This window comes from Excalfactoria chinensis, chromosome 4 (genome assembly GCF_039878825.1).
Source record: "Excalfactoria chinensis isolate bCotChi1 chromosome 4, bCotChi1.hap2, whole genome shotgun sequence".
Taxonomy (NCBI): domain Eukaryota; kingdom Metazoa; phylum Chordata; class Aves; order Galliformes; family Phasianidae; genus Excalfactoria; species Excalfactoria chinensis.
This window is the reverse complement of record NC_092828.1, coordinates 35865894-36010072: the sequence shown is the minus strand read 5'-3', so window position 1 is coordinate 36010072 and position 144179 is coordinate 35865894. Positions and strand designations below refer to the sequence as shown.

Here is a 144179-nt window from a genome sequence, read left to right as displayed (position 1 = left end):
AGGATATAATTACTTCTTTGGATGTAAATCCAACATTTACCTGCAATGGCCTTAACTCAGTGAAACAGATCTAATCAGTCCTGAAGTTAATTTTCTTAGATTAAGAGGATAATGTCTGCACTGACAGCATTAACTACAATAGGTTAAAACTAAGGATAAGGAAGATTATTTGAATAAATTAGTAAGTCTTAGTTTATGCATCGGGCATTTCTAAAGCGTACCACCATTTTGCTTGAGGACTTCATAAATACTTTACCTAATCATTACTGTTATTATTCCTTTCTTTACAAACAGTAAGTATGTCAGGCACAAAGTCATCAGACAGTTTTACCGACACTACATATAAGCTTTATCAGAGGCATACAATAAGGTAGAATGAATCTAACGGATTCAATCTAGTCACCTTTGTCAGACGGGTACAAGCATGACACACGGTATCTACATTCTTCCTAACGATTCACATAGTATTTCTGAATGCTTTTCCCAAAAGGGTGAGACATCAGTCAGACAAGGCTCACTTGCTAATACCAAGGCCATTTCAGGTGGAAAACACAGTATTTGCAAGAAAGTAAGCAGAAATTTTCTACAAAGTGTTGCTCCCTACCATACTCGCTATTTCTCTTTCCAGCACTGCTTAGTAAGTGGAGTATATAAGATCACAAGTAAATCAAGTCAACTCAGCAAGAAACATCTGGCTTACCTGCTAATACCACAGTGAGATTTTAAGACAGTCTGCTGCCGTTTCCCTGTTATGTTCTCTTTTCCAGAGACAGTTTCTCAGTTCAAATATGATTTAGTATTCAAATATTACTTTGTTTCCTCTTTCTACATTAATCTCTTTCCCAATCCTAATTTGCCCTCCTCCCCTTAACACTTTTGGCCTCTCTTTCATCTGTTGTCCTTCTCTCCTTTAGATAAAGCCAGTTAAGTGGTGCATGACATCTACAACTACGTTGGATTAACACAAGGAAAGACAAAGTATTGGTAAATCTTGCCCAACCATATAGCAGGTCATTTATTTCCAGTCCCCACTGCACTTCGCTCAAGTGAGAATATTACATTACCAGTACATCGAACCTTTGCTGTTGAGGTATGGAACAGCTAGAAAGAGTCCATATCACTGCTAGCTTCTCAGCTAAATACAGCCTCTTAACTGATAATAAAAGGACAAAAGCCATTCATGTTTTTGAATCTACTTATGAAAGCTCAGAAACATCACAACCAAACTGTATGATCAGGAGAAGTGGAACTTGAAAAATATCCATACAAATCACAGAATAACAAGCAGAAAAATGTACAACTTCCTTGCTACTCCTGGAAGAACTGCACTTTCTTTCTAACAGCTTTTAATACAATTGCTTGCCAGCAGCAATCATAAAAGCCTGCACAAACAAAGTGCCAATTTTGTCAAGGAAGCACAGCCAGTCCAGTCAGCACATAGTGAGGATGACAAAAGGAGCAATAGGGCAGGAAGTAGTGGAGAGCTCAATGCTCAACATAGCACCACGGAGGCACCAAACCAATTCCGGGTGTCCCTTTCCATGGCACAGCATGGCTGCCCTCCAGAAGCAGAGCAAGCGGCCCTTCCTTATCATTCCCTATGGATTTGCTGCCTCCCTTCTTGATGGATATCATATTTTCCCTTGAATTCTCGTTTCTTCTCACATCCCATGTTCTGTTAGACAGCTGCCATGTTCTACCCTCCGCCCCCCCGCCCCACTCCGCACAAATGCACCTTATACAAAGTTCATGTTTGGTGAAATTAGCATCAGAAATTCTTGTTTCTTTCCCTACCACCACCCACTCTTTTGATTCACTCAGTCCCAACCCTTCACCGCTGTCTTAGCTGGGAAGTGGATCTGCACATCTGCTCTTCAAACCTGAAATGAGTCAGGTTAAAAACATCACTGGCCCCTCTGGTGAAACAACAGAGTATTTTGGGGGATGTTATTATCATTGATCCTTTCCGAGATCAGATTTATACCATGGTACTATCAACAGCTGAATAAGTACCAAGCACCAATGTAATTTGGTAGGAACAAGTTTTTATGGCACTAAAACTACTGGGTGCTTAGGCTCCTTTTCCACCTGTGTTTCACTGGAACAGGGTTGGCTTGATCCAATCCCAGTTCTGCTCCCATTAGCAATCCTCAAACAGTTGCATGTTTGAGGGGAAGCTTGGGTGAAGAGGCAAGTTATATGTGATCTGCATCAATCCTCTGACCCAGACAGGTGCACTGCACAACCTCATGAAGCAATATGACAGTACAAGCAACCAGAGGATGTGAACAAGAATCAAGCATCAAGATGAGGATAAGCCCGCTTAGCTCAAGGGGCACAATCTTTTTCTTTAAGAATGAATGTTCTGCATCACAGTAAGACTTTCCTTAAAAACATTTTTACAGGGCAAACTCAGAAGCTGGCTGGGAATTTCTTAGTGAAATGTTTTTCCAAATCTGTTGAAACCGAAACACTGCAACTTTCACTGAAACGATCTGACAAATCTTTCAACCGTAACCATTTCCCAGGTCCAGAATTGAACTCCTGTAAAAAACAAGACAATGCGCACCAGAGCAGAACAGAGCAGACTACTGGTTTTTGGTGCGGGCATTTGACAGAAAAGTGAATGCAGGAGCTGGGTCCCACCCCTGCTCTGCCTTATTTGAATTCTGCATTTGGACATGCTCCACCAACATCCCAGAGGAGGCACTTATTTAAAAGGCTACTGACAGATGAGGATCATTCTCTTCTTTTTCCCCTTCAAATTAAAATAGTTGAAGTTTGCAACTTCATTTCAGTGTGACACAGGGAGGGAAGAAAAAAAAAAAAAAAAAAAAAAAAAAAAGATCAAAACTGAAAAAAATGACATTTCTGTGAGATGGGAAAATATTTTTCAGCTTGTTCTACCTGATTCTCATAGGCTTTCTCTCAGGGTTGAGACAATGCTCTGGCAAATTTCCCAGTCTGATGCATGCACCTTATTTACCCTTTAAGCAAAATCCAGTGGGCGGCATAATGACGAATGTCAGATGAAGAACAGCAGAGGTATACTGCCCAAACAGTAAATCCCATTGTGGAATAAAGGAAGCTGTAGGCTGAAAAGTCAATAGGAGAACCAAAATGGATAATAATCTCATTAAAACTTCTCCCTCTACAAAAGTTTCCATATGAATATCAATCAATCAATAACCCATTTCACAATCAAAAGCACCTAAGGTGTTTTCCCAGCCTGCACATATGTCCTTATTTTCCACCAAGATGAAGCACCAACACAACTAATTCACTTCAGTGAAACTGCTCAGCATCAAGTCAGGTATCAGCAGCCACATGACGTTGGATAGTTCATGCCCAGATTTTGAGTTATAGATGATGATTTATGTTTTGAAATATATCTTAAACTACTTTGAACTTTGGACAAGTAAGCAGCTCCAAAAATATGTATTTTGTAATTTTAATTGTAATCTATGATTAAAATTGTGGTTCCTTCTGTTGTTCTGTATCAATATTGCTGATGTATAAAAATTGATTCAGACATATGACCTACATAACACCACATAGCTCACATATGTGCAACATAGATGTGCTTCAACCATACTAGCCCCAGAGATGTATGATTAAACAGCATATGTTAATGTGCCATATTTCATTTGTCATAGACATGCTCTTTTACTGCCTATTCAACAGGCAATACTGAATAATTAGAGAGTATCTAATTAGAAAGCATAGGTGTTGGAATCAATGATTTTTGAAGGTCTCTCCCAACCCTTTCAATCCTGTGATCCTGTGATCTCAAAGAGCTAGAACAATAACATTAAATAAACAGGAAAAATAACATCATATACTGAGAAAAAAAAACCTTCATGAAGTTGGCAATATTTTACTCATTACTTAGTGCCGTTCCCTAAACAGCATGTTTCTTATGAGCACTGTCACCAGTGGAAAAGGATTATAAAAGATCAGGAGCATGGTAAGCTTCTGTCACTGAAAACACAAGGAACCGAGCCGAATGAGAACTGCAGGTGCTCCATGCCACAAAGGGATCACAGAGATTAAACTGCGCATAACACATACCCATATTCAGCAGACAGACGAGGACGCACCAGCAGGTGGTGCCCCAGAACAGATACCATACGAAACCCCTTCAGGTTTGCTAAGCTCCACGCAAGGACTCAACCTCAGCAGAAATGGCTTCCTCTGCAGAAGCTTCTGCAAGGTGCTCTTAGCAGCTGTTGTCCCTGAAAATCAGGAGGCGATCATTTCAGTTTCCATAATTATCACTTTCCAAAATACCCATTCCCTTAATGAAAAAAAAAAACAACCCAAACTTTTATTTAAAAAATTAATCACAGGAAAAACTTACAAAGAGCAAAAACCCTTTACAAGAAATCCTTCAGAGAATATGACTAATGTACCTGTACTTATAAAATATTATAAAACATTGAGTCAAAGCCTACTCATTTTCTGATTATTTCATTTGTTGTTTTCTCTTTACAAACTTTCAATCATTTTCTGGATGGAAAAAAAATATAAGAGTAGTTTCTGCATACAAGTGAAAGTCCTTTCACTTCTACTTAGAATTCAGGATTCTCAAAAGCGCTGTGGTATGAGAGGCCCCACACATCCCTTTTGCCTACAGCAGCAAAAGAAATGCTTTTCAGCACACTGTGTGCTACAACTGTTGCACTCCCAAATCCAGTGAGCTTGATCTTGTTCTCAATGAACTTGAGCTTCTCTTTCTGCTTCTACCCATGTGCAGAGGATGTCCAGATGCATATAGATTTAAAATGAATGTTGGGGCTTTTGCATGTATATATTGTGCCAAGAGGCACAAACTGTTTTTAGTGTCAGCCACTGCTTGTGTGTATGCAAAAGAATTGGTTTTAAATACTACAAACTTAAATACATAGCATTCAAAAAACATCTTTTTTAGTGTATTGCTAAAAATCTCAGGGTTTCTTCCTAAAGGTTTTTCTGATGATTCACTCAAACAGTTACAAGGAAAAATGAATCTATTAACACAACGTTGAAATAATACAATATTTTGCACTGTCTTTATATTTGGAAGTGGCAGATCCACTCCTGCTTGCCCTATCAAGTGTAGGTCAGCACAAATAAACCAAACAGCTGCCCAGCGGGACCAAGAAATCACAGACACACTTCATACAGCAACAAAGATCTTAGAACAGATGAACTTCAGCCTTTCAAGCCAAACAGTGTACAAGCAGCAAAGCTCTAGGCAGCCAAAATCAGTGCCATATAACAGAAACACTGGGTAAATTCAGCTACTGTAAGTAAAAGTACTGTCCACTGAAACACATTTAGGTTTTCCTCATAGCACTGACTTATTGAAAAGAATCACCATCACTGTTTCATGTGTAATTAAAGACACACGCTGTTTAGGTTAGCTGCATTAGGTTAAACAGTATCTAAACAGCAAAACAGGCAACAAAATCCAAATGTTGCAGTATAACTGCATTACCAAATCTCCCCATTCCAAATTCCCACGTCTGCTGCTATGCTGTTCCAATTTTGTTCATTTAATATTAATTGGTCTTTTCCTCTAGTTTAAAACTTAGTATGTAAGAATTTCCCTGTGTATCAGGGAATTCAAACAGCTTCCTGTTTGTAGAAACATGTTTGCTTCCATACAAATGGCAAAACAGGATGACCAATATGGCAGCACGCTTGAGCTCAGAGACTACTGGCATATGACTGATTTTGCTGTTAGCATTTCAGAAGCTCTTTTTGCCTGACTTTCAAATTCCAGAGGAGAAAAAGAAACACATACCACTTAATCTTGTTTGTAAAATGCATTATGATTCACAATGAACACTGCTGTCCAAATGTTAGTTATTATTACAGAACATCAAGAATAAGAAGCAATAAGAATCTACCCTCTTAACATAAACATTATATAATGTTAATGTTTAAGTACAGGACAATAAATACACTTCCTTTAAAAAAGAATGTATTTTTGGGGGGCATAATGTTACAGCATTAGTGAGCCAGCTGATTTTTCCCCCCACCATCATCCATTTGGTTGCCTCACAGAAAAGCTGCCTCTTTTCAGTTCTGTACTTCCCAGCTTTAATATTAAACTAGGCAGTCTGTGTTATTTGAAGTTCCATAAGTGAAAGAATAATCTCTGGATAGAGGTGGGTGCAAATTTTAACACGTCTACACCTTTAATAATATTAATGATGCTTTTGCTAACATTTGCGTTGAGTATTTACACTTCCTGTTTAACACCGGAAATTTGTCTCCCCCAGAATTTGGTTTCACTCTTTTTTTTTTTCCCTTAGGCATTTAAATGGAATCTTCTGACATTTTTGTTCAGCCACATGCTAAGGTATTTGGAGGCACAGTAATAAAAATCATAGAACATACTATAGCTCATAAAACATTCCTCCAGGTTCTCTGAACGTGGAATCTGAACATTCAGACTTTCACAGACTTCAGCCTTCATTATAATTCTTCAGTTACTGCTCGAACTAAGTCTCAAAGACAAACTCAACAAAGGGATTTTCCCGTTCTTTCCCTAGGCAGTAACCACATGTACAATAGAGGCTAGCAATCAATTACACAATCCCTGTGTTCTACAGTTCCAGTTCTCAGTAAATCACCGGATTTGAAGAAAAGAAACAAAACCAAAGACAACCCAGCCACCTACCTTGCAAGGAAGATTCATAGGTTTCCTTGCTAGGACTAGGATCTGACTTGCAGATTGTTGGGTTTTTTCCTCCCCTCTTCCTAATCTACAACTAAACAGAATCTCCCACATAACAAATCAAGAAAAACAGAGTAAATTCAATAGCTATTAGCGAGCTAGTGAACTATTTATTACCACACAAGCAACAAAGAAACCGCCAGTAAGAATTTACATGGGAAAAAAGACAGTGTTAAGAAAAATCACAATAATAGAAAGCACATCAGAAGTAATGTAATTAACAGAAGACCTAGGCTGGGAAGGTAGCTGTAATGCCTTTCTGGATATTCTGGATTTGCAGCATATCTGGATGAGCTCCTGCTATGCCAGTCTGAAAAAGCCTGCCAAGGAACTGAAGATACATACATACGTCTGGATGAAAAGGCACAGTTACAAGCAACAACAGCATGAGAGAAACTTACAGCACTCCCAGCACAGTGTTATTCTCCATACATGTAAAATCATGCAAGTATTCCCAGTAGACAAACAATAGTCTCACACTCCAGACAGTGGCTGCTCTGGAAGAGGTTTGGTAGCCAGGCTAGAAAGCCCACCTTCTTCTACCTTCAGTGTAAGCTGTAAGATGCAAACAGGATAATCAACCACATTCTAGACACGGTTTGCAACCCAGGGGGTAAAGGTAATGAAGTCATAAAATCATAGAATCACCCAGGTTGGAAAAGGCCTCAAAGATCATCAAGTCCAACCACAGCCTAACCATAGTACCCTAACTCTAACAACACTCTGCTAAATCATATCTCTGAGCACCACATCCAAACAGCTCTTAAACACATCCAGGGACAGTGACTCAACCACCTCCCTGGGGAGCCTATTCCAGTACCTAACTACCCTTTCTGTATAGATGTATTTCCTAACATCCAACCTAAACTTGCCTTGGCACAACTTGAGGCCATTTCCCCTCGTCCTGTCACTTGTCACCAGTGAGAAGAGACTTGACCCACTCTCACTGTAAGCACCTTTCAGATATTGGAAGAGGGCAATAATGTCTCCCCTCAGTCTCCTTTTCCCCAGACTAAACAGCTTCAGATCCCCCAGCCTCTCCTCATAGGGCTGATTCTCCAAGCCCTACACGAGCCTCGCTGCCCTTCTCTGGACCTGCTCCAGCACCTCCATGTCTTTCCTGTGCTGAGGTGCCCAAAACTGGACACAGTACTCAAGGTGAGGCCTCACCAGTGCCAAATACAGGGGCAGGATGACTTCCTTAGTCCTGCTCACCACACCATTCTTGATACAAGCCAGGATGCCGTTGGCCTTCTTGGCCACCTGGGCACACTGCTGGCTCATATTCAGTTGCCTGTCCATCAGCACACCAAGGTCCAAAGTACTAAGATTTCCTTGGGAACAAAGACAGACTTCATCTGTAGCAGTAGATTTTTTTCATGATTGTTTAATACTATTGTTAAATCCACAGTGCGTTATTTTATCACCAATTGGGGGGGGGGGGAGGGGGGAGGAAATAGAGTCAAAATTAAGATATATTTATAAGGTAATTATAAGGTTATACATCAGAGTGAAGCAAAACACCAATGCAAAGTACTTATTTGTTCCTATGAGATCAGGATTAGGACTGGATTATTCAGAAGGAGACATAAAGTTCCCACAAAACGTCTTGGTGAAATTTCATTTTCATTTACTCATGAGGAAGATTAAAGAAGGGCTCAGCAACTTCCCCAGGTAACAGGGAAGGCAATGTCATTGCGAGAATGACAACACGGGAGTTTCTAAACCACATCCCCACTTAAAGTCACAGGTCACCTTATCAGGCAATCCTACAAAAACCTGTCAGGAATGGACAGAAAGGAAGAAATTACTATACAGACATGCAGGAGAAGAAGTGTTATACTGCATGCCTAAGTGAACAGGCATGAGAGGAAAAAGCCCTGAATTACCACAAGCAGGGATATACTATACACTGCAGGGGGAAACCCCTGTGTTCTATATATGAATTGCATTTGTTAACAATGCAAATATGACCTAAACCACAAAGGGTATTCTGCATTCATTCTGACGAAGTTTTTAATTAAAAAGGTAAAAAACAAGGGGTCACGCTGGTTATTTGTCTTGCACTGTATCTCAGTTTCAGACTTGGTACATTAGATTTGTGAGGTACTTGCAGGTCCATTTTTAGCATGGAAAGACAATACAGTATTTGAAATAAGCACTCTAAACAATACTTTAGACAGTTTTCTTAGTGCTTAACTCAAGCAAGAAAGAAAAGCAACAAACCGAACAATAAAACAAACCACAACATCCTTCAGTGTACCAGAGCTACCTTCATTACTTGAATCAGAAGCCCCTGATCCTTCCCTCATTCACTTTTTTCTCATCTCACATTTGGTTGTGAAGCCACAAGAACCACCTTACCTCATAAAAGTCCTTGAATGCAGGGTCCTCACTGTGGTCCCTACATGCCACCATAATTTAAGTTGTAAAGTATAAGCAAGACAAAGGAGAGTATCTTAACAATTATTACTATTGTTATTTTAAGTAGTGCTCAGGAATGTAGCTGCAGGAAAAGCCTATTCTCTACATGTTACGGTGCTTACTATGAATCAAGGGTTGATTATATCTTAGGAAAATGTAGCCTCTGAGATGAAACAAACCTGAGTTCACTGTCGTCTTCAAATATCTCACTTGCGTACTGCACACCATCTAAATCTACCCATTACAAGCCTGAAGCCATTTCCCCTTGTTCTATCATCACAGCCCCTGCTGAAGAGTCTGCTCCCTTCTTTCCATTAATTTCCACTTTAGATATTAAAAGGCCACTATGAGGTCACTTCAGAGGCTGAACAGCTCCACCTCTTTCAGCCTGACAAGACAGATGGAGATAGGCAACAGTGTTTCATTCCACAAGAAAATGCATGAAAGTACTGAAAGGTTCAAGGAATCTCTTCCTGAAATTTGATCCAAATTTTCTTTTAGATGCTACTTCTATATTACTATTATCTCATATGGCATCAGCTTCAATTTACCAAAATAATAGGTTTTCTCCATGAATCTTAGCAGCACAGTAGAAATTTCAGGTTAAGAAGTGGAAAGACAGCAGACTTGTGATAAATTTTGAAATGTTGAAGCCTCAACTGATATTTACAAAGAAATGCTATTTTTTGATTGGGAAAAAACTGCAAAACAAACCAACCAACTACCATGATCTATGATTCTACTGAGTCCCTTCCAACCGAGAATAGTCTACAATTCTATCTGGGCACTTCCAATTCAGGACCTTCTATGATTCTATGATCTTTTGCATACACGTTACAGCATTTCAAAAATCACACAGTGAGATCAGACAGCTCTCTACTACACAGTACTTTCTACAGAGGTTGAGTTGCATTTGATAAGTGATCTATCTTCCATAGGAAGCAGAATCTCAATTGCTCTAACATGACGGTCACTTCTAATGTATTAGCAGCTACTGAAGTAAGAAATTTGGTGTAAGATTTACAAAAATAGAAGAAAAGAGGTGCAGTATTAGGACAACTCATAGAAGTCAACAGCTCTTTCTCATATCTCCACAGAGATAACATTAAAAAGATTGAAAATAACCTTTTGAAGAACTACATACAACAAAAAATACCATTTTCTACAGGTGAAAGGTATATTTATTTACACAATCAGATCACTTTTTTCCCCCCTCTCTACCCTCCCACCCCAGGTTCACATCTGCTGCAATGCCACCTTTCAGGAAGCATCGTCCTAACATCTGGATGTAAATGTCAGGTCTTCGCCATCAGGATGTCAGCTCATCCCATTGGGAAAACCATGATAAGTTGATTACAGTTTAGCGAGCTCTAATCATCTTCACACTTGTTGCAGTGACAGGTAATCTTTGTGGTTAAAAACAGAACTTAACTGATCAAACATTCACTGTTCCTCACTTTATTTCATGGATGCCAGGCTATAATGGGTGTTGTACACAACTAACACTTTTACAGCAAATCTAAAAGCCATTTTTCTTACAAGTCTTAAAACTCAACAGGTACAAAATGACAGGTTCAAGGATCTCTCTTCTCCTACTCACTTATGTGAAAGCCTGCTTATTAACAGAACGCTTACTTGTGTCTGAATGGGGTGAGAGAGCACAATGCTTACTCTCTCAAGTATTTGGTTGCGGAATATATGACTGAAGTTGCTATGATGCATTTGACACCAACAAATCACTGTCAATCTTTCCCTCGGCGAGATATGGAAAGTAAAAAGTACAGTAATTTGAATAATGTGGGAAGACCAATACCCAACCAAATTTCTCCGTCTCTTTCGATTCCATTGCCAAATTTGTCAATAAGAAATTCCAGAAAGCAAGTGAGAACTCCGCACTAAAATTTTACCGTTGCTTTCTGCAATACAGTCTATTGACTTTTGTATTTAGTTATTGAAGAGAGGAATCATTCAGAGTAAGTCAAGATTGTTGCAAAACCTGTGTGCAATTTCAACTCTTTGTGGTTAATACGTTTCTCATATTCTATCAAGATTACAAAAATAAAGTGAGACTAGAATAAAGCCTAATCAGATCACTGTGGTCCTTTCAGAAACCTCTAATGACACGTTCAAAGTTTCAGTTTCCTGAAATTTTTATTACTGATCTGCAAACATAAATGTTCATATACGGATGTCCTGAACTTATGGAGAAAGTGATTTTACAGTATTTGGATATCCTAGCCTGCTTTGATCAGATTCCTTCTGTTGCTTCCAAGGATGTGGCTTTTCCTGTGGAAGTCACAGTCCTGCTGCTACTATGCTGTTCAGTCTCGTCTCTCCAAAAACTGCTTCCAGAGCCACAGAAACGTAAAGATTTCCTTCTCAAAGTCCAGTAGACTTAGAGGTGACACACTTACCATCCAAACCCTACCAAACACAGATTTTCTACGGATTACTTAAGAGTACTTCCTACGTAATAAAAGAGCACAGTCTCTCCTTTGGGGTTTATAAGGTTAATAAAATGGATCTGGATTTCACTTGTCATGCCTGAATATTATTTTAACATAAAAAAAAGCAAAGTGATAGTGCATGCATTTAAACAGTAAGCGTGTTTTGGGTCTGAATGTTTCTTGTCCCTCATGCCATTTTGTCAAGCAAGTACTCTCTACTGGTTTCAAATTTCGTATTCCCAGTCTCCCAAATGGCTTAGTTTGCCAGAGAATTACTCTTCCCATCCCAACACAAGTCCTGGAAAAAAAAACTTGCTTTTACCAAGATCCACTCAGGGCATCTCATGATGTTCTTTAGGTATTAAAGAATTAGAGTATAGCTTCTGACTTTGGCATTCAGACCAAGCGATAGCTGGGAGCTGATATGGTAGCTATACTAATCATCCAGATCACAACCTAGCTAGAATGCGCAGCATCTCCTTTCCAGCCCACGCAACTGCATTTCCTTTCTGAGAAAACCAAGGTACAGGAGGAAAAGTGACGCACATAAAGGTCTTGCACGGTATGAGGTCATGATGTGGCTAGGGCACACATGCACATCTAGAGGCATGCATTCTTTCAGAGTTACCACAGGGCTTAATACGTGATGTGTAATCTCTGTATAACTTTTTACTGAGATAGTTGATGGACATTTTTTTTTATTTTTTTTTACATAATTTCTACTTTCCCCAGAAGTAGCTGCAAAACATGTCCTAGATAGTGCTGTCCTGCATTGGTGAATCACTTGGTAGTAGTGAAGTACACTTTAAGCCTTGTGTAGCTATGAGGACACATCCTAGCCTTCTGCTCCAGCTCAGCGCCAAAGCTCTCCCTTTGTTTATGCAAAGGTTGCAAAAAAATACTACACAAAGCTAACTAACCCAACTACTTCACATCGGTCTCTGCTCTAGATTTTAGACATGAAAATCTTGTCACTTGTCTGTTCCTGTTCCTTTGCTTTGCTGCACTTTATTAGTACTCAGGTAAGAGTGACACAGATCCCTTTTACTATCCCTGCTCTTAGCAAAAGGCTTCCTTAGCCCAGGAAACAAGGGAAGTTGGGTCACAGAGAAGCTGCAAAAGAACTAAACTGTGAACAAAGGAAGAAAAAAATTACAATTACTCCTAACCTCAGAGCGCAGTGGAAATCATATTTAAAAAGTTAAAGTACCAGTAACGGTAAATAACTTTGTCAGACCTTTTATAAGTCTTAAGATAAGACTTTTAACCTACACCAAAAATGCATCCAAGGAAGAAGAATCAAAAGAACTGATCATAAGTGCATAAGCACCTCTACAGCCAGAAATTACCACAGTGACATGAAACTGCTGAAATAAGGTTACAAACAGAAATTAGGATGGTTGGTAAAATCCCATGCCTACAACATACTTGTCCCTTTGGATTGCTAATTACGGAGTAAAGTTCTGTAAAGTGGGGCTGCACAGGAGGAACTAACAGAAGTGACACCTCAAATTCAGCCTTCTCTTTCTCATGCCTATGTTGTCATGACTGCCCCCTCATTACAAAAAATGAAGAGATCAGTTCCAAAGCTGCAGTATTTATTCTTCAATACTATATATATATAATAGTGTTTTTTTTGTTTTTTTGTTTTGTTTTGTTTTGTTTTTTCTTTTTTGAGGCTACATTATTTAGAAGTATCTGATTTTAAAATGACACCAACACACAAAGGCAAGGTAAGATAAAGTGAATTGAGAAGAGCAGACATTCCCTGCTTCAGTATGCTTATAAAACAACAAAACAAACATTAACCATTATGGCACAAGTAGAATGTCTCAGAAATAACTCCTGAGTATAAACTGCTTCATATTGCAATTATAAGTGTCAAGTGTTAATAGTGTTACCTGAGAAAGGCTCAGCACTAACACTTTTACTCATTATTGAGACCTTGAGTTTTTTGCTCTGATCATTGTCCTGATGGCTTTATAGCAAATCAACTGATTTGGTGATTTTTCTATGAAGAAACAAAACTCCTGTGACACCACTGATTTTAAAGAAATCATTTACTGAATAACTGTGCCTCAACAGGATCATGTGTGGGGAAAAAAAATCGCATAAAAACAGTGGTCCAGATAGAGGAAAAAAGTAATAGTAACAAACCATTGCAGATGCATGACATCCTGCAAACGACAGCATTTGTTTTAGGACAAAAGCTAGCTTTGCTGCATCTATTAGTAATGAATGAATTTTCAACATGAGTGGAAGGGAAAGAACCAGGAATATTCCTTAGCTCTGAATCAGCCACTGAAACTCACTGTTGATTTTCCTAATAACATTTTTTTCCTCTTGTTTTTACATTCAAATTCAAGTCATGTAGGTCAGGTAGTATGGAAATTTGCCTTAAATATTCCTTAAAACTTCTCCTCTGAAGACTGAAACAAGTTGCAAATTTCATTTATTTTTCGAGGTTGCTAAGTGGATTTATCAATGAGATTAAAGAACTACCACATATACTCACATGCTGTGTTTGGGACAAAATGGACATATGAGCAAGGCAGAATTTTAAACACCATCAATGCTAAATAACACTGGATCCACAGCCTCCTCATTTGATCAGCCTCCTTGTTTCCCTGACCTGTGCATCATTAACAGCAGGGAAAACTGAAGAACAGCTTAGGTTGGAAGGGACCTTAAAGCCCACCCAGTTCCACCCACACGCCATAGGCAGGGTTGCCGCCCACCAGATCTGGGCAGGCAGGGCCCCTTCAACCTGGTCTTGAATGCCTCCAGGGATGGGATGTGTGAATTTTTCTTAGAAAGCCTTGAACTCTGTTAGGGGCTTAAGACACATTTGATATTGATTACTGTTTCTTCAGTTTGTTCCTCTGATTAATTAATTTCTAATCCACTGGCAGAAGAAGACAACACCGGCCAGTATTTCTTTGAGATGCTGGATAGAAAAAGCCTAAAGAGATGAATCCCTTCCTCAGCAAATACCATACTTCAGCTACTACTGCACAGCATTCAAAAAAACCTCACCAAAAAAAGAACACAAAAAAAGGAAGAAGAAACATGGCATGTACAGAGCACACTGGGCTCACACATCTTACAGTTCAGAAGTAAAGCAGAACCAAGTAACCATGTAGTTCCAAACTTCTGAACGTTCTCTTGCACTCAGGTGTACCTGCCCAGTTCTTAGAACTTCAGAAGGCACTCATACATCAATTGCTTCTCACTACATAAGAGGATAGAGCCATGCTATTTTCAGTGGTGCTCAGTGACAGAACAGGAAGCAAAAGACATGAACTGGAACACCACCTAAATATCAGGCAGTATTTCTTGTACTGTGTTGGTGAAGGTGCACTGGCACAGGCTGCCCAGACAAGAACTGACCTTCCCCAATCCACTCAGAAAACAAGCATTGTAGCAATGAGCTACCTGCTGTGTTTGCCAAATCCCAGTTTCTTTGCAGCCACAATAAATAATCTCCTTGTCTCAAGTCCACCAAGGCTATTTCATTGGTTGCCAAACAGCTTATGTTACCACTGTTTACTCCTAAAGGTACATAGTACATACAACATCACCTTGGAATTTAAGAGTTGGTTTACATCACAAGTAGCTTTATAATAACTTTAGAAAAGAATCTCCGCAAAGAGACAGTTTGTGATGCTCTCAATCCGTAGCTCCTTCCTATCACGCTGCACCAGTAATAGTTAACACACAGTGACACCATTCAACAACAGTGCTCCGATCTGATTTCCTTTCCTCGTAACACCTCACATTTGGCTTTCCTTCGTCTCAAATAAAGAACTACTGTGCGTCCAGAACACACAATCCAGCTGGAAATTGCAAAGAACAAGAACCTGAAGGACCTATTCAGTTTTTCATCCATCTGGCCAAAAAAAATAAGCGAGCCAAATCAACAGAACTGTCTGACCAGCAGTGCATTCGTATCAGTCTCTGTAGATTTTCAGTTAAAAAGAAGTGTGAAACAAAACTAGTAGAGGTTAACACTTGTATTGTTTTGTGGGTGTACTGGGAACACTTTCAGAAGGTTTGGGGTACATTCGGCTAAAAGGAAATTGGTGACTTAAGTTTTTTTTGTGGCAGTGTTGACTGTGAAGACTGTTCTTACAGAAATCCATGTGGCTCCAAGAGGAAAAGACAAACAGGACTGATTTTATTTTGATGATAGTTTTGATTTTATTTTTCCTGTCACTCTTCTTATTGCAGTGCCCTAACTGCATTATATTTACCGTGGCCAACAATTAAATGAGAAAAGTCAAGAATGGGCAATATTTACCCTTTTCTGTTGCCTGGCTTCTTAGACATTTTGCATTCTTGTTCTAAGAAAAGTTCTGTAGCAAATCCAACACCTACAAGTACCCCCGCCATATGCATATTTTTGCACGCTGACAAGAAGATCTGCTGACATAAAGATCTACTGGACATTCTGCATACACGGAAAACACACCAGTGGGATCATTAGTAAGAAGCATCAACTGTTAATGTATAAAGGCCAAAAGAAGAGCCTACATGCTTCCCCAGTAACCACATGAGAAGAGATCGCTACAACAGAGACCAAGACTTCTAGAGGCTTGATAAATGGTACTGTGTGTCAGGGTACCTGCCAAAAGGTTAGGAAAATGTGGCACAGTAAAGTCTTCTCTTGAAGTTGTGTAAGACAACGCTTTGTAAAGGCCTGAAGTTTTACGTGGATCAAATGAATGAAAAGCTCTCTACAACTGTCTGAAAGGAGGCTGTGTCAAGAAGGGGGCTGGCCTCTTCTCCTGCGTAACCAGTGATAAGACTAGAGGGAAGGGCCTCATGTTGAACCATAGGAGGTTTGGGTTGGGTGTCAGAAAAAATTTCTCTGAAAGAGTGGTCAGGCACTGGAGCAGGCTGCCCAGGGAGGTAGTTGAGCCACCATCCCTGGAGGCATTCAATAAACATTTAGATATGTCAGTAAGAGACATGGTTTAGCGGGGCAATATTGGTGATAGATAGATGGTTGGACTGGATGATCTTGGAGGTCTTTTCCAACCTTGGTGATTCTATGATTCTATCCCTCTTACAAGGACAGGCTGAGAGAGCTGGGGCTATTCAGCCTAGTGAAGAAAAGTCCTCAGGGAGATATGATAGTGGCCTTTCAGTATCTAAAGGGAGGCTATAATAACGAAAGGGACAGACCATTCAGCAGGGGCTGCTGTGGCACAGAACAGCATGAAATGGTTTCCAACTAAAAGAGGAGAGATTTAAATTGAACAAAGGAAGATTTTTACGGTAAGGGTGGTGAGGCACTGGCACAGGGTGCCCAGGTATGTGGTGGATGACCCATTCCCTGGAAACACTGAAGGTCAGGCTGGATGGGGCTCTGAGCAACCTCATCTAGCCAAAGGTGCCCTGCTTATTGCAGGAAAGTTGGATTGGATAGCTTTTAATAGCTCTTTCCAGTTCAAACAATTATATGATTCTATGATGATTCCATAATCTCACAACCCCTACAGATAACCATCTAAATTATCACCTTAGATAACCACATAATTCCTGTGCAAACACAATCCTTTTGAGTATTTTTTCCACTGAGTCCAGAATTCCCCTGCCTGCAACCCTTGATTGTTCCTCCTGTCTTTTTGTTGCATGTCCCCAAGAAGAGCCCTAATCCATTCTCCCTTTAATCTCCTTTTAGAGACTGAGAGGATGACTTCTGTTCAGTCTCAGAAACTTCAATTCCCTCAATCACTCCCTTTATATCATGGGTTCTTAACCATCATTGTAGTATCTCTGAGCCACTAAACTCTGTTCAGAATATGAGTATCTCCTCTGTTCTGGAAGCACAGAACATATGTCTTGAGATGCCGCCACAGGAGAACAGCGTGGAGCATGGGACAGCCACTTACCTTCCCTCTTCATTACAGTCCAGTATGCTGTTAATCTTCATCACAGAATGGCTGAGGTTGGAAGTGATTTCTGGAGGCCATCTGGTTCAACTGTACTGCTCAAGCAGTGCCACCCACAGCCAGCCACCTGATGGCTTTCAAGCATCTCTGAGAAGGAAAACCCTACACAGCAACTCTAGATACAATACAAACACAGTGCTGACTTGTTCAGCTTGTCTACAAGAACTTCTGGCTTGCTTATGGCAAAGCAGCTCCCCAACAAGCCAGTCCCAAGCCAGTGTTGTTGCATGACATTATCCTATTCCAGGTGCAAGACTCCACTTCTATTCAGTTTCACGTATTTCCTATCAGCCCAGGGACTTGAATAGTGAAAAAGGACTCCATAGTAGCTGAAAGGGGAACATTTTGCTACAGAAAGGGAAAAGGGGCCTCGTTAAGGCAAAGGGTAGTTACAGATAGATAGTTTATGTTAAGGGAGGACAGAGAAATGGGGAATTACAGACACTTAGTCAAAAGACAACCAGAGAAGAGGGCAATAAAGATAAGAAGGAATTGTCTGGAGACCTCAGACAAGAAGAAGGATTAGATACCCCCGGGCAAGACGACGCTGACATGGGAGAACTATAACAGCAGATAACACCAAGAAGAAAACAGAAGAAGAATGTCACCCCAAAACAACAAGGGTCGTGGGGAATGGGGTCAGAGGGAATGGGGGAATGGGGTTGCGGGGAATGGGGCCATAGTGAATGTAATGAATATGTAATCAAACTGGGGAGGAGACTATTGATTATGTATTAGCTTGACCTATATGTGTAACACACTTTTCTCCTTACAGTGTGCAAGTTTGGAGGAGCTATCCCCCTTGCATCCGGCGCTGCGCAATGCTGGAATAAACATACCTGCTTTATAACCAGTCTCTGGATTATAGAGTTTGATTCCACAAGTCAGACTGTGGTGACTCTAGCTCTTCATCTTTTGTTTCGGTTGTTGCTCTTGTTTTTTCCTAGTCATCGGAGGTCCTCAATCACCATCATCTTTGTCTGCATTTCATATGCCAATAGAAATGGATGATCAGAACATACTGCTACCAACAATAAATCTGGTAATTTACTTCTCCTAAGGAAAGGCTGGTTCATAACTACTAGAACTGTTCCTGGTCTATCCTGATGTTGAACCTTCTAACGAAAAATGATTTCAAAACAGGTTTTGAAGAAACATTCCCGCTAGCCAATTATTTTTAGATCTGTTAAATTTGTAAAGCCAAAAGCTTTTTTGTTGTTGTCACAACTGACACTTCTTGCAGGAAACATTATTTTGCTTTTTTCTTGAAGTATTATTCTGCTTGGGTGTTTTCCTTTGCACCTGATACAGTGGGTACTTGCCCTAATCAGGAATAATATTAATCCAGCTAAAACCACTGTTCTAATCCAATATGGCAACTTCTGACTTCCTATTTCACTCTTTGCTTCATTTGTCCCTTTTCTACAGGCCATCCAGAGGATCCTTTCCTTCATCCTCTATGTCCCAGTGAAGATGTTATCACATGCACTAGTCAATCAAAACCTGTAATCCCACTAGAAACAAGAAATACAAGAAAATCATGTCATGGTTTCTACTGTCTTTCCTTTCCTTATAAACACAGCCAGCAACTCTCTCCTGTATTTAAGTATTAACGTATTCTGGAATCCCTTGTATTCATCTGAAAATTGTTTTGCTCCTAGTACCTACTAAAACTATGCTGCAACAAGGACAGATTATAGGTTGTGAAGCTCTACCTTGGCTTGACGGAGGAGAAAAACTGACAAAAGGCTGTAGAAGGACCCTTTTTGAGGGTTTAAGATCAAACCACCAATCAATTCTTTATTCAGACCTTTACTTCAACATGTTCACGAGTTTCCCTAACAAACGGAATAATAAGGGCATCCTTCTAGTGATTATTGCTTAGAACTACGAGATCGCTAAACATGAATTGAATCTCAACTATTCAAAATTATTTTAAAAGGGCCAGGAAAACATTTAAAGAGTTAAGTCAACAACAGCCTGTGATCACAAGCTGACAGCTAACACCTCTGCAAGAGATACAAACTTCACTGTGGTTCCTATGACTCTCATTGATACTAATCTTGTGAAAGCATGCTACTGAAGTAGGAGTTTGAAAAACTCCTGCACTTGAACTAAAATCTACCAAACATGTTGTACACGATGACTCCAGCTGAATGCCACTTTGTTCTGGTGATGGAGAAAGGAGGCAAGCACCTTGATGAACAAAACGTCTAATACCTCAATGAAACCAAAACTTCACTCCAAAATTCACCTGTCATCAAGTTTGTAAGGAAAAAAGAAAAAAAAGCAAAAGCAAAAGAAGGCAAGCTTTCAGAAAAGAATAAGAGCCAAAAGTGAGAAGTATCAGATCCTATGTTAAAACTTTTCCAGACTTTGAAGGCATGCATAATGCATACCAGAGGTTTAGTCAGTGAGATCTTTATTTCACTTACTTGAATTCCCAGAAGAGAAAACAAACCCTTCTTCTTTATATTAGGCACAAGTACTACAAAAGTATAAAAAAAATCCACTACAAGAAAGATGAAAACATTCTTCTCTCTAGATGCACAAATATTGTGGAGCAACTTCTAATCAATGCTAAAAACTACTTCAGAGAGGCTGAAGGGAGACCTTATCGCCCTCTTCCAGTATCTGAAAGGTTCTTACAGTGAGAGTGGGGCAGGTCTCTTCTCACTAGTGACATGTGACAGGACAAGGGGAAATGGCCTCAAGTTGCACCAGGGCAAGTTTAGGTTGGATATTAGGAAGAACTTCTTTACAGAAAGGGTAGTTAGGTACTGGAATAGGCTCCCCAGGGAGGTGGTTGAATTGCCATCCCTGGATGTGTTCAAGAGTCATTTGGATGTGGTGCTCAGAGATTAGACTTAGCAGAGGGTTGTTAGAGTCAGGGTACTGGTTAGGCTGTGGTTGGACTTGATGATCTTTGAGGTCTTTTCCAACCTGGGTAATTCTATGATTCAGATTCAGAATTCCAAATTCACTGCTTCCAAGTGAATTTCCAGGGACTATTTTACAAACAGGTGAGAAGTCTCCACAATATTACAGGACAGCAGCACTGAAAATAGTGAGCAGGAATTCCCATTTCATTATCAATAAAAAGGTCTTCCTTGTGCTCAGCATTGAAGTATTTCTTAACGCTTTGTACAAAGTAAGTTAAACCAAAAACTTAAAATCCTTGAATAAAATGACCGAACTGTACAAGCACTTTTAGAGAGAAAAAACTCACAACCTGCTGCTCAGCAGCTCGCCTCTGCAGCCATAGCTGCTGCCTGAAATTAACTACTATCAGGAATACATAGGCAAGATAAAAGATACAGTGCCAGGAAAGGTTGCAGGCTGCACCTCTAGTACGCACCGCGAGCTACAATAGCTACTAAGACACGTTAAATGTTTGCACTTATTTCAAAACCAGGAAATGAAAACTCAGTTATCCAGGTACTGGGATCACACTGTTGATCCCAGTTTTATGGTTTTCAGACAGTTACACAGGCACTAAGAAAATCAGTTACAGTAATGGACTAATCCTAACCCAAGCAAAAGCATATTCCACGGTTGGACAGAACTGTTCTCCCAGTCCCCACCCCCATATATTATATGGTCAGAACCTACAAAATAGATTTCCACATCTAGTTTCCACATACAGCAATGGATGAAGAAGCAGTCACCCGCCCAGACTTCCTCATTCTGAATGCTACAACATGTAGACCCACAGCAGTGTACAGAACCTGAATGTATTCCACGTGGCTTAAGCAGATAAACGCAATGAGCCTAAAAAACGTTTTTGATATGGAGATTTCTGGGCAGCAGGGGGAGTATGTGGCTCAGAACTACGCTCAAAGTGAAGAAAACTGTGATTTTTAAACACTGCTCACAGCATTCCCAAGGTACCAATGAACAGAAGTTTGAACCAGGAAAGACGAACAAGCAATTTTATTAAACAACTGTCCAAGGTCAAACGACTGCTGATTCTCAACTTCAATACTGCAGTGCACACCACAAAATGCAAGTGGTTTGGCTATCAGTATGAAAATCTGTAAACATTTTTAAGCTGGAGAAAAGACAGAGGTACGCACAAGGAAAAATGAATGGCATTGTGACATACAGTAACAGAAAATTTGGTTAAACATCCCAAAACAAAGAATCCTGACGGATTTCTTTTTCATAGACACTTTAAAGTTCATCATAGAAATGACTGACCTATGTGCCTAAGCTGCTTGCAACTTGTCTTTGCAAACGATGACAGGTAAAACCACCTTCAGACAGGAAGCCAACTTTCTTCCTGTTGTTTAAACAACAATTAGTAAAGTGAGAGTATGTCTGTCTTCTGTGCTTAGATGATGCCACAGGACTTGTAGAAGGACAAACACATTCCAGTAGACACAGTGGTTAACTTACACATCTTTAGAACATTTTGTATGTCAGTAGTACACTGTACGGCACATTCTATGGGGGAGTGGGACGGCCCAAGAGGGAAAAAGTGTTTCATGCAAAAAGCACACAGAGACGGTGAGTGCCAAAAGTGAGTGTGGGCTTCTCTTACAGCAGTGAATGTAGGTAAAATCCCTCTCGCAGTAAAAAAAATTCCAAAGTGTCATCGGGGAGGAAAAACAAAAGTAATGATTCTTGCCATACAGGTAAAGCATATGAAAAAATGTGTAATAAAACCCTTCTTTACATGACGCCCCCATCTTTTTCCCCCCAGAAAGAAGAGTATAAATACTAAGCAGTATATTGACAACTTACCACCTCACACTGTACACCACAATTTGAATACTAGCATACAGATAAACAGGACACTGACATGATGTGCAAAGTACTGATCTTCGCCTGCATTTCAGTAGCAATGCTTATGACTACAGCTTATGGAGCAACTCTACCACCAAAGAAACTGGATATTATTCAAACATTAATAAAGGATTTAAATATATTGAAAGAGAGCAAGAATGTAAGTGGACGGTTTTCTCATATTAGTCCTTTTCTGCTAATGTTTTCTACTTACTTTTTCTATGCATTTTGTCCTCAAAAATTAACTTTTTCTCCCTCTTCTCTACAGAAGATTCATCTCGAACTCTACACACCAAGTGAGACTCAGGTGAGCTTTAGCTTTCTGTTTTCAGAAGGACTTCTAAGTTATGGCTACTTTTAAATGATGCATTATTGATTTAGATCAAAATAATTCACTTATCAGAAGGGACAATATAGAAAGCAAATTTGAGATGTCTGAATTCAGTGTGAGGGAATGGTTTCCTAAACTACACTTCTGCCTTTGATTCATATTCTTAAACATTCACAAGATAATGAATGATATTACTTTTTTGGTCTGTGCAATACAAAGTATGAAACCAATCCTCCGTATTCATTTTGCTTATTACACAATTCAATTCATAAAAAAAAAAAAAATGTTCTGTGAATCAATTATATGCTGTATGATATTTGCAGGAGGCAATTCTGTTGTATCAACACTCACATAAGAACGATTCTGAGAATGAAGCAAGAGTTAGAAACTTTTGAAATACAGCAATATCCATGGGAAAATGCCCATATTCTATCAAAACCAGATGCAGAGACACTAATTGGTTCTGTTTAACAAGCTACAAATCTCCCATATCCCATCAGTAATGAAAATTATGCTGTAACTAGCTCTTTCCAGAAGTAAAACTTAACCAACTCATCCTAGATGCATTTAGCTATACATTCATGTTTTATGGTGTTCAGTAAATATGTAAGACTTAGTTCCGTGCCAACATCATCACTGTGGTTCCTTTTTCTTCTTCTAAAATACTGCATATCTGAGTCCATGCGCATTCTAAGTACAGCCTTATCACAGTCTGTTTACCACTGACCAGTTGCTAACCTGTATAAATTTTCTTGTTTAGTGCGCAAGCAGCTAACAAGAGTACCAATTAGTTTGTTACTGGGAAGTTAAGATTCTTATACAAGTTAATTACTTTGAGCCTCCAATTAAGATTTTAATCCAGCAGAATTCTCACTTAACAGAAATTTTGTTTGAGTAAAGATTTAAAACCAGATTCTGCAACCACTTCCTTATCTGAGTCATTTTTCTTCCTTGCTGGCAAGATCAAGATATAACTACCTCAGAGCTCCAGTGCTCAAATATAGATGTGTAAGGCTCATTTAATAGCATGTTATCACCAACTGCCTGAAAGAGCTTGTAAGAGTGATGAGTAAAGTGATGTGCCCATACTCAAGGTCAGGTAGGATGCGGCCCTGGGCAGCATGATCTAGAGAATGGCAGCCCTGCCAAGGGCAAAGAGTTGGAATGAGATAGTCTATAAGGACTCTTCCAACCCAATTCTATGATTCCATGACATTCAACTGCAAGACCAGATATAGGTAGTACATAAAGGAATCACAGTGCATTAATTGAAGACCGACACTGTAAAATAGAGGCTTTACTAGTAAACTTTTTCTTAAGACAGGATTTGCACAAAACTGGAAATAAGGCTCTGTTTAAGAGCTAATACAGCAGCTTCATGTTCCCAAGAGATATTCTATCATTTAAAATGTCCTGTAAAGATCGCCTACATTTCAAAAGCTACAAGAAACTAACATGGAACTAAGGCCATGAGTACAATGTTATAATGTACCTTGGAGGGAAAAAATGAACCATACATTGTAAAGGGAAACCTAATTTCTTCCTCATACAAGGAAAAAAAAAAAAAAAAAAAAAAAAAAAGCACAATTAAGAAAAAAATATTCAATTTTTTTCAAAAAACATTTTATATAAATACCATATATATCTGTGTATTGACTTTGACTGCTGTATTAGGAGTGCATCCATCAAACTCTGCAGTGTTACCAGAAAGAAATCATTACTCTGAGAAAAGAAATTGAAGATGAGCCTGAAATTGAAAACAAAGATCGAAATGCTCTTCAAAATATCGAAAAGAATCTCAATGCTCTTATGGTAGGTAATCTTTATGGTCAATTAGTTAAAAACAAATCTGCTTCTACAGTAATGAAATAGAACATCAGAACACGTCCTCTTGTTTGTTTGTTTTGCCTTAAGGCCTTTGTGTTATGGCTGCTCAAAAATATAGAGTTTTGTACCAAAATATTGTAATGCCAAACTACTTGGCAACTACTTGCATGAAAACCCAAAACTTTACAACAGTTTTGAGCCAAACTAATTATACGAGTCAACGTTTTAAGAAGTATGAGATTTGTTTTCTTTGCTATATGACGTAAGTCACCTTAAACTGTTTTTAGAAGGGTAACAATTATTTGTGTAAGCAGTAGTTCAGAAAACTGTGCCATAAATTCGTGACTATAAAACTATCTGGCAAGAGAGCTATCGCTGATTAACAAAATTTACTGTACTGCAGGATCAGACTCCCACTGGAGGTGAATGCAAGATCTGTGAAGCTAACGACAAGAAAAATTTTCCTGATTTTCACGAAAAATTCACCAACTTCCTGAGATCTATACATAAATAAGCAACTAATAACTTTTATTTTTTTACTGCTATGTTATTTATTTAATTATTTAATTACAAATAATTTATATATTTTATCCTGTGGCTAACTAATCTGCTGTCCATTCTGGGACCACCGTATGCTCTTAGTCTGGGTGATAAGACGTCTGTTCTAAGATCATATTTGATCCTTTCTGTAAGCCCTACGGGCTCAAAATGTATGTTGGAAAGCTGATTGATCCTCACTTTGTCAGTAAAGTGACAAGTATTTACTGAAAGAATTCTGAAAAGTCACTTCTAGATGACATTTAATAAATTTCAGTAACATACGAAAATCATGTTTAGAGTCTTCTTTTTTAAAATGATACCGTCTTTCACTGGTGACTCATTAACCTGCTTTAAAAATATATATAATTAAAAAGCCAACAACATTTACCAGGATACAAGTGCTCAGGTACCATACTCAAAACGAGACACTTGCAGCTAATCTAGGGCTTCCCATTTATTGAATATTGATATAAAATACCAGATTGTGCTGGCACACAGCAGAAGGTATATCATGGAAAAACAAACACAAGAGTACCAAACTACTTGCCCCTCCAAAAAAATACCCAAAAGAATTCCAAACCACCAGACTTTCTTATGACCTGTTCCACTTAGCTACACAGCCTCACATACTTTGTGCAGGACTATTTTTCTCCATGCTGCAAGCAAAATATGTGGTTCTCAAAATTCTCCAGACACGACTAAAACTATTAAGCACTTGCAATAATAGATATACAAGTAACTTAGGTATCAACATAAAAAAAACACTTACATAGCCAATTCTTTCCAGCAATGACTGACATAAAATTGCTAATTAATGTTTAAATCCCAGCAAACACATACTGCAGTTAGTATTCACAAAAATCTCTCTGTGGAACCTCGGAAATGTGCTTCAAATGAAGATGGAGTCAGTCATGTGACACTCTAAGATTTATGCAGAAGGAAACAACTAAGAAGAGCATCTTTTACAACCCCAAAACCACCACTAAATGCTAGCAATGCAAATCGCAATTGATGAAAGTACGCCGTACTACAACAGTTATCATCTTATCATTTACTCTTTGATGTGTTTTGCTGGTGGGTGTGGTATGGAGTATTTCAAGTCATACTTAAAAACAGATTAACAATGGAAAACACGGCAGTTTTCTTGAATGCTGCAAAGAGAAAATAAGCAGTAATGATAGCTTTCTGCCAAAACTGAGACAATACTTACAGCGTTGGTCTCTGTGTTGCTCTACTTCTCTTCCCACAGTGAAGTGCTTTGCCCCCACCCACGATGACTCTGGAAAGTAAAATGCTGTCAATCACCTCAGCCACAAAGAGATCAGCCCCACCCTCTTCTCAATCAGTTGCTTTCCAAGCGACAGCCTGTAGCAACAGTAAGACCTAAATACAGGGAGATTAGAAAGCAGAAAATAACTGTTATAAATTGTTCTCCCTTGTCAGTATTTACAGAATGCTACATTTCTTACACACCTTCCTTTTCATGGGATCATTTCTTAAAAGCAGCAAGCAAAAAATAAAAAAATCCCAGTCCAGTACTTCAGAAATTAAAAAAGACCATAAAGAGATTCTGAGCCCACAGTCACAACGAAGGTGGAATCACCAACGACTTTAGGAATGAAAGATATGCAATATGAAACTATAATCAAGCTTTTGTCATTGTTTTCTTTGTCTGCACAAACTGCTTTGGAGTCAGGTTGTAGTTGAGAGAGATGCAGGTCGCTTACAGTCAGTCCCGGAAAATGGTGGCTTTGGTAATTCTGGAGGACTGTAGTTCTGTAGAGGTAGTTCTGGGGACTGTAACATCACTTTAGCACAGTAACCATGCTCTGCTATAGATTTCCAAAACTACATTTTCTGACTGGCCCAAACCCTATCTAGCATTTCCAAGTTCAAGTTACCTTTTCAGAGAAGTATCTGCTTCACTACAAAGACTGCTGAAACACACAGCTGGTTAAAGTAGCCATAGGAGAAAAGCTGCCTTTGTTGTTGATGCTTGTACTCATGGGGCCTTCCAGATTCTTACTTCTATTTTGATATTTCATGACTGCACATTTCCTAGAATGTATATATTAATATCAAATAGATCACTGAGCCTCATATATAGAATACTTAATAAAGTTCATGTACATAACTCATTTTACTTTGTAGTTTTTTATTAAAACAAAACCAAGAAACTAGTGGGATATTTGTCCTTGTTTTTGTGAAAGTGCTTCATAAATGCCTGATTCAATAGAAGCGGGTGCAATTCTTACTGTTCATTAGATTTTTAAATGAAATTTCTCTCTTGAAAACACTTGTTCACAAACGTATGTATTGCTAAAAAACAATGACATGAGTAAGGTGTGATGATGAAGCATGGGATATTTTTCCTCTGCTAAGACAGATTTCATTAAAATCTGGTCAAGATAAATGGTCTTTGAGTTGAATACTCAACTGCAACTCTATATATTCCATTTGAATATTTTTTAGGTAATGCATTTACACTGTTTGAAAATGGGTTGCAAACATATGGGGAAAAAAAAAATAGCTACTTTTTTTTTTCAGCCATCTTGAAACCTATTCTGAAATTCCTTCACCAAAAATGGAAAGCATGGCTCCATATTCTTGTCTGTTCACAGGACTGTGTTTAGCCAGCATATCAAAACAAATTATTTGTAACTTGAGTTAGCAGCATGATGTGACCCCCACCCTTGTGCTAGTTTCAGACAAAACAGTGTTATTAACACACCTGAGTTTGGTTATGGCTATGTGAGGTAAGCATGACCAGGGCCAGACCAGGCCTCAATGGGAAGAGCCACTGCCATAATGGCACAGGGCAGACAGGCTGTGGTTTGGACATGCTTTATCTAGGGGGTGAGACCCATTACTGGGATGAACAGCATAAGCATTTGAGGGTTGCACAGGACTTAATAACAGGATGTTTAGGAGGTAGAAGCAGAAGTATTTAGCTGACTTGGGGAAGATGAATGCGCAAAACTGAGAGATAAGGAGATGCCAAGGGCCAGCACACCTGTCTGGATTGGTCTTGACCTATCCCATAAAATTCCTCACTAACACATTCCTTTCCATTCTGTCTGTATGTATGTGTACAGGGCTCTGAGTGCCAATGTAGTCAGAGTGCCACTGTGTACACAGAGCAACTAGCCCAGCAATAAACAATCAAGATGAGCTGGTGAGTAGGTGTAGAGGCTTGGGAGCAAGAGGGTACTGAGTAGGGCTCTAAGGGCAATTCTGGATATAAGAACAGCACCGTAGCTCCAGGGTCAGGTCAGCTATATAATTGTGCATCTCCACAGGTGAAAACACAGAGAGGCTAAGAAGTAGAGGCCTGGCCTTTGACTGCATTGCATAAGCCTGTACCAGCAACCAACCCAAGGCTCTAACCTCAGTGACTTTTACACTCAGGTCCAGAAACCACAGCTACCAGGCAAACATGGTCTCAGCCAAGTTACTGGAAGAACCCACCTTGCACGCAGACCCATTTTAATCAGAAAATCTCCATTCTGCTCAGCCAGAGAAAACAGCAGATGAGCTCTTAACCACAGGACAGTGGTGCTTCCTTCATAAGAGTGCCCTCACATGCTGACCTTTGAGCTCAGAGGCTGGCTATAGGGGATCTATACACACACTCTGCATGCATGTATGTGCCTGATAGGAACACCCCTTCAGCCTCATGCCAGGAGGGGCAACAGCAATCATGCCTCTCAGGAGTTGGGATATATGCTTGGACCTGTTTTCCTTTACCAGAAATAGTTTCAAAAGCACTTAGAGAAGTGTAGTGTTTTTTGGAACTATGTAAGTAGGTGATACAGCATACACATATACACACACATGAATTGAATACCTGAATGCGTTATTCATTTGCTCCCAATTCATTAACAGACTAGATATAAAAACTGAGTCCATTTGTTGTAATCAAACGATGCCTCAAGTATACAGCTCGAAGACACAGCTTACCAGATCTCATTCACAGAAGAACTTCTCTCCTTGAAAAAGCACTGTAAGTTTCAAAGAAGTCTTAGTTTGCCTCAATTAATAAAATGCCTCACGTACACAAAGAAAACAGTTATTTGTACATATTAAAGGCTTCTAGCTTAATAACATAAAACACCTTGGTCGTGTCCCAAGGAAGGTCTAAATCCATATACAGAAACTACCCAGAAGTACAAAAACACAACCAGACTGTAAAGAATATGTAAAAAACAACAACAACAACAACAACAAAAAAGTCTTAATATCATGAAAAAAGAAAACAACTTTGCTGCAAGGTTGTCTTCAATAGAGATTCAACTCGCTGGTTAAAAAAGCCATTCAAGGACAAAAAAAATGCTGTTGTCATGTTTTATAATCATTTTACAATAAGAAGCCAAAATTCAACTATGAATGATACATAAAAGCTTGACGTAACAGCCTACCAAACTTGCATGAAATGCATTAAAAATAATAATAGAATCAAGAAACACAGCACAGAATCCAGCATCGGTACGTGAATGTTTCACAACACAAAAGCCCAATGATGGTTAATATCCAAACATTACCAAATCGTCACTGTAATTTTATGGTAATGACAAGGAAGCGATTTCCCATTCAATAAGCAACACTCTTCCACACAGTCAATTCTGCAAGGACAAACAAGCACACCAAATAAGCAGTCTGAAGGAGGAGTCCAACTAGTCTACAACTGCATCTGACAGCTGTTAAGGAAGCCCTAAAAACCGACAGAATCCCATTACTGATGACTTCTACATCACACTATCTTTATTTTCAGCTCTGAAATCCTTATAATGATTTAAACTCACTAGCGAAGGGTGAGTGCTTGTCACAAAACAGCTGAGTAACAGCTTGATAACTCAGCTTCACTTTTTGAAGTACAAAGAGCACTTTTTAACCATTCAGTCACAAACAGTACGTTGTGAATTACAAACCATGTGATAAATCCATTCGGAACAAAAATCATTTCCAACAGACACCTACAGGTAAAGTAGAGATGGTCAATATTGCTTTCTGAAAGTAACACACGGGTATATCTATTTATTAAAGAAATCCTACTTTTACTGATCTTCCCCCCAAAAAAGATAATTATGAAAAAGGCATAAGAAAAGACTGAGGCACAACCAACTAACAGGAAAAGCACGTAAGTAACTCCCATAGCGTCGGGAAGGAACGAGGTGATGCTGGGAGGAAAACCAGACGTGCAGTTACACGCTCCTACCTGTGAAAATACTTCTGTGTTACAGTAAGTTTTATAACTAAATTGACAGTAGGAAGCTCTACAACATGTAGTGGGTGTCCAACCTTTTATCTCACCTAGGCCACAGAATGGAAATCAACTTCCTTGTGTTGCATGCAAGGCAGATAATATAGTAAACATAAGTAACAAAACTTCATTTTTTTTATTAAACAAGAACAAAAAGAAAAAGAGGGCAACATTACATATAAAACTAAAACTGGCAGGTTGGACACACATGCTCAATGATTTCTGCACTGCGAACATGAACCCAACAGTTAAACATTTTACTAACAGCTAAACTTTCTATTAATTAGTATCACATTTTACCAAAAGAAAATGGACTCCACATACAATCCATCTTGCAATCATTCAGTGAACTGTTCAATAAGTGGAGACTTCACAATCCAGGATCCATAGCCATGTTGCTCTAAGTAGCTGTGCAGCAACTTTTTAGCTTCCTGATAGAAATGAGACTTGACCTGAATGAGAAAAAAGTAGGATCTTGAAAGATCTCAAGTATAATGGTTACAGTGATCTGCATTCTTTAACACTATCATATAATAAGAACAAGCCTTGCTGAAAGCAAAGCCTACAACAGTTCCATTTATTGCTGACAGGATAGAAAATGTTTAAGAATCTAAAACTACACTAATGCTGTACATTCAATTATTTACCGGAATGGGACAACTCCTCTGTTAAATACAACATGTATGTTCTGCAACATCTCTTCAGATCCACTATCTGAAAACAATGAACAGTCAACGCTGTTCAAAGCAAATCTAAGTATATGGTGAACATGCAGTCACTTAATGAGCCATTCTGCTTTAAAGCAGTTTAAAAAAAAAAAAACTTTACTAGAAATAAAACAGCACACGTGCAAAAAACCCACCTGCAGAATGTTCTGAAAAGAAAAAAATAAATGCTTTCAACAAGCTTAATATGAAATTCATAATTATCTCACAAAAACACTTCCTGGTAGAAAAGTTATCTACCAATGTATGATTTGAGTATAAAACTCTGTTTTAAAAACATCAAACCAAGAATTTTCCAGCATGGAACTAACCTTACTGTGAGAAAAAACGTGTAGTCTATCCTGAGCCAGAGTATGGAAGATGGAAGACAACTGGATGTTGTGTTGAGGGACATGCTTTAGTGGGAGCTACTGGTAATAGGTGAACGGTTGGACTGGATGATCTTTTAGGTCTTTTCCAACCTTGGTGATTCTATGATTTCATGATTTTAATAGGAAGCATGCCAAGAGTGATACAGTGGACTGATTTCACTTGAAAACAGCAATTTCAGAGGTTCCCATGTAAAAATTACAGGCAAGAAAGGAATCCACCTGCTCGTGCAAATCTAGAAAGCAATACAGAGTCACCCCTGCCAATTTTTGAGAGCAGCCATCAAGAAACCTCCCTTATTTCCCCCCCCTTTCCATCCTACCTTAGCTTCACGGTACGTAGTGATTTGAAGCAGATCAGTTCTTTTTGCTCGCACAGCAAGGCATTTGAAACGACTCAGCATTGCTGCCTTACAAAGGCGGCTTGCCATAGAAGAGCCACTTTTGAACGGCGAACTATAGATAGAACAACAACAAGCACAGTAAAACTCAGAAAGAAATAGGTATATTGCTTTGATCGTTACATGGTGGGGCTTTTTTTGCCCCAGTGCTCTGAGAATTCAATCACATGATGCTGCTTCTCTGAATGTGCAAAGCTGATACAAGTCAGCAGCTATGAGAACTATAACATAAGAGGACCAAGAACAGTTTTCAAACTGGAATTCATCTGAGCTACTTCGTGGCATCTATTTAGAAAAGTAAAGCATTCACTAGAAGACATGATGTATATGATGTATCATATTTTGGTATGTCACTGATAGATCTCTAAAACTGCATCTAAATACAGGATGCATACATGTAACACAAGAAAGAATCCCCCTCATCTGAATTATACTGTAGCCTTTACACGTAGCTTAAAAGCTAAATATTCAAGTGCACAGAACAACAAAGCTAAGCAATTCCAATGAATAAAGAAAAAATCTGACCTTTCGGTGACTTTCCCATTTAGCCCATCCACAACCTCCAGCTGCACATCTGACAACATCCAATTCAAACTAAGAGACCTCTGTTTCACATTCACTTGAGTTGGCTGTACAGTGTTCACCAAGTAAGTAAACGATCTGTTGACCACGTAAAGCACCGGAAGCTTCGATGTGAGCGCATCGTCGATACGTTGTCTTATAGCTATTTCTAACCCTTTCAAACACTTGCAATTTCCATTTCCTAATAAAAACAAAGCCAGTCACATGCAATTAGATCAACAAACAAAAAATAAATCAACAAACCATCTGTTTCCATTGGATATCTCCATTCCAAAGTAATTACCACTGTGTAACTTTTCACTGGGACACCATTAAAACAGAACTTCGATGTTCTGGATTAGGATACACCCTAGTGAATTCCCTCAACATCGTCCATACTGAAACTATCTCACTCAAGAAAAGTTCTCAGGCTTTCACACCGGAAACCACCGAACTGCAGATTTCCATTACACACTTTCACTGACTGCTTAAATAAACTTAATTTGCTCCACTGCTTCTCAAGAAATAGTCAAAATATCTACCGAATAAACACACTTTGGTCCTTAGCATCTTAGAAGAATATTCATATCATACATTACTCTTCTATTTAGCATTATACATTTACTATTATTTACCTCAAACAACTCTAAAGCGAACTTGAGAAGCTTCTGTATCACTTCTTTTAAGAGTGCCCAAACTTCCTTACACCCATCAGGCAGCTGTTCTGTGCTACAGCTTCAGTGTCTGGGGAGCTCAGAGAGTTGTGTACTAAGCCTCATGATACAAGCACTCACAGATAATACTCATTAATTCCATCACACAAAGAAATGCACAAAAAAGTTCTTCCACCACTGCTCATTTCTACCTGACTACACCGTCACCTTGAAGTCACTGTATCTGAGCAAACACTTAACACAGCATCCATCACAGGTACTTGGTACTTTGTCAGCATTTAACATTTTATTTGTTATAAAACAACAGCTAAGTTAAAACACAAACACAAAAGAATGAGACTGAGTTTTACATTAGGGTAATTCCAAAGTAAGGGAAAACAAAACATTCCACAAACAACTGCAGTTCTTTAAAGAAACAACTTCATTCACTTCGTTGATTATATTTTACAATAAAATTAAAGCAAACTTGAAGATGAAAACATGGAAAAAAGACTGAAGTTTATTAAGCTTACCTACAAGAATGGTGTTGATATAAACTGGTTCAATGAAGTAACTCAGCAGCGCTCCCTGAACTCCAACCACTTCCCATTTTGTTAACTTGTCACTAGCTGACATACTGATTACTCTCACAGTTTTAGAAGGACAAGAAAGAGAAAGATAAATCTTGCCTTCTATAGCAACATGGAGACACAGCTCCTCAGCAGCCTGGCAAGCAGTTAGAGAATGTGGATTGAGACATCTAAAGTAAGGCAAGAAAAGAAATCCCTGTGAGGAAGTATTCAAAGAGATTATTATGAAGTGCTGTTTCTCCACCAACACCCAACCAGTTCCACATAAGTAATTTCCTTCTAAAAACCCATCCTTAAATTAACTCACTTGATATATAAGTCAACCTGCTGCATTAGGAGGAAGCATTTCCCAGAGTTTGTCTCTGTAGGTCATTGAAACAAACTAGCTTTCCATTACAATACCTCCGAGAATACCTGAGTACTTACAGCTGTGTTTTTATCTGAGCAGATCCTTTTGGCAGCTGACTTATATAGAGATAAATTCTTATATTCCGCTTTAGGGTAAGCAGCTTCGAGTCAGGCGCTGTGCAAAACAGGGATTGCTCTCTGTGTGCTGGATTTTCATTATAGAACAGCAAAAGATGTCGATAAAAATATCTAAAACAGGTGACAACAGGCATAAGAGATACTACTTTGTTTAGAGATCAATGAACATTCACATTTCATTTACACTGATTGAAAAATAAACTCAAAGGAACACACTAAAGAAATGCAAATGTATTTATTCTCAGAAAAGTGAAGCTAAGAACTGGCAGCCAAAGTAGTGGTAACAACTGCTACACACAGTCTCACCGGAGAAGAGAACGTCGTGCAGTAACGATGGCATGGCTGTCATGTACCACTCTTCCCTCAGGTGAATAATCACTGCTGTAATTACAGTCTCCTGTTCCTAGAGCTACGACTTGATGCTCTCCACCTAAAAAGAAAACACACTTGCAATAAAACACAATGGTCAGTCAGTCAAAGCACAAAGTTAAATTAAAAAAATAAGTTCCAAAACAAAGATCAAACAAGTGAGACAGAGTAGGGATTACTGGTCTAGACAGCTTTACTAACGCAATCACAAGAACTCTGGCTTTCTTTGACCATGGGGCAATTTACTCAGCACCTGGCCTAATGTCTACAGATGGATCTCACCTGTCTCAAAGGGGAAAACAGATCCTGGCCCAGGAGCTGGCAGGACTCTTTGAGAAGGCTTTCAATGAGACAGGAAGGGGAAAGAGGATAAAACCAGATTTGCTACAGATGAGCCTAAGGGAATGATGATGGTAATGGGGGGGGGGATATCAAGAGGCTCAGCTGAAGAGCATCTACACCAATGCACCAATCCAGCTGGTGACCAGTCACAAGTGGTGCTCCCCAGGGGTCAGAACTGGGGCCTGTCCTGTTCAATATCTTTATCAATGATCTGGACAAGGATATTGGGTACACCCTTGGTAAGTTTGCAGATGACACCAAGCTGGCACAAACTGTCAATCTGCCTGGGGATAGAAAGGCCCTGCAGAATGACCTGGACAGGCTGGATAGCTGTGCTGACGCAAATGGGATGAAGATCAACAAGACCAAGTGCCGGGTCCTGCACTTTGGCCACAACAACCCCAGGCAGCAGGGCAGGGCAGTAGGAAGACTGTGTAGAGGAAATGGACCTGGGGGTGTTGGTCAATGCTCTGCTGGACATGAGCCAGTGGTGTGCCCAGGTGGCCAATGGCATCCTGGTTTGTATTAGTGTGCTGCCAGCAGGAGCAGGGAAGTGATCATTCCTCTGTACTCAGCACTGGTGAAGCCACACCTCGAGTACTGCATTGTTTTGGGACCCTTACTGCAAGAAAGACAATGAGGCCCTCAAGCATGTCCAGAGAAGGGCAACAAAGACAGTGAGAGGTCTAGAGCACAACTCCTACAAGGAGCCACTGAAGGTGCTGGGATTATTTAGTCTGGAGGAGGCTCAGGGGTGACTTTATCACTCCCTACAACTGCTTGAAAGGAGGTTTTGCCAAGGTAGGGGTTGGCCTCTTCTCCAATGTAACAGACATCAGGACTAGAGGGAATGGCCTCAAGTTGTGCCAGGAGAGACTGAGGTTGGATGTTAGGAAATATTTCTTCCCTGAGAGAGCGGTCAGGCTCTGGCACAGTCTGCCCAGGGAGGTGGTGGAATCACCATCCCTGGAGGTTTCAAGGAACACCAAGATGTTGTACTGAGGGACATTGTTTAGTGGGAAATATTAGTGCTGATGGATGGCCAGATTGGATGATCTTAGATGCCTTTTCCAACTTTGAGACTCTAGTCCGATTCCTCTTTAAGTCAGCACACTGAAACACACTGAATACTTATGATGAAGCCATCAGTAATGAGTATGTCAAAGAAGAACAGCTACTGTTGTTGAGCAAGGTCAAAAACACAATGAATGAAGGCCCCTGGGAAACACAGGCTAGATTGCTGAAGCCCCAGTATTCTGTATCAAAACATACTTGCCTTTCTCAATGATGAAGGCAGCCAGTGAACTGCCACAGCTTTGGTAATCAGGATTCTCAGCAGTCAGGCTGTTAAATACTCCTTCAACTGTCTGCAAAAATTTCTGATATATATGGTGTCGTCCTTCTAAACAGAACAATAAAAGCCAGCAAGACACAAACAGGCAGGGGGAAAATCAGGCAGCATCAAGCACTGAGCAGAGTGTAAATTTACAGACACGTAAAAGCACTAGCACCAGCATATACTTGTGCCTCTGACAATTACAAAGAAAGACTCAAATAAATGAAAGGATGCAGTCAACACTTTGTGGTTTTACTATACAAGAGAAACCAGGAGCATGGATAAAGTTTGATCATCTACAAGACATTGTACTTCAAAGAAGGACAGCAATGTCTTATTTATTCCTACCCCTGCCTCAAGATTTTAGTTCAAGCAATTTACTTGGGCTGTGCCTGTAAGCATTTGTCCAAGTGCTACTTAGGTGACCAGCCCTTCCAGTACTCTTTGAAAACAACACGTGTAAAGTAACAGAACCTTCATACAGATCACAAAAAGCCTTTTAAAAGAAACATTAAACAAAAACAGATTATTTCCTTTATAGATTCAGATCACACAGCTAAGCAAGGCTATTCCTTACCAAAACTGATCCTTGAAACATCAACAGAGCTTGCTGGAGTTTCAGGCTCAACCAGACTACAGAGAGGACCTGAAGATTTAAGACAGCTTCAAATAGGCGTCAACAATACAAACTTCAAAACATGGATCAAACACAATTTCCAGTATGTTTAACCTTCTAATTCCTTAAGAAGTAGAAATTTTTTGGTGGGGTCCATTTAAGCACAGAACTATTTAGGCAGCAATCCTTAAATGATGGTAAAGATTACTGTAGCTTCATTCTTTTGCAAGTAGTAACACAAAGCTGAGGACATAACTCTAAAAATTCAAACATACTCAGGAACAACTCAATACTGCTGTAATCCAGCAATTAGCAGATCAAGTGCAACAGCAACAGATTAATTAATTCTCTTCTGCAATTCTCCCTTCTGTGCCAACAACTCTGGTGCAACTTGCAGTACGGAGGAGACAAAGAGTTTCAAAACTAAACAGCGAATAACTGCTAAAAGGACTCAAAATTGACAGCTGTTGTGACACCAAAGCACTTCACAAAGCTACACAGGGATCTTGGGTAGAAAACCTCTAAGCAAGTCTTTTCAAGTTCTCTTCAGGTACTGACTGAATACTTACCTGACTTCCCAGACACCGGTGCCACCACATACTCCAACTTCAGTAGCTCATCAAGTGCCAATTTAGCTGCACTCTGCTTAGACTCCTTCTTGTTTCTTCCCAATCCAGTCTTGTAGTAAACACCATCCAGCACAGCACTAATGCCAAAATAAGGACTTATGCCATGTCCTTTTCAGGAGAAAAAAAGAATCATGACTAAACAGCATATTCTTTTCCATAGCTTCAGGCACTTTGATTGACTTCAAGCATCATTACAAGAGAAAAAAAGATGATAATAACAAAAATACCTTTCACCTCCACAACAATTCTGACAGTATTCCTTCACTGCACTTCTCACAAAGCTCTCCTTCAGCTCTAACAATTATTAACAGTACATCACGTTTTCCAAACTGCCTGGCAAAACCACCATGTCAGTTCCATGTGTCAGCAGGCAGGGCAGGCAACCCACCATCGCCAGTTCGTCATACAAACAGTGACTGACAGGGGCACCAAAAGGGCCCTCTTAAATTAAAACAGGGCAACCTGTGACAGAACTAGGCCCAGCAAGGGAAGAAACTTGGAACTGTGAGAAGCCACCATAACAGAAGACTGGGGGAAAAGAGCTTACCCCTCCTGATCTCTCCTGTCATCTTTCTGAAGGTGTGACAACAAGAGAAGCAAAAAGAGTCGAGACAAAGACCCCAGAAATAGGTGCGTGTTAAGCTGCACCTTAAGCAATATTAAAATAACAAGGAAAAAGCCTCACGGTATGCAAAGAAGAGGCATAGCTACCACATGGCATGGGAGAAATAAAGATTAAAAGGAGAAGAGATTGAGGGAAAAGCAACAGAAAAATAACATTTCAGCTCAGGAAAGCTATCAGAGAACTTCTAAATATGGAACACCTAAAACAAGGGAAATAGGAGCACCTTAAGTAAGGAAAAAGACTGCTATTTAACCACAGCACACAATTACTGGTAGTAAATTTTGAAGGAACAGACTTCTTAGACTCACAGACAGACAGAAACTGGAATACAATGGCATGCTGCATCTGATTCAACTTATAGCTCTGCAGCAGAATAATGGAATTCCTCATGAAAAACAGGGCTGGACTCCTCCAGATCATCAGCTGATGAATTCTAGGATGAAGCAAAAGCTTTGCTTACATCATTCAAGACCATCGAGGTGAGCAGGCATTCAGGCTACTGCACAGAAACCTTACTTAGAATGTTATATGCAGCCCTGCTCAGAATGCAGCCCAAGCTGGAATGAATGTAATGAAGAGCAAAGAAGACCAGGGAAAAGGATAACTTCTCTTACAGAAGAACTGCAGGACTGCTCAGCTTTGCTGACTCTGCCTCCTTAAACAAAATAATGTAAGTTCCAGGGCAGCACACAATTGCTGCACCCCGAATGAGGAGCACAGCTGCTTCTGCAAGAAGAAAACAACGTGCAGAACTGGGAACACGGCAGTCATGGGGAAGCTCAGTCAGGAAGCACAACAAAAACTTGTTAGTGGTATCAGCGTTAACCCAAGAAATCGAAACCATCTCCAACACAACTGTACGTAAAGAAAGAAGCATTTACCTGCCACGCCAGTCTCTTTAAAATCGAGCTGCATGCCGTACCTTTGCGCAAACTGGTGCAGGGCCGACACGGGGTTCATTGTGCCCTTCTTGTACCCCACAATGAGGTCTGCCAGCCACACGTCCTGAACTACTGCCGGCCCTGGGGACGGGTGGGCTGGGCGAGCTGAAAACACTGCTGCAAGGAGAGCAAGGACTAAACGTAAAAACACTGAGCGCTCTCTTCCAACGGTTTGTGTTTGGTTAAAAGAAACACTCTGTAGACGGTTCTCGGTGCTAGAGAAAATGCACTGACAAGGAAACCCAAGCAGAGTTCCAAAGCCATTCGAGTTCCGCTCAGTATCACTAACAGCTCATTTACACAGCCAGCCCCAATGAACGAACTGAAAGCTATACCTGGGTTTTCTCCCGTCTCCAGGGAGCTCGGTCCGTGCTGGCCATGAGAAAGCGGGAGCCTGGGCTTCACAGCCGCGGGGCTCAGCAGCTGGGCGGGAGTCTGCACCAGCACAGCCTTCTCCGCTGCGGGCTTACAGCTGGCCGTCCCAGCCCGCTGCATGCTGTCACTGCTGGCGGCCATGCCCGGTCAGCCTGACGGAGCTCAACAGGAACGGCGCCAGACGCCGAAGCCCGGCAGCGAGCTCCTCTCCTTCCTCGGCTGAGCCGCTCCACGGGAACGGCTGACACCGAAGCCTGGGGAAGCACCGGCACGCGGCCCTCACCACCACCACGCCGCCTCCAGAGCCAGCACGGGAACTCCCACGGCCGGCGCTAAAGGAGCCCGAGCGGCAAACAACCACCTCACAGAGCCTCACCACGCGCGGCTCCGAAGACTGCGGATCCCTCCGCGGGCCGCAGCTCCGACCGCCACGTGCCGAGGCTCGAGGAAGAAGGGCCGGGCCTCCTTTTGGCGCTCGACGCCCGCAGACGCTCCGCGTCCCGACGGGGGAGGGCGGCACCAACACCGCGCAGCCGCGGCCCGAGAGCGGGAGGGCGGCGAGCTGAGGGGCTGCTCTTCACAGCGTCTTAAATGAGACTGGATGCAACGTTACACTTAAAGCACTTTTTTAATCAAAGAAGTTGAACAAAAAACAAAACCAAAAAACCAACGACCCTGTACAATAGTTAAATTTTATTACAAGTGTAATAAACTTAAAGATTTTTTTAGCACTAAGGCGATCACAGTTTCATAAGTTATATATATATATAAATTTACACAAGTCTACATTGACAACTCAATTACCAGTCACATCAACAAAGGGGCTGTGTTATGGCAAATGAAGTTTAATAAAATTCACAGTAAATCTGCAGTATTTAAAAGATGCAGGAATCATATTGCACAGAATAAACCAGTGGGTGCCGAGAAGCGACTGCCAGTGTTCCTTCACAGAATATACATTGGTCGTAACCATGCAATACTTCCAATACAGAATGGTATCAAGTACCACAGTAAACAGTTACTCACAATGTAAGTTCTAAGTAGAGTAGCAAAATGCTGTTAGGTTTTTCTTTTAAACCATATATAAACCTCGTAGTAAAACACTTTGATAAAAATCAAATGGAATGGTGGTTGTCACGTTATCGCTTCAGTACTCCTCTTTGTCTTTGCCTTTCTTTTCCTTCTCATCCTGTAGTGCAGTACCAAGTTTCTTTATCAGAACGGACAGAACCTTGTCCAAAGGATCCATCACCCCACGCTGCAGCCACTTGGGGATGGTAGTCCTGGCATGATGGAAGCCCAGCTTTTGGAGGATGTAGTCAACACCAACAGGGTCGATTTTCCTCCCAGTCCAGGATATTAATCTTAAAAATAAAATCCAACAGAAACAATAGTAGGCAGACTCAGTCTCAGGTACAGATAGCAACTATCTGGAACTACCCATCTTTGTCATTATTAACGTGCATCTCACCTTCCAGACCAGCACTAATAGCCAAAGATAAAGCCATTGCAGCATCTGTACAGCAGCTGAACAGCACCAGCTTGGAAACATTTGTGGTGTGAAGGACAGTACCCATAAACAAAACGTATAGACAGGCAGATTACAGGTAAGCCTGCTTGTTACCTGAGCGTGGGCTCCAAATGCCAAGTATTGCAGATAAATTCTCTCCAGTCAACTGTAGTGTAAGTAATGCTTTCCTCTGCTTCTCTCTCTGTGGAGCTGTCCTCAAGTACACCAGCAGAGTTCTTCTGCCCTGGACGAGAAGCCAAAATGCGAGGAGGAAAAATAGCTACAAAATGGAGAGGGGCAGGGAAAAAAAAGCAACCAGTCAGTTTGAGCATCTCATATGAATCTTCATACATCTTAAAGGAAACTCCAGACCGCATTTCAAACAAGAGAAAACCAGCTTGTGTTTCACCTTGTTTTGTAAGATCTTCTGAATTGCCAGCAATGGTTCTGGTTTCAATAAAACATACGATAAGAAAAACATCAGTGGATGGTACAGGAATGGGGAATTGTTTCCTCTGCCAGCCAACCCACACATATGCAGGGTATTTCTTTCAAACTCATCGTGGCACACAACAAAGCATATTGCATTCCATAAGCTACATGCAAATGCATGCTTAGTTTTTAATTTTTATTTTGATTGACAGCACATTCTGAGCAGGAGGACGGTGGGGGAGTAATTAAATTTGCCCAAAGGCACGAGGGGAACCTGAATCCAGCTTCTCCTTGAGTTTAAATCCTAGAATGCAGAGAAGGAGCAGCAGCCCTTTCCCCTCCAAACAGCACAACGAATAAAACGTAAACAAATATCTGAACTGGGATTGAATTTAGAGATACTTTGGGTAACAGGAGTGCCCTGAACAGCAGAGACATGACAGTGTGCTATTTGTACTATCTGTATGCAACTTCTCTGCTTCCAGTCCTCCAGGGCCTAACTTAAAGTCAGCTGAAATGATTCCCATTCAACAATATTTACTGTCAGTCAGTGTGTAACTGTCTGACTGGTGTTACTTCAGATACTAACAGCTTACCTTTTTCTTTTTCTTTTAGATAAGCCGACACCAAGTCGTGCAGAAACATGATCAATTCAGCATCCATAGTTACACAGATGTGGTCTGTAAATTCAGTTACCACACTGCATTCCACCTTTGGTTTAATGCTTGTATCTACAATCAGATGGAAATAGCATTAATACACTTTAAGTACATATTGCATCAAAGTATACTGAATTTTTGCTACAAATCATCTGTAAATCACACTGCTGTTCCTGAGCAGGCATTTCCCTCTATTCCATTTGTAGTCTGCAGACAATATTTTGAACATAGGAGCATGACGTTTAGGTTCCTCTCTCCTATTTCCTTTTTCAGAACAGGCCTTTTCTAACTTATAAACCAACTCCCTCAGAACAGCCGGCCAAGCTGTAACATTCATATTCATTTCTTAGCAAATGGATTTTTTTGCCTGTTTTGTTTTAAAGCAACCAGTCTCTGGACTAGGTCTTCACTTCCTCATCAGAATTCCCTCTGCATTTCATTACATGTCCTTCATTGCATATGTCTGCTGTAATTTCTAGAAAAAAATCCTCTTATCAGCACAGCATCTTTGTTTTTAACCCCTCATTTATGAGAAACAGCTTTAGACCAAGGAAAGCAAATGGTTTTTACTGTACCTTGTAATGAAGGCTCTTGGGGCTCTTGGACGTGAATAGATTTAAAATCCAGCTGCATCCTTGGCAGCGCGAAGATGGTTTCAGTTTCATGATTGTAACTAGAACCACCTCTGAAACCGCTTAGCAAGCTTGAGCTTTTCACAGTTGTGCTGCTCTCTGGGTTATTAGCATCAACATTTCGCAGCAGGTTTAACTCTACAAGGACAATGGGAAGTGCCTTAAGTCAGTGATCTTGATTTAAAAAAACAGTTCTGTCAGCACAAAGAATGACAAAATTTCATGAAATTTAATACTGGCAATTTCATATAGTGAAAAAAAAAACAACACCACCTTGTAATAAAGAAGAGAGGAGGAAACAGATGTCAGTACTGTAACATATAAGCATTTGTGAGAATGTTCGTTAATGTTTTTGGGAAGGTGAAAGTCCAGGTTTTATTCATCTGACACCCCATCACAACTTTGTTCTAACTACGAAATTCCAGTTAAGCAAAATACAGACAGTGGGCTCAAAGCATGCCATCTGTGCTAGAAAATAAGACGGGACTTACACTGAAAATAAACGTGGCCAATGAATGCAAGTGACACCTAAATTCACTGAGGCAGCATTGATATAAAAACCACCGTCAACTAGGTATCCAACTTTGCCATGATACTTTCACTGAAGCATACATGCAACATTAGCTATATTGGCTATCTTTTCAATTAGTAAAATTTGTCACAAGACAAAAAGTTAAGAAAGGTTACTACTTCACTGTTCATATTCTTCAGCCAGCCCCTCCAGACAAATCAAACAATCAAAAGTCACTGTTGATATACTTAAAAACTCTGGATGTATCAAAACAGGGCTATGTAAAAACAATTAACAGATTGTATCTCTACATGTGAACCTCAACCATTACTTTCTTGTGTCTTGTGTCTTTCAAGAAGCACAAATAGTACAGCATATCAATGACTTTAAAGTATGACTTAAGAAACCATAAACGGCTCATTTCTGACTACACAGCATAATCTGTTATTCCACACTTTGCTTTAACATGCTGTAGAAGAAACAGCTTCCATTTGAGCTCTCTTCTTAGCTCATTTGAAGTTTAGCACAATGTTCATTGACTGACAACCCCAAAATGTAATGGACATGAATCTTACCTTCATTCCTGGTGGCTGTAACATAATTGAACCACTCTTTCACACTGGCAACTCCATGTGGGGGATTTTCATGGCGGCGCCTTGTTATCTTAGTGATTGTTGCCATGGGGCTTTCGAGCGCTCCACATGGTTTGGTGACCATAGTGTTATGGCCTAAGTGAAAGTCTAGGGTTTGCACAATGTATGTAGAATGTTCACTAGTACCTGCATCGAAGGTGTGATGCATACAGAGCGGGAGAGAAAAGAGAAATGGAAAAAAAACACACCAACTTAGAAAGGGTAGCGGGATTTCTCCTCTCCCTTGCACAGGTATCTACCAGGAATAATTACTAAGCCAGTAGCATCAAAAATCTATGCTATGCTTACAAAAAACCAGAAAGATTTAAATCCTCAGTATCTACAGATAGTGAAAGTTTCCCAATATTTAGACATTCAAAATTTGTTACGTAGAAATGAATGACTGCATCAATGCAATCATGCAATTAACAAGACAAACAGTCCCCTTCCTAGACACACGATCAGGAACAAATCTAATACACTTCAATCATATCATAGTATACTTGGCTTTTTTTTTTTTTTTTAATACGCTTTTTTATTCTGATATATCAATATATTCTTCAAAAGTTCATTAAAATGATTTTAAGAGATGATGAAATTATTTAAATTACCATCTTCCCAAACTTTCTGTGCTTCTGTCCAAAATGCTATATTGGGTTCTTCAAGGTGAAATAAGGCCCAAGATTTTGAACGGAAATTAGGCCCATGGAAACAAGCCAGCGTCATATGGTTCCCATGCAAGCTCATGGATCCTCCAAATTGCATTCCATCTTCTGGCAGTGGCATCTGAAATAAGGATATATGGCATCCAGACACCACCTTCAGAACTCCTGGCCAATGACGATGATGGGCTGCATCCAATACTAGAAATGAAAAAGGCAATTACAGAACCAAACTTCAATAAAGAAACAGGAAAGCTTGCTGCCACGGTTACATATTTTGTTAAAAACAGAGACATCATGCGTAATTTCACTGACATTGACTCATCTTTGCCATCTAAGATGGTTTTAGCTTATGAATACCAGAACAAGAGTACTTGTTTCTCAGATTGATTTTCAAAATAAAAACATCCAAATTAGAAAGCATACTTCTTTTTGGGACTACTTACATTGTTCATGTGAACTTCTCTCCAAGTTGTTGGCCATTGTCTTGGGAGGCAGATAAGGAACTGGTCCCCACGTAGACAAAGCTCGTTTGCTTGTGTCAAACTGCTGAGTAAAGAACTCCTGGAGTTTCATTCCTATTTTTATTAGATCTGGTGTAGTCGATCTCGAAATCATCACTTGGAAGATATCCCATTTCAAGTCCCCATGGACAAATATTTCACTAGGTATTAAAAACAGCAAGAACATGTTCAATTAACCAATTTCTTACTGACAAAAAAAAGTGGATGCTTTGATTTCTGTAAAACTTATGATTTTAGTTATCAATACTGGACAAAATCCATAATGGACAGAATTTGACATTGTCAAGTATTATAAAAGTGAAAATCAGCAAGCAGCGTTACCTTTTATCAGAGATGCTTGAGTCCAAAGTGTTATACAGGTTAATTTTCCATTCATCCTGTAGTTTAAGATCTGCATTACTGAAGATTCCCATTAGGATACTGGACCCCATATAGTCAACACGTGCTTCAGTAGAACCCATGGTAATCTGAATTTTATGACTGGGCTGTTGGTTTGGGTGCTCAGAAATGTGAGCTACAATAGAATGAAAGCAGCACAGAAACACAGAATTAAAGGTAATAAGATTTGTTTTTCTAGAAATACACCCTTATGCAATCCTCATGACATATATGAGGGACTGAGAAAGCACTGGTTTCTTCCCGATGCACTGGGAGACCCAGAACATCTGGAGTCTTTCCTAACCCACTGTTCCATTTCCTAGATTGTAAGTGCTTGGGAAACTCTAGGAAGAGCTTAAATGCTGTCAAATCTTATTGGTTGCCATCTGTCCAGAGAGCTGAAGGAGGCTAAAGGGTTGCACACCTCATCAGCATAATTTTAGGGCAACACTAACACTAATTCCACCCCTAATCAGGAAGCTACTCCTTGAATTCAAAGTGTTTTTCATAGTGAGTAGACACAAACAAGAATGCAAAGTTGGAATATGCCAAGTTTACAAAGTTTACAAAACAGAAGAACCATTTTAGCTGTTGTTCTGAGCATATACCAGTACCAGGCAGCTTCCCAACTTACCCACCATCTCCAGGGTATTAACATCTATGGTACCGCCAACAACTCCACCTCTGGAGTCCAGCTGTGATCTTCCCAAACCAACAGACATGCTAATTTCCCGATCTCTGCTACTGCCCACAGACAGACGACCTTGGCTTTTCAAACCGCTGGTGGTCCACCTTCAACAGAAGTAAAAATAGTCAACAGTTTTTCAGAAATCAGACAATTGTCTATGTCAAAAGAAAAATGGAGAATGATTTACTGCAAAGAAGTAAATAATGTGGATTAAGCACGCGGCGCCTTTATGATTAAGCATCTACCAGCATTCACAAGGGGTTACATTTGTGGTTTTTTGTGTCCCTAAAACAACACTGTCTGCTAAACCACACTTTATCCTGTTTTATACTCACGTGGTATTGCCCATTACATTGCTCATATTCATTTGGACATTTAATTGCTTCAGGTTCATAGCAAATACAACCAGTGTTTCCCATGGTGTTCCTTGGGGGCTTCCAGCTTTATTTGATTTATTAAATGGAGTTGATGTTTTTGAGAGTGCATCTAAATAAAAAAGTAGGCAAAACTTAAGTCACAAAAACTGGCAGAATATAAACATTGAAAAATATGAAAGACAGACAAACACCACACTTAATGGGCACCACAAAACTACAGGTGAGGATAAGTGAGAGCTTGAGGATCTACATTACATATTGCTTTAGCTGTCAGAGAAATGAAAGTATTTTACACATTTAGTTTTACTAATATCCTTAAGAGAAAAGATTTTAAATTTGCCACCAGGCATGCAAGAGTGTGTTTTTAACTCTTCGCTTGTTTCTTTTAGAAGTTTAAATCAGAAAATAAATTATTAGTATTAGAATATTCATGTAGTGCTTATTGGCACAGAGTCAACTTAGGATTTCAAGAATTAGAGCTCTCACTCTTCTCATAAAAATCTAAAAATACTCTTAAAAAGACTGTGCAAAATTTCCTTTGAGCAAGCCATTCTATCAGCCTTATATTGTTTTTCAGCTGTTCTACCTTGAAAGCTAGTATCTTTCCTTCTAAATAGAAAATAAAATAAAATAAAATAAAATAAAATAAAATAAAATAAAATAAAATAAAATCTGTCCTCTCTCCTCACAGACATTTTTCCTAGAACACAATAACCACTGTACGTTTAAATCTCCTGTCTCTAATTCCATACATATTCCCAGCAGCCAGTGGTACACTGCAGTAAGACACAACAACACGTAGTAAAAGAAATTAAAAGTTACTTTATTTCTTATATATAAGCTATTCTTATTTAGACCTTTGTGGTTATTACTTGGAGGAGAAGGGAGGGCAAAGATGACGGTGCAATCAAATTAAGCTGGAAAGCTCATCTAACTTCTGCCCTAGTAAAAGAAACAGCAATTGTATCAAATAACGCAGTTTCTTGGAGTACGGTTACCTGTTTCAGACATTCTCCTTACTATAAGCCATGGGCTTTTCACTCCCAGGCACAGTGGAAAAGAATATCACTATTTTGTATGCTGTAGTAACAATATCTTTTTAATTCAACTGATGAAAATACTTGAAAAACAAAACAAAAAACAGTGAAAAAAAAACATAGCCTACTAACCTCTCTGAGGCACTGAAGAATCAGACACACTCCTGGATCTTGTAACAGCTGGAGACTTTAAGTTATGAGCTGCTGTCCCTGGTGACATGCTGCTGTTTGCATTATGTTCATTAAAAACACTCGGTGACTGTGCCATGTGTGTAAATGAAGCAGACTGGCAGGGTTGCTCCCACGTCCTACAGTACGCTTTCCGTGATGATTCAGGAGAAAGATGTTGGCTGACTCCTTCGATTGAATCTGGTGTTCCAGGGCCTGATGCTACTGGAAAGAAAAAGAAAAAGAAGTATGTGAATAACAACAAAATTATTTTGTTTTTGTTGACCAATATTCTCCCACATACCAAGTACTGTTTGCAGAGTTTTAAATAAAGCTTCATTTATTGTAACTACGGCTTAATTAATGTTTTAACTATTATTAGCTTGAAATTCAATTGCTACTTCACAAACTCTTGATTTGTTTTTATTCCTGGAATCTTTTATTTCAATTTACTGGAGCATCCAGAGCAACTTACAATACATTTCTACTTCTGTATTTGTATCTTGTCACATATGTAAAAGCAAACAGGTAATATATGCTTATATAACTCCTACTGTAACCTCTTGCACAAGAAGGCTTTCTGTGATAAGGAGCAGAATCCTACCTGGCAGATTTATGGTTTGATCACCCAGGAAAAGCCGTCTAGCAATGCTTCTCCTGTACCATGCTCTTGGGAAGGCTAGAATCTCACTAAGTCGACGCATATCGTATTTAAAAGATGCAGATCCTATATCACAGACAGCTGAAAAATAAGGTGTGCATACAACACCGTAAAATGTCATTAGTAACAGGTTTTGGTAACTGCATCTAATAACAGCTCTGCAAAATCATCAAATACTTCTCTACCCCATTGGTACAGCCCGTGCTGTAATGAAAAACAGTAAAACCTGCAGTTTTCTTGAGGCATTGTGATATATCCAAGTACAACATCAGATACACACAGATTTCTTAAAGAGAAGATGAAGCCTACGTATATAAATGTTGTTAAGTCCTACTTGTGTTATATCTGCCTCTGAGACTCCACATCTGAGGGCTTTAATAGCAGATTAATCACAACCATAATGCTGTGTCTGACCACTAAGGATCCTGTGTGCAGTGGGGAAAAATAAAATCATGAAAACATAATGTTATTTCAAGGTTTTTTTGAATATTTAGGCATTCAGGTCTCACTGCAGCTTTGTAGGCACTAGGGGGCAAGGTGGTGATATTTCACTGCCAGCAAATGAACAGAGACTGCAGAACTACATCACCACATCAGACGTGTAGCACTGCAGCCAGAATTAAGATAACCACACACAACAAAATCATGAAGAAGGCAGCTTTGTGAAACAGGAGATTGACTGAGCTGTCATATTTAATGCACACGGTGTATCACCTCTGTAATGCTACATTTAATTGCACTACATAGTTCACTTTGATTTTTTTCAATGGGAAAGCAGTTTGAATATTTCTAATTCTCATAAAGGAAAAAAAAAATGATGAGTATCTGTAACAGATTTTTACTTATTCAGGTAACAAAGCAGTGCTCTGAAATACTTGTTTCTAAAGAGGGGATTATGAAAGCAGGAGGTTAGTGGTTAGCAGATGAGGATCAACTGAAAACCACCTCTAGGAATCAATTTATCATTAAGCTCTGTTACAGTATAGAATGTATAAGGAGATGAATCAGCTAGAAATCTAAAGCTCCTGTGACAAAAGTTAACTCCATCCTAACCAGAGACAATACAATCTCAAAATTTTCAAGGGTCATTTTATAGTCACTTGGGCAGCTTTCAGAGATATTTTTGCAAGCCCATCTGTTTACATTTGATGAATCAGGGAGACACAAAGGTGCATCTGCAACCAGGTATTCTAAGTATGCAGTTTAAATAGAGCATCAATCCCTTCTTCATTCAAAACTAACAACTTCCTTAACATCTACAAAAGCTGCTGAGCTTTGAGTACATAATTGGAACAGCAGTTCTCTAAGTAGCTAGAGACAGGGATTAGAATGAAAAAAAGACTCACCAGAGATGTTTATCAAAGTCGTATCTATCTTGCTTGTAGCTTTGCTTGAAGACTGACTCTCAAAAAATGAGGAGCCTCCTGAACGCCTTATTCGTGACAAGCTGACTTTCACAAACTCAAGGTTAATGCTCAAGGAATCCTTCCGACCAGTGACCGAAGTTGGTTCCTCATCCACATTCCCTAGAAAAACAGAGAGTTTAATCTTTCGAACACCTCCACACCTTTGTTTGGCTTGACTTTCCCCACTTGTTCTATGTTCACAAAGCAGAACTTCGTTCTGTACCTAAAGCTCCAGACCCAGGAGTGAGAACAGTAACGGCAGTCTTTTGTTTTCCAGCTCCATACGGATGGAACACATAAAGGGAGAAATCAGACATGCAGGCAGTAAAGCTCAGGCCTGATGAGCTGCTGCTAGAAGTGGTCAAGTCTGACTGGCTGCTGCTGTGGCGTGTTCTGCCAAGAGGACTGCCGAGTCCAGGTGATGAACCTGAAGGCAAAATGTTTTCAGAAGTCAGTTTAAATACGAAACCATTTTCAAACATGAAATAATACTAATAATAAGAATACATACAAAACAGACCAAATGCACATCAAATTACTCCCTTGTAGCAGCAATGTAGCTTAAGTATTCTGTGTAGGGCTTTTTATAACAGATAACCAAACTTGTTCAACCAGGGGAAGAAAAATTCCAATATACAGAATATGTGCAATCTTCTACAAAAGATAAAAAACTAACATAATAAAAAGCAATCTTACTGAAGTCAGTGCATAAGATAAACGTAGTAAGAATAAACAGTAAAAATAAATGTAGTCCGTAAGAATAATCATAAGCTCTATAAAAGCACATACTTTGTTCTAATTTTACACAACACACTACATATTTATACTACAAGCTGTATGTAGGATAGTCATTCAGGTAGATTTTACCTGGTGCTCCAGATTTACTAACTGAATTCTTTGAGCTGCTTTGTGGAGTACTGCCACCAACGGACACATTTTCTGATGGGTACATTGTACCTAAAGTTTCCAGTTCTCCTCGGTTTGAAGAGAAAACAAGATCCAGGGAAGGCAACTTCAGCATACATTCAACTCTTGATACTGGCAAACAACTGAACTTGATTTGAGAGGGCTAAAACACAGAAAGATAATAAAGCATTCAGCATATACAATACACTAAAACTATCCCAACTTTCGCTTTTAAATGCACAAAATCTAATAAAATTACAACCTTTTCAGAGTGGTTCTATAATTAGTAAGGTAACTCCATACCAGTTCGTAAAGATACATTAACTTAGGGAATCTCTCCAATGCCAGAAGGATTATTTGGAGAAAGTTTTAAGAAAAGAAGTACAAAAATCTTGCATGCAGATGATGTGAATACAACCCTCTCTTCCTCCTCCCCAAGTCAATTCACGGTTTCGTGCACCTTATGCAAGAACTACAGAGAATAAATTGACTCTTTAGCTTTGCCAGTTGAGATTGCAAAAAAAGGTTGAGAGGAGCTACAGACTTTTGTGCTTAATTTTCACAGCCATAAAAAAAAACAAGCATTTTTTTAGAGTATGTTGTTCAATTTGGGAACATAATCAAATCTGTACCATGAAAAAATGTCTGAGCAAATCTGCAGGAGCACCTTTCTCTCTGACACATAAAGGCCGGACACATCCAATATGAAGCAGTCTGAATATGCATGCAGATGAGAATTGTGCCTTCCTGTATTTCAACACTACCCCACAGACTGAGAATATCTCTAATTATTATTTTTGTTTTGTAATGGTACCCCGTAAATAATGAATGCAAATAGTCATTATGAATAGTATTTTCAAAGATGCATTTTCATAACAGATGAGGCAGAAGTAGCAACGTATAGAACTTTTATCATTTCTCAGAATGACTGATTTCTTTTGGTCTCCATGGGACTGAATGATGTCAGAACTTCTGCTGGAAGAATTCTTTATTCATTATCATACTAGACATCAATATCTCAAAATGGGCACTTGAAAATATCTTTTTATTTTTAAAAACCATACTCAGAAGCATAGACTGTTTCAAAGATAGAGATTAAAATCACTTATACTGAAAGTTATAACCTCACCTGAACCCGTACATAAACCACCACGTCTACGGGAAAGGATGAATATGCTGATGTCGACGATGATACTAATGATGTTGTGGACTCTTCTAACTGGTCTTGTATATCAAATTGTCCCATGTCTTCATCTTGCGAGCTAACAGCTTTTAACAAGCATAAGAACTCATTAGAAAGTGGAATTTAAAGTAGGTACAACTCAATGCCACCGGAAGACAAAAAAAGAAAAGCATACTAGAAGACAGAGATGCAACTTACCTGTGTAATTCCTTTCAATTGGTGTAATTGGAATGGTTTCAAGAGCTTTCTCTAGGAAATCCAGTAAGCACGGACTAATCACCATCTCCTCTGGCAGCGACTGAAGTGCAACCCATGCGTACAGCTTAGCAGTTTTCACTCCACCGCTTCCTTTTCCTTTGGCTGCAACATTTGAAAGATAAATATGTCTAATAATCATGCCGCAATGATATCGCTGAATACCATTCAACTGTAGTTGGTAAGTATAAGAAGATAATTCATAACTAATAGCCGCATTCCCTAATTTTCTCTAACGTTATCTGAAAAAGCATATATCTGATCATTTAGAAAAGTATAAACCATAACATTGTGCTAAGAAAAGGATGTTAAAAAGACTGTTAGTTTAGCATGCTTGATTGTAGTTGCACCGTGCTTGCTTCTCACAAAACACTCTTATGTTTTCATTACTTTGCCTTTTTTATTATTATTATTTTAAATAGAACTTATGTTAGCCACACAACATTTTTCTCCTAACGGGAAATGATGAGGAATTAGAAAAGTGAAAGAGCTTGGGAAGAATATCAGCTTAGACAAAGGAAACAAACAAACACAAAAACAAGCAAGGAGAAAAACCCAACAAAGATTAAAATTGTAAATGGCACGTCCTGTTCTGTTAATGCAAAGAATAACTAAAGATTTGAAATGGCATTTTTAAAAGCCTGGAGATACAAAAAGTATAAATGAAAACCTGTTGTCTTCTAATTATTGGAAAAGAGTAGTGCTTGGATCCATGCTCATCAAAATATTAAACTATTTTTGGTAAATCATGCACAGCAGATAGTAGAACCAGCTGGATTACTATCTGTACGACATACCACAATTAAAATGAATAAATGGTATCATTTATATTTGAGTAAGAGATACTCCTGTGAAACTCTCCAGAGAAAATACATAAGCTGAATGATAAAACAGAGCTTAACAGTCCTTTCATTCACTAAAATAAGCAGCACTGTATTTTCATTCTACATAAGCTATTCTGTCCAGTCCCTCTAACTGTTTAGATTGTTCTTTTTTGCTCTTACTGCAGACCACAGACAGTAAGAGAAGGTGGTTTCCATTCAACGTGAAAATTAATATAAATAATAATAAACAATAATCTTGGGAACCTCCTTTAGTAGGGGGTTGGACTAGATGATCTCCAGAGCTCCCTTCCCAACCTCTATGATTCTGTGATATTAAAACAAATCAAAACTAATATATATTTATAAAAATACAATATAGAGAGAAGCAAACTAATTGCAACCCCTACTGGGCCCTACTGGATGACATTCATACATCTTCCTACTAGCGTGATGTCCAGAAGTCCTCCCAGGTGTAGTGGGTGCAGATATAAAAACAACATGATTCAGTAACTGGACACGACATGGTAGAAATTAAAATGCAAAGACTGAAAAGAGAACCAAAATTGAAGAAAAGCAATATAAAGCAAGGCTATACAAAATACAGTAATCATAAAGAAAATGCACATTTTCAGGAGTTAAGAGCTAAAGGCTGAGTAGCACGGGTAATTGAAAAGGTGGTACATTTTCCTGTTCTCTCTCAGCATCTCATCTGCTCTTATGTAAAGCAAACAAATAACATCCTTCAGCTATTAGTTTTTCCTACTCAACAGATTTTGACAAAGTCTTTGTTTCCTTTTTAAACTGATGTTCAAATGCTGAAGGAGAGAAGAGTAAATGTCTCAAAAGTTGGAGGTGCCATCTACATACCTCTAGATCTGACATGATTTTGCAATGGGCTCCTGCTTGAAAACATAAATTGTTTGAGATAAGACGATCTAAGTTTTAGAACTTAGGTTCTTCCAAATCATGGTTATTTAAGGGACTGCAATAGCTGAGAACACTAGTCTGGTATTTTCATTAATACAAATACTACTTTCTGGAACTGGGTATTCCATGTAGTACTGACAACACTCGACATTCCAGAAAGCAGCATTTACACATCACTTGCTTGGCAAAAAACACTGGAGAGTTTCAAGAATTCTTCAAGTGATGTAACGTGTGGAAGCAAGGATTCATCTGATATTTATTTGTTTATTTATTTATTATGAAGAACAAAGTAATCAGCACTCACTTTTTATGCAGATATGTAAATTTTGCTTTCCAGTATTAAGCTTCAGTTTGCTAAATGAAAAGTCACGGCCTATCACAGTGATACGGTGTCTATGGCAAATATTCCTGAGACTGGTTTGCCAACAGACTTCTAAAAATTCAGTTTCATGAACTGCATTCAGGTATTTGCAGATAAAATTAAGATTTGATGAATATAATTTTTGAACTAATAAGCAGGCAGATCTAAAGCTGGTAGATTAAATGAAGGAAAAAATATATCCATGATAGTTTTAGAAGGTTATTGTCTTTAAGTACCTGATGGGATGGGTGGGGGTTGGGGAGGAAGTAAGGTGTTAGTCTTGCTGTGGATAGTGCTAGATAAAAGAGGAGATGTGGCAGTATCTTTCATACCATACAGTTTGGACTCTTTGGAAAGGGTTCTTGGCAAAGATGATCCTCGAGAAGTATTTGGCGATTCAGTCTTTAAAGTCTTAGAGTTGTAGTGTAACTGAAAGAAAAAAAGATTAATTTGCTTCATAAAATTGACTCAATTTCTGTACAGAAGTTTTGTGTCATTCTAATTTTTTTTTGTGCACTATTTACAAAAATATCCTTGTAAGAAATGTTACATTCCAATTAATGTTCTACGGATACAGCATATGCACAGAAAGATCTGAAATCTTTGTCCAAACAAACAGATAAACCTACACACGCACATTATAATACAGAACAGAGAAGATTAACTATTGAAAAATAATTAACTAGTGAAAAATAATATCTAATGCTTGCTCATCTTCTCTATAACAACTTATAATTCTTGTGCCAGCAGCTATTTCTTCCCATCCACACACCTTTTTTTCTGTATTATTGCATGAAAATATTTCACTATTAGATGTCAGTATTTATAAAAGTGCATTAAAAAAAATTCAGAGCATTCTGACTGAATATATGTGAATAATACACTACCAATGAAAATACGAAGTATAATAAAAGCTGTAGATAATATATATTAATTCCTAACTCGAAGCTAAAAGCCACAGGCTGGACCTGAAGTGTAACTTACCTCTGAAGACAGCCTGGAATACAAAGCACTGGATGAACATACAAAGCATTTCCACACTGAAGACTAGAAAAAACAGGCTAGTTCAACTGAATAGCATTTGATTTATACATCTAAAAGGGCATACAGTATAAATTCCCTGTCAGAGAAAAAAATATCAAGATAAATGTCTGATGTCAGTTTTCAGTATAGTATTACAGGAATCGTTATTCCTACATTAGCAACACTTTCAGAACTGAAAAGATTTCCATGAGTTGCTATGTATATATAAACTCGCTTATACCACAAAAACAGATGTGCTTTGAAATCATATTTGTGCAGATTAAATAGTGTTTCTATGTTCTGTTATACATTGCCTTTACCTTCACATCCACCCCAGGAATATAAAAAACTGTTGTTTCCACTTCACTGGATTTTGTTTGCAGAGATGATGGCACTTTCTTGCCAGCAAGTAAGTGACTGGTAGACGCATAATTTGTCTGGAATTTCTTCTTTTTTGAAGGAGACTCTCGATCCAAGCTTCTGGAACTCCGATCGTAACTCCTAAAATAAACATACCGCATGCTATTATACACACTTAGTACTTTTATTAAACAGAGGGTATTTTCTGATATATTGATATGACGTATCAAAAGCAAATGTGTAGCATCAATTATGTAAAGAAACCTATCAACATAAATTCATATGAGATTCTTTTTCTTTGTGTACTGTAGGAAAAAAAATGTTATGGGAGGAGAAAAACCAACTTGCTTTCTAATTGCAAATCTCCAATGCATACCTCTCAGAAAGAAAAATCATTTCTCAGTTGTCTCTATTCGTCTTATACCATGTTATTACAAGTTAATTATGCTGACAAGTAACAAATCTCATGATGCTGTTAATATCCCACCAAAGTTAACATCCTACCAAAGAAATGTAATGCTGCCACTCGATACTTAGCCATATCCAAATGAAAAGGAACAGGAAAATTTAAAACCTGAAGATGAGATCAAAATTCATGAAGATCAGAAGCAAAGCACCCAAGTCACCTTAGGTGGTAAAACAAAAAATCTATTTAACTAAGCAAAGCAACATGAGAATGTTGGCATCCTTTTACACTCAGGAAATAATGGCAGTCTGCAGAATAATAAGGAAATAATACAGTAGTTCACTATTAGTTGAGTAATTGCGTTGATTTATTACGTTGTAAAGGTACTTCTTTGGAGGTTGAAATAAAAAAAAGTATTCAAGCACTTTGAAATCTTTATATTATGTTTATGGAAGATAAAATATGATTTAAAAAGAAACAAAATAATAAAACAGAAGAGATGCATATGCTGATTCTGTTCTTCATAAAGCAAGTGTGTAACACATCTCTCACCTTCTTAAGCTAATGTCATCATGTTCTTGCTGAAGCGTTGTGGGGTGCAGCACACATTTTCCACAATCGATTTCAACCCTGATATCAAGTTCAAAGTCAATATTTCTCTCAGTGGTTGTACCAGTCATACTTCTGTTTGTAGGTGTTGTTGGCCAGCGCTCAGTGAAGAGTTGGTGGACAGCAGCAAAGCCTGTTGCTTTCTTGCGAGATGTACTCCTGCACCAGCACAATAACAGATTAGATAATTGCACAGCATTTACTTGAACAGATACTAGGAGACATTCCTAGATATTAATAAATCCACTTTGTGGAGGTATAATCCTGGAAAAGACAGATGTTAAAATTCAGCACACCTGTGTCATCTGTTCCCACTAAAACCTATGCTGTGCCTCAAAACTCTCACTTTAAGTTTTATTCTGTTCCCAGCCCTGACATTTCTAACAGCTACATCTTTATAAAAAGTAGCCAGCTTTTCTGTTCGGAATTCCTCCTTCCCTCACAATGACCTTTCATGAACACAATTCCTGACTCTTCCACATAAACACTTGAAGAGAAATTCAGTCTTCCATCAGTAACAGATTTTCACAGAATCACCAAGTTGGAAAGGACCCGCAAGGATCATCAACTCCAACTCCAGACTCCATTCAGGACCACCCAAATTCAAAACCACTGTTCAAATTCTACTTGAACTCTGGCAGGGTTGGGGCCATGCCCACTGCCCTGCAGAGCCCGTTCTGTGCCCACCACCCTCTTGAGAAGAATCTTTCCCTTGGGCCTTGTTGCTGTCACAAGAGAGCAGAGTTCAGTGCTGCTCCTCCGCTCCCTGTGAGGCTGCCATGAGGCCTCCCCTCAGCCACTCCTCATACGTCATGTCCTTCCCCATCTTCACAGCCCTTCTTTGGATGCTCTCTAATAGTTTTCTATCCTCCTCACATTGTATTTTTCCGAAAGACTTTTTGTAGACTTTAAAATCAATATTTCAAATGCATTTTCTCTATTTCTGTGTTCTTCCTTGGGACTACTACTTACTGTGGTTTCCTATAAAAATAGGTTCTCTCTCGTTCGTGATCATCTTCCTTCTCAGAATCTTCACTGCTTGACGATAAGCTGTCGTCCCGACGTCCTTCTTCAGGCTGGAAGGGAATGCCAGGTGAGAAGACTGCTGGAGTTTTAGGTGAACCAAATACTGAGCATGAGCCTTCACTAGGAGATGAGTAATGGGAGGGACCATCAATAATTACAGACAAAAGGTCCATTTCTGTCTCCTCTGGAAACTGATTGTAAAAAGAAGAAAATACGTATTAAATTGATAGAGATATTTCAATCAAGAATGCATAAGATAGCTCTGGAAAAAAAAAGACCAAGAGTGTTATGAGAAACTTGCAATCCCAAGCTCTTCATAATACAGCCATATGAGGTACAGAAATCACAAGGTGAATTATGAAAAAGAAAGAAATGAAAGCTTGGTATGGAGACACTTGCCATTACCTATTGATTGAGCTCAATCTGTTAGCTAAAGATTTATCATGCTCTGATCAGTTCATTCAATCAGAGGGAATGGAAATATCTCATACAGATTTTAAAATATTTTGAGAGAAAAGAGAAAAAGCAAAAATCGCCATGAACCTTGTAAAGGGGTGGAGCAGTCAGAAGCATTAGTGAGGTGTGCATGCAGAATGCTAACACAGAATGTACAGTCTTGTTTTGCAATCCTAGGCTGTGATCCTGGACAACATGTTGGACAAGTGATTAAACATAAAATAAACTCCAGGCCACACTGCTGAAAAGGGCCACTGATTTCTCCCATACAGCACACTACAAGCAATTTTCAAACACTATCTTCTTCACTATGCATGCAAAAAATATCTAGAAATTTAACGGTAGCAGTAGCTACACAGAGTTACTATAGAGCTACAAAGTTGTCTGCAAATTAAAATGAGATCTGTGCTTGAAATTAAGAGCTGGCATTGAAAGAATGTGGGGGGTGGACTGGGAGGAACGTTCCAAATTTGACAGTTCAAAGTATTTGATGAAATTTTGCTCCACCAACAAAACTTAACCTAACTGGGCTTTTGTATATATATACACATGTATACATACACACATGAACGTACACATTTTTATTTTATATAGCCTACTGCTTTTATGAAACAGTAAAAAAAAAAAAACAACAAAACACAAAGGGCAAGATAGTGAAGATATTTAAATGTATAAAGCACATTTTTGTTTCAGCTCCCCTTTGTCCTCAGAAATAAGAATTTATTCCCAGAAGGGTGAGGTGACTTGGAAAGTACAGAGGGTATGTTACTATGACTAGAGTTGTTTGGGTGTTTTGGGTTTTGTGTGCGTGTGTTTATTTAAAATAAATAATACATAAATAAAAACTAACAAAACCTATGCTGTTATCCTTAGACACTTTTTTTTTTGGAACACAACCTAACAGATGAGGACAACTGCACAAACTAAAGCACATCCATAAGTCGAAAGTTAGGTCGCTTCACACCAGCTTTGATCAGTCTTCACTAACATATGAACAAAATTCCAGTAAATCATTTTTAAAAGGCCACTAAGTTTTGTGGCTATAGAAGGATATATCTGGGAGTTCATCAACAGCCTATCGTATTCTTCTGTTTACTTTACATATACCAATTTAAATAGTTTTAGATTATATATACATTCTGTTTAGCTGCATGCTAAAGAGATGGAATAGTGAAAAGCAGCTCCCTGCGAGAAAAATTAGTTCTCCAGCAAAGACTGTTTCTTCTTAGAAATACCTGAAAATACCCTTCCCCTGGACAGCTGGATTGTTGTGCAATCCCCAAAACCGTTTTATTCAACTTAATTAGAAATGAAAAAGAAAAATAAAAATTAAACAATTACGGTAATCTCAGCCATGACAAAAACAGAACAGGAACATTTTTAAAATGAGAAATCATAGCGACTAAAAGAAAAACAACCAGTTTCAAACACACAAAATGACAGATCCATAGGGCTGCAGCGAACTTACTAATGTCTATTTCTAAAAGCCTAAGGGTGTTTATTACTGACAAGATGATTTTTGTTATTTTTGCACACATTAAGAGAACGACATTATTATTATGTCAGCCTAAAAGATCCCCAAAAACAAGCAAACAAAAAAAACAAAAACAAAAAACCACCAAAATAAAATATTATGCTCAATTAATTGCTATGCTAGGAACTCAAAACACATCTATCTAATGTCAGAACAAACCTGTGTTCCAAGCATCAATAATGTGAGGCACACAAATGAAACATATCAGCAGCTCAGGTCTGCCTAGGCATGCCCATCTTGTGAACTTATGACCAAATGTTACAGGAATATAAAGTATATAAATATAAAGAATATAAAGTAATTCTTACAGAATCCTGTATGTTGAAAGTTACTCTTGGTCCAGGAGATGCAGCATCTACCCGGATATCTGGGAGATCTTCACTGTCTCCTAGCCGAGAACTATAAACAAAAACACAACACAACAATACAGTCAGTACTTAAGATTTTGATACAGATGCAAGCATTGCATCATAAATGATATACTTAGGGTACATGGAAAGGAAAATCAAGGGGAGAAGAGAAGGAAGTTGCACATTACTTGTCCAGTAATCTATCACTAAACAATCTTTGCTTTATTTATTTAAATTCTTCAATCTTAGGCCAACATGCAGCCCTTTTAAGAAGCAGATGACTGAGAGACAAGTAGAAATCAAAACAATTTACACTATGCCTAGCATCCTTTTATGCAAGTCTCCTGCATGTTTAAAAGCAGGATTCTATGAAAACCCTGGAGTTTTTGTGCCTGTGTAAGATAATATTTTCTCACTTGATATGCCACTAGGTCTGCCAAAAACACAAGTTTGATCAAAGACAAAAAATTACTTTTTGGAATAGATATGTCCATCTTTCAAAACAATCACAAAAGCATGTGTGAAGCAAGTGTGTCAATGAATTCGTACCCCACCGACATTCACTGATGCTTGCTATATATAAATTTGTCAGGGCCTACTGAACCAATACAAGCCTGAAGGTGACAGTTTCCTTGATCACATCTTTACAGATGATGTCTTACATGGTGTCAGCACTATGAGTCAGAGTCAAAACAGCAGTCCGTTGAGTGGCAACGTGTGATTTCCTAACTGAAGAAAACGTTCAGATGCATCCCTCAATGGGTAAAGTGGTGTGCACTGACTTTTGGAATAGAAAAGAGGTGATCCTTCTGGATTTCCTGGAATCCAAACAAACCATCAACTCCACCTGCTACACTGAAACATTAATTAAACTTAAGGTTCAAACTCCCAGAGTCAGGGCAGAGAAGAAGACAACCTTTCTCTCGAAATGCATGAATGCCAAGTCCCATACAATTTTGAAGACGGTGGAGCACTCTGTCAGTCTTGGCTGGACTGTCCTACCACATCCACTGTACAGTCTGGATTCGTACTTTCTGACTTCCATCTGTTTGGGCCAATGAAAGATGGACTGCATGAGCAACATCTGATGCCATCACAGCATAGAGTGGGTCACCTCCACTGGCACTTTTTTTTTTTAAAGAGTGGAGCAAGCAGGCTCTAATGCTTGGTTAATGGTAGTGACTGTGTTGAAAAGTAATGCTTTGAAGCTGATTATTTGTTCTATTAAACAGTGTTATTGTGCTTTTTGTAGCTGTTTCCATGGAAATAAATAGGAGGCATTACTTAGATGTCTAAGAAGCAGCAGCCTAACAGCCCAAGTCCAATGTTTCCTTCTTTACATATGCTGTTGTTACCATCACCATTTACCTTGTTCTGTCCATTCTCTTCAGAGGTGGTCTTCCTGATGCTGAAATACTCTTTGATCGGCTGTAGCTAGGTTTGTAGCTGAGACCCCATTTGTCTTTCAAGGAAGCAGCCTAAAGCAAAAAGAATATTTAAATACAGCACTGAGGCTAGAGAGAAAGAAACTCAGGAAAGCAAAAGTCTTTCTTCACACAGGTATGGCAGTAAAACGAAATATATTTACATACAACAGGAATGAAAATGCATCTCTTTATCAGCATTTGCCATCACCTTCATCTTTACTCCCGGATAAACATTCACACTTGCTGGAATTTGTAGTGCCCTTTTGCCAAAAGCTAATAATCCAATCACTCTGACACGCATCCTTCCTACACTCCACTATCACTACAGAGGAAAATGAGCTAGAAGACAGAGCTGCAAGCAAATTACTCTCATGAATGAAGCATCACACTTTGAAGCTCATGCACTAGTGCACACTGAAAATAATGTTTTGCCAGTTTTATTACCAGGTTCTGGGATAACAGCCATATATTTATGGATTAGCTGCAAGACTTGGGTTTTTTTTTTCCTGTGTGTGTGCGTCTATGTCCAGTTTTTTCTGTTCTCTCTCCTTAGTAGCTTGTTTTCATTTTTACTTTTTACTTCAGTTAATTTCGGAAACACACCATTTATTTATACAGAGAACAAACTTATAGAAAATACACATGCCAAATGGAATACAACAGGTATCTATTGCTTGCCCTGGCAGTTAACATGCTGGCACCTTCATCCATCAGTCCAGTTAAGAATCATTTTAAACCCTCCATAAAGAGCAAACCACATCTTCATACACACGTTTTCGGACATGTATTTCTGATCTTGTGAATGTGCAAATACATACATCTACATAATAGTATCTATGAAATTTCAGTTTTTCTATCACTGTTATTATAACTAAAAGGGTACCTAAGCAACTTGATATTCTTAATCTTTCTTATTCTGCACCTTCCTTTTCTTAAAAAAATAAAGTGTTGTTTTTTTAACTAACAACCAGAAAAGAGATACCCCATGCAAGTGCAACCATGTTTTAAAGTAACTTCATACTGCTCACCCTCATACTGGACCGACGCAGCTTTTTTCGAACGTCTCGGCGTATGTCATTCACAGCCACTGACTCCAGCTGCTGATAGCGCTGAATTTCTTGATTTATTGTTCCTTCACTTGCACCCAGTTTTCTGGAGATAAATTACAGTTGAGTTATCTTAGAAACAGGCAGCACTGTTCTCACTGTCTCAGAATCAGTGTTGCAGTGATGTTCTGCTTTTAATGATATTCCCCAGGAGTTTTATCAGCACCAAATATTGCTTCAGAAGATATATCCTTATTTCATATTAAAACTTCCATTTGGGCGCTTTTTCCTTGAAGATAACTCTTTGATTTTAAGGTTATAGTGTCCAAATCAATTAGCAAAGCAGATAGAGAATGCAGAACAAACTAGTATGCAAGAATACACCAAACAGCAGTACTAACACAGGGCTAACTAATATGGAGAACAAGCGCAGCTATGCAAATCTTCTTTCAAAGTAGTAACACTACGTTTAAGAACTTCCTATACACTTTCAATCACATGACAGTTGTTTATTCAAGAACAAACATAACGGGAAAATCTGAGAATCCTCCACGTAATGAAGAAAAATCCTTCTGTTTTAATAGTCCAAAGTTCGGCCAAAATCAATGACAGTCTTCCACAGAAGATTATCTTCTGCCGAAAATCAGATCACTAAATAACTTAAGACAGCTCCATAAAGTACCTGCTATTTTGAAAGACTCACAGTTTGCTCTTCATACTGTGAGAATAGACCCAAAGCATTTTTTGATTCTGAAACCCATATTAAATAAATATTTAACCTAAAATCCAAAGTTCAGATTCAGTTGGCTTGTTAACGTTGACAGTAATATTATTCCAAGTGTCTCCACTCTGCTATTTAACACGTAATTACCAAGCTCTATATTCCTCTCCATGACTGATCTATAAATAAGTCTTAGTCTGCCTTAAGTGAAAAAACAAACACAAAAGTCCAACAAAATCCAACTTACTTTAAGTCATCAATAACTTTAGCTTGTTCATTGAGTTCTCTGATATCAACTAAACGCTTCACAAATTTTCTTCCTCTCTGTTCTCCAGTTTGAATACTAGAAGCTCCCTGCCGCCGGTGATCAACAATTTCCTATTTAAAATAAAGATATATCAATGCCCTCATCAAAAACTAGACAAGAGTATGATTTAACAAAAAAGTGAATTTCACACCTCAGAATTTGGACTAGAGCATGCAAAGGAATCACTTTCAACTCAAAAGGCAGCCGATTGGAATTCTTCCAATGATCCAAACCCCATCATTCAGTTAGACACAATTCAGCTACTACATACATGTCCCCATGAGCAGGATCTGCCTGCTTTCATATGTGATCTGCTAGACTGAAGATAATCACACTTCGCTGACCCCAACAGATATTCTACAGGAACAGAGTATCGTTGGTTTGTGGGACTCAAACCCAGCAGGTGATTTACAATCCGCTGCCCAAATGTTAGCTTGCGTGCATCTCCACAAAATGAACCTCCACCTGATTTCTAAACAACAAACAGGAACATTAGTGTTCTGAGATGAAATCTTCACCAGTGGCAGGCAAGAGACATCCAAGGTAGCCATTAAAGTGCACCTATTAAAATAGTTTTACATGAAACTGACAAACAAGTTAGTAGCATATTAGGTAGGTGTACCAAAAAAAGTTTCTTTCATTTGTTTATGTTAGTAATATACACATTTATAAGAAAATCTAAGAAAACATAAATATTGCTACAGCTTTTCCAGTTCAGGCATCTGAAGTTAGTTACTGTATTTCCATGTTTCCAAATTCAAATTCCAGATAACACCAGTGGAAATAAGATCTGTGACTTCTTGTGTTTGAAATACGGCATTAGAAAACTATCAGTTCTTTGTTTCCTTGAAACACAAATCATACAAGCTATGAAAGTAGCAATTTGAACTAAAAAACCTCAAGACAAAGACCTTTCCTTTTGACTGAATACTTTGTCAAGCTCGTTGCAATCAATACTGTGCATTTTGGTTGATTCACTTACTGCATGTATAGTAGGAGACATAGTGTCAACTTCATCCTCATCTGACAAGTCTGCTATGTTTACAGAGTTGAGGTCAGCGATATCATCAATATCTTCTTCTCCTGTCAGTGTAGTGAGGGTGTTGCCTAGAGCATTCAGTCTTTTCCCAATGTTTGGATCCATATGAACATCAATTCCACACATCTTCCATAATACATTCAGTGTCCAGGTTCCAGCACTGCTACTTTCTGAATTTATTAAAAGAAAAAAAAGTATGTTTAACTAGTTAGATAAGACAGCATGGATTAGTTATGAAGAAATGTCTTTACTGCCCCCCTTGGGGACAACTCTGAGGAAAACATATCCCACAGCTTGTTGCTACAACTTCGTAGCCACTAAGTTAATATTTCTTCAAAAAAAAAACAAAAAAACATACACAGACAAATCTAATAAAGATTAATACCCTTCAGCAAAGAGGATGATGAAAACAGGGTTTCTAATAGCAGGAAGTCTAAAGGATGTTCATCTGCATGAAAAGAACGCTGATTTTTTTTAATCTACTCCCCTTCTTTTTTTTTTTTCTTTTAAAAGTGTCAAGTTCTTGAACAGTGAGGCTGGAGGATGATATAGGTATAGCATGTAGAGGAAATGGACCTAGGGGTATTGATTGATGCTCGGCTGAACGTGAGCCGACAGTGTGCCCAGGTGGCCAAGAAGGCCAATGGCATCCTGGCTTGCATCAGAAACAGCGTTGCCAGCAGGAGCAGAGAGGTGATTGTCCCCCTGTACTCAGCTTTGGTGAAGCCTAACCTCAAGTACTGTGTCCAGTTTTGGGCCCCTCACTGCAAGAAAGACATCGAGGCCCTGGAACATGTTCAAAGAAAGGCAACAAAGCTGGTGAGGGGTCTGGAGCACAGGCTGTGTGATTCTATGATTCTGAATACTATACTAATACTCTATGTCAGCTGAATACCATGCCTTCCCAGGATTTTTCTTATGAGTGCCACCTTGTACCACCAAAATCTAGAACCTGTTAAAAGCATAACTACAAAACGTATTTTTTCCTTCTAGATGAATGCACCCTATTTCTCTCCACTCAGAATTCCACCCAAGATAAATCTGCAGGTATATTAACTAGGACAGGCAATGTCATTTATTTTCGTAGCACATCAGAACTCAGCAGGTGTGGCTGCGAGTAGAAAGCATGGGAATAACAAGAGCTGTCTCAGAAAGCACTAAGACAACACTGCTGTTACAATGACCTGTTCTCCAATCAAGGAACAAACTTATACGCAGAAAAAAAAAAAACAACCCACACCAATTAAATTAGAACATAGTTATCAAAGGATTTAATTTTCCCATTTTATCAATCCCTTATTCATACCTGAATCTAATTATTAAAATAGTATATTACCTGCTGCAGCTTGTCCTGTTGTCCTAGAACATACTTCATATGTACCATCTGGCACAACACCTACATATTAAGCACAGACATAGGTTAGGCAAACAGTTTGAAAGTTGCTTTAGACGAGCCCTTCCAAATTCCCCCTCAAGTCTCCTCCATAATCCAAGTTTAAGCATAGTGGACAGGATTTTTAGTTTTAATTCCCATTGAATTACTTTATTCATATTTGGTAAAGTGATTTTACACAGTAACATCCAAGTTCATATCAACTTGAAATTTCATATGAATTCCAGAACCTTCAATCTGATATAAGTAAAAGTCATCTGTATTAAAACACTAAAAACTTACTGGGACATCATACAAAAGCAATACAACTAATTCTTCCAACATTTATCAGACAAAACTTAATATTAATGCTTATATTAAGACAGAGTTCCTTAATAAAGGAAAGCAACGTGCCTTAACAGTAATACAACCTTTTAGATTCACATTATTTTGCTTTCAAAAAGTCAAAGGTTTTTCTTTTTCTTTGTGGGGAAAGCTCAGCAGTTCAAAAAGAAGCAATGAAGGGTAAAAGGAGATTTATAGCTGCAATTCTACTGTGCAGTATGAAATCTTACTTACATGCATTCATGACTAGATCTCCTCTTATTTCTGGTTTCCAGTCATCCCAACTTGTCTCAAAGCCATCAGCAAAGCGGATACAGAAGTTTTTAAAGTGACCTTTGCTAACTAAAGACTCTGAGGAGCAGGCAGTGATTAATGTACTCTCAATGGTCAGGACTAAAGCAGAGCCAGTGTCAAGATCAGCAGTATGGTTAGACTGGAAAATAACATCAGAGAGAATTTACTCAAAATTGCAAAGTTGAATATTGGCTACACACTTAATGTTTATCTTCCCCTATCAGAAAACAGATTTCCCTTTCTCATAGCTTTTTGCATTTCCCCTTCTCTGCACATTTCAAAAGTATCACATCTGTCCATATAATGTCTGGAATTGCTGTTTTCTAGCAAACATGTTGTAATGGTATTAGGGCAATGGAAATTGAGTTCATCTGGAAAAGGAAAGAAAATCCACATTTGATCATGGACTAGATAGTCAAGTGCTATGAACCATTTGACCTCCTAAGCACAAAGCAGAAATTCAGGGCTTTAGTTTGTAAAAAAGAAAAGGTTGTAAGATGATTAACTAATGATAAGAAGCAGCTTTAAGACTTGCAGGATTTTTTGGTGCTTATTTTGTTATCTACAATGATGCAAAGCACTGAATACACAGATTGTCTGATTACTGTTCAGCTCTCTGTATATGATAGTCTAGCATTTCGTTCACTGGACAAAAAAAATATAAAAAAAGCCCACGCACTCCCTTTTCTAAAGCTATACATCTTTTTATACACCGTATTTATTGCAAACATACTGTTTTATATACAGCTTCGTTAACCAGATTTTTTTAAAAACAATTTACTATCATTTTTTTGAACAGAAAAGCATAAAATTCCATCTGCTTTGTCTGGAGCTGCCAGATACAAGATTAAGTATCATAATATTATGCTATTATAAGTTCTTGCTTATTGCCTCATTACTCCTGTATATTTCAGTGTATTATGACTATTCCTTTCTACGTCATTAAAATGATTCATTTCTGTTCTGGAATTATTTCTCTGTAAGAACATTCCCCATTCAGCACTGGAACAGTCTCTGAACTCAAGGTTTTCTGTGGAAGCTATATTGCACTATCTATCCTTACAGTGTCCCGCTGTTATGTGTATTTTATTTTTTTAAACTTCTGTCAATTGGCAATGTCATGTTTTCCATTTTGTAGTTACAAGGTGCTTGATCATACTTTTACATATGAAGGGACAGACACAACTGCAGTTATTTCTAAGGCAGGAGGAACAAAAGGAATATAGATTACAAAGAATTGTTCCTTAACTGAGAATAAAGCTTCACACTTCCAAGAAAGCGAGGACCACTAATTTAGCTACCTTCCTATTTATCTGAAGAAAGAATTAGTATTCAAATTTGTGTGTCAGAACTGAGGAAATGTCTACAGTGACTACATCTCTTTCTAGAATCTAGTCTGAATTCTTAAATGAAAGTAACTGCTTGAAAAACACGTACCAAGTAGTAATTCATACCGACATTCCTTGTTTTGATTAAACAACAAAGAGTTCATCTGAGGATTTTAAAAAGTTTTCTATTTTCAATTATTTGTAAAAGATTAGTTGAAATTTCTGATGCAGCTTTCAGGGAAATAGGAGCCAAGTGAACATTTCCATGGACTTTTCAAAGTGCTGTGGAGGCATATGGCATAGACAAGAATCCAGTACACTTCCCCTAAACAGAGGCACCAACTGGAGCATGCATAACTTTGTCTTGTTGTAAGTGAGAACGCCATTTCCATCATGAATGCTATCACTACTGCAATTATCAGCATCCTACAGCTTTTTTGTTGGTGTAACAAAAAAGTACATTTATGTATATAAAAGACATATACCACATAAAAGTGGGTATTTCAACAGACTCAACAGCCACATTGTTTCATATTCGTTGATTACCTGAGGTGTGTTTGTGATGGGCAGGCAAATTCCTAGGTCATTTACAGTCAGCTGAAGAAACAGAGTCCCAAAAGCCTGCGCAGAGGTTTGCTGGATTCCAGGCAGCATGTCTACTACTTCTTTTGTGGCCATATGAATATCTTTATGCAAAGCCATTCTCTGCTCATTCCAGTTGTCATACGCAGCCTTGTAATTCAGCCAAAATAGCACAGCTTTAGGAAGAAACCAGAATGCTTGGTTGAAACGAACTCATACCGAAAAAAAAACCAAACAACACACTCACTAAAAAAATGCTGGGTCATTTTTTGGTTTTTGGTTTTCATTTGTACTCCATTATTTTTATGCTCTGAATGCTTAACAATGGACATGAGTGCATATACACAAATATGCATACTCAGGATGTACTTAAGAGGCTCATGCTGCAAAGGACAAGACCAGCAAAGTTGGTTCACGCACTAACATACAGAAAACAATGCTGTTCTCAAATTCAGAAAGACTTACAAAGGCATATTCCTCCAAACCAGGCATGAAGAATTTTTTATCTGTTGGCAAGCAGCAGATCTCCTATAAATATCTCAGACAGTATATTTCATTAAGCATTTTGGTTTGGCATGAAATAAACTGAATCTCAAACAAGCGAACCTGTTTGCAACATAACCCACCAAATGAAAAATAAAATAGCTTGCTTTGTATGAAAAGAAATTTGACAGCAATTGACTCTTCCATACCTCTATCAAAGGCCACAGGCTGAGCAAAAACAATTGGTCTGTTCAAAGTAATAAGGACAGCCTCTCTATCTGATGAACCACTGATTTCTTCGCGGAGAGCATTTCTTAATCCAATTCTTGTCTTAAAATAGGCGACTTGATGAAAGTCTGAGCCAGCTTCTTCATAAACCTTAGAATGTTCAGAAATGGAGAGGAGGAAAAGTTCATAGCAGGGAGGAGGAAAAATAAGTTAGTCTATTTGACAAAACGTAGAATTGCAACAAGAAGTAAAAATCTCTTCTTTACCCTTTTCTTCTTTGATCCAAATCTCCTTTGAGGATAATCAATTTCCTCCCGTTAGTTCCTAATCACAAGTGTTATTTTTCTTATTTATCATAAAATACTATCATTAAATGTTAACTAAAATAACTATTCAGATTATTTATTGTGATACCCATCTTGATTCTAAAACTTATATTTGTTTCTAGGCATCACAAAATATTTCTGTATCATAAAATTGATGATTCCATCATTGATCAATTTTACTCCATTGTTGATCAGAACAAAGAAAATGAAACCATCAGTTGGCTCAGTTCTGTGTTTCTAAGTCGTGCTCAACTAAGTCTGAACAGCACATGGAAAGATGGTGAGCACCAACCTGATGTTTAACAATCTGTCCTAGTGCCAGATTTAAATCCACCTGGCATTTCCCAAACAGTTTGAGGTAGCTGCTACTTCCAGGCATTGCTTTGGTTTGAAGTCTGTTTGAGAGTTCAAGTTCTATCAATCCAGTTTCAAATCTCACAGCTCGCATCGAGGGTGTTGTAGCCGTCACCTGAATTCCCTAATGAATAAGGAAATACAGGAGGAAATTAAAGTGTGGCTCCAAGGAAGAGAAGTGGGGGCAATAAAACAAAAATTCCTTTACACAATAAGCTACAAGATTACTGGAACCAAACTCGAGATTCTATCTTCATGCAGAGTATTCTTGACTCGGTTAGATTTCAGGGATAAACAAAACGATTCCACCATTAATAGCATCTCAAACCATTGTTTTATCATTATAAGATTACCTTAAACTGTAGGCTTAATGAGTAAAGAAGAATTTTTGGTTTTTCTCCATCACTTGTGCCATCATGTTCATTCCAAAGAGGTATTGGCTGCTCACCTCCTATGCAAAATAAATATACACAGAGTTTTAGCACAGAAAACACTGTAAAACAAACAAGTATTAAGAAAGTAACACTGAATTAAGCCTCATTTCAATCAGTCACTTGCTAAAGTTTTATAAAAACAGATATAGGCTGAAGACATGACATACACAGGTGCAGGTTCAGCTTGTTAAATGTAGCTAATAGTCCCCTGCTAGAAATGGAGACAAGGAGGCATGATCCTCCCTCATCAGACTTTCTGCAGGAGGACCCGAAGCCTGTTAGGCAACTTGAAAATCTCATTTTCAAAATATATAAGTGCAGGAAAAAAATACATATTTTCTAATTATTTGATAGTACAAAGTAAATGACAACCAAATACCATGCATGGAAAGAGGCACTTAAATTGTATCAATATCCTTCAATAATGGAGAAGAAGGTACCTTGTAGCAATTTAATTTAGCACTTAATTCCTCATCCTGGCACATTTCATGCCAAGTTAAACATCCCTAAGTTTAAGCAGCAATCCTGTCTTAGCTACCCCTTGAGATCTGATCTGTATTCCGTCCTAGTTTACAGGAACAGGTTGTTACTGGGAAAGGCTAAAGTCATTAATCCTCACGAAAAACACCAACTCTTCTAATTAGTTATTTGGTGGTAAAAACTGGTAGTTACATTGTGGACTTATAAAATGTTATATACAGTAAGTTTTCATCATCCTATATTTATCTGATTGCATTTCCTCTCTGCAGTGAAGTTGTGAATGCTTCCTCCCTGGAAGCATTCATGGCCAGGCTGGATGGGGCTTTGAGTGACTGGTCCAGGGGGAGATGTCCCTGCCTATAGCAGGGGGGCTGGAACTAGATGATCTTAAAGGTCCTTTCCAACCCAAACCATTCTATGATTCTGCTTTTTTATCACCCTTAGATATTCTTAACTATGACCATGCAAAGCTACAATAGGAACCTGAGGGCTCTAAGAAATGAGGAATTATTATTTTGCCTTATATTATCCACATAGATACTAGAAGCTGTTTATACAGTGCTCTGTTCATTAATTAGATTGTGATCTGTGAAAATCCACCTTACATTGTTTGTACTTTGCATATTTTCCCTGCATGAAAAACTAGCTATTGGTATTTTAGTGAAACAGAAACCACATTTAGGAAATCCACTACTGTCCATTAGGCTAATTGGGAAGCTCAAGCTATGCCAATTACTTTGTTGTAATTGACAAAAAGACAAAGTTGTCTTTTTCCCCATGGCTCCACATTCAGCACCCAGGTCTGGATTGCTGGCACCTGACCACACTCCTGTTGAATTAGCACAGTACAGAAGGCAGCAGTCACACCCAAAAGAACATCAGGCTACTACTCCCAGTACTAATTTAGGGTCTGAAAAAGCAAAGAACTAGCAAATGGTAATACATCTCTCACATAAAAACAGAGAAGAGACTGAATATATCAAACTATGAAATGCTTTAAAAGATATAATATATATAAAATACATCTTTGTTATTTTGCTGCTTTATGCTCTTTCAAAAGAAAAGAAAAAAGAATAATGATAGCTGTTAAAGTTTTGTTCTTTCCCATGTGTCCTCTTACTACTCTATGCTGATGTACTTTGCCTGGAACAAACAGAAGGTGGTATAAAACTTGTTTCTTCCTACCACTCAGCAATTCTGACATGTTCGGTTTCCTTCAGTTCATTTTTTGAGTGTATCTGGACCTGCTGTATTATGAGAGCTGTATTATGTACGTTTATGTGTGTGTGTTTGACTGTGTAAAGACAAACACTCCTTTCACTTACACACCACTTGCTAAATTACCTTTCCAGTGTTTCCAAATATTAATGAATTCTCCCACCAAGTAGTCACTTTATCTCTATAATAGCCTTTTAAGATAATCAGAAATGTATTAAAATCCAACTACTTGAAATGTATTCATGTTTGTTATTCAGTAACATCCTTTCTCCTTCATCCTTCTGCCTTTAAAACCTCAACTAAAAAATATCATATTTTCTTTATTTCTCAGTTATTTTGTGCATTTTTCTTTATTATGGATTAATGAACAGTCTATATATTTTACATATTAGTTATTGCTTTTCTTTCTTAATACTCATTTGTTTATCCCATCTACCAACTCTTATTTTAACCTAAAGAACACCAAAACATTTCTACAGTTTTTTACATCTTTTCTTTTCTGTTAACCTCCTCATTATAAAATACTGTGTATTTTTTTAACTACCAAAGGAAAACTAATCTGTAAAACAAAACTTCCAGTCCATTCTTTTCCCTCCAGAGTAGTCCCATGTAAGTAAAAAGTAGTTTCTAACAGGAAGAGCAAGAAGCGATTGGAATTATTATTGAATGCTATGCAAATTCTGATTCAGCCAACAAATTAAAAAACCTTTTGTCCATTAGGTTATGTTAGAAAATAAGGCTTTGTAACTCTGACTGTGCCTAAACAGATAAACACAAACATTTCCATTGCACACTGAAATAAGAGAGCACCAAATGAGTTTTCAGCTTTGAATTAATGTGTCAAAACTATCATGCTTTCCTGTAAAACGTCCTGTCTGGAACAGCTACAAGAATTTCCAGAGTCTCAGTTCTTACCTGAAACTCAAACTGTGTTGCTTCCTTCTATGCAGTGTTAGACACAAAATGATGGTGTTTGAATTAAATTCAGAGAACTACATAATGCTGCCATCAAACAAAGGTGAATAAATGTTAATTTTAAGTGCTTCTGCTTACCTGAAACTTTCTGTATGACTTCATTTACTTCTTTCATGAACACTTTTTGCACAAACACTAAATGATTCAAGAGATCAGTTGTGAGATTATGTTCAAAGGAACCAACCTACAGAAATAAAAAAAAACCCACAACTTTAGAACAGTTGTCATACCCATGCTTTTAAAACAATACATTTTTAACCCTAAGGCATATATATTTTCAAGACCAATCATATCATTCTTGACATAAAAAACAACAACAGTGTGGAAACTGCTATGCAAATAGAACCTGTGAGTAGAACACTGCACAAATAAAACTTTAAATGATTTGCTGAAGTTGCATTTAGCTGCTCCTTACAGCTGTGCAGTTACCTGATCATTCAAATATGTATTTTTAGATTTAAAAAATATGCATAAAAAGTATGATACAGAAGGATAAGCTATCGGTTTAAAATGACACTTGAATAATCAGCGTAATATGCTTTTACTTAACTTGACTGATGAGAAATATTCATTCCAAAAAAGAAAAACAAAAGGAAAGTTTCTGAGTACATCTTCCTTATTTGTTTACACAAAATAACATATTCAAAATATTCCAAAACTAAGTGTCTTTGACTGCTTAATATGTTGGCTGCTCATCAAACCAAACACTGAGAACGTTCAGTTTCTATTTCATGCAATTACAGATGTTACATTTGGATCAACTCATAAATTTGAGAGTTCCGGAGGAAGCAGATATTTAAGCTAAGATGAAGATTCACAAACATATACAAAAGAACAGTTATCAAAGGTGTCTATTGTTTTCAGCACCTACTTCAGCCACGCAACGTAAGTAGTTCCCCTGTAGGTAATAGCCTTGTTTAGCAGGCAGTTCATCTATGCTCCATATTTGGTCTGAGTAAGTATCATGTTCTTCCATGATATATTTGCCTGACATAGTGACAGGAGGAAGGTTGAGACTTGCAGAAGGAGGAATGGTTGACATATCAGTGGCAGAGACTTTTGAAGTGAAGCGCAATCTATGACTTGGAAGCTCAAAGTTAAATCTTGTCTGGGCACCTGTTGAAGGAAAATGGAAAAAGAACCACGCTTATGCTTCAATTCAAGAACACTTTTAGAATTTAAAAAAATCTTAAAATGTTGTTGAAAGGTGTATGTCCATAGAGCTATATGTACCCACCCACGTGAACTGGAATTATTTTTTACACAAAATGAAGATGCCTTTATTATTTGATGAAGCAGAGGGTCAAACTAGCTCATCGGCACTGAGGTCTTAAAAGAGTATTCCTGAGTAGCCTTAGCAATCAAAATTTAATAAATCAAGAATAAACTGATTTTAATAGTGGGAGAAAGCTGTACCTATCAATGTATATATTTCTTAGTCTATTTTTGTATTCTGTATTTGACAATCATCTATTAAAAGCATAAATCCTCTCTATGGCCCTATCTGATTGAAGTTCAGATTAAAAAAAAATGCAAGAGCAACAGTCAAACCTCTCACCGTGACTCTACAGAAATACCCCATCCTCTTGGTTTCTTCTGTCAAAACCAAACTAAAAGCCGTAATGTTTAAAGTTTCAGAGAATTCTTACCTGTCATTCCATGACTCCGCATTCTTCCCATCTTATATTCTGCCTTTAGAGAGGGCAAGAGTGCTGCTCCAATAGCTATACCATCTATCATGGCACTGAATTTAAGAACTATAGGCTTCTTTTCTAAGCCTTCTGGCAGCTGTGGAAATTCATTTGTTTCAACAGGTGTTTGATTAATACTTGTTGGAGTCTTCTCAGAAGGCAAAGGAGTCGCAACATCCTCTTTTGTGGGCTGAGAGCTATATACACAACGAAGATCAGAAAATACCTCTTGTCATTCTAACACAATACACTCTCATATGCTTAAAGTAGCACCATGCCATAAACGGACGGCACTCAGTCAGTGGCATGCTGATGTGCCAGACAAACACTTACGCAGTAGATGGCTGCCTGATGAGATCTGAAATCTGCTTGGAGAGCTGGTGAGAACTGCGCACCATCATGCTGTGCAGTGTGGCAGGGTGCTGTGGAATGTTGATGCTGATGGCTCCAACTTTGACCACGGCAGCATTGTTTGTTTTCAGCCCTCTCTGGGCACTATACAAGGCCTGGGATTTGGCAATACTGCATTTCACTACAGTTCTAACAGAAAGGGAAACAGGATTTATTTGCAAGTCTTTCAAAATAGTTAAAGCTTTATGTTAAAATGGAATTTAAGGGTTAATTTCCTAGTATTCAGATAAGTGTTTGTTTATAAACTACATATACATTAATTTTTCGCTCGTTTACACACAAAGATGCACTACATGCCACAGACAACTATGGTACATTTAAGAAATCCACAAGGCATGCACTGCAAAAATACCAATACCTGTTAAACTGTTATTCTTGCACAATCTAAGATCTTCTGAATTTACACACACCAGGCTGCACATCCAGAGACAAATTTTCACACACATAAACAAGAGCCTTCCATTTCAATTCCTTCTCAGGAATGTACTTGAATCATCCTTTTCATAAGATGACTTAGTGAAAACTGATTTCAGCATCCAAAAAGGTCCATGGAAGGAATAGTCAGTAAGCAATGAATACACAGAAAGCAATAATTGGGGTAATCAATTAATACAGTCTTCAATAGGCTTAGTAATTTGGATTAGTATGAGCCAAAACTTTAATATTAAAGTTAATGAGGATATCGTTCACAATGGTTATATAAGATAAAAATAGAAATGCACAAAGATGACAGTTGTAGACTGTAGAATGAAATTTTGGCATATCAGAAATCACTAAGCTCCTATTAAAAGGGATGCAAGGGATAACACATTTATGTTCCTAATTTCAGGTTAATTACTGGTGGGTTACCCAGGGAGAATTTATTATGTAGCCAGCAAAGAATATTACAGCCTCAAAATTAAAGACAAAGAGTTTGGAAATCACAGTACATCAGCTAAAACGTGCAAAAACTAATTACTCCCTCAGTAACATTTATTCTGTGAGGTTCTAACACATTATGCTGAACACTGGTAGGCCTAAAGCATCCCAGGTGTGGAAACAAAAAAAACCCATCATCCCTCTTCCTATAACAAAGAAGTCCAGAGCACAATTACACAATCATGGGTCTATCTACAGTGGATTCCAGAAAAAGTTTCAGATTTTCACAGTTACAGAAGAGCTATAAGAGACCTAAATCACTTACAGACCAAAGTTTTATAGAGTGGGAGCTCAGTATGAAGAAGGAAACCAATCTGAATTTGCAAGTATGTTCAGGAAAAAAACATTTATACAAACACACACTACATAAGAAAAGGGCAGATTTTCCACATGGCACAGAGAACAGAGCTAAATGGTCTTTAAGATCCTTTCCAACCTAAGCCATTCTATGATTCTCCAATGATGTTTCCATGTTTTCTGCTCAGCTCCACCTGCTAAGCTTTCTGATTGAACTACCGTGAGGCCAAATCAAGAATATATTTTTCTTCCTTCAATAATGCTAAAATACTGCTATATTAACTGCTCAGGGAGTCAGGGCTTGATGTACAAGGACTCAAGGGGAACTGCAAGATCTCTTCCTGGTGCGTACCATATAGACATTATAATCTCAATCTAGACTTGCTTAAAAAAAGCAAAACCAGTTGGAGCCAAAGTCTGTTTTGAGTTTATTATGAAATCTGAGCACACGCTAATTCATACGACTTGAAGCAATACACAAATAGAGCTCTCATGGAAGAACCAGACTGGAAATAAAACCCTCAGTGCAGACCTCCCAGGTACCGAGCAAGATTAACAACGAATCTCTGCTTAGGTATTTGCATACTTCATGTAGCTGATGAATTTCACTGTCACTTGTCTGTCTACTTACAGTCTACTTCTATGGCAAAGTGGAATTCAGAACAACTGGGTGGCTATACACTTATTCTGAACGATCACTGCACACTACACATCTGTATTTTTACACTATGTTAGCAAACATCTATAACAGGTCTGGTTGAATGCTGTTAAAACAATTAATAACATTTAAGTTACATCCAAGTAACTCATTCAGAAGCAACTCTATGTTCTTATGTCAGTTCCAAAAATAACAGTTCTCCCAAATGAGACTTGAACGAATGCTTTGTCCCACTACTGGCTATAAGGCCACCAAATGAGAAGCTACTTTCAGACACAAGGAACTAAGAGACCTGGAAGGGTTCACCTTCATTTGTAGCAGATGCACAAGCAGAGTTTTAATGCAAACACTCTGTTAGCACAGCCTAGTCAGCTTAGCTAGTAACCCAGCACTGAAGTAAATAAAGACAAAAAAAGAAATGGTCCTTATCGTACTCAGATCACAACAGGTACCACCACAGCAAGCACAGCAGCTTCTTACCATGTTAAAAACGATCTATCTTTTCTGTCCCCTGCATTTATCAGCATTATTTTCAATCATTAAAATAAGCACAGAAGCACATCTAAAGAACTCAAATCAGTGAAACCACTCCAGCATTACAGGACAATGTGATAACTGCCCCTAAATCTAGACTGTTGAAAGAAAACTTAAAATTTGGGTTTTTTTGGACACATACTTGCAGGCCACATTAAAATCTTACCTAGCCATTATTAGATGTTAAACTGAAACGTATTCAAGCAACATCTGCCTACACAATCACACACAACGAATGCAGCTGTTAGCTATATAACACAGTTAGTTGCAAGACTATTAAACATAATAATATGACATACAGAAACTCTTGTTTGGCTGTGCTTGTAGGAGATGTAGGAAAATCCTCCAGTCTATAGATGAAGGTTGAAGAGAAAGCAAGAAAAACAAAAACAAAGCAAATAAAGAATAAACATTCATGCAAAATTAGTCAGTTAATTATTTGTAACCCACAATATGACATTTACTTTCAAAGTAAATAACTTTAAGGTTTGGGATTTGTTAGTTTCTTCTTGTTCATCCAAAGATTCAGTCAATGTTTTCCCCCTTTTTCCACCATTTCTATAAGTTCGGTAAGATAATGGCATAGAAAAAGACACAAAGAACCTCAGCCATCTTCAGAAACGTTGCATGGCTGTCAGATCAGATCGTCTGTTCTGAAATATGTTTATCAGGTGGAATTTAGCTGTGAATATCAGTACATTTCTATACATTTTAAGTTCTTTATAGTACTTTCCAAACTAAGCAGGAATACGAAAACAAAAACAAACAAACAACAAAAAAAAAACAAAAACAAAAAAAAAAAAAAAAAAAACAAATAGAGAAACTCCTTTTCCACAAAATGATTGATATTCTAAAACCAGATCACATACTGAGGGTTACTCAGCTAACATTCAAACTGCATGAGGGTATTCTATGTTACAAAGAGTTGTACATTAACTGTTGTTTTGCAACTCAACAAATTTCAGCTAGAAACAAAGAAAAATAATGCATGAGTTTCCTGAGTCAATGAACCCGGCAAAAAAAAAGAGATTATGTGGATGTTGAGAAAGTCATTCAAGATGTTCGTGCACAGAATGTGATTTTCTTTTTTTCTTTTCTCAATTGTATCATTTACATAAAGAGCAGAGAATGGATATTAATGGTAAAAATAACAAAGGAATCATGCAACATGGGAGCTCAGAAAGGTTTCTATTAGAGGAATAATAAAGATCTCAAATAGGATAAATCAGCATTAGTAAGTTAAATATTACATATAAAATCTTGTATTATTGAATAGAAACTACAAGTTTCCAAAAACAATTAGAAGCAGAATAGAAATATTAAGTACTATGTAATAAAGTTTCCATGAGTATATCACATTAAATAAAACTGGTGCAGAAAGGTCTGACTGTATGACTCATTTATTTATATGAGAGGAACTGTTCCCCACGATTTTTCAGTAAGGTCACCCACTTACACTGCAATCAGTTCACCAACACCTGTCATTCCAAATAGAAAGAAACAGGAGTCTTTCTGTTCATAGAACTATAGCTAAAACTTGCATGATTGGGTGCCCTAGGTTGAAACCATCTGTATACCATAATCCTTAGCTCACTCAAAGATGTGCCTTTCATAGAAAAGCCTCCAGTCAGCGAGAACACACAATTAGCTTCAGGAGTCAAACTCAAGCCGAGTTCCACAACAGCTGCACAGTCACCATCAGACTGTAACTTCACGGATTCTACACAGAATGACATGATCATGGCTTTCTCCATAATAAGTCACATGCCCCTAATGTCACGCAACTGATACTGATGCCACACAATATTTTATGTATATATTGAGATATTTTAAATCATCAGGCATGATACTTACTGAATATTTGGGGTAATTCCCTCCAGCAGGACGATATTGACACCTCCTATGTGAGCAGTGGCACATGTCTCAGTCATCTTTTGATGCAGCACATCTTCAAGAAAAAACAGCCCTTAATAGCACATCATTCCATCTAATACTTCCAGGTAAGCCTACTACTTTCAAAAATGTAGAAGCAACGGCGCCATTAAAAGATTACAGTTTTAGTGATCACGTTATACTATATTACACTTAAACTTTGACCAAAAAAAAACCAACAGACTTTTGAAAATAAAAGAAGCTTTGTCACCTGAAATTATTTTTCTCCTAAGTCATTTTAAAGCATACTACAAATACACACACATTGGTATAGGTATGCACATATATACACAATGTAAAGTCTCTACTGAAATTAATTACAGTGTACGCTTTAGCTTAGCACACCTTTCATTTTTTCTTTCAAAGTGAAACTGCCGTGGATTCTCTTCAGCTCTGATTCCATTGTCAGACCACCAATATCTGCCTCCAGGTGGGTTCGATTCACCATGCCTATCCCAAAGACTATGAGAGTCACGTGCTGTGGCTCCGAAGTCACCAGACTGCGCTTCCTCTGCACGTCTCTGCCATTATCCTGTTCATTCTCAAACACCACTCTGCAAGTAGGTTCAGTTGGGCTCCGAACACCTACAAGAAGACTACTGAGTTACTTAAGGATATTTCAGAAGAAAGTCTTAGCGTATCTGATGTCCTCTTGTGTTTGAAACTAAGAATAGCATGTCTTGCACATTTTTAGGCAAATCATGTGAACCCCATTTACTCTGTTTTAATAAAACTGTCTCCCCAAATCCAAGACAATATGGACAATAGTAAAACGGATTTACCTGTTGGCCCAAAAGTTTCAGAAGACTTTTCTAAAATCCCAGTTGGATCCGAAATGAGTGAATAGAAGTTCAATAGTTTATACATATTTTGCCAACACTCAGCAGAAGGTTCACTCTGTTCTGACACAGTAATAGAGTCAGAGTCATCCATATGAATAGTCATGTCAACCACATCTTTTGAGCCTTTCCTGGACACTTTAGAAGTTCTTCTTTCCGACCTGCCCAGGGAATTCTTGTTTCTAGACTCTTTTTTATTGTTCTCATTGTTTGCTCGCTTGTTCTTAGCGTTGTTCACTCTGTTACCTCCATTAAGACTTCCTCGAGAGCTTCGGCTAAAATCAGAGGAGCGGAAGTCTCTGTGTTTTCGGGTTTTAAAAGTAGGCGTTGGAGAGGCAGAACCAGCTGTGTATCTGCTAAGTTTGATGTCTGTTTGTGTGGCTTTGATATCATCGACCATTGTACTGAACTGATGAATAAGACGAACCAGTGCCATATCTACGTGCTGGCTTATGGACTGGCAAGATATCGTGAAGTTACAGTGAAAAGTATTATAATAGCGTTTATTCAAGTCATGAAAAGAAAGGGCATTGGCGGAGTTATGAGGTGTGCACATGGATTTCTCCATTACAACTGCACTAATACTGAAAGTTTCCAACATCAAAGCTGGTTTGAATTCAAGAGGAGGAAGGTTGACAGCTCCTTGTCTAGGAAAAAAAAGTGCAAGTTACACTTTATTTCTCTCTATAACTAGCATGGAGTCAAATAATTTTCATATAGTAGTACAACTGATTTAATGAATTTAACCTTTCCTCTCATGGTATTGCATTCATACTGTGGTTTTAAATATTGGAAATGAACCTCTGTACTTCCATATAACATAGTAACTATTCAGTTCATTGAAAATTTAGTTTGGCATGCAATTTTTCTATTACATCCTTCAACATCACCCAGAACACTCAAGGGAGATGGGGGGGAAAAGGAAGAAAGAACAAATTAACAAATAGATAGGCATTTACACTGAAAATAACAACTGCACTGCAGGGTGAACTACAAAACCTCAATTCAGAGTTCAGAGTGTCTCAAATTTCTCCCACACTAAGTCCTATCTACTACCCTTCTCCAGTTTCCCATTTTCAGAAGTAGCTGAGGTTCAAATACTTGAAATTTCCAAGTCTTTACATAGGAAGAGAAATAGGAAAAGGCAATCAACAACAACAAAAAACCTGCTTCTTATTCTATCCAAGTGCTTTAGAATTGCACTTGACTTCTTCACAAATGAAAGCCCTAATTTTCATTCTTTAGCCAGTATATGTATTTTCAAATATTTAACAAAATACCTTCGAGCTCGCTTGCTTTTTCTGTCCTTTGCTGTATCTGAATCAACAATATCTGCTCTGAGGCAGTCCAAGGTTCCCGAGAATGAGAGGTACTCTCCAAAGTACATCCTGTAGCAGAGTGGCATTGCATCCTGAGACTGAATCCCTGTGTAACTTAGAAGGGGTTTGAAAACAACCTACGGAACAAAGAACACTGATTTACTTCACATTGTCTAGATTATTTCTATATTCGCATTTCCCTACACCATCATTTGTTGACCTATCTTTACAGTAATACAGAAAAAAAATGAGATTTTATTGGCTGTGCCAAAAAACAGCAAAAGAATGGAAAAAAAAAATGACAAGCCTTATGAACTTCTGTGTGAAAAGATTGACTACATAACAAGTTAACATGGAATACTTAGCTCTGGGAAGAAGCCTAATGCAGTTTCTCCCCCATTAAAAGTCTGTTGAAGATCTAGGCTATTGTCATAAATGCTCCATACATTCTTTGAAGTTATGAAGCACTTTTCTAATCACCGTTCATAAAATTTGCTAAAGAAATCTCAGAGGTTTCTTCAGCCTTTTATCCTTGCACAGAACACATGAGATGAGCACGTACAAAAATCAGGATAAAATTTTAATTACTGTATAATTTTATCAAGTAAATAATCAGTAATCCAGCTTTACCTGTGCATCTGCTAGCTGGACAGCAGGAAATCCCTGGTTACCTTCTTCCACACCTGCAATGTCATCCTGACTGGTGCTGTGCTGTGAATGTGTGCCATCCAGGGTGTTTTGGTCACTAGACAGAACTGTGTTGAAGTCTGAAGCAGAGGGGATGGTGGGAAGATTGGGTGCAACACCTGAAAAATAAATACCCTTGGAACTCTAACACCACAGCATTTTTTTTAACATGACTAACTCTATAAACTCACCAAGGTTTATAAAACATTATAAACATAGGAAGTTAGCCTCCTAATCTAGTCCATAACCTTGAAAAAACGGCATTCAGAGATAGTATGATATTGTTCAGATCAAATTTGAAAAGCAAAACATTTTCCCTCCTTTCTGTCCTCCTTCCTGTGTTGCATTCTCAGGGTAGTTAATACACCTGCTCACTCCACAATAGAAAGCTACTTGCCTGTATTATCATCACAAAAAGAAAAGAAAAAACAAAACAAAACAAAAAAACAGATTAACCACAGCTAAAGATATTTATGTCTAGCGTTGAGTGTGCTGTAAACACCTGGTTTTATTAGCATCAATACAAGACCTGCTAGATGAATCTTTATGGATTAACCTTTAGTCAAAGATGCTCTGCAATGCAAAATTACTAGCACCTTGAGTTTGTATTGGACTTGCCTGCTGTGAGACAGAGAAGTTCTGCCAATGCATGCTCAGCCTGATTCTTCAGAACTCAACATTACAGCACTTACCAGAGAGCCATGACTATCTGCTTTCAGAGAAGAATGATTAGGGTATACCTGCATCTGAGTCAGAATCGCTAAGTCTAATTTCAGGAACGTAAGCTTGTGAACACATCTTTACAATTTCAGCAGGAAAAAATAAAATAAAATAACGTAACTTTATCTGAAAGCAAAATTGAAAGCTATACTTTTACCATATAATTCCTTTTGCAGAGAACCACGTTGCATTTAATAGAAGGGCCACACCAGTTAAGCAGTATGTAAAGCACAAAGATGTTTTGGGGGATCAGACTATTTGTTCAATATTAAAAACAAACAAGAAACAACTTTAAGGTTATTAACTACAATTAATATGTTGTGGCTGGAAGGCTGTTAATAAAAAAAAAACATTCAAATTCATTGCTGCAGAAAATGAAAATTAAGACATATTTCAGAAAAAACAGTAAATGCAGGAAAGTCAACCTGTAGTCACATCTGAAACTCAGTTGCTACTAACAATACCTGTTGGAAGACTGTTGTGGCCAGATTTGGTGGCCGGACTTTCTTGTACTACGCTCCCTCTGTTGCCCACAGCATTTGACATCCAGTTGTAGAAACTCACAGAGGATGGTTCAGACAGCAAAGGATGTTCAGATAACATATCCGTAGCCACAGTATTTCCTATACAGAAAAATCAGAAGATTTCACATTTCAAATATCAATGTCAGCAAAAAGCAGGAGCACAGTACTGAGAAAGCACGCCTACTATCAAAATGGCAAGTCTAGTTCTCAGTGCATATTCCAATGGATTCTGTGTCAGGCAGCAGCCTTGCAAACTACACACACTACTACAGAAACTATACTAGGACATTAATAGATGCTGCACTACAAATGTTTTTGTTTGCTTGTTCACTTCTACCATAATTGGGTGAAGGTAGTCGTTAAGAAACCAAAGTACCTTTTCTTCTGTAAAATGTCTCATCCTCTGTCAGCAAAGGAGAGAAGTTTTAGAGAAAATGCATCATCAAATTTATCTGTTTATATGTATGAATTGCAACAAGGCACTCTCAACAATAACACAGAACATACAAATTTCAGTGCATGTAATTCAAACTTCCACAGTGCACACACGTCCCAAGGACAAATAGTTTGTAAACAATACTAAAAACCTGCAAATGACGACGTTACTGGAACATTCATTTCAGTCCACTTTTTGACCCACTTACAAGGTGAACAAAAAGGAATCACTTGACAAATGCATAACAATCACTTATTCCTTACTCATTCAAAAAAGATACGTATGTACATATGTATGTATCTCAGAAAGTAGCAAAGCTATATAGAAGGAAAACATCTTAGTTTGTTAGTTGCCTTTTTTTTCCTAATCTAAAGCACTTTCTGTTTGCTTCTAGGAAGTTGTTTGCATGTTGCAGTGATCTCTAGAACACAAATGAAAACTGATTCTTATTTTAGGGTGGGGCCTTAAACAGAAATGACAGTGAAAATATACCACCTTTTCTACTTAAGTCAGTAAAATAAAATCTGCCCTCTCTTCCTACCCCATCAACCCCTTCAGCTACATCATACCTGTTCTTGTTAAAGAACTACTTTTAACTGCAGATGTACTTCTTTGAGGAGTTCCTTCCAGAAGATTATGCAAGCTAGGAAAACTTCCAGTAAGATAGCTGAGCAGACTCTCTTTCCTTGGACTTTCCTTGACTGCCATGCCAGAACGGCCAACGTGCACTGGTGAATCTGTAGCTGTATCTCCACTGGTGTAACTCAAGGAATGATACGGATGTATACCCTGGTGGATAAAACATAAATCAACTAATTAAGTATTGCATAAACTCTAAAAAGGAAGCGGCATTTGTTCTGAATATGAAATTGGATCACAATAATACAAAGTGTCACTCAAATATATTTTAGGCAAGTAGCATTTTGCTTTGGCCAGGTTATACACCATACAGTTATTGGGCATTAAGTTGCTTTTGAAGTTGCTATAGCATTTGAAAAATAAGGTGTAAAAATAATTTTTAAAGCAAAACATAACAAATGGAATTGCAGATGTGTATAATTAATCTAAGACAGATATGTAGAAGGAACAGTACACCAACTATAAATCTCATTTGGATTTAGTCTTTGAAGACCAAATTCCTTGCAGTCCTAGGGTAAACATAGTCCATCCTCAGGGAAGACAAGAAATGGGAACTGGGAACTTTTGGCAGCAAGTTGAAGGCTCCTGCTCCACTTAAGTGCTTACAGCTTCCAAAAACAGGATCTCTGCCCTCACAGCTGAAGAACAGTTAGATGTGCAGAGCATCTGGGCTACTAAACCCTAAAACATGCAAGACCAATAGCATGAAGCAGTGAGTCAAAGGACTTGTTGACCCCCTACTACAGGGACAGGGGTGTTTATCTGTTGATCTGACTTCTCATCTAGAGAGGTTTGCTGATTGTGGGTAGCCCCAGCTGGAAGACAACAAATGGCTTAAAATGAACAACTCCTTCTGTTCAGAAAATAGAAATAAAAACAAAATCTTCCAGTTTTCTGATCAGTCTGTGGAGATAAAAACAATGACACATCAATTTTGCACACTAATGGAGTGCTTTGTCAACCTAAAATTTGAGGTAATGAGAGACATTTCTGCTCCCATAAGCAGATTAAAAAGCCAGTGATTTGCAGCCTTAGATGACAAATATAAATGTTTTAAAGTTTGGTTCTGAAGTTCACTGGCAAGAAAAACAACAAAGAACAAAAACAGAATGGACACCAACTAATCGAACATCTCTTTTACATAACAAGAAGCACTTTCTCTATGTATCAGTTACTTTTCAGACCAGTACTCACTCACCCGCAGCCTACATAATTGATTCTAGACAGACTAGCTATAAACCATTTTTTTCCATTCGTGCACTATGCTATAAGCTTACCTTTATTTTCAGTACAGAATCACTGTGAGTGTGAGTCTTGGACAGTTTCCTCATGATCTCAGCACCAGTAACAGGCCCAGAAGAGCCACTAGTTGGTGGAGGGCGATTAGCTGTTCCTTCCAAGAGCATTGTATGCTCACTGACAGTAGCTGGAACCAAGTAAACAATACTTCCTCAATTGTATGTATTACAGGGAATAAAGATTATCTAATATTACACACTTAATTACAAATAGTCGTGAACTTCCTGGTTCTGTTACATACCCACACATAGCTGTCTTGGGAATACTAAGACACATAAGAAAACCTCAAACACAATTACAGTCTTTTTGTCTTTCCAACATCCTACAACATGGTAGAGATCCAAAATAAATGTGCTATAGTGCAGGTGAGCTCACTTGCTTGCAACACTCCTGCTTATCTCCCTCTCCTAATCCATTTATAAGAGCCCTCACAGGGGACAGCATCCTCTACAGCACTCCTATTAACTTATTACATTTCTGAGGACACTAAAACTGAATGGAGATGCTAAAGACACAAAGTAACTGAGTCAACTCAAGACAGTTAAATAGACTGTTCTAATGACAGATATTTATGCCCTTCCTTCCAGTAGTTCTTAATTAACTCAGCTGTAAATCAACTGAAGAGATAGACAAGTACTTTTTGTTACAATGGCAATGTGTAAATTGGCAAAATATGTCTTCATAAAGGGGAGGTGGTAGACTTGAAGCTGTACCTGAGAGTTCCTAGAATTGTGTGTTACAGTCTTAAAATAAGATTAGAAACTGCACAACAAAATTGTAACTGCAAGCTAACAAATAATAAAGTTGATGTATTTTTTCCTGTAAGACAAAGCATGTGAAACAAGACATGAGGTTTCCTGTTTTGTTTTCCCCAAATGGGATACATTTATAATATTGTATTAACACTACAACCAGTGGTTTCAAAATGAAGATTTTATAAAAGAAGCTTGATGATTCTAAAGAAAGAATATAATATCTTCAAAGCATTAAATGCTTTGAGAGGAAGTTATTTGTCTCTATGAGCTTTTAGGAAGAGAGAAGAACACTAAAATACCTGCGTCAAATTCAAACTCTGCTCCATCAGCACTTGTGTCACTCTGAAGACCCCCTCCATCCAATCCAAGCCCGTCCTCGTGCTCACGGCAAACATTTGCATGTAGTTTCACAGGCTGAGTTGGTCTGTGTAAGCTGACTCCTTTAAAGGCTGGGGTCACTACAATGAACTTCATCCACTGCCTCGCTAGGGCAACCAGACCTTTCTTTAAGGTAACTAAAGCAGGAAGGCCATCACTCTTAAAACAAAAATGGATATCATAGTGTTTTAGAGTCAGCTGTAGTCAGCATCACAAAATTATTTTTTCAAAGACAAAATGCTCCTTTTCCTACAGGCTTATAATGAGATTGTGCTGGCACCACACAACTTCCATTTAAATATATATGAAGTCAAAGCACTAAGAGACAAAAGTGCAGTCTCACCAAACACAACAAACACATTGATTTACATGACCTGAGGATCGAGCCCAATGGGACAAGAATAAGCAACAGGAAACAGGATTATTAAATATGAAATGAAAAGTATTTAAACAATTATAAAGCTCTAAACTATGGGCTGAAAATCAGAGCAGCCCTACAGCGATTGCAGAAACAATTAAAAAATGAGGCTATGGGGTGTTTTGTTGATTAGCAGTCATTTGAAAACATAAATGTGAGGTAAAAACATGAACTGTTTTGACTGCATCTCTGAACAGCATGAAAAATAAAAGAAACAAATCAAACAAATACAACTAAACAGTGCTACTTTTGTTGTGCTATTTCTATCAAGAAATCAGTTCAACTGTCAGGCGTGTAAATGGATTATGAAAATAACACATAATCAGGGACAAACACTCTTCCTTATACACAACACATTTGTCCAAACAATTATTTATCATTGCAATTCAGATATTTACATTCTAAAGCCACCAAAATACTACGTCTTCAATTTTAAAGGTTTCTGCAGTTCTAGCCTTTTGAAAATCATTAAGCTCTCTGCATTACTGAAGCATTTCTAATTGACAACAAGTCATGTTCTGAATATGTGAAATATAATCTAATTACTGCATGCACTTGCATCGATAATTGAGATTTATTTCTTTTTAAAACCACAGATGCAAATTTTTACTACTTTGTCATTATCTTTAAGTAAAATGAAATTTGATTAAAAGGCCATTAACAATTTCAAATATATGCCTTTTTGTCTAGGATTTTGTACAGAGTTAAGTAAAAATAATGCACAGACACAGGCCACACACACAAAAAAAAACCAGCAGATCTAAAAGAAAATGATAAGGATATACAGCAATTTGTGTTTTCTTCCTTAATTTCTTAGCTTTCCTTATATAGTTACCTAATTTGAAACATTAGAATTGGTACATTTTAAACAAATATGCTGAGTTATTTACATTTTTACAGAGTTACTCACCATGGTTGCATCCTCAATAATTGAGTAATTTGCTTGGTGCAGGTAATGGTGCAATATGTTACACAGTAAACAAGAAGGATTTTCTTGCAAGAAACGAGCCACTTTGGTGAGCCTGTTGTACTTGCTTCTCAGAGGAAAGTGCACACTTTTATTCTAGATAAAAATGCAACAGGTTTTCATTAATATACTTGCAAACAGAACATGCATGTGAACAACTTCAGGTAACTTTTAGCACAATATCATTTTGAACTTATACAATATATGTGGGTATCTAGCATAATTTAAAAAGCACTATATGAAAAATATAACATTTGAAGTTTATTTATACAGTAACAAAGTAAAAGGCAATGTTACTTCTGGACCAAAGGATAGACATGCATAGCTGGATTTCCAAATGAACCATCTATTCTTAAAGAAAAAATACATGAAGCAAAATCCATAAGGGGAGTTTACATAGGAGACTGCTGCAAAGGTTGATTTTGAGTCCAGCATAAAACTAGCCTGACGCTAAGCTCTCAGTCTTGCACAGGATGGGATCTAAGCAGATATTACCTCTCAAAGTCTTCCCACTAGGTGGTGCTAATTGAACCAACAGAGGAAAACTGCCTACACACACAAACTCTTCTTACCTAATGACATTAAGACCTGATTTGTCATAAGAGATTTACCAATCCTAGTTTTCAGCAACAACAAAAACATCTATTTTGCTCTTCTCACAAGAACTGGCTTTTTTTGTTCTCCTTTCTTCTAGTGAGGGGATTTAATATGCACAATAATTTGATACACTGCAGGGGCACAAAAGTTCACATTTTCCTCCCAGAAGATAATCTGAATAACTCACAATTCAAACCTTCAGATTTCATAAGCTATATCAGGTACCAGAGCCATACATCTTTCAAGAGATAGAATCTCCAATTTCACATGGAGATGTGCTCCTGTGAGAAGCACAAGACATCATCACTAGTAATAGCTGATTTTGTTCCTCCTGCTTAAATATAGATTCTGTATAAAAAGTAAAGGCAGTAAATTCTTGTAGCCAATTCATGTAAGTAAACCATCATAAAAGGCACAGCATGAAACTTACTGTGAAAATAATCAGATCTTGAAATGAATATATATAAAGAATTACACTGTTCTGATTTCCATATTGGCTTTATAAAGTTCAATTACCTCTAATGCTTCTGTCATAATGCAACCCATAACAGCACAAATTCGCAGGGTTCCTTCAGTCTCTAGTTTATTTAAAGATGATTTCACTTGATCAATGGGAACAAGCCAAGCACCAACTGCAGGAGTTGCAGTACTCAGGAGGTTCAGCTGCCTAATGAAGGAAAATTAAAAGAAAAAAAATAATAGGCATTCACATTCAGCAGCAGTAATTAGCAAATTTTTCTACTACTATTATAAATTACTTTCAGACCAGTAGAATACAAGAGAACAACGTTAAAAAGCAGTGAATGTAAACTTATAACCCAGAAAATGACAACTTGCAATAAGGAAATAATTCAGATTTTGTTTTACACACACATCCAAGATTCCATAGTCTCCTGCTGTCACTATTCCCCAGGTTTCCTACTTGCACTCTCTACTGCAATCATATAGTTTAAACTTATCAAAATTCATTTAATTCCAAATTAATTGTTGTATAACATATCATGAATAATTTGTGCTGAAAGACTGAGGCAAAAACACTCAGGAAAAAAATCAACAAAACATATTCTAGTTTATTGCTGCATAGCAACAAAGGTTTGCTCTGTTATATCTTTATATTTTACTTATTCTATGCACATGTAAACACAGGTATACCAAGTTCATTTTAAGCTTTAGAGATGCTTAAATATCTATTATAGAGTATCTAACATTATAAATGTTCAAGTGTTTTCACACATACACTGTACAAATAAGTCCTAGAAAGGGTGCAGCAGTAATAAAATCACTGTTTAAGAACTAGACTGAAGACTAAACTAGCAAGTAGTTCTCCTCTCTCCCATCTCTCCTAATCAAAATCAGCCTTCTCCTCTACATCCCTCTTCTCCTTCATAAATCCCATTCTCACTGTAAATGTTTCTTTTTCATTTTAATAATCTCTAAAATAATATCCAAAATTATTCTATCAACATTTCCATACATGTGATGGCAATTACAAACTGAAGCCAGAGTTACTGTGAAACACATACATTCCAAAGCCATCTTTGCCAGAGAAGCGCCAGTAATTACTGAAGTGACATTCAGAATCTACTGAATACGACTGTAATTTACCAAAGAAGAAATGCTGTTATTTTCTTTCAAGTCAGGTGAAGTCATACCTTGAAAATACATGGGCTGGAGATCGTATGTTGGTGGGGGCTGCAAAGCTAAACCAAATTTCTTTGATAGTTAGCTTCATGCTGCAAGAGTCAGGTGGAGGAGGCATCAAAGGGATATCCTTTTTCAGATCATCAGATTCAACCCCTTCGTCCTTAAAATACAAAACATAGTCAAAAGTCTTTTCCAAAGCAGTTAATGTTAAAAAGCAGTAACAAATCCTACAGTGCATTGTTTGCAACGCACAGTTTCATATCCATTTAGGCAAAGAAAAATAAAACTAATGCTCTCTACCAACTATTCCAAGACCCTACTAAGACACAGTAGGGTCTTGGAAGTAAGTTTAAAATTTAATGCACAAGCTGGGAGTTTGAATTCAGGTGGTACAACAACAAATCTATCAATTTTCAGTTATAGACTACAAATTATAAGCACTTTAAAGAAGTACAAACTAAAACAAGTCATATTTATCTAAGAACATAAATACCTGCTCATCTGAAACTGAGTTTCCATTAATATCTGAAGAGGGACTTATTCTATCACAAGGAAGGTTATCATCAGACACATCAGTATTATAACCACTACCAGTTGGAGAATCTGAAGAGTTATTTGATGCAAGTAGTCCACCTCTCTCGGTGGCACTTGATTTACCCATGACTCCAAATGTATTATACAATACTGCACCAGACTGTCTTCCTCCTAAAAAAGCACACACACCAAAACTGTGAATGTTTGGCATGCATATACTTCTATTGTTACATCCCATACTGTACTTAATAAGAAAAATACACGATTCTGATTAAACAAGATGCACTATCAATTTACATACAATTTAAAATCTATTTCTAGAGCTTTCTGTAGATTTCAGAAATTGCAGCCACTTTCTATGGAACTAATTTCTACACTATGATAAGTAGCATTAATGACTAAAAATATATTTATTATAGATTCTACAGTGTTATGTGATTTATGTACAATAGCTGTATTATTTAGCATTACCTATATTCATCAATTTTAAACAGCAATTCCTCAACCAGAAGACCCAGCAGTGCAACTGTTAACACTTTTGTAAAACAAAGAATATGAAGCACACATAGTCTTACCTTTTATAGTTAAATTTTCAATTCCACATTCAAACATTATCCAACCCCACTTCTCTTGACTAGGACCAATTCGAGTTACATCGGGAACAGCTTGCTGGTCTGTTTCATCCACAAAAGTAAACTCATCCAATTCTTCCAAAGTAAAAAGAACTTTTGATTTCCCAAAAGGAATTGCTGTTATTGCACAAGTCCCAATATCTGGAAATAAACATGTTTAGCACCAATTACTAAATAAAAGAAAAAACTTACATCTTCAAATAGCAATCAAGTTTACTGTTTTTGGAAGTGCTGCTTGTTTATTATAACTCAAATCAGAAGGAAAAAAAAAAAAAGAAGAAATCCAACTACAAACAATTTTTATAAAGATGTACTGTTCTTCAAGTGTGAATACCTTTCTCCTAGAATGTTTATTTGGGCAGGGTAATTTCTATGTGTGGAAAAGCAAGGAGCGAGTAACACCAAGTTCAACTTTCAAGACATTCCCAATCCTAACATAACTCCCCTCTTGATTATTTTTATAGTCATGGCTCCAAAGATATGTATCCAAACAAGCTCTTCAGATTTTTATCTAGAAGCAGCAATCAGCCTGAAATTATTTTGTCAAAAAAAATCCTACTAAGTACCTGAAGTTTTAGAGCAAAATGTGATAGCGGTACTGACAGTGCTCCTGTATAAGACATGTGTGAGCAGAAATGCATGGGGGCATTAACTATAGTTTACTCTACAGATATTTAAAAAGAAATTTCTGATTTTAATTTAATGACTGTTTCTTGGTTGAAAGCATGACTATGTCTATAGTAAGACAATAAAAAGCACCAAGTCTCACTGGTTCCTAAGAGAACACAGACTTGCTGTCTAAGATACTGGAGGGGACAATGCCACCTTGATTTCTTTGATATTAGGACACAGCCTAAATATAAATCCTTTCTTCGAGTGACATTTCTAAAGGAACATTTTAAATAATTTCATAACTGTTTCGTATTACCTCTCACACAGAGTAAAATGCCCAATATCTTGGGAAAAGAACCATACTAAGTCAATTTATATTCCACTCACAGAACTCTCTGCCTACGACTGATAACAGCAATCACTTTCATAGCATACGTGAAATGCTAAGTTCTCTAGAAAGACATTCCTCAAACCTTTTAAATAGAAGATGAGGTTTGCTGGTTAGAATAAAGAATTATCCGACTTTGAGTATATGCAGCACACCTACCACAGAACATTACTGCCAAAATTTCATCTAAAACTAAATTAATTTGAGTTAATCATTTTAATATTGTTCTACTGATTATGTTTTCCACCATTATTTGCTCACTAGTCTTCACCCAGGCTTTTTTTGTTGAGTGATCTTTAATCACCCTTGTGTTAGAGAGTATCTCCTTTCTCACATCCGAGAGATTCTTTCATGGAATGAAGCAAAACTAGCTAATTAACTTCCTCCAGGATCAGAGGTTATAGCAACTGAACTGAATTCATAATCTCTTGAAGGAACTATCTGAACACAAACAAGAATGAGTACAATCAGGTAGATCTCATTTTCTATTTTATAGATATGGTTAAAAATCTACCACCTGTAAAGCTGAAATTGACAGTACAACGTGCATCTTACACCTATCTTGAAAGAACTACAAAGTACTAAGGAAGCTGATAAGCATAATTCATTCCCAGTAACAAGTGACAAAAAAAGGGCAGCTGAAAAGGAAAGATGAGCAGAAAGGAAAAGGGTCTAGGCATTAAATTTTACCAGCATATGTCCATCTTTACCATGTAACCACACAAACTGCTGAGAAATCCATCTTCATAGCTTTCACTCTGCCTACACTGAAATAAGCCTATCAGTAAAATAACTGAATACAAGTCAGAGCAACCCATCCCAAAATTCCTTTTAGATTACCTGCAAAATTTTTAGGTTCAAGTGTCTTTTCATTTGTGTTGACAAAAAATGAAATGAAGGCAAACTATCACTACTTGCCTCTATGAAAAATGTTATTTCCACAACTAAATAATAATAATGTTTACCCGTCGTATCAAGCCCTCTAAGCTGTCCATGAACACGATGGATATTCAGTTTAGCAGCAATTTCTTTTCCTTTTTCTGCTCCAGCATTGGATCTCAGTGAGCCAGAAGACTGGGGCTGCATTTTACTGGCTTGGATGTAACGATCAAATGTGACAGAATTCCTCCCAATCTCTGCAGTGTTCGAAGACTCCTCAACTATACCCCTTCGAATACAGAGGAGAAAAGAATATAAAGCAAATATCTGACAGACATGGTTCACTGGATTATTTGCATTTTAAATTTTAAGTCACATTGGCATGGCATATTAGAAATTCTTTATAAGGCCATAAGACAATTACACTTTGATAAAAAATTAACTTTATTCTGTATGACAAAATTGAGAAAGAGTTAAAACTTAAGTTCCAAAATGATTCCAGATGGGTTCCTCCACTTCTCAAAGAAACTGCAGTTTTAATTAGATATTAGATGTTAATTTATAACATATGGAAGACACATTTTGTTGTTTAACTCTTTCATGACATATTTTTTAAATATTTCCCTTCAGAACTGCAAGCTACGTTTCAAAAGAACTGGCAGCACTTTAAGTTTAAATTAAAAGATTAAAAAGCAATAAATAGTGACATTTTATTCTTACCTATTCATACGAACTTGCGTAGCAATTCGATCAAAGCACAAAGCGACTAATGAAACATGAGTCACGGTTTTGCCAGAAGAAACCCCTGGAGATTCATCAACAGATGCTTGCAGTAAACACAGGTTCACCTAAATGGAAAATTTCACCAAAGATTAAATAAATTTAGAAAAACATGTTACCTCACGAACTTCTGATACAATCTTATTTTATAAGCAAGATAAGTGGTCTTATACTTCTGAGTAAAATGAAGCTCTTAAAGATAAAAGACATCACTGATGTCTTTCCACACCTACATAATAAGATTAGGCATCTCCAAAACAGTCTACTCTATTCAAAACATTGATTAGCTATCAAAAATACGTAGTTTCACTTATGCTTTTCAGGAATTGACAGGGACTCAAAAATAAGGGTAATTTATGAGGTATACATCTACTAAATAAACTCAACGAAAAGTTCTTACCTTTGGTACAGTAACATTGGCCTGAAGGCCTTTAATTGTCACATTATCTTGCTTAAGTGAGAGATTTGTTTGTGCTGGTCCCTGGTTTGTTGTTCCTGTAGTAGTAGCATCTATTTTTGTTCCTCTAATATCCTGCTTAGAAGACAACTTGAAAGGGAAGAAAGGTTTTACCACTTAATAATTAATTCTCATTGAAAGTCAGAGGTCCTGTGCTAAAGAACTTCAGTACAGTTTATCAGCACTGAGCTATGAAGAGATTCTGACTTCATTTAATGCACAAAGCCATGATTTCTAGAACAAGGAGTGCAGCGTTTATGTTATGTTTAGATCCCATGGGGTAGCAATGGTTTCAATTTTACATGTATCAGTTAAACTGAAAAAATGGTCACGAAGAAAATAAGAAGTGTCAGTTACACTGAGAAGTCAAATAAACTCTAATTAAAAAAATATTAACTTAGTCATTATGTTAGACAGAAAGAATTCTTAACTTTGCAGAGCTACCGTACAACTATTTTCAAGCTAAATTAATTTTATAAGTTATCAGATGAACTGCAAGGAAAAGCACAGTTTCACAGCTTGATGCGAACTTTCTTCTATCGCACAGACTCCCTTCCTGACTGCTCTAAATAATCAATTAGGTATTATGACATTATGCAATACACGAGAAAGTCAGTAATACGAATTTCTAAGAAGAGAACATGACCTTAGGCAAATTGTTGTTGCTACTGACTAGATCCTCCAAAGGGAAAAAAAACTTCAGTCCCAAAAGTAAAGAATTTTCCAGTCACTGAACAACAGTGTGTAACAATTGATTGTGAAAATGTATATCAAGAAAAAGATGAAATGTATTTCTAATTCGTGTAGTAGTTAGGTCCTGTACCTCAAAATACTTCAATTAAATCTATGTAAAATAAAATTAAATCTATGTAAAATAGAAAATTTCTATGTAAAATAAAGAAAACAGCATTCTTCCAAAGCTTTGGATAATTTTCTTGTTCCCCTTCTTACATTTTCTGAGAAGCTTGTTTTACTGTTCTGTACAGCATCTCGAAGAACTTTGCAATGAAGATCATCAACAATGGCTGCTGGATGTCGTGAGCTAGCACAGTGTACCATCGCTTCAATATACCTGTGAGAAAGAACAAGCCCACAAAGGTTATTGAAACTTCCACTTTCACATAACACACCACATGTAAAGCTTAATTAACGCTGCAAAGAGACAAATTAATTTTCTGGCCTATAGAAAGTGCACTTCCCAGGTCAGCATAACATCCTTCTAGTCTTTTTACAGGAAATGCAGAATAATATTCAATGTGCAGTAAGAAATGCAGTATCATCACTCATGTCTTAATCAATTCTTCTACCTAATCCTTCACTCAACAACTCTGATTTCAAACAACATTTAGAATAATCAACCAACACTGAAGTAGCAAAAAAACCATAATTACCTGTCCAATGCTTCTGCTACAAGAGGAGTCAGAACTACATCTACAGTTCCTTTTACTTCTACTATTGCTGTTGTCCTTGTCTGGAAGACTGGATGATCCAATGTCCATTCTTCAGTTATAGTTTCATCATCTGTATTTTCTGCAGACTTCTTATCCAAAGGAGTATAAGGTGTACTATACAAGTCAAATACATATTATTAATCTAAATTTGCAAAAAATATCATGGGGAACATCAGTAAACACCTGCCTATTGTATAATTTTTTGAAATACTTTAATAGAATTCCAACAGTACTAAAGCATCGGTCTTAGATGGCAGATACAACTAAAGCAAGGGAAGAGTCTAAAGGCATTAGCAGAGTCAACTGCTTCATGCAATAAATAATGAGACTATTCAGAATAAAGTGATGTGAGGTTAGAGTCACATACTAGAAGAAATTCATTGCCAGGAACAGTGTTTAACCAGATCTTCAGCTTGCAAAAATTCTTCTGAGGCACTCTTGGTATGATTTTCATACTCAATAAAGTGCATATAACAAGAAGTTTATTTTTCTGCACATCTCAGAAAGCACACAAATAAAATTCCAGGGCAAAGTTTTTAACAAGATTCAAGTTGTGCTTTGGGCAATGCAATTGATATCTGCTATAAGTTATCAATCAACACTTCCCAAAATTACCTAAGTAAACTGCAATTCACAGTCTTGAAAATAGGCAAGTGAAATCATCTGATGATTTCATTTTGACCCAAACCAAATGTCTTGTAATAATGCACTCTGCTCTAAAACAGATCCGTACAGAAACTACTGCTACGAATCAACTTTTGAAAGGCCTAGAAAGAGTCAAAGTGTCTAATGAGTATCAGGCAAATCTTTTTCACTTTGCAAAAAAACCACATATGCTAATAAAGTTATGCAGTTTCGACTTACTTAGATGTTGATCCTGTAAGCTGCATGCCTCTGTCCAGTAATGAATTAGCTGTGAGACCCTGCTTAACAATCTAAGAGAAAAGTACAAAAACCTATATTATCTTCCTTCTCTATATGAAAAAAAAAAGAACAATGAGTCTTCAAATTATGACTTTTCTTGCAGGTTCTTCTAAAATAATCCCTTACACGCACATTCTCCAAAATGATGCAAAAACAAACTTTGCGGTTTCATTTCCTAAACTATTGGAGATATTAGATTACAAAATACTTGCACATAATTGATAGAAAAGAAAGATTTTAAATAATCATCTATTAAAGGTTTGGATGAACAGATAAAGCTTTTGCTACAGAATAATAACAAGATTAATTTATGGATCTTAGATACCTATTATCTACCAAGTCATTTCCATTATGTTTCACATATTTCATCTCAGCTCCTTCCTTAAACGTATAATCATACCACAGATATCACTGGAGAAAAAAATAACAAACACTTTACAGAAATAATATTATAGATCTATGTATTTCAAATTTACTCTGAAGTACTGATCACCTAACATATATTTTATCAGTACTGAATGTACTGCTGCTAAAATTCTGTGTAATGTGTATTTTAATCAAAACCCATGTAAATATCCTTCAGCTGCATGTCACTCAAGAGGTAGCATTTCTAATGTAATGACAGTTCAGCACATATCCTGCCCAAACAATTCTGACACAATCTTTTCTTGAGCATGATATACCAGCCACACAGCCTAAGATGTGAAGTCAGAAATCCAAGGTATTCCTTGCCTAATAGCCAAGTTTCAAGTGTATCATGACTTTACACAATACAATTAAACAATTTGAACTTGTTTTGAATTCTTATTCCTTTCTCTCCTGTTCTTTCCTGTATCTTTCATACCTTAAAAGTAGGTATAGAAAGTTGCTCAAAAGATGATGAACTTTCTTCACTTGTTGGTGTGTCAAGGTCTAAAGGGCGATGTAAAGAGGATTTTGAAGTTCTTTTGTTAGTTGGATGCTTTACTGACCAATTGATCACCTGGAACTGTGTAAGATAGTTTTGGTAACATGCCATTACAGGCTGCTGGGAAGTTATTTGCTCACTTTCTACAGTCTTCTCAGATTCCATGACATAAATGTTCTCAATATGTTCATCTTCCCCTCCTAGAGCTGAAACAAACGAAGTCTGTGAAGGATGAGTCTTAATTGGCAACGTTTTAACATCCTGATTAATTTCCCCATGGACAGAACTTGTTAAGGGTCCTTCCACACTGTGATAAATAGACCCTCTGCTGTACTCAATTTTCTGAGCTTGCTTTTTTCTCTTCTTTCTCCCTGGGTAAGTTCCTGGACCTTCATCACTACTAATTGGCTCAAACTCTTCTGCTGCAGAAAAATAAGCTTCACTATCAGCCATTGACATACTGGAATCCATTGAGCGATATTGGTGAAATGAATTTGAATCTGCAGATGGAGTATAAGGAAAAGAACCAAAGCTCCTCCTCTGCTTTGGGGAGTCTAACACATTCTCATCACTGCGAGACACATCACTACTGAACTGCACGCCAACTGGAACAGGCTGCTTGTCTCCGTAAAATGCTGCTGTGAGGCTCTTGGTGCTGCCAAGCCGGGTGGAACACACTGATGCCTGTCGTTTCAGAGGAGACCTCATAGGAGACTGACCAACAGGCCTTTCCTGGCTGCTAGGGGATGCAGGGCTTCCCTCCGCACCATCAGCTGAGACACTGGAAAATACATAAAACAAAATAAAATAAAGTAGAATCATAGAATGGCCTGGGTTGAAAAGGACCCCAATGATTACAGAGTTTCAACCCCTCTGCTATATGCAGGGTCACCAATCACCAGACCAGGCTGCCCTGGTCACATCCAGCCTGGCCTTGAATGCCTCCAGGGCTTATTTTATTCTTAATGCTTCCTTTTACATTAGAGGAGCTGTCAAATGCTTCTCGGATTTTCTGCTAGCGTAGCAATTATTTTCATAACTCTGATTACATATTAAATTCTGACACTTGTTAGTCTACTTGTTTACATATAGAGGAGATATAAGTGACTGGTAATGGCAAGTGTTGTTGTCACACATGCTGGAGTTCCTACCCACATCAGGCATTTATCCCCTAGCAGGGGATCCAAAGGAAGCATATTTTGGCAGTGCCATTACAAATAACCAATACTGAATCAATTGCAAAATATAAGGTATATAAGGTTCTGTACTGAAATTCTGAAGAGTCCTTCAGTCAGGACAAATGGTACTAACCTTCCATGACCATCCTCTCTTTTTGTACCAGGTAAGAAGTCCTTCTGTCCCAAGTGATCCTCAGCAGTTGAAGATGGGCTGTCCTTCTCACCTGCAAGCAATGGGAGGGCAGCACTGGAACTGCTCGTTTCCTCTGAAGATGATGAGGAGCTATGGGAGCGCAGTGGCACCTGGAGGCTTAGATGTTGTGCCTTTCTTTCTATTTCTATACCTATAGATCTACAATCCCAATCTTTCCGTTTTACACCATTTGTTTTACCTAGGATTGGAAACAAGAAAGAAAAACAGAACATCTGATACCACTACACAACTACAGTGGTTTCTTCCTTGCTCACTGAAATAAGAAGTTTTAGTAAAAAAAAAGTCCTCATTTTGAAAATGCACACACATACTAGCATGTTTCCTAATAGTGTAGAATCAGAGCAACAAAACATCAAATTCTTTTAATAGACTGCTTTCTAGACAAGTAGAAAAGATGCAAGTCAGAAAGCTTCTTTTTACTCACAAAGAAGCTGCATGTTAATAAAAAAATTCAGCATATGAAAATTTGCTCATTATTGTCAATCCATTGTCTTCTTTCAAAGGGTCCCATACCACCACACAACCCCTCTCAACTACTCAATAGCCAGAATCAGAAAGACCATAAATACCAATGCGAAGTCAGGAAATGATACTTTTGGGCAAAACAGAATGATGTTACAGCACAATGCATTCTCACCATCTAAAATTTTAGGAATCTCTTTAGTAATTATCCATTCTCCTGGCTGCAGTAATGACTGACCATAAAACATATCAGATTCTGCACTTGTACTTGAGAAAGCAGAGCTGCTTGACGGTGTCAGTTCCTCAAGTTTGAAAAAGTCCAGTCCTGTTAGCGTGCCACCAAAGAATCGACAGCCACCCAGGCAGCCACACTTGTTCTTGCTTCTCTTATTCTTCAAATTGTCATCAGGCCACAAAAACCACAATCTACACAAAGGCAGGAAGGAAAAGAAAAAAACAAAAAAGAAAACAGAAACACAACCACGTCACATTTAGTGCATTTAAAATTAGTTAAGGCAAGATAAAAAGATGTACGCTAAAATACATTCAAATGCATCTCGGTCAAATTTTCTCTCTCACCTTTTAGTTCGGCTATCATGCATCTCCAAGAAATGTCTCTGCACTTCATGTTTAGAAGGATGATCTGCAGCTAACGCAATGTCAGCAGTGATGAGCCCCAAGTTGACAGATCCAGCTTCCAGCCAATACGCCCTCCTTAGGATTGGCTGAAGACCAGTTCTGCAGTTGTTCACCTGCTCAACATATTGCCTCAACTGAAGATCTTGAATAGCAGCACTCACACCTTCTCCAACAGACTGGTTGTGGAGGTTGCAGTTCGCAATACGTATAGTACCCATCTGAAAACATAAGTAATAACATGAACTCTGAATACTTAAAACTGGAACAAAGAAAAAGTAGCCTTAATGCAGAAGAAACTTTACTTAAAACAGAAGAAACTTTTAAGTCTTAAGCCTTTACTCTGATCCATATGTATTGTGTAACAGCCTTTTTATGACTACAATCTATCTCTCTTATTGTTATTGCTCCAGCAGTTCTGTTGATTCAAAGAAGAGATTACCCATCTTCTGCATCTGGAAGAAGATCTTGCTTTATCTTCACTGTCATCTATGGAAACCAGTCAACTCACAACCAGCCTACCTGTCCATACAGAGCAAATCCTCCCCCACATTACTGAACCCCAATAAAATATGGTACAGCCCTGTCACATATGTCTTAAAACAGTCTGAAGGTGGATAACATTTTCTGCACAGCTTCAGTAGTTTCCAAAAGGTCTCCAGGAAATACCCCAAACTTTGCAACTAAACATTCAAACTTTCCAAAGGGCAAGTAAGGAAAGCTGCAAAAGAGCCCAGTCATGGAAGAGCAACACACAGAGTTAAACTTTTACTTCTCATCTTTGTCACAAACCATAATGAAGCACTGGAGATAGTTTTTTAAATATGAATGGAATGGATTAGTGATATAATTTTCTATAGCAGTTTCAGTTTATTAAGCTGCTTTTGAAAATACCGTCATTCATATTTATGCCTGCAAACAGAGTTAATATTTGTACTGATGCATTATAATACTAGACTCAAAAGATTTTATAGATGAAAAGGTTTTTTTTTGTTGTTTTTTTTTTTAACTGCCACAAGGTGCCCAGCCAGTCAAATGACAAGATATCACATCTCAGATCACACAAAATGTCTACAATAATTGCCACTTTCCTTCAGTTAGATTCCTGCTCATAAAGTGAAGCTGTCCCCCAGACATTAAATATCAAGTCCAATCTTAAAACTAAATTTATTAATGGACAGCACAACTTCTAGTCAGTATAATACTTCTCTCCTTTAGTGCATTCCTATATCATCTCTAAACATTCATTTTGCCATAGTTTTCTCTTGTATATGATGAGAGAGAATGTCAGTTCTTCTCTGTACATTCTTTTTTGAACAGGAACACTGCAGTACTTCAGATTCAGTCAGTTAGCAACACTAGTATTTATCCCATCTCTTCCAATGATCCTAATTCCCATGACATGACTCTGAGTTACCATGCAGTGAGTTGTATACATTTCTTCCCAATCATTTCCAATTGCTGAGTTACTAACTTATAGAAAAAGTTCTAAACAGCCCTCAGATGTAGACAGTAGCTTCTATAGTGCCCAGAATTGTTTTAATTTACTATGCCAATCTTGCAGCTCACATTTTTAATTTTGGAAGACAGACCATTTTCCAAAATCAGCACTAGAAGTGTTAAATATGATCCAAACTGACCTTCTTTTCATTCAGTCCAACCATTTTAACCTTTTATCACTTCATTCCACAACAGTGAGCAAGCCATTAAAGCAAGCAACTGTTATAGCAAAAAAACACAAAGACCTCTATTGACAAAAACATTTTAATTGCTGTTACACGTAATGCCTTTTACCTTTATATTGGTGGCACAGCCATGTTCTACCACATACAGATCTGCACCATCCATGGCTAAGCGTGTCATTGTGTACTTTAAGTCATCAGATGTTGGGCATGGCCCAGGGACACAGTTCATCTAAGAAAAACAAAACAAAACAAAAAAAACCTTCATAAACAACATCATAAAAATGGTTTCCTATATGTTAAAACCAGGATGAGGTCAAGAGATGAAATTCACAAATCACACTTTATATGTGTCACAAGCCTCCTCAGGTCTCTAAGTGACTGTCCACATGGATTCCAAGTGATATATATCAAAACCAGAATCCACGATAACATCTGTTTGCTCAGGCCAAAACAGTGAGAGCCATGGAAGCTGTTCATTTAAGTCCCTCATCAAAGCACTGTTTCAACAACAGAGGATAACAGTACGGCAGTGTGCCAGGAGCATGATGAGAAGTCTGATCTTTGTCTCTTAAGGGAAATCGAAGCATGCCATTTATCTCTTAACTGTCATTGTGGAGGTAAGAAAATATGTATGGCTCTTGTGTATACTGTCTCTAAATCCCCCAGGAAAATTCAGACAGAAATGCTTTTCTTTCTAAAACTTAATTAGCTATAGTTTATCAAAGGGAGCAGCCAATCTGAGTACATACTCCATATATCTTGATAACCTTAAGGTTGGGTTTATAAAGTTTTAAAAAAAAAAAAAAAAGCCTGTACAAATATAGTGATTAATTAAGATGGATAAAAGGGTACCTTAGAGTCACAAAAACGACGGTCAATCCCATGCTGGCATATTATTACAGATTTTGGTCTTTCCAGTTCAAACTCACGGCAGACTACATGAAACACAAAGGTCTGCCCCCATTCCAGGAGACTTGCAAGCTGTAAGCAAGTAACATGCTGTAAGTATGCAAAATGAACTTACACTATTCAACAGATTACTGAAAGAACATCACTAAAGGTTGGAAGGTTAGAAGGAGTAAAACCAGAAGTCCTAGTCACAATATTCCATCTTTGTTACTTTGTTTAAACAAAGCCTGTTGATGATTACTAAAGATTTATTTTTATGTGTGCTAGAAAATGTAATTTTCTGTAGCTCTTCACATGTAGTGCTGTGACATGAGCATAAACAATCAACATAAACAATCCCTAAGTTAAATCTTAAGCTAAGGAAACAGCTTTACTCTTAGGGTTAGGTAGGCACTTCATTGAAAAGATTGAGATCATCTTATTTTTCCTCAAAAACAAAAAAAAAGCCAATATATACCCTACTACCTTAAGGGTCCCTTCCAACTCAAATGATTCTATGAGTCTATAATTTAAATGTCATGCCTCCTTGTATGTAAGTAACGAAGTTATATTCAGAAAGCATAGAAGGAAACTGGCTAAACAGAATACTACTGAATCTCACTGGACCTAGTAATTACCCAATTGTTGATTTAAATCTTTTATATAGTTAGCTTATTCATAAAGGAAATGAATCATGACTGTCGAGCTCTATTATGAAAGGGAAATGGGTTTTCTTAGGCTAATCAAAGGAAAGGGGACTTTAAATCAGGAGCAATTTAATTGGAATTTAATATAGCTATGACTGTCCTCCACATGATCTCTTGTCCTCCCTTTAGTTGTATACCTTCACAAATTCTTACAATACATTGCTTTATGGAAGGGAAAAGCCAATGACCCTGAAGCAGCACATTAAAGTTCTGCTTCGCATCAATGCTGACAACAAAAAAAGCAAAATTAAAATACTCTATGAAGTATTCAATTGAGAATTTTTACAAGATGAAAACTCTTCATTTATATCAAACATTCAGAAATCTTCCTTAAAGCGTAGAACATTTTGAATCAACTCAGTTTAAACTTGAGGCAATGACTGCTAGAGTAAATACAATATCTAATCTAAATCAGTAGTACCAGTTTAGGAAGTATCTCTACAAAAGCCCTCATATGCAGCATGGAAACGTATCTGGAGCCTATTCTATAAATGTAATGTAATTGCCTGTAAGCCTTGTTTTGATTTTATATGCTTAAACCTTGAAAATAACACCAATTTTTAGAAGAATGTGAGGATGCAGAAGTGTCTTAAAAAAATCAAGCTAAGTACAGAAGAAAATGTATGTAACTTTCTCATGTTTCACAGCACAGTGACAAAGGAACCTTTTCTAAAGATCTCATCACCCACACCAGAAATAAATCTGAGCCACTGGCCTAATGCATGCTTGGAATCACAATTATATAACAGAAAAATGAAGGCAGTGTAAATGGCAGAACAAAAAGGACTGATCACTGTGAAAGCAAACTGTCTTCCAGTGGGACCAAGCATTAGAAGTTATGCAGCTACCAGCTATTCTGTTAGAGAGGCCTGCTCATTCTACTTCCCCACAAATCATTTTAGCTGTCGCCTTCTTTAAAACTTGGCTTTATCAATAGGTTTCTATGAAATGTCAAAACTTTATCCATAAGGTAAATCTTTTGCCAGTTGTTGAACCTGATATTCTCTTTCCTGATAGCATTCCTGCAAGCAAATGCCTATGTATCTAATTGAACCTTACATGTGAGGGATAACAAGCTGCCTTTCAGACTGTAACCATAAATGGGTACTTAATTTGTTCTTCCCAGATCATTAACCAGTAGGAGTAATGAACTTGAGTCTCCAGAATTCAGCATCATATAATGAAAGTGATTTTAGAGTAAGTCAAACACAGATTCACTAAGAATCCCTTACTTGATTTTTTTTAATAGAGTTTTTCTATCTGCTCATTGTTTCATTGCTTAGTTCATGGCTGAAAGGGTCCCAAAACACTGGATCTATTTACAGAGAAGTGTTACTTATTGTACAATCAAGCCACTTTACATACAAGCAGTTACTATGGTTGATTTTCTCATCAGCAGTTACTATGGTTGATTTTCTAATCATAATTCAAGTATATTAACATACATAGACAAAACAAGCATTTATACATATTATCATCAGTATTCACTGCTGATTTGTTCATGTTTGGTAAATATCACTCTTTGAAATGCTCATTTAACACTAGACATCCTGTTATATCTAGGTGAATATTAGATTCAGCTCTGCTGGAATCTCCTATTTTCTCCATGTAAATGGTTAGATTTCTAACCTGTATACTTAAAATTATTGAAAGCCGAGATCACACATTTTCTGAAGTTCATGCAATAGCAGTTTTACCAGAAAGAAGGAACTTAATGCTTCATAGCAAACAGTTTCTAGATACCTGTGGTGCTGTAACTTTGGCAGTAAGACTTCCAGCCTGAACATCTATTAGCCACGCATATTCTAAGGTATCACTTCCAAGAGGCAGACCTTCTGCAGAAAACATCGCGTGGGCACGCAACTGCAGACCTGACAGACTAATGTGGCCCTCTCGAAGGACTTCATCAGCTGCAGGTCTCTGTCAAGGATAAGGTAACAGTTAAATAAGCTACTAGTATTTGCAAAGACTGTATAGTTAGAGAGTGCAAGGAAACCAAAACCAAAACACAGTCAGATATTTCATATGCACTCATATTCACTTCTTAAAACCTGTTGACTTTTATACAGTTAGTCAGTTAGGAGGCTTCTCAGCATTACGCATGCAACAACATACGTAAATCTCATGTGGGGAAGGAAACCTTATCTGAAAATTCTCTTTTTTGACATACAGGTTAAATTACAGTTTCAAACAGTAATTCTCATTGCCTTCAGCTGGGCCTCTGAAAGGTAAGACCTGCAATACAAACACTTCGCTTCAGAAACAAAGTTACAAGGGAAAGAGAACTGCCTGCCTTGTGTCATCACTATATCCAATTTAGGCAGCTGTCCCGAAGACCACTGTATTAATCCTATTGAGATTATTAATTTGCAATTCCTGCAACTCCACACCACCACTTTTTCTCAGGTTACTGTTATAGATAATCACAGTGTTTTACCCAAAGCCCAGCAGACTGTGATTCCACTTTCTCAACAGGGTTATTTTCTTTGCTAATCAGAGCTTAAGAAGGTAATGCTCTCAAAATACGAGGGCTAACATGGAAAGTCCTAAAATGCTGTTTAATTTCGCGTCATTAAGACACTACATTATTTCTCGCAATTCCTTTATCTTCTAGTCAGTCTACAGCCAGAGGTTATATTTGAAGTACTTTTGTGCTTGTGCACTGGGTCCAAATCGGGAAAGTTTAAACAAGCATCAACCAATTCATTTCATTAGCTTCCTCACATAGCAGGGAACAGAGGGACACACTTCTTTGTCTGTGTACGGTTAGCAGTATAAGGTTTTCAAACACTGCAAAATCATTTCTGGCAGCAACATATTTCAGTATAAAAGGACTGAAAAACAATGTAATCTGTAAGGCCCAGTTCAAATAGAATGGTTTTAATGCAACCAGCACGTGCATAAATAAAACAGTCACCGACTTCACTGAGTAAGGATAATTGCTCACGCTAATGAATTTCCATTTAAAATCCTCACTGAGCTAAAATTATGCATGGGGGTGATTTTTGAAAAGTTCACCAATAATCACAGTAAAATAGTACACTGTTAACTAATAAGCCACAATTAATGCTTAATTTTGTTTCCAATTATTTTCATTGTACCCCTACCGGAGGAAAATTACAGGTCATGCCAGTATCATGATCGTAAGCTAAAGATCCAGCTCTGTGATTTACTCTAACAGAATACATAGAGATGTGAAAGATGTAGTTATTCTACTTACTACCACTTGTCATTTTGCAGCTTAAAGTGAAACATCTCCAGGCACAGCATACAATTTACTTGAATCACTACTTACAATAGATTTTATGACAAAAATCTTTAAGAAGATGCAAGAGTTCTAGGACCAATCTGAGTATTACTCTCAGTTTCCTAGAGAATATTTTCAAGGAAGGCTTAAGTACAATTAAGAGAACATACAATCTTTTTCATGCCTTTCACTTCAAATGCATCCTGGAGAAACAAAGATTAAAAAAATACATGCATCAAAATTTTCTTTCATATATGATTCAAAAGCCTTTAACTTTGTATATATCAAAAGAGTTCATATTAAAATGGTTACGATTTCCCCAACCCAGATACACACAACCAAACAAAATAGGCTAACTACCTGATAATTGTCATTCAGAAACAAATTCACTGGAGACAGCACGAGTTGAAGCATTGTTTCTCTAAACCCTTTCTTCATCTCAAAACACAGCCTCTCCAAGAAAGCTGTAGGGCACTCAGGACCATCAGGACTACAATGCTAAAGTAAAAAAAAATAATAATCAAACAGCCATTCCACAATCTGAAAAGGTACCACACTGTTGAAGCCGTTAGATTAGAAGCAAACACTTAAGCAGTTAAGTATGCCAGCTTTCCTTCAAGTTGACAGTTAAGAAGAAATCTGTGCAACTTCAAAAACCTTTGAACAGCTGTATAAACAGCAATTCAAATCCATCTGGGCAAACCCAAACCTTTATCTGGAATAGTTTTTAAATTCTTGGGAAGCCCTCACAGTGCAGCTGCAAAGAGCAGGATGTGTCATCAGGAGATAGCTTCGCTATTTAGCAGAGAAATCCTAATTGTCAATCAAAAATAATGAACTACTGATCACAAAAAAACACCTTCTATTTTTTATTCAAACAATCATTTATAAAATATCCAGTTCACATTTCAGGTAAGCAAAGCCATCCATGTTCCAAACTACTTTAGATAGCCACAATTTTGCTGAAGAGTACACATGCGTTTTAAAAACAGCTCCCTAACCTAACCTAACGTTCTAGGGAGTTACATTTAGCTCCCTATTAGTTAGGATCATGCAACTGAAAAAAAAAGAACTACAAGCAACAAAATACTTTAAGGACCCCAAAGCTCTTACCACTGGCAATCGCCCATGCACTTTGTACAAATTAACAAGGACAGTAATATCCCACGGACGTAGAGTAAGAGGGTGAACTGCCTTGACTGAGCTTTCATTCTCCTTCTTTTCATTTTCTACTCCCACAGCTGTCCATCCAGAGCTCGAAGATGTTGATAGAGACAAAACAGGGCTTGAAATAACTTCTTCAAAATCAGTGTACATGTCATCTTCTCCAAAGTAGTTTTCCTAGGAAAATCAGTTATTTGCAATGACTGTAGGGTAAACATTTTACAAAATTTTATGAAGGTTATTGCTAACTTCTTCCCCTTCCTGCAATTCATTTGCCTGCTAAGGCTTCTCCATTCTTGCCTAAGCTCATATCTGTAGAGCAAGCAAGCAAAGAGGAAATACACAACACAGAGAAAGTAAGCAACTGCAAAGTGCTCATGTCCTTGGAAAAAGGTCTGCGGGAAAAGACAGGCACATTATTAGCCCTGACATGGTGACACCCTTGGATATGTAATTTTATCGTCTCACATCAAGTCTCCAAAGTATTTTTTCAGTTAATACACTATACATGAACTAAGTACTGCTCAGTGCACAAAACAAAAAAAAAAATCACAGTTGAGCAAAGTTAACTGGCTTTGCTTTTTAACAAAGTGAAAAGATAAAGGTCACTGTGAGGCATCCTGAGGGCTTTATTGTTGTTGTTTTCCAAAGCAGAGCCAGCAGAGGGTGCTAAGAACTCCAGTAAGTTATTCTTGGTGCTTTCTAACAAGACTTGAACATCATTCACTCTCAGTAGGTAGGAAAGCCCTAGGGAGCCCAAGGCACTGTACCAAAAAGCTACCTCCAAAGAACAGAACAGTTATGAGAAGTACATAAATCTCTCCCACATTTTACATAAGATCAGTGAAAATGAACTAAAAACATTAGTTTTTAGAAAATGAACAAAAAACATTAAAAAATTAGACAGAAGAATGAGCATAAAATAAAACAAAAACAAAAGCCACCACCAGTAATCTACTACAAGATGCTATCTGTACAGCTGGACAAAAAGATGTGAACACTGACAAAAGCAATAACTAAACAAAACACAAGCATCTCATAGTTAGCTAATAAAAATGACGTGTTCAATCACCCCTGCCTTTGTTCTAACAAGGCTGGGTGATGTAGGTAGGAAGAAATTCAATTACTGTGAGCCACCCTGCAGACCACTAACAGGAGAAGACTTGAGATATGCAACACTTGCTAGCTTATTAAAACAAAACAGAGTAACATCAAGGCAAGACAAAAAATTGTTCCTAAATATTCCCTGAAGTAGCTTTTAAAATTTAATTTATTCTCACTTCCTCTCCCTCTATGACCCCAACTGAAGAAATTCCCAACAACCTGATTAAAACAAAAAAACAATCAGGATACTCTGCAGAACTTAAAATGCCCTAAAGGCACCAATTCTGATACATCTTAGCATAAAAGTAGCTGTTAATGTACACTCCAGTCAAAGATGTATTTTTATGATACCATATATTTACATGCACAACATCACAAAAGAAAAACTATGCTGATACAAATCTACTTCTGTTTTGTAAGCCTTCTTACAAGCCTGTGCCAACTGTATTCAACCCAGCCATGTCATATCATCAAACCAAGCCATGCCAAACTACTCCTTATGAAAGGACTAAATTCACATATTCTGCAGAATTCCGTCCGTTTCAAACAAATTACTTCCCTTTCCAACATGCAGCCATCTATAAACACTGTGAGCTGTGTTTCTATGCTTACCTTTATAGATAGAAAGGCTTTAAGCAGTGGTCCATATAGGGTTATCTGGGAATCTGGAGAGAGCTCCAGTTCCACATGGAGCTTATCTGGGGGCAGCTCTGCAGGGTCAAGGGGAAGACGGGTCGAAGCAGTGGGAGATGAAATCACACTCTCAGATGTCTTCTGTGACGGCCTTAGCACAGACAGCATTGTTTCTTCCATTTCTGACACTTGGGAGAAAATGAAAATGGATTTTGATTACGGTAGGTTTCTACCAGACATAATTATTAAAATATGGAAGAGTAATAAACACGCAACTTCTTGCAGCTTTCTAATTTGGATTCTATGACTATGCTAATATACCTGTGCTACAGAACAGATTCCTCATATCTACTAATCATGAGAATACAGTAAAATGCAGAGTATTTCTGTCAACATGAATTATGCAAGAGATAAACAAGCCCACAAGTTACAAAAAAAGATCAATTTATTTATCTTGTTTTTCAAGTTAAACAAAGACCTGCTTTTATTTCAGGGTAGCAGATTTCCCACAACTGCATAGTTACTGAAGAGTAAACAGTAGTGAATAAACAGAAACAAAAGTTGTATTAAAAATGTGTTCTGAACCAACAACTGTATGATACAATTTCCTCTCAAACTCAATTACTCTAGTAACAAAACAGTCCTGAAATTCAAGTTCTATTTCTTCTTTTTACTTGGAGTTAAGGAGAAGCATATTGTCTTTTTTAAGTGAAGAAAGACCAAGAAAAGGAATTGAATAACTCAAAATCATTTTAGGTTGTAAAGCAATTGCTGAAAAGCAAAGGGCTTTATGGGGAAATCAAAGAAAATTTTGTTCCAGATGGAGTAAGAGTTCAGGTGCCAGCTTAACTGGGAGAATCGGCACATGCAGAACTACAGTGAGTACACACATATGTCCAACAAGCTACCTTCAAGACCTGAACCTATCATTATTACCTGTAATACTTGTTCAGTGCTTGTTTTATGCTATATCAGTTAGCTAAATGCCACAGTGAGAAGAACACTTATTTGGAAATAAGCTCTTTATTATACAACCTATTTGTTTCTCAGAGATTTAAAGCATTTTACCAACTGACTCAAAGGAAAATACCAATGGCTATTACTGTAACAAACAGATTGTGTCAGCATCACAGCTCAAATCCAACTGTGGAAGTGATTTCAGCTTTATTAATTGAAGGATTACCCATTGAACAAAGCTGTAGGTGCAATTACCTGATACAGACAAACATCCAAATCCAGGTTGAACTGTTACCATTACAGGTAAATGCATTCAAGTCTGAAGTATGCAAATTTGACATGAACTTACAGAGTCCCTAAACAAAACTTAATGAATATCTGCACAATTAACTTTATTTATCCTGTTTCACACTCAGAAATTTGATTTCTTCTAGATTTGAATCAAAACCTAAAAATCTTACTCAGAATCATGCCTTCAAACACCTGCTCATTGAGGCTTATACAAATTAATTCTTCTTCTTGTTACTCTACTACTATTCCTTCCACAGTTCCTCTCTTTATCCTCAACCTGAAAGACTTCCAAATAACCTTGTATCATATGTCGCATACCTCCTTCTGCACTTAAAATACTTGAGCACAGAGACAAAATTAGGGTATTTTGGATCTTTTTTTGTAGTCACATACATATACTTCACATTTAGAACTTTTGAAAATTCTTACTTAGAAATTCTTGTTAGACTAATACTCCTATCAATCTGCCCTGGTTCACTTTACCAGCATGATTTTCAAATGCATGAAGATAAGTCCATGTCACTGTATCTCATACATATATAGTGTATTTAAACACTAAAATGGTAGGGAAAAGTCACAGTATCACAAGGAAAAAGGTTTAGAAAGGCTGCATAACACAGCAGCATAGCACATATAAAAATACTGTACTTCACATTTATTAAACTAAGTGATATCTTTCTTCAGGTAACAACCCATTTAAGACATCTACTGTTATGGGTAAGGAGAAAGTAACCACAGATAGTATCTTCTTTTTTTCTATGGGGAATTTGGATACTTTCTGAAATCTTGAATTGAAAAAACAATGTAGTCAGGTTTGAAATGAAAATTAGCAGTCCCAACTTTGACCAAAAAAAGAAAACCAAACACAAAAAAAACACCAGAAGTTCAGTTTAAAATTAATTTCTGCAAATGTAAGAACACAATCACAGCACTTCCTGAAATGAAACATACTGAGAAGAAAAACATATTTGCACTTACAGGATTGTTTTAACTGCTCATCTGCCTTTTGAGGATAAATTGGGTGCCATGAGTAGTCAATCGTAAACACGACGCTCGGGACTGTCCAGCATTCAACCCATCCAGCCCTTTCAAAAAGAAATAGTTGTAGCACAAGTTTTGTCATATATGCTCCATTAACATACAAAGTTGCTTGTCCACAAAGAAAGCAAGTAAATATAAGAAGCCAATATAGACACGTGAACATAAATCAAAAGTAGACTCACTCTTCCTGAGTAATGTTCCTCCACTTGGGTTTGCCTGTTTTCTGACCACTTGGACAATCACCAGGAATGCAAGATTCAGGATTTACTTTATTCGGTTGACAATCTTTCACCAACATAAAAAGAGAGTATTTGCTTGGATGACAATCTGGTAGATATAAATGAAGATCAACATCTTCTCCCTAAAATCAAAGATTAACAACAAGAAAGTATATTTCCATTCATTTTCTGCATAATGCTCATTTTATTTACATGCTCACATGTACCACCATCTTCACAAAGATGATGATATGGTGATGCACAATGTCTCAGTCTTTACATCGCTGCTGACCACAGCTCCCACCAATTCGTTATAATATCCCAAGAGCTCAGCATTTATTAGTGGTTATGCATCCAGTAACTTGCATATAAGATCACATCATAGCAAGCTGCAAAACACAGGTGCACAGCTTTGGGGGATTCCAGTTATTCTTCTGTTCAATCCATTATGCAAAAATTCAGTGACTGGCTCACAACTTACCAACTTACTAAAATCAACCACACTTTTTTTCCCCTTAATTTAAATATAGCCTTGCTTATTTTGCTATCAAATTATACAAGCTTACAAACGTCGCCTTCAAGCAGCTTTTAATGTTAGTAACAACACACAACTTTTATTTTAAGGAAGACAAAACAAGAAGTAAAATGTTCCAAAGAATTAGTTTGGCATATCAAAAACACATTCGTTATTTTACAGAAGATATCAAAAATCTGAAGACAGCGTTCCAATAACCATTTGGATTACCCATTTCAAATGTGTATTTATGCGTGTGTGTCTGTATGTCTGTATACATATCTAAAATAAAAAAACTAAAACACTCCATGATTGGATGCTTCATGTAATCAAGAGAAATTATTTATTTCTGGTTTATTTAAAGAAAAATGGTATGATCAGGAAGTGAAAGAGAATATTTTTCCTTCAAGAAGGAGTTTACTACAAAGTTCCTGACTGAAGAGGAAAAGGAAGTAAAAATATTTCGCATTCAGAAAACAATTAAAAAAAGAGGGGCACTGAGAGAACAGAACTTACCTTTAAAGAGAATCTGGTATTGCATGTAGTTGGAACAAAGTCAGTGAAAGGCAGAGAGAAAACAATGTTTAATGTTTCTCCACAAGCTGCTAGATAAACTGGGAGAGAATAGGAAAAGCAAACAAATAAAACACTGTCAAAATGACTCCCTGGTTTGTTCTTAGGCAATTATCAAACATACAAGTACAATTAAGGAAAAAGGCGTGAGCTCATGACAAAGGAAAATGCTGTGTATTAAGAGTATAAATCACCAAATTATTCTGAACATTCAAAGGGTCCTCAAAAATGGGTGCTAAAAACGTGATCTGAAACTACACTTCCAAGGGAAGGTATATATTTGTATCAAATGGACAAAACAAGTGAGGACTTGCAGCAGTTTCAGGACGGTTTATGCATAACAACAGTAGGAAAATGAGTAGTTATCACTGAATTCATTTCATAGAAAACATGCTAGAATTTTTGTCCCTGTGTGTACTGTTTCAAATCTTAAACTGACTTTACCATTTTCTTGTTGTTTGGTGGAACAGTCAATCCAGTTGTGTTGATTTGCTGCCCAGATCATTTCAAATTGATGGAACATGACTTTAAAGTTCCACATATAAGGAACAAAGGAATAAATATCAGGTGCACTATCACTAGACCAGTCTTGGATCAAATCTGAAATTACATAAAGTAATAAAAGCTGAGTTAGTAACAATCAGGTGAGAGATTTCCTCTTTCATGTTAACCTGGCTTTTAATAAAATGTAAATCACCAACATTGGTTACTTCACAGAAAAAGGAAAATGAGGGAAACTATACACAACATCCATTCCTCAAGCAGATATTCCACAGATACTTCCTGTTATTCCATCTCCTTGCTTTCTAAACTGGAATGGCATTGGTTTAATCACACTTTCTAGTTTAGTTTTATTCAGTAACGAGGTTTCACATTTATCCAAAAAACAATGGACTAATCAATGTTTTCCTCTGGTTTTCCACTCTAATAATATGAGCATCTATTAGTTGTATTTTCTACCACCAAGTCTAATACAGCAAAACGATGTTTCTGAAAAAGCTCACTGGTTCATTCTGCATAGATCAGTAGATTATGCTGTGTACAACAGTGGCCTAAAAATGATGACTCTAGTCTCACTAGGAGATAACTTTATTAGCATCACACTATGCTTGTACTAATTAATCCTCTACTCAGCAGGGCTAATTAGAGCAGGTAGTGCCCCACTGATAGGCTATATTCATTCTATTTCTACAGCTGGAACATTCAGCAACAGTTTGGCGATGAAGGGTTGTCTTGTGTACATGTGTTCTTCCCCATAAGCCAAAATCCTAAGGAGTAAATTACTTTCTCTCATCATCTGTCAGCCACACAGACAAGACCTAAGCCTGAATAACTAAAACTCAGTCAGCCAAGGAAGAGAAATATCAGAGAAATCAACGTCCTAGTGGCAATTATTAAACAAATCAATAGCTCTGGTTAAAAAAATAACAACAACAAAAAAAAACACAAAAAACCCCACATCTGAAATTTAAGATCGCTTAGCATAACTGCAGATCAAATTTTACTTAGCTGTTAGAAAACTAAATTATTCAGTATATCTACTGAAATAAAAGAATATCATGTAATTAGGCACCGATAGCCCACAGACGGCATTGGGAACTTGGTCCTCAGAAATAATTTGTTTTCCTGAAGATGTGAAACCACCGTATCTGCAACTCTAAGTTTGAAGAAGTGGTAAAAAAAGAACATTTAATCTGATACGTAACTTATTCAGTAAGGCACTTACCTGTAAAGAAGCTTTTCTGAGCAAAGATAAAATGATATGTTGCTTTATAAACCTCAAGTTCACACTGCCATGTCTGTGGCATGTTCCATATCCGGGGATAACTGGCATTAATGTGAAACTGTGAACAAGACATTAAAGCATTAGAATTATTTGAAAACATGACAATGTTTGACCCCGTAGCGCAGCAGTTTTCACATATGCACTTTGCTGAATAATTAAAACTCTTTTCCTGCTGAGATGAACAGAAGGCCGCTCCAGTTCCTTAATAATTTAATCTCACTCTCTGTCTTTCTGAGTTTGAAGGTCAAGTGTTAGTGTATTCATTTATTTGGCAAGGTATTACTACAAACTTCTGATATGACTCAACGGATGTAAAGTCTGTTGCACTAGAAGTACCAAATGACTGATATGATGCTGAAAAACTAGATTAAAAACATCGCTCTAATAAGGTCATTTAAAAACTAGTGTGAAAGGTAATTGACAGCATTACAGAAGTTGAAAGTCAGGAGAATGAAAGAGAACACAGTATCATTTCAAAAAATTTAAGTCCCTTGAAATAGCTGTACATGCAGATATTCTGTAGCACAGATCCAAATGTAATTAGTTATTAAGGTAAAGTCCATACAAACATGCAGCTACAAAGCCAACCAGGCAACCCACCCGTAAGTTTCACAGAAAACCTTCCCCACATATCAACATCTTATAAAAAACAACAAAAGTATTTCTGCACTGTTCACAATCCTGAACATCAACTCTATACACAAACAAATATGCTCTTCATTAAAAACTCTTCAAGGAACAAAGTCTTATTCTTAACAATGCGAACTTACAGCTAGCATTTCAGCTTCTAAGAGAGTCCGGTACTGCATACTGCTGGTGGCATCAACGTGTAGAAGCTGCCCTTTAATTGTAGGTGAATAGCCTAGCAGATAAAAATACAAAAATAATCATTTCGATACAAGAGTTACACAAGCATTTAAATAATTATTACCGGTGAATTCAGCAGTCAACAAACAACCAAGAAATGTTGCTGAAAATTGCTAGTGTGATAATTCCATCCCCTATTAGTCAATGAACAGCTTACTGTGCTCTGTTGGAGGGATGGAATGGCTTAGGTTCCAGAAATCTTAGCATGAATTGCACAGGAAAATGCAAATATAACAGAGAGAATCAAGAGAACAAACACATCAACAAAAAGGATTCAAATCAGTCAACAAAATGAGTAAATCAAACAGAACAAAACAACGCAACGTTACATTTATCTCAACTTTTTGCAGACTTAGGAGTTTATTTTAAAAAAGTACCGCTAGATTATTTTTCGTAATGTATTCCTCAGCACAGTTCAACTATGACACCAATCCTACCAAAGATGACTTCTTGCTTTGAGTTGACAACGAATACATCACTTGCTTAAATACAGATATCATTGAATGATGCACGTTCTAGTAGTTAGAAATTTTGATTTATGTTCCTCAACCCAAATGAAACGCATAAGGAAACATATATACATATATGTACTACCTATGGACATTTATTTATCACACATTCAAAGGGAAAACATTGCAAGATAGTCACACTCATGAGATTTAAGACGACTGTTCAGGAAAAAAAAGTAAGAAAACAAATTAATCCTAGCCTTAACTCACCATTCTCACCAACTGTCATGGGAATATTTACTTCCAAATATGATCCTGCACCAACATTCACATGGACAGCATTTGTTTCCTGCATGGATTAGAAAAAAAAACACAAAAAACCCCACAACTATTATTTTTAGACCCTCAGTGTCAACCAGTATACTTCATGCATCTGGCTATGATTATCCACACACATGGGTTAAAAAAAACAACTCAATGATTCACGAAAAATTACTAACGGAGTAACTTGTCCAATGAAATCAGACATTCAGTGAAGTTATACTGCACCCCATTTATAACCGCCCCACACACACACATATGCATCATTTGTTTCTCCTGCTATCATTTCTCCAGTGATATCAGATATTCATCCAATATCAGAAGAAATTCTGTCTTCATCAGGGCAAGTTTCATCCTAATATACACATATAATCACAGAGAATAAATACAATTTCTCCTAGCTTTTACAATGACCTGAGACAAGTAAAAACGTGTAAAACCAAAAAAGTAAAAACATGTAAAACCAAAAAAGCACAGTGGAATCATGGTTGAAAAAAAATATTTTACACACAAGATTTCATTACTTACCCTATTCTTGGTAAAAAGCAAATCAATGGTGGCGTCTGCAATAATATTCATCCGTAGTTCAAATGCAAGAATCTGTCTTGGTTTCCCAGGCTGAGCAATTTCAGAGATTTTCATAACTTGGTAGTCTGGTGGGAAGAAAAATTTCCACAAGCAATCTCTAGTGGGGAAGAAAGACAAAACAGCTGTTTTAATTTACAGAACAAATATACATAAACATGTATATTTATGCATTTAGTTCACTTAATGATTTTCCAATTGCTAAGTCTTCAGACAACCAGCAATCATGCTTTAGGAAGGAATGCTTGTTTTGAAGGCTTCCTGATGATGAGACTAGCTCACAACCAAAACAAAACTCCAAAAATTCTGTTATTAAGAGATGTCAATTGAATATAAGCCAGAGTGGACAGACCATAAAAGAATTTTAAAAATCTAACTCAGATTGCAAACTATAGTGTTCTTCTTACTCCTTTAGTTTACAAATCTATCAGAAAAGTGTAAAAGGAAATAATCCGTTTATGCTCCACTTTGTGCATAACTGATCACTGTAATATTCAGAAAGAAACAAAGTACAAAATGTTTAGGACTTCTGAAAGGAAGTGAAGCTTACATTTCTACCTACTCTTATCTGAACATTTAGTTACATGGAAGGAAAACCGCAGAGACTGAGTACACACTGCAGAGCTTATTTAGTTCAGGAAGCAAAGGTGAGGAAGCAAGCCCTTGATCTAAGTAACAGTTTCCGTGCACCCAGCACCTGACCACTAGGGTAAGTTTAAAGTTAGCACCAGTAGGGCAAAACAAACAAACAAAAACAACAGAAAAAGAAACAAACCCACAACTTCAATAAGAAAAAAAAAAACAACAATCACGCTCACAGTCAACAATCATCACAGTAACGCTGATCTGGGGAAACCCAAAGCATTACTGCATGGAGTAATTAAGATCAGTATTTACGGAAGTTCTTACATGAATTGACGAGTACGAAGTCCAAACAATTTTCACAGATCAGTGCTTTGAAAATATACATGTACTTTCCAAAATTCTATCTTCTATCCATGGCATGATGAGAAAGTGTACCCAGGTATATATGCCCATGAACCTTGTGCATACTGTATGCACCTTGGAGCACACTGCACCAAACTACCTGTTGGCTAGCCACTTGGAACTATAAAAAGTACACCATCGCAGTTCTATTTTTCTTGATAATGTTAAAAAGTCATTAGTGACTCACTGACTTCATTCTGTTCTAAAAATTAGACTTTTCTCTCAAGTTCTACAAGACACCGTTGTATCAACAAGTACAACTCTAACCAATTGTGACAGAATTGTTTCTTCCTTATAAGACTCTTTAGTCAAACCCATACAAATTTTAAGAGAAGTAATCACACGCTGGAGACTCCAGAATGTTTGCTAAATAATAAGAGATATTAAAGATTAAACTTGCAGCCATAAATCATGATAATACCTCTGCCTATCAGCCCAAGGTCCATAGTTGAAGTCTGTTCCTTTTCCACAAACAATGTCCAAACCCCAACATGGTGGCAGATCCTGTAATTTGCTGTCCTCATTGTTAGCTTCTCCATCATTACTTTCCTCTGTCTCCTCTGGTACAAGACCTATATTACATAATATAATAAAGAGATTATCAAAGGAAGCTCCTTCAAATTAACATGAAAAATGTCTGCAAAGCACAATACAATTGAGTTTTTCTTGTTTGTTTGTTTGTTTTTGAGAACTTTGTAGGATGTAGGTATCAAGCCACAATTCAATATAGACTCTCATAAGAAGAGCAAAAAAATGACCCCAAATCCCTGGGATATTCTCAAGTACTGGTTTCTAATGTAACTGAAACGCTGGCAAAAAAAGCAGTTTTATCTGCTAATTATGCTTTCCACAAATTCAGGCCTTCATGCAACCACCTTCAGTTCTCAGTCCTACTTACAAACTAAGTTTTGAAACAAAGATGAAAAAAGAAAAAAATATACTCTCCACAGACAACTCAAGCGAATAATGAGGAAAAATTAACTACAGCACACCCAAGATTACTAACAAAAATTCAAGCAGCCATTCAGCAACGATCTAAAACAGCCATCAATGTACCACCATCACACATCATTGTTGAAAGTCTCACCTTTATTAAAGATTTGGGTTACACTTCAAGTATAATCAAAATAAAAGCTTTTGCAAGCAACAACAACAAAAAACCTCCAACAAAATAACATGGTAGTATAATGCACTGGATTTAAAGTGAAAAGGACAGACACTACAGTATTCAGAAATCAACAATTAAATAACTTTTCAATAAAAACTAAAAAAAAAACAGTAATAAATATTGATCATAAACTGTCTCCATCCCCAAACTACCTTTGGAAACTAAAATAACTTAAATTCACAGCTTCAAAAATAATCTTAGTACCAATTGCTTGCATGTTGCATGTGAAATCCCTGGATGTGTTTAAGAGCCGCTTGGATGTGGTACTCAGGGATATGATTTAGCAGAGGTTTGTTGTTGTGGTATTGTTTTGTGGTTGTTTTTTAAGAGATAGGCTACTGGTTAGGCTGCGGTTGGACTTGATGATCTTCAAGGTCTTTTCCAACCTGAGTAATTCTATGATTCTATGATTCTATGATTCTATGATTCTATGATTCTATGATTCTATGAACTAAAGTAAGGCACTGCTGACTAACTGCCTGCATCTATTTAATACTCATCAATAAAACTTTTAGTTCTACATGTAGTTATTTTACCCATGAATTCCCTAGGCCTTTTAGACAGTCCAATCTAAACACTGACAAGATCCATTAAAGAGAAAGTGGTTAAAAATCTCACATTTTCTGAAACATGACAATCATCGACTCCAATTTGTGTGGAATTTGGGGAGGGAAGGGTCATTTTTTAATATTTCAGAAAAAAAAGTGTATGTTTGCTTCTTCAGAATGCCTTCTTTCCACTTGAAAATATTACTCATGAAAATAAATTATATAGACCATGATATATTATATATACATTATATAATATATGTATGTATCATATATAGCATGAAAATAAACTATTTAACAGGCTCAGACAATTAAAAATACAATCAACACTTGCATCCCTTAAAACTTGACATTTAACATAAGGTACCTGGTTCATCCATATAATAATAGATGTCAACATCATTGGACTGCATTACCACAAAACCTTCACCCATCAGCCTTGGTGGTCTGAAATGGAAGAAAAGTGCAAAGAGGCGTCAAGCATAACAAAACAGTAACACAGGTCAGATTAGCTCGTAGTTCACAAGTAGTATGTATCAAAGAATCATCAATAAAACTGTATTAAGCAAGCCATTCTAAAGAAGTATTTTACTGAAATAATATGAAAACATCTGTATAAGACTACCAAAGATCTGCACAAAACTCCAGTGTCTTCCATTTCAGAGGAATTGCAGACAGTTGCATATTTCAGTAAGGTGAATGAGTACCCTCCCATTTGAAGATTCCGAAGTATTGGAGCTTGAACAAACCAAATGCCAGTTCTAACCCATAAGCAACACATTATACTCCTGGAAAAGTCTGCAGATTCCAGGAGATCATAAAGCATACTGAAAAGAAGCCTCATCATAAATTTACAGAGAACAGAAGGGGATATGCTTTGTGCAGTTCCTCAATATCCATCCACACAGCAAGTACAAACACTGGCACAGTTTTGTCCATATTTAAGTGGGGTGAAGAAAAGCCAGTTCCGAGAACGAAACCACATGGGTACATTAAAACCCATTTTCAGAAGTCCCTTAAGTGCAATTCATTGTTACGGTTTGACCTGTGATGCCCATTAAGTTTCTGCTGCACAAGGAGACCTGTAGCACTGGAGATAGGCTCTAAGGGGCATCTGACCAAGAAGATTCTGTTGGAAAAAGGCAATTCCAAGACAGCAGCTCCACTTGTCTATACCATGGATGCCAGCAGCTCAACTTCATACTGACTGAAAGAGTCAAAGGCCATTTTATTTGCTGCCCTTTGATCCCATGACATTACAACAAGGCAGGGGGAACACATGGAGGGCATGTGTGCACAAGGTACACACCACACTCTGTCTCAATCTTGTTGTTCTGAAGTCAAAAGTAGAGGTAATTACTTCAGTCAGTCTTGTTCCTTCCCTACCATGCTGCGCTTCTTTGTCTATCTTCTACCTAAAGCTACACATGCTTAAGAAAATAAGCAAGGAATACTCTCTGTCTGGTCTCGTCTCCCCTTAACAAAGGGGGATGTCATATTGCTAGGTGATATCAACCCTGAATTGCAGAAACTATTTGATCATTACATTATTACTACTATATAAAATAGCTAAACACTACAGTTATCTCACACACTAAGATTCAAGGTTTCTCTTAGCACAAAGACATTTCTCAGGTGTCACAACTCACAATCAGCTACTAAAGTTCTACTTTCAATGCTACTTCTCTATCAAGAATTCCTTTCTCCTTGTCCTACATCATGTTCTTTCACCCGCTAATAGTTTATTACTAAAATAGCACTCTGAACCAGAGGGACCAGCCATCTTCAGTTCTTCAGTAATTAGACCACGAGTTAAAAAAAAAACCACACACCAAAAGCAAGCCCTCCTCTTGCTTAATAATGTTTCACTTAAAAAGATCTAAATACATGTAACAATTCTCCTACCACTAGCATGCTCGCACACTACAGTCCTTTTCCTACTTTATCTCATATTAATTTATAAAATATTTTAGAGTAATAATAAAAAAATATTACATTGTGTTTTCACTACAAGAGATGCCTTTCACACCTTTCAGCCACTTCTGTATGTTTGCACTTCTTAAAGAATAGAAGAAAATCCAATGATAAAAATACATGGTGCAAGACTATCGGGGTAGAAGCATTCTGCTTGTGGTACTGCACCTCATTTCAAACACAGTAAAGCTGGAATATATGAGAAGCAGCAGATGAAGAGCCCATGTGCTTCCAGTTCTTCATAAGCAACTTAGTGGGAAATTTCAAATCAGTTTTACTTTGAGAGTAATAGCAGCAGTGAAAGATGAAATACTTCCTATTCACTTTAATTTTCCAATTATTTCTTCTTTCTGCTTAAAATTGAATTGGCCTCCCTAGTGAGATGCAAATAGAGTAGGATCTGAAAGCAGTTTGTGAATAGAAGTGGGAAGAAAAGTACTTAGATATCTATAAACATTAGTTCATGGAGAGAGCTCAGTTCATTCTGCTCGCACCCCACAGCACACACTACAGTCACTGCATCTGAAAAGTGCATCTCTGTGCAAGCAAGTTGAGATGGTAGCATCAGCTTCCCCAACTAAGTGTACCACCAAGAGGGCTACAAAAGAAGGGCTTCTCCTAGCACTTTATTTTTCTTTTTAAATCCTAGGTTTTGGAGAGTTTACTTGCAAAAAAAGTGATGGAGGTGTTGAGGAGTCCATATTAAATGACAGCCAGCCAGTCTGCTTTTTGATGTTTGCATAGATAAGTCAGTCTGTTATAAATTTAATCATCACTTTACTGTTCATACGCTGCCTGAATGTTAAGACACACTGCTTAACTTTTAAGCCAAAAAAGCCTAAGAGGGCAGGCTCTCAAGATTCAAAAGCATTCCCATTTTGCAGTGAACTGGGTCATTTATTGAATCTACACAGTAAATTAGGGCACATGTTTTCTGCACACATGCTATCCTTCAGCCATCAGGAGCTGCAGGGATGGCAACCGCATAAAAGGAAAACACGGAAGCAGGAAAAAAAAGCTAATAGTTCCAGTATCTTAATCCTATTTCATTTTAATCTTGTTAGCTTGCATTCAGTATTAATTGGAGAAGTTTCCTTTGTCGTCATGTTCAAAGATTGAGATATTTTTTTATACACCCACAGAGTACAATCTCAAGTTGAAAATACGCAATGGCACTTTATGTAGGTGACAGTATTTGGCTGATACAAAGCTAATTAACATACAGACTGATGAAGTAGAGTTTATTTCCAAGTACTGTAATTCATTCTCTGGATATGGTTGCTTAGGTGCTAAATGGATTGATATTATCATTAAACATGAAATCATACACGCAGTTGCCCAAGGATAGCATGTATTACTTTTGTTGAGCAAATAATACCTGTGAAAGACTGAAACTCTGCAGCTTTGTCCAAACTATCTGTTGGCTATAGAGCACCGCAAGCACTGAATAACATAATGCAGAAAAATTCTGGCTGTGAGATTCATATCACAGCAATGGTTTTCATACAGTGTGCACATAAATGTCTAGTTGGTTGAAGTGCAATAAAACCTGAACCCTAGTATGAATTTTTTTCATGAAAGCAACCTATTTTTTGTTTGTTTGCCCTAGTATCTTCCAGTTTATTAAAGCTCCATAACCCTGGCTGTCTAGGAGTAGAACACACAGAGGTACAAGGATCAGCCTTCAGAAGATAACATAATTTCTCCCACATTGAGTATCGTGCAGCTTCTCCCTGCTTTTGTTTTTAAATTTTTTAAAGCATTTTCCAAACTATACGCAAACTATATCTACAGAACAGAACATCTCAAATATTGCATTGATCCTCAAGTGCTATAGCTGTCAGAGCCTGCATCCCGCCCAGAGTGAAGAAAAATAAGTGACTGCAGAACATTAATCACGGAGCAGAATGCATTAAACAAAAACCTAGAATGAGATAGAAAAACAGTACATGCTTCAATGCTTCAACATTTAAAAACTTCAGCGTGGTAGAAACGCCAATCATCTCAACACATTGAGAAAAGTAAAGTCACAGAAACACAGCCAATATTTTACTTGTTTTTCTTCCAATAAATCTGAAATAATAAAGAAAATTCTGAAATAATAAAGAAATTAACAGAAACTTCAACAGAACTTACTCATCATTTTGAAGACCAACATATCTTGGACTTGGAACCAGCATGACTCTAACATTCTCCAATTTTCCTTTCACGATATGCATAAACTGATCAAGGTGGCTGGAAGGTGGCTTTGTGGTATATGTCAAAAAAGCATCATCGAAGTTAATGCAAAGTGTTTGTGGTTGATAATGATTCCCAAACGCCAAGCGACCCTAAATTAAGAAGATGACCAATTACTTCTAATGCACTGCTTTTTCGTATGTAATTATCTATAATTCACCCATAGTAATACACAGTTTAACCATTTCTAAGTAAATAAAGACTGGATACCTTAGCCATAATCTGTACATAAATAAAATATTGCCCTGCACATTCAAACTCCAAATGTTTTATTTCCTATCACAACAATAACAGTTTCTCTGTTTTTCTGCAACAGCAGTAATTTTTAAACACAGTGTTTCAAATATCCAGAATAAAAGATGCACAGAAACAAAAACTAAGAATAAAAATGTGTAACACTCATTACCAAGCTTAATTACTCAGTTACATTTTTTAAATCATTACAAGCCTAAGAAACATTTTATTTCCCAAAATGGAAAATATGACTTTGTTTCTCTGCGTGCCAGGAGGATCTATGACTGTGTAAGGAAAGTGGTGTGGGGGTTAGTGATGTCATTCCAAAACCTACACAAAGCATGAAGGAAAGCAAAAAAAAATGAAGAAGAATGTTCAAGAAAAATGAGTGGCAAATCTATTTTTTATGTATGTACTACTAAACACTTTCATTAACAGTGACTTTTTCTCCCCACTTACCGTGCTCACATTGACTTTAATGACGGGAATAAGTGATCTCCACGAAGAAGAAGGGTCTTGAGATTCTGTTTTTACTTTCACACTGTGGAAAAAAATGTTTATTATTATTCAGTCTTTTCTGTGAAAGAACTAACCAAGCTTTTATTCTAGGGATCTTTAATGCACAGCTCTTTGAAAACACTTCTTCCCACAAGGGTACTTCCTCTAAGGAACCTGCTAGCAGTGTACTGCAGACTCCTCCAGAGCCTGGAGGAGTAGCATGAAGCTTGTACCTCAGGTGCTGGTATACTGTGAGCTGACACAGGCAGAAAACAAGAGAACAAGTACATCATCCTTGAGGAACTTTGTTGTTTTTTTTTTTCTAAATACGCTTCAAATAATCCTTTTAAGTCTTTCGTGTGTGATCTGTCATTTCCCAAAGGCAGAAGTCCTTCATGCATGTGTCAGTAAGAATGTAAACAATAAAACATGAAGAGACTGGTTTGGAGATTCAGCCCCTATCAGGACTCAGCACTGTCACAGCCCGCTGCAAGCAGCTCACTACATAATTTAGGTCTACAGTTGAGTAGATAACAACACTACAAATAAGTAAGTTATGCTGTTTGACCTCCCTACATCACACAGATAATCAGATTCAATATCTTGAGGGATTATTACTACTACTGAGCAACACCATTATTATTCTGCAAGCATAATCCTTTTCAACACAACCTCCCTTTCCACAGCAAGCTTCACATAGATTTTTCAGCTCGTCTGTGATCATTAAGCCAGGGGTATTTGGTTTGGCCATTTTTAAAAATTATTGTAGTGGGAAGACTGAGGAAAGAAAAAAGATTTAAACTGTCAGGCTTGTCAGTGCAATTTCTCTACTGTGCTTCAGCCATTTGGCCTCCAGAGCTTACACTAACAAAACATTATCCAATTAGTTCAGCACTTCATAGAACAAAGCATCAACAAAATAGCAAAATGAATAATAATTTACCTTTCAAGATTGGTATGTGTTCTCTGCCTTCCATTCACTTGTGCTTTTTCATCATCTTTCTTTGCTGGAATTATTGTGGGATCCAAGCCAAATAGCTCTTGAAGTTGTCCATAAAGCTCAGAACGGTTGTACACATGAAATTCAAAGTCATTCACCATAATATACAGTCTTGTTTCTGCCTTTGGGTCTAAATGAAGAGTAGGAAAAAATTCCTCATTCCATCTTAACATTTATATAATATTTAGTTTTATAGATTTACAGACTACTGAAACAATCTTCATGGTAGTGAAAAGCTACCAAACTACATATGAAGAAGCAGTTAAAACCCACACAAAATAATTATGCTATTTCAAGCAAATCAGTGAAACTCAGCAAATACAACAGCTGTATACAAAACATAAAGTCTGAACGAAATTCCACCCTGGGGTCACAATGCAAAAATAAACCCAGGAAGGAGCTGTACAGAATGGTTTATGTGGGTTATTTGGTCTCATATATATAAAACAAATCAAAACCAAAAAAATAATCACTCATGGCACTAAATCCTCGCTGCCAAACTCTCTTTTCAGCAGCACTCAATACCAATTTGATCCCAAAAACTGAAACATTTTCTAATAAAGCTCAGCAGTACAGAAGGTCTAAATTGAAAAGAAGTTTTCTTTTATTTAGAAACAGAAAGCAAAAGCATGGAGAACTAAGAAGCAGCATATTTTATGCAATCAATCAACATTTTCACAAATTTTAAATGTTAACTGCAGTATCAGCTCGGCTCTTCAGTACTTAAATCTAAGTTTAACATCTGCTGCTTGCATGCAGAGCTTTTTGTGACATACTTTGACATACTTTCACCTTAGATAGTGTGGCCTAGTTATATAGTTCATGTGAGGAAAAAGCTCACACAATTTCCCCCTAATTACCCAGTTGAAAGAGTGCCCGTTACACATTTACTCAAGAGACCTGAGCTGCTCTAAAATCTGATCTGGTCTTTGTAAGTCAAACATACCTTAGGAAACAGAAACACTGATGGTTATTACAGCATTCACATGAAACTGAAGGTAATATTTCCCACAAGACACTAGAAATAAAGAATCAGAGCTAACTCTGCTGCTGTGGTCAGTGTCAAGAGGAGGAACGCTGCAGCCCACAGTGTATGTGTCCAAGAGCTTAAGTTTAGAGACACTGACTTTATTAAATGCATTCTCTTCACCAATAAAACATATCTCCCCCCTTACATTATGTATCTACACAACAAATTGTCCCAATAAGAGCAATCCATCCTTTGCCCTAGTACCTGAGGGGAAAGCACCTCTTGGTCTGGCGAATATGAGCACTGGATTTTGTCTACCTAGACTTCACTAAGGCCTTGGACACTGTCTCCCATAACGTCCTCAGAGACAAGCTGTTGAGACAGCCTGGATGAGTAGACAGAGATGTAAGCTGAAAACTGCCTGAATGGTTGGAATGCCAGAATGCCCAGAGTACGATGATCAGCTGTAAGAAGATTACTTGGAGGCCAGTAACTATGGGGGTGCCTGGGCCAAATACTGAGTCCAGTCCTGTTTAACATCAGTAGTAATCTCGATCAGCAGGTCATGCTGCCACCCAGAGGAAACTCAACAAGAAATGCAGAGAAATGGGCCAACAGGAACCTCATGAGGCTCCACATGGGGAAATGTAAGGTCTGACATCTGGGGATGAATGATCCCAAATACACTGGTGTATGTTGGGAGTTATTCAGCTGAAAAGTCTCAGGTGAAGCTTCCATGTACTTCATGATCCTTCACCAGCCTTGCCTTAATAAATAAATAAAAGGAAACGTCTTCTAACATCCTTAAATACATCAGAATAAAAATACACTGAGGTCCCATCAGATCTATAATAACAAGACTTTAAGTAATCACCACTGTTAACAACCAATTCCCATTCCTGTTTCATGCAACATTTAGAACTACCCAACACTTCAGTTGTAGAACTTATAAACAAGACCAACAAAACACAACACACACACACACACACACACAAAGCCCGATATAAAAATACAAACTAATCATTACCACTTATATCTAAGCCTTCAAGAGATGTACACTTGTCAGACAAAAATGTTAACAGACTTCAAGTTAGTGTTTTTGTAAGAATACAGTGAGGTTTCAAAATGTTTATTAGCCCAGATTCAGACTACGCATTTTTCTGTAGGAATGTCTCACCTCTTCACCTAAATGACATGGTTACGTACTTAGGCTTTGATTAAGTAGATTAAAAAGTACTGGGAAGAATATATCTCAATAGGCTAAGAGTCATTAATGATTTTAATTTTCCATTTAAAAATAAAATAATCTTTGCTAAGTAGTTACAATGTAAGCTATCTTTCCTAGGAGGAATAGCATTTCTTTAAGAGAGTAATTTTTTTTGTTGTCAAACTCATAGACCTCTGACCTTCTCAATTACTTGGATCATTTGTCTGCTAATTAGGCAATCTTAAGTACCAGCAGTAATGATTAAAGCATTCAAACATTGACAAGCAAAAATACCACCAAAGGCAGTGCAGTAAGAATAGCTGTGTCTAAGTTCAATTTATTTTCCATTCTTTGAGCCACTAGAGAAATATGTTCTAACATTCAGACAAAAAAAAATCTATGAATACCTGTTGCACGGTAACCTGTAGTTATAAGAACATAATTAACTTTAAGGGTTAGTTCTACTTTCTGAATTACTCATCTTACTGTATAAAGAACTTGAGTCATGCATCTTATCATGTAATGTCTCAATAAAAAGAAAGCGAGCAACTTGCTCCAATTTATATCAGTAATTTGAAAGGTGTCTCACATTTACTTGCATAACATGCACATACTACTCTTATCACTGTTGAGCTGGTACTGAATAAGCAACAGCTGTGCAATCTTCCTGGCAAATCTAAGAGGCTTTAATTTGCACCATTAGTGGCCACTTCCAAAGAAGAGAGGCAGAGGGAGAGAAAGGCCCTCCAAAGTCCAGTCATCTTCTCAATTAGCATCCTCCTCAGTGGCACACAAATTCTATTTCTGTACCTCCTAGAACTAGCAATGGAACAGCGATGCTTCAAAAGTTAAGGGAGGCAGCACTTGAGACACCTATCCAACTAGATTCTCATCCCATAATCGTCTAAAAACATGTCACAAAGGTTGTTTGTGTTTTCTCAAAGCGTTTTCCACAGATATAATCAATCACTTCTATCCAGTGTTATTCCTCCCTCTTCAGTTGTGGATAAGAAAGAAAAATAAATGTATTTTTCCTCACTTGCTCACTTCTGTGACCACAGCTGTCAGCAAGACAGGCTATCAACTACTGAGCATCCCTTATTGTAACATTTTACTAAAATACTGACAAGATAGCAAATCTTGAAAACTAAAATCAGTTCAGAACAACAGAGTCTCTATTTATCATGGTTATAAACTTCAGTACAGAGCCAATTACTCTCAGACTACAGCTAATGAAGGCTACTATTAAGATAAATCATGTTTGTCTCGAGAAGGTTTGAGTCCTTGATTATAAATCCTGTATTTATTTTACTATGTTGTTTTAATACCAAGGAGCCAGCTTAAAAGAACTCATACCTCCTGACGTTTCAACATAGTCCAGGTACATACTAATAAATCAACAACTTGCATGCAATTGTGCAGAACAAGAACTTTTATGAAGACAATAAGTAAACAGAATTTAAACTTGGAAGCCTTTCTGAGATGCTTACCATGCTGCTTCTGTTTAGGGTTGTACATCTTCCACCAGCGAAATATGATAAATCCATCTTGGATTCTAAATTAGATAAAACAGGAATTAAAAGATTAATCAGCCAAAATTCTTTCAGCAGCTTCTTGATATGCTGCCTTGTGCACTACAGAGATTTGCAGTTCCAATAGTGTATAAGCAATATCAAAGGATAAAGAAATCAATGTCTCACAGTATAATATTACACAATTACCCTATTAGTTGAGCTTGTAAGGAATTCTACAGCCATTGTCTACTCAATGTTTTCCAACTTTTGTGATTAGAAAAATGTTATAAACTATTTGCTACTTTGCAGTTCATTAAACAAATTATTCTCAGTTCCAGTATTAAGGAAAACTTCTTGACCAAAATGAATCTTCAAGACATAAGAGCAGAAGCATGAAGTGAAAAGACATTATTAAAAAACACTTTTCTTCAAACTCTAGAATATTTTCATTTAGAATTATTAAGGACAACAAGAATCTTATCCAGCACGTCGTTTCAACTATTAATGGTCAAGCAGCAAATCAGCAAACAACATGCCTATCTCAACCATCTTAACCATGTCAAAATACTATGATGAAAAGAGTCTGCTTAGTTTTAAAATTTATAAAAATCAGTATTACTCACTGGTAAGACAGCATTTTGATTACATTACTTAGACATACATTAGAACAATGACTCCCTTGGAAATCTGTACCTGATAGACATGTCTTCTGTGATGAAATAGATTTCGCGAACCATGACTTTTCCAGACAGCACAGAGAACGAAAAGGAACCTAACGTGAAAGAGTTCACAGTGCATTAGCCTCAACTTATAGGCACTTTAGTTACCTGAATTGCGTTTGCTTGGTACCTTGAGCTTTCCTTTCAAAAAGGCACCAACTTTCAGAGGAGATGGGAAGTCATAAGTTCAGAATATACATGACAAAAAGTACACAGCTCTAAGAGCTGCCAAGTTTGGCGCCAACCATGAACACAACAGACCACCAGAGAGACATCAGTCACTCAGGGATGCCTACATGCCTTGAAAAGCTTGGGAGACAACTTAAGGAAGATATTTTGAATGTTTTTAGTATCATGCAATTTTATGTAAGACTTTAATTATGGAAATAAAGATTCTTGCCTGAAGAATTCTTCATATTTTAAATGGCTATCAAGTTGGCAGTGCAATTGTAGTGACAAATTGTGTCTACAGCAGAAAAGGATTAATAAATACAAAAAGACCAGAAGGCAGACCAATAGCCTATATTTTTCCTAATGCTCTTCACTTCAGTCACACATAGTTAAGTAAACCATGACTTGCTAAAACAAAAGAAACAACAAAAAAACCCATCACATTAATAGACCGAAGGCAAGCTGTTAATCATGGGAATTTATTGTTATGTTCTTCCTACTGATTAAGATCATGAAGAACACCATGTTTTGCCAGCTGTGTCCAGCTGTCTTTACTTAATAGTAATTTCACACTGAAATTTTAATAAAAGCTCATAGCAGTTGGTAAGATTTTCTGTATCACTGTCAAAAAATTCAGATTTGAAAATGGTTCAGATTACAGTTCTCAAAGTCTTGAGGGCACACTGAGGTAGGCTCTGTGGCAGATGGGTACGTGTAAGGTTGTTTTCTCTCATTTTATTTCAAATGTACACAATATTTATGATCAATAGTTGCATTAAAAGTCCAGAACTAAAGCAGTCATTCTAGAAAGCAGAGAGAGGAAGGCATGGAAGAATAAACTGAAAGGAAGTTAAAAGTGCAATCAGTGTGATGTTGTGGGATATAGCCCTTTGTCTCAGAAACAGATATTTCTGAAATGTGGGTGAGCACCCAAGTGATTTGTACTGACCTTATTCAAAAGTATTTTAAATTTTATTTATTTATTTAAGTTAATGGATTTTAATGGGAATGTTCTAGCTAGCATAAATTCAAGACAGCATGTTCCTAGTACAGATTAATATCGTTAGTTGTTCTGATAGCTTCTTTGGAAAGCAAGGACACTGCCATAATGAGGAGTCAAGGCTTGAGCGTGCTTCTTCAGGCCACCCTAGCAGTTGCTACCCATGCTTCAGATGCAGTATAACCACCTCTAGAGGCACTGGGGAATAGGAAACTGTTGCCCCTTAACATCAGACTACCAGGCTAATTCAAGCAGATCTTGGCTGGCTCATGCCAACCTCTTTCTTTTACAGAAACTGATTATTATGATTACAGGCTTTTGAAAAAGAATGTACAGATTTTATGTACATTCAAGCATAACGACTAAAACAGTCAATAAAACTAGATCAAGTGAATTTTAAGATAAAATAAAACATCCATGAACAATTAGTTGTTTTACACAGAATGGCTCAAGTTGGAACAGACCTTAAGGGAGGCTCAAATTCCGACCCCGTGCCATGGGGTTTCTACCTACACTTAGAGCACCATATTGAACTTTTTTTTTTTTAAACATCAAATCCATACCGATCATTTCCAAATTCCTTTAATGTGGGAATGCTTTGATTTTAGCTACAGTTGTTTTTTAGCAAATAAAAGCATAATAAAAAGCAGTAAATGAACATGCAACAGCGCTACTGTAATCATAACTTACCAATATGGATGTAGCCATGTTTATACAGTCTGTTAAGAACCAGCGTTAAAATTAGTCCAATGTTCCGGGAATTATAATAAGTTAGGTAGATAATCCATCCGCAAGACAATATTGTTGCTGTTGAAAGATTAAAATGAATTAAAATACTTTTAAAGTATACTGACCTGGATAAAAGCCTTACCTATTAAGACTATAAAACTCTTGTCTATTAAAGCTATAAAGCATAATGTTCTTCCTATAATCCAAAAAAAGAAAAAATTGATACTGATGGAATGTTTGGATGAAAGGTGTGAAAAGGGGAAAAATGGAAAACGGCAAGTTCAGAAAAGTACAGATTCTTCACAGCATTTGCATTGCCCAGTTTGAAAAACTGGCCTACCGAGGATCTGCTACAGGAATCACACGTTTCAGTGTCATTTCTTACCATGCAATAAGTTAAATTTCATAGATGAAATAACAACTGGCATTATCCCACACTATCATTTATTTTACAATTTTCTAAATGACCCACAGAAGCCATACTACGTTTCTTCTCCAGGCCACCAACTCTAACTTAAATTTCCTGAACACTGAAAATTTTACTATCAAATCCAAAATTATTTCCCAAGTTTTTGTAACCTGAGAAAAATAGAGCAGTCTTTGGCTTAACAGAAAGCTGGCAACAGTTAAAACATGAACTATGACAGGTTAAAAAAGAAAAAAAAAAAAGAAAAAAGAAACAGCAGTCAAGTGAAAAACGTGTTAAAACAAAACAAGAAAAAAAAAGAAAAGAATTAGGTCTGTTAATCCCCAAAGTATTTTTACTTTAGTTGATTAAGAGCTGGTAACCTATTTCGAACTCCAACAGTTCTCAAAGATTCCAGAAGGACAAACCCAAAAGGAATGCAGCTGCCAGAGAACGGACTCCTTCTAACTCACACTTGATGATTAACAATCTGCTTTGTCTGAAGCAGAGCAGCAAATCCAGCAATATTTGCATTTACAGTACATCCATTAATTACACTAACTGACCTTTATAACAGAAGTAACAGAAGTTTTCCATTTATATATACTTAATATTTAACTCAGATTTATTGTTCTTTTTATGGGAAAACTGAAGTGCAGAAAAACATCTGGGTACGCCTTCACTCTGAAGAGACTTGAGGTGGTTGACACAAAAATATTTAGGAAAACACCTTCAATTTTTTGCAAGTGGATGCTCCACTGCTTTATAACAATGCCTGTGCTTTGTTTGACAGTGAGGAGGAGACAGAAGAGAAGGACTTGTACAACTTTGTCTTTTCCTTCCTGGAAGATGGATTCAACATGACCAAAACTCAAGTAGCTCGTGCACCCAGGCAAGTAAGCTGCTTGACATGCAGAGCAAGTTGAATCTCAGATTTTGCACAGGTGCTTGCATGAAAACAAGAAATGGAGTGTTAAAACTAAATTACTGAAAGGAAACTACTGCTGGCATTCAGTGAAGGCATACACCATGGACTGCATTCACCTCACCTTGCTTTTAAATGAGTAAGCTGCTCACTGCTGCTCCTTTAGCAGTACAGGGAGTAAGGTGGCATGACTCACACTCAAGAGGGTCTCATTCCAGTCATAAAATTTAAATTGAGATTAAAGTTCAACTAGACACTTAACCTAAAGCCACGAATGTCAAGGTGACATTCTAGGAAAAAATAATGATAATAATAATTTTTAAAAAGTCAGCAAACTAATCAAGTTTCCAGGTGCTAAGGTCCTAATCCATGGTCTTTAACGCCAGCCTCACATTTGCCCTGGATTTTACCCCTTTTCACTCCTCTCAACAAATATGGTCTCCGCTACTAAATGACAGATCCTATAAACTCCACTGTTCCCATTATTATATTCCTTTATTTTAAAAGCCTCTTTGCTTAAGTTACATTTTGGAAATTACATCTGGAACATCAAACTGAATCAAACCTTTTTCGTTTTAAAATCATTCTAGAACCGAGCACCAACTCTTTGAAGAGCATGTTCATTTCTAGAATTCATCACCTCTTTCACTGTTTCAGGATTCAAGTGAAGATAAATTACTGACGTCTTTTTTTGTTCTGTTATAACAAGATGCCACGGATCAGCATATGAAAACAGAGGATGGCTGGTTGCAGCTGGGTCAGTTAATAAACATTACTTCAATATCTTTGCATCCAAACCCCATATATACCATACCTCATATGGTACCCCATAGGAGGCTACCAGGATTTTGTTTCTGTCATTGCTTTTAGAATACTAGGCAGCTTCTTACAAATTAAGAGATCAGCAGCTCCCCAAAACTATATAATTGTTCACAGGTCTATCTGTCCTTAGAAAAAGGGAACAGAATAGATAATTTCTTGACGTCTCACTCCCTCGTCCTTGAAACCTACAAACAAGTAAGAAAGCTAAACAAAGCTTTTGGTTTAACTTATAGTTGATGTACAGAATTGTTTATATTCTACATACTTACTAAGTAGTATTACTGATAGTTTGCTTTGTGAATCCGCTGTGAAGAGTGAAAAATCAGAGAAAGAAAACATACTGCTGTCTGCCACTGCCACTTCTGTACCTGGTGAACAACCTGAGCATATCTAGGTTTCATTCAAAGGTTGTGGAGACAAATTTTTCAAATCAGTTCCACATCCATCTCTTGTTTTACCACAAGCAACTGTCAGCACGGTGACTTCTGCTATTTTCATGTTGATTACACTTAGAATTTCCATACGCCTCAGCATGACGATGCTGTACATCACTTAATAGTCATATGACAAGAAAAAATCTATTTTCAATGCTTCTGTATCTTTTGGCAAGATATCAACATTTTGAGAAGCATGTTTAAAAGTACACAAAAAAAAACCAACCAACCACTTAACCAAAACTTAACCAATTCACCTTACCTACTAACAGCCAAACAACATTGGAGTCGTGCTCTGTTAAGAAGTCTTCCAACTGTGTGATACTTGGGACAAAGCTATCATTTTTTCTTTGATCCATCGCTAAATTGTTTTTGTGCCAGCACCTGTAGAACTGAAGGGGAAGCAAAAATCAATAAATAAAGAAATAAAATAGTTCTAAGTATATTACACTGTGCAGAAGAATGTGCCATGTTAAACAGTCCTTGACAGCCTGCTTCACACAAACATGAATTTGCTTTATTCCTTCAATGGCATTTTCGTGAAATCCCTTCTCTTCTAGAGTAGAAATACAGAGCAGAACACTGCTGTCTGCTGAAACAGTTTCCAGGCAGGTGCCTACCTAAACCAGACTGCAGATCAACAACATCCCAGACTATGCTCTCTAAATTTAGTAGCCTGACTGCTCTTACAGCACATAATAGCAAGCTAACCCCCCAGTAACTCATGGATTTTATACTTATTTTTATATGCAGAACAGCAACCATATTATTTGAAAACAAAAAGGATATGTGCTATTTCTTGAAGAGATGAACCACTCTCTAAAGGCAATTTTAGTTCAAATCTCTATTCATGTACTCACGCATTTTATAAACCTACTCCTGATTTTTCTGGGCAACACAGGAGAGAAAAGAAGGCAGTTCCCTGTACCAGCAAAGAAGTCATAGCCCAGGACAGCAATTCACAAGTTCAGTTTCCAGCTCCTGAGCAAATGGAGACCAACCAAAGAATTTGCTCATGTTTGATTGCTTCCTTCAGTAACTAAGCAGAGAAAGGTGATTTCCTTCTATACATTAGAAAGAAGTAGGTGTTTATCTCAGAATATGGAAGCATCAGGTTGTTTATGGGTACGTGCAGAAGCCCAAAGGTTGAAAGACAGCTGAACTTGATCCAAGGTTTTCACTCCTCATGTGAGCTGCACTAAGCCAAGATCTAATTCAGAAAAGCAACAAGTTAGACCTCCTGTCCTGAGGAGGTATCACAGAAGTACAGCTACCTCCTCTGAGAAGCAGAGGTCTGCTCTGACCACATATCTTCTCCCTGGGCAAGTACATATGCAACTACATGTGTACACAAAAATTCAGGTGGGGATGAGTACCAAACCAGCGCAGGACTGTACCAAGGTATCAGTACTCAACACAGCTCTGCCTACAGCTCAAGGCAGCTGCCATTTGGCATCCTACAGACACTGTATCTATCATGCACTCAGCCTGCAGCGCAAACCCTGCATCCCTGAAGGAATGAAAGGCTCAAGGCTGCACTCCCAACTAATCGAGAGTGACAAAAACTTTCCACAGCCTATTAATCCAGCATGCCCACTAATTCCCTTGCTTCACAATGGATTTGCATTAGTCACTGTAAAAACTGACTACACAGCATTGCTGTTACATAGAGCGTGGAAAACCAGTCCTTCTGATCTTACGCCTTTATACAAGCCACCCATAAATCACCTTGCAACTGGGTTATATTAATTAAGCATGATTAACAGGGAGTAGCTCAACTCAATAGCATTTGTAATCACACGGCAGTATTTTTCTTGCATTAGTTTCATTTGAAGTTTTTTCCCTTGGACATAAGCTGTCAAGCCTTCTTACAGAGAAATCATTCTTCCTTTTTTTAAACACCCTCCAGCTCCTGGCAGCCGGTCTTGCTGTCAACATTCAGCTTTCAAGAAAAAAAGAATTTATTTCCTGTCTATGTGAAGTCTCCAACACCTTCCATCCAGAGCAAAAGAACTAATAGCAAAACAAAATGGCAAAAGAAGCACATCATCTTTGAAAAAGCAAAAGAACTAATATTTATCCAGTCTTTCTTGTGGTATCCATACCATCTCTCAGTATTATAAGCTGAGAACAAAGCATGGAACGAGAAGTTGGAAATACTCGCCTTCAGCACATTTGTTTCTCTCCTAGTTCTATAAATAAAGTACCTTGAAACTATGATCTGCTGGTGAGGAGCTCTGTGGTGAGGGACCTGGGATGAAGAAAAGACAGGGATCTCTAGAAGTTGTTCAGCAGTGAGCCACAAAGATGATAAAGGCCTGGAGCATCTCTTGTACGAGGAAAGGCTAAGTAACCTGGGGTCTGTTCAGCCTGGAGAAAAGAAGACTGAGGGCGGACCTGATAAATGTCTATAAATAACTAAAGGGAGGTGGGAGGCAAATGGATGAGGCCCGGCTCTTTCCAGTGGTGCACAGAGACAGGACAAAGAGTAACGGCCTAAAACTTGAACACAGGAAACTCCATACAAACATGCAGAAGATCTTCTTTACAATAAAGGTGATGGAGCACTGGAACAGGTTGCCCAGACAGCTTGTGGAGTCTCCTCTGTAGAGATATTCAAGACCTGTCTGGATACCTACCTGTGGGACCTACTGTAGGGTACCTGTTTTTACATGGGAATCAGACTTGATGATCTCTTAAGGTCCCTTCCAACCCCTGCAATTCTGTGATATGAGCCTATGGTCCAAAGTAAAGAACAAGTACAGCCCCACTAACCACCAGACACTGTTTCTTCTTTCCTCTCAGCAAAGAAGCCACTAACTTAGCTCCCTTACAAACAGGGGTAAGCAGAGTGACTCACAAACATGTCTTAAAAAGAAGCCCTTGTTTTAGAAGAGCCGTTACAATGGCTAATCAAATCACATAATGGCAATGTGATGTGCTGTAAGACATTCACAATACCTTAATGAAAACTCCATCGTAATAGAGGATGCTCTGCGAGCTGCCCTTAGGAGCCCTGGGTCTGTGAATGGCAACTGATGAACACAATGCAGGATGGTGGAAAGAAAACACGATTTTCCTCCCTTACTTGCAAAAAATAACCAAATTCTACTCTTGTGATCAAGACCACAGTAGAAGCACTGCCAAAAAATAAGGACCATCTTAACAGACAACACTGTGCCCCCAAGATTTTTTAAGAAATCACCATTGAAATTCCTAGCAATTCAGGAAATCATACGCTTCCTAAAATACTTCCAAAGAAACAAAGCCAACAATACACGATACAGAGACAGGATACTCAAAATGGTTATGGCCTTAAGATTGTAGCAAGACAACTCAGAGACTGGAAGCCATGGGATCCTGATATTACCCATTCAGAGTCCACATTCATCATTGTCATCACTACCCCACCCATAGGCTGGATATCCTTGGAAGTTCTCTGGATAACACTTGCAATTCACACACAGCTAAGCCCAGCAATCCCCTATCAGACATCGGTTGCAAGTTTTGGAGCTGCATGCTGATGCTTGACCCCACTGACCTCATCTGAGGCCCTTGAGGAGGGAGCAGCGTGGTAGTGGAAGTGCTGGTATCCAGAACAGGCAGCACTGTACTGGATGGACGTGGATCTCAGGGGCACAGGAGCTCATGTCAATTACAAAGCAATCTCACCTATGTGAATTAGCTTAACACATCCTTGTGCATTTATATGGCAAAGGAGGACAGACAGGTGGTATGAGGATCACCAGCAGCATCAAGAGGAAGTGGTGCAGTCTTCCGGGGACACATAGCAGCTACTCTCAGTGTCCAGCTGTTACGTACGTTCTTAAGGCCAAAGTCACTTCACAGCGCAACAAGAGTGCAACCCAACTGCTGCAGTTTGCAGGAGCACTGACCAATATCTTGGTGTACCTGTAGTTTAAATGTAAACTGTTAGGGCACTATTGCACAGGAGCAGTGTGCTTTCCTAAGCTCTGGGAGGCACAAGGCTGGGTGGGAAGCAATCCTTACAGCCTGCCAGCATCAAGCAGAAAACAGCAGCAAGGACAAGAAACCCAGAAATACACATGTACCTCTTCTGCATTTATTTACAGCATTTTATCAGAGTTTCCACTGTCTCGTGATGATGCTCTCATTAAACAAAGAACATGCTCCAGAACCACAACATACTTTATTTTATTTAAACACAGCCTTACTATTCAGTACATCACTTCTGACTTTCACGACTACATGCCATGTTAACGCATACAAAAAGTTTATTAAGTTCCTCCTCAGAGGACGAAAGGAGAAAGGCCAGAGCCCGAAGGCACCAAAGTGGAAGAATCACAGTACTGATTGTCATGGCAGTCCTTTAAGGTGTTGTACAACCATCTGCCTGCAGATGAGATGTGTGGAACACAGGCAGACAGAAGGCCAAAGCTTTGTCTGAGGTGGCACACTGGAACACTGGGGCCTGCTTCCCAGGCTCATGTTTAAAGGCACCTGCAGATTTCAGGCTTCCCTGTTACTCTAGACCTGCTCCTCCTGGTCAGAAGGTCATTATGTATAGGAGAAACATGCACCTAATAAGACTCAAAAACAAAAATAAAAATGATTAAGTCACAACTTATTCAATTTTTCTCAGTACTAAAAAGATGTAAGTGAAGGAAAATGAGGTAAGTAATCTTGCAGTCCTGAGGGGATGCACCTCATTTCCAGCCTTCATCCAGTATTCCACGGCAAATACACCGTTCCTAAAAAGCCAATCACTCAAAAGCAGCCACAACTATCTATAAACACACTTCAGTTACACCAAATCAGTAAACTAGATTAACCACAGCCTGACATGCTAACACTTAACCCCGAAGCAAACCTCTGCTTAAAAAAAAAAGCACAGAAAATATGCATATATAAGAATTGACTCCCGAAAAGTGAGACAGAAGCCCATCCAACAGCTGGACAGGTGAGGCAAAAAAAAGAAAAACACAAAAAAAAAGAAGCCCAGATCCAACAGTTTCAATACCCAGATCCCTTATCACACTCTGACTTCACCCCAGCAAGAACACCAACAAAACCCTTATTATTACTAAAATGTATGGGGGAAATGAAATAGGAACTTCAGTTCACTATGGGTATTGCTTACGTTTTCACAGAAATTAAGTGCTTACTGGGTATTTGTTAACTGGACAGAAAAGCAAAATCAGCTTCCTAAAATAAAGTGCACATTGGCTTCCTCATTATTTAAAGTTAATTTCCTCTCTGAGGACACTCAACTCTCGATTTCTGTAGTATTTGCTAGAAGGTAGAGTTGCAATTACACTCAAGACAACAGACTGAACAACACGAGGTAAATCCTGCTAGTCTAAATGAATGTATTTAGACAATACGCACGGATGCTTCATATCTGTAGTAAATGGTTCCTTATAGAAAAGCAAAGAAAAGGCATTTTTGAGCCCTATTCATTCCTCGCTTTCTCCAAAAGGGTCTCCAGGAATACCTGGAACAAAATGAGAGCTTCAGATAACTGAGTGATGTCGGAAAGAAGCCCTACAAATGTCAACAGAACTCAGGTGAACTTGCCACAGATGGTACAGCGATGCTGTCAACACCTGGATGCACCTCTGGTACGCCTCACAGAATGCAGAGCTGCCAACATTGGCTCTCCCCAAACATTCCAGCTGAGTCCGGTAACTTCCAACTAGTCCCCAGCCAGCCCAGGAAGCTCAACTGACCTGAACCAGCAAGTGCAGTAAAGGGGAAGGAAGAGAAGGAAAGTTGCTGGCGTGCTTGAACCAACAAGCAGTAAGCTGTAAAGAAGCTGCGCTAAAGCCTCAAACAGAAACAGGTAACGCACCTTGTCAGACTGCTGTGTGGATGGTAGCAGCTACATCCCTACTACCATGGTAGTAAATATTAACTTTAAAAATGAATTAAATCAGAATTGAAGAGCTCTAAGATATAAAAATCCTTTTTTACAGCAGCCTACCTGATAAGATTTGCTTTATCTAGAAGAGAACTTGCAACCACCAAAGAAGCAAATACATTAAATGTTAACACTCTTGAGAGAAGGAGGAAAAACAAAACAAAACAAAAACCTAGTTTAAGTAGTTTAGACATGTATCACATCCCAAAAAAGTACGATGAAAAAGATGACTGTTAGCACAAATCCAATGATTAGGTATCCAAAAGTGTCTGAAGTGATGTATTTCTTACTTGAAACCTTTTGAAACACCAATGCTTTTGGCACACAAAAGTTATCTTTAGAAACAAATTAAACAAAATACCATGAGAGATGATACCCTCTGCCCTTAAAAAAACAAAGAAACAGAAGTATAGATTTTCTCCTTACTATTTATTTTAAAGTACAGGACATCGGTTATAGTATATGTGAAACTAAAGAAACTTCTCTTTGCACCACCCAGCTTCTGGTCCAACAGTGCCCAGCTGAACTCCGCATGAGTTTTCATACTACTTTTAATTTGGGGGGTGGGAGGGAAATTGTCTAAGCATGCCTCCCAAACTTCCTCATGGGAAAGTTGTTTGGTCACTAATGTTGGCAGCTTCTGATGCTTAAAAGGAAAAAAACCAAAACAACAAAACCACAAGGGAACCTAAAGGCTCGTGTACTTTTACTGTTAGAAGTTCCCTTGTGTATAATACTCTATTAAGAAAAAAAAAAAAACAAACCTTTTTTGATGCAGTCTCAACAAAATGACTGACTTCTTGTCTTCCTCTTTTTTAGGTCTGCACAGCAGCACTGTACCACTGTACCTCTGAAATATTCCATGGAATAGCTTCTTATGTATCTCTCCCAAAGCATTTCCTCTAAATTTCTCCTCTGATACATCGCCAGATTATAAGGAAAAAGGGAGCAGTCTGCTAGAAATCAAAACTGAAAATGAATCTTATTACCACCTATCCCATCATCCTTTTGTGAGCTAAAAGTGCGTGTTCAGTAGCATCTGTGTCAGTCTGAAGCCAACCCAAACATTTTGGCACAAGTGCTATAAGAAGTTATAGAAAAAGATCAGTTGGTAGAGGAAGGCACCATCTCAGCACAGGACAACTGCACAGCTGCCCGTGACAAGAATGGTCAACTCTTAGCTTAATTCCCTAATGACACAATTACATAAAGGGACAGTTACCCAAGAGCAGCTGACACACACTCCACGTGCCAGAGTTTTCCAACTGCCTACCCAGAGTACACTCCTTCAACACAGAAACATAAGGTCAGAAAACACCACTAACACCACCCAGTCCAACCATCAACCCACCCCCATCACACCCCTGACCGCCTCTCTCAGTGTCACATTTCCACGTTCCTTGAACACCTCCAGGTACAGTGACTTGGGCACCTCCTTGGGCAGCCTGTCCACTGCCACCCTTCCTGGGAAGAAATTTTTCCTAATATCCAACCTGAACCTCCCCTTATCATATCATAGTATCATAGTATCATGCGAGTTGGAAGGGACCTTAGAGATCATCCAGTCCAACTCCCAGGATTCGAGCCTTTCTGTGTAGCAGAGCAGCATTTCTGCCACTTGCACCACAGTGGGGCCTTTCCCCCCAGCCTTATCATTAGTTACACAAGAGAAGAGGCCGACCCCTCACCTCTCCACAGCCTCCTTCCAGGCAGTTGCGGAAATCACAACATCTCTCCTGAACCTTCTCTTCCCCACACCCCTGGGTGCCACTCATAAGACACGTGCTCCAACACGGCACACAGAAAGTTGAAAGCTTCCCACAGAGAAGTGCTTGACACACAAGAACTCAACCAACCCAACACTGTTCACCACAACCAGAATCCACGCTTGCACTGATGTGTCCACAAACACACCGGCGTGACACACACACAGGCCGCACCCTGAGGCAAGAGTCCACTTGGAGCCCAGTGCCAAAGCGGGACCTCAATCCCTACTGCTGCCCACGGTTATCTGAACATCCCCCTTGCGTACTTTCCTGAACGACAGGCGCGCACCTTCCCAGCGGCAAACACTTCTGGCCCAACTGGTCACTGCACGCAGAGATGGGGAAAACAACACGCAACTATAACTCGTGTGGAGCTCACAGCTCCTTCGGGCCTCCCGCCCCACCGCACCCTCCCGCCCCACTCTCGTGGCCGCCACCGCCCCGCAACGCCGCACAGGAGACGGCCCAGCCCGGGGCACCGCCGGTACCGCCGCCCTGCTGGGGCCGAGGCCGGACCGTAGCACTACCGCAACCCCTCTCGACACCCCGCAGCGGCGCCCCGCACTTACGCCATCGCACTCCGCGGCGGCTCCACTCGGAACCCGGAAGCGGCGGCGGCAGCCCGGGCCCTACCTCACCTAACGGCGGACACCGGCCCGGCCCGGCCCGGCCCGCCCACCGCGCCGCCCGCCCGCAGCCAATCGCCTAGCGCCGCCGGCTAGCGGGGCCAATGGCGGAGCGGCGGCTCGCCGAGGGGGCGGGAAGAAAGGGCGCTCCACGGCCAATCACAAGAGGCGGGCCGCGGCGTCTGAGTGCGTGCGTGTGTAAGGGCAAAGCGCCTCTCCTCTTCCCGGTGAGGAGGTGTGTTGCGCATGCGCGGTTCGGCGCGCCTCTGGTGGGCGGGGCTAAAGGTGCGATGGGGAGGCCTCGCGTGCGGTAAAGCGACAGCGGCGGGCGCTGGGCGGGGCCCTCTGGGGACTGGGGGCTGAGCCCGTGTCCCCGGCCGGGACTGCCCGAAGGCACCAGGCAAGGGCCCTTGGCCCAGCCGTGGGGAGTCCCGCCGGGACCAGCTTTACCTTAAATGTTCGCCCTCGTGTGTTTTCTCACCGCATTCCTATCACGCTGCAAATAGCAATAAAAATATTGTTCGCGTGCCTTTGGTTCTTATCGCGCAGGTCACCTTCCCACCTAACTCCCCTGCTGCCTCAGGAGCACTTGGGGCACGGCCAAATGCTTTGTCCCCATGGGGGCTGCGCGCTGCCCCTGTGGGAGCGCTGCGGGTCAGCAGCAGCACCGCGGAAGGTGGGCCTTGGTGTGGCACCAGGGGAGGAAGGAAAGCTTTGACGTTGATGCATTCCTGGCTGGAGAAGAGACGGCACGGAGATCACTGGAGGAATAATATTTACCCCTCCGCTGCTTTGAACCTATTTGTTTCACACGGGGCAC

General features: G+C 38.0%; 2 protein-coding genes across 16 annotated transcripts; both read right to left on the bottom strand.

Annotated features, from left to right (window-relative positions):
- Window positions 1-30361: 30361 nt before the first annotated feature.
- On the bottom strand, window positions 30362-39806 carry ADAD1 (adenosine deaminase domain containing 1). 4 transcript variants are annotated; one of them, XM_072335746.1, is made up of 11 exons: window positions 39279-39806; window positions 38884-39078; window positions 37318-37485; window positions 36710-36778; window positions 36073-36198; window positions 34392-34515; window positions 34026-34196; window positions 33543-33769; window positions 32321-32558; window positions 31718-31850; window positions 30362-30753 (listed from the first exon to the last, which is right to left on the bottom strand). In XM_072335746.1, the coding sequence occupies exons 1-11, from the start codon at window positions 39457-39459 to the stop codon at window positions 30640-30642; spliced, it is 1746 nt and encodes a 581-aa protein (XP_072191847.1). In that variant the 5' UTR covers window positions 39460-39806; the 3' UTR covers window positions 30362-30639. The 4 variants fall into 4 exon arrangements, with proteins under 4 accessions (XP_072191847.1, XP_072191848.1, XP_072191849.1 ...); XM_072335747.1 differs by having other exon boundaries at window positions 38884-39060; XM_072335748.1 differs by having other exon boundaries at window positions 38884-39057.
- A 121-nt stretch (window positions 39807-39927) lies between these two features.
- On the bottom strand, window positions 39928-143415 carry BLTP1 (bridge-like lipid transfer protein family member 1). 12 transcript variants are annotated; one of them, XM_072334123.1, is made up of 87 exons: window positions 143303-143415; window positions 135328-135457; window positions 132440-132556; window positions 130553-130631; window positions 129836-129900; window positions 126112-126298; window positions 125130-125211; window positions 124335-124528; window positions 120592-120671; window positions 118930-119080; window positions 117465-117621; window positions 116886-116964; window positions 116070-116161; window positions 115240-115357; window positions 113958-114113; window positions 113457-113554; window positions 112391-112569; window positions 112146-112252; window positions 109899-110107; window positions 108132-108359; window positions 107379-107516; window positions 105515-105691; window positions 103029-103157; window positions 102286-102405; window positions 100435-100712; window positions 100031-100281; window positions 99313-99571; window positions 97939-98782; window positions 97035-97105; window positions 96111-96284; window positions 95671-95791; window positions 94663-94809; window positions 94203-94330; window positions 93569-93771; window positions 91547-91744; window positions 90931-91142; window positions 90446-90597; window positions 89310-89460; window positions 88140-88292; window positions 86733-86970; window positions 85657-85805; window positions 84310-84529; window positions 83245-83403; window positions 82004-82179; window positions 81335-81510; window positions 79998-80701; window positions 79561-79800; window positions 79138-79231; window positions 77583-77633; window positions 74799-75005; window positions 74424-74662; window positions 73646-73890; window positions 72853-72958; window positions 70021-70118; window positions 69606-69791; window positions 68969-69137; window positions 68241-68452; window positions 66307-66505; window positions 65692-65751; window positions 64299-64525; window positions 63588-63788; window positions 63257-63387; window positions 62271-62394; window positions 61184-61293; window positions 59774-59864; window positions 59167-59229; window positions 57422-57666; window positions 56393-56608; window positions 55395-55575; window positions 54288-54480; window positions 51883-52044; window positions 51631-51770; window positions 50463-50664; window positions 49819-50022; window positions 49536-49715; window positions 48133-48270; window positions 47493-47750; window positions 46282-46432; window positions 45893-46050; window positions 45202-45394; window positions 44803-45020; window positions 44306-44557; window positions 43638-43841; window positions 42495-42689; window positions 41857-41991; window positions 40943-41108; window positions 39928-40682 (listed from the first exon to the last, which is right to left on the bottom strand). In XM_072334123.1, the coding sequence occupies exons 2-87, from the start codon at window positions 135422-135424 to the stop codon at window positions 40466-40468; spliced, it is 15264 nt and encodes a 5087-aa protein (XP_072190224.1). In that variant the 5' UTR covers window positions 135425-135457; window positions 143303-143415; the 3' UTR covers window positions 39928-40465. The 12 variants fall into 12 exon arrangements, with proteins under 12 accessions (XP_072190224.1, XP_072190212.1, XP_072190213.1 ...); XM_072334111.1 differs by lacking the exon at window positions 63588-63788 and having other exon boundaries at window positions 47493-47753; XM_072334112.1 differs by lacking the exon at window positions 63588-63788.
- Window positions 143416-144179: the final 764 nt, after the last annotated feature.

What these genes read in the sequence shown, in the direction of transcription:
- ADAD1 (XM_072335746.1), bottom strand. Translation starts at nt 39,459, where the DNA reads ATGGCCGCCAGCAGTGACAGCATGCAGCGGGCTGGGACGGCCAGCTGT. An exon ending in GGAGACGGGAGAAAACCCAG is followed by an intron (nt 39,079 to 39,278) that starts GTATAGCTTTCA and finishes TTTTACGTTTAG; the next exon opens with TCCTTGCTCTCCTTGCAGCA. An exon ending in AATGGGAAAGTCACCGAAAG is followed by an intron (nt 31,851 to 32,320) that starts GTCAGATTTTTT and finishes TTCTATCTATAG; the next exon opens with TTCGCCGTTCAAAAGTGGCT.
- BLTP1 (XM_072334123.1), bottom strand. Translation starts at nt 135,424, where the DNA reads ATGGATCAAAGAAAAAATGATAGCTTTGTCCCAAGTATCACACAGTTG. An exon ending in AAGCCTTTCTATCTATAAAG is followed by an intron (nt 108,360 to 109,898) that starts GTAAGCATAGAA and finishes TGATTTTCCTAG; the next exon opens with GAAAACTACTTTGGAGAAGA. An exon ending in CTTACAGGATCAACATCTAA is followed by an intron (nt 96,285 to 97,034) that starts GTAAGTCGAAAC and finishes TGACTTGTATAG; the next exon opens with TACACCTTATACTCCTTTGG.